At 37.9% G+C, this 144,179-nt stretch overlaps 4 protein-coding genes across 23 annotated transcripts; 3 read left to right on the plus strand and 1 right to left on the minus strand.

The window, feature by feature from the left end:
* Positions 1-13,168: 13,168 nt before the first annotated feature.
* Positions 13,169-69,951, plus strand: tead1b (TEA domain family member 1b). Of its 15 annotated transcripts, XM_042397902.1 has the most exons (15): positions 13,170-13,448; positions 13,908-14,037; positions 30,305-30,557; positions 51,682-51,746; positions 53,767-53,829; positions 53,920-53,982; positions 56,659-56,670; positions 57,510-57,641; positions 57,935-57,981; positions 58,146-58,207; positions 59,608-59,732; positions 61,954-62,127; positions 64,320-64,460; positions 64,598-64,750; positions 66,455-69,951. In XM_042397902.1, the coding sequence occupies exons 3-15, from the start codon at positions 30,401-30,403 to the stop codon at positions 66,566-66,568; spliced, it is 1,308 nt and encodes a 435-aa protein (XP_042253836.1). In that variant the 5' UTR covers positions 13,170-13,448; positions 13,908-14,037; positions 30,305-30,400; the 3' UTR covers positions 66,569-69,951. The 15 variants fall into 15 exon arrangements, with proteins under 15 accessions (XP_042253439.1, XP_042253594.1, XP_042253836.1 ...); XM_042397505.1 differs by having other exon boundaries at positions 13,169-13,448; positions 53,767-53,982; XM_042397660.1 differs by having other exon boundaries at positions 13,169-13,448; positions 30,327-30,557; positions 53,767-53,982.
* A 3,624-nt stretch (positions 69,952-73,575) lies between these two features.
* On the plus strand, positions 73,576-75,353 carry rassf10b (Ras association domain family member 10b). Its single transcript, XM_042398683.1, has one exon. It carries the CDS (start codon positions 73,762-73,764, stop codon positions 75,094-75,096), a length of 1,335 nt encoding a protein of 444 aa, XP_042254617.1. The 5' UTR covers positions 73,576-73,761; the 3' UTR covers positions 75,097-75,353.
* A 20,595-nt stretch (positions 75,354-95,948) lies between these two features.
* On the plus strand, positions 95,949-102,300 carry arntl1b (aryl hydrocarbon receptor nuclear translocator-like 1b). Its single transcript, XM_042410738.1, has 13 exons — positions 95,949-96,027; positions 96,859-96,897; positions 96,984-97,141; positions 97,229-97,311; positions 98,879-98,971; positions 99,128-99,245; positions 99,717-99,866; positions 99,974-100,220; positions 100,372-100,478; positions 100,743-100,893; positions 101,302-101,381; positions 101,481-101,589; positions 102,018-102,300. The coding sequence occupies exons 1-13, from the start codon at positions 95,984-95,986 to the stop codon at positions 102,298-102,300; spliced, it is 1,662 nt and encodes a 553-aa protein (XP_042266672.1). The 5' UTR covers positions 95,949-95,983.
* A 527-nt stretch (positions 102,301-102,827) lies between these two features.
* btbd10b (BTB (POZ) domain containing 10b) lies at positions 102,828-111,791 on the minus strand. Of its 6 annotated transcripts, none has more exons than XM_042419186.1 (9): positions 111,592-111,791; positions 110,978-111,125; positions 107,552-107,748; positions 106,757-107,072; positions 106,382-106,484; positions 105,555-105,675; positions 104,860-105,057; positions 104,647-104,757; positions 102,828-103,913 (listed from the first exon to the last, which is right to left on the minus strand). In XM_042419186.1, the coding sequence occupies exons 2-9, from the start codon at positions 111,076-111,078 to the stop codon at positions 103,582-103,584; spliced, it is 1,479 nt and encodes a 492-aa protein (XP_042275120.1). In that variant the 5' UTR covers positions 111,079-111,125; positions 111,592-111,791; the 3' UTR covers positions 102,828-103,581. The 6 variants fall into 6 exon arrangements, with proteins under 6 accessions (XP_042275120.1, XP_042275128.1, XP_042275111.1 ...); XM_042419194.1 differs by having other exon boundaries at positions 107,552-107,745; positions 111,530-111,599; XM_042419177.1 differs by having other exon boundaries at positions 111,530-111,599.
* Positions 111,792-144,179: the final 32,388 nt, after the last annotated feature.

Raw genomic sequence — 144,179 nt, forward strand, 5'->3', positions numbered from 1 at the left:
TTGAAACTAGCGATTGAGACCACAACCTCATAAGGAAACTGTTTACTGAGGTAATAAATCAAGTGAGAAATAGGGTCATTTTCTCATAGACTTATTGCAACTGGACTTCTTTTTGGAACCAATGGAGTCGCCCCCTGCTGGCCAATAGAAAGAATGCAGGTTTAAGTCACTCCCGCATTGACTCCACTTTTCAGACCTGGAGCTACCTGCTTGGTCATGCACAGACTTAAACAGCTTAAAGCATCTATTGTCTTTTTTACAAGAAACCCACCTACTAACTAGTTAACAACAGAAAATACAAAGAAGACGGCCAGGTTAGGTGTATTCAGCATCATATCCATCTAATGCAAGAGGGATAATAACATTAATTCATAAATCTATCCCATTTAAAGTATTAACAGTTGTATACCGGTTACCAGTCACCAAACTGCATTTTTAGATGGGAAGAAGTTTTGAGGGAGACTTGAATGCAACCAAACCATTTTCTGAAGCCTCATATTAACATCAGATAAACTTTAAATACATTCTATATACACTTGCACTGAAAGCTCATTAGGAAGGTATATTATAATAGCCAGTATGAACAGAAGGAATGATTACAGCAAGAAAAACATGTGTGTTGATTAGAAAGATTGTGTCATGGGAAAGACATGTTTTTTGTTTTAATACATTTTTGGCAAGGGAGAGAGATAATCAGTTCTCAAGTGGGCATTAATAGATGATGGTGATCTACAAAGGTTCAAAATCTGACTCCGGAGTAAATCAGTGATTTCATGCACAGACCCACCTGTTTTGCATCTTCCTGATTACTCTCAAGTAACTTCTCCATTACTTCATAGTTTATTTAAGACAGTATCTGTATCAGTATCAGTAACTCAGACGTCTGTCAGTATCAGTGATTTTGATGAGGCGGAAACCTGCAAGCATCCTTTTCCTCAAAATGTTCAAATATAGTTCAGCTTTCATGTTATAATCAAAGTCCTCCACTCAAATGTGTGTAACAATTGATACAAGAAGTAGTGGTAGTCTGGTTATTTTTACTACTCTGTACTTTTTTTTTCTTCTAACATGGTAGTGCATTGTTGAAAACCTATTTAGACTTTCCCCCCCTATACATTCACTTTGATCAATACAGGTACCTTTTTATGTTTGTGTATACTTTAAAATAATCATTAAGTGTTGAGCTTATTACTTTGAATTGATACACCGTATTTGACTTTTTAAAACACCGCAGTGATAAAAGGAAATCAGTCTCCTCAAGAAAAATGTACGGTATGTTTTTATGTTGGAGTCGATGGTAAAATGCTGCTCAAGGTTTGTTCCAGTTCATAGCATCATAGATGCTCTTAGTTTTGGTTGAGCATGCTACTATAAATTGAGCCCTGGATTTCTTGCCAGCCTCATCCTCTGACATTTAAGCTGGGATAGTGACAATGCATTTCAATAGCCCATTGTTCTGAACCACTATCATCAGTAAAGCCTAGGACCTGGGAGATGTGCTTTTTCACCAAAAAGCAGAAAATGATCACCCATAATCAGACATCATACGCCAAGATGTCTTGAACAGGAGCTTTTCCAGCCATTAGGTGTAATTACACTCCTGTATCTGCCTTTATATACCACTGTATTCATATCAAATAAGCCTGTCCACACATGCTAAGACCATTGTCCTTTCTGTCCTTTATATAGGACAATGGTTATTCTCACAGCAGTTAAGAAAAATACCTCAAAAAAGGTGAGCTTGGCAGGACTGACACTGAGGATGAGTAGTTTATATCTATTAGAGGTCCAGGAACTTGTGTTTGTTATTGATTTATGCTGGGACCTCAAAACAGGAGAATCTATCAAATGCTATCTATATTCTTCACTATGATGGCTGCTCTTTCTGCATTTGAGCAGCCACATTTGAGACACATAATGTTCAGACTTTCAAAGATGTGCAGCACTATGAATTTGTACAGTAAATTTGTATTTGACAATCCTTTGAAAGTCTTATTCTATTGTAAAGTAGTGGCTGAAACAACTGGCACAGCAGGAATATTATTCCTTCTGAAATATTTTGCATCATATTGTAGGTCCAACTATTTTTTTGCCAGATGGCAAAACTTTGACGGTGCTCTGATTATTTTTGATGGCCGCACATAAAGCCTTGTTCTAAAAACATGTATCTGTGTGATATCACAAAATCCTCTGCCGCAGATGCAATCTGCATGCACATCTGGTCATAATCACATTTTAAACATTGGTTATGCAATAATCTGTCTTTAATGTCTGTGTCCCACTGGCAGTACCTTCTATTGAACAGGCAACTGAGCTGCCACAGAGATAAAGAGATTTGCAGGCAAGTATGCAAACTGTTTAAAACTGTGATAAAAACACACAAATGGGTGCACCAGCATATTAGATGTGAAGCTCCATCTGTGAAGGTTTTGTATGAACTTCATTTCATCAAACGATATATTTTACACAGCTTCTCTTACACCCTTTCACATACTGTATGTTTGTGTAGATATACTGTATGATATATAGTTTATGTGGATGTTTGGGTACTTGTAACAATACTGTATGTTTTTACCTGTGTCCTTGTCATATTTGTTTTTTAACCATAAACTACTGCATATTGCCTGCATGTGTGGATGTGTAGGTTTATGTAGCAATGCAGCCGATAATCATTAGAATATACATATAAAGATGATGCTGATTAGTAGCAATTTATCTCCTGAAGCATCAGCTCTGAAGCAACATTATTGGACTGTTGTCATGTAAGTTTGAGCATGAAATTTTGTAATAGCAGCAGCAGCAAGTTCAAATTTGTTCAAATGTATTATATATAACCCCCATTAGATGTACTATGTTGTTTTTGAGCAACAGCAGCATGGCAGAGCATAAAAGTGAGCTAAATCTTCCCAGTTTAATAGCTCTTAGTACAAAAGCTACATTGGATATACAGTACAGTACTGTAGTTAGTAGAATATGTTGTGTGTGTGTGTGTGTGTGTGTGTGTGTGTGTGTGTGTGTGTGTGTGTGTGTGAATATTGCAGCAGCTGGAACTGTCTGTAGAACAGATTCAAGCTTTACTCTATCCTTCTAATTGAAAGGGACACAGTTTCACATTGCAACGGGTACTAAAAGTAAAATGTATTAAATAGATGTAGCTTTCATTATGCATAATGTCAGGCAGAATGCTGTTTGATACAGTGTACCATTTCAATTTTTAGACTAAAGTAATCCCAAACAGATGTCTCCTCATGAGGTGAGTTATTACTCTATGTCATGAGCTGTGGCATTTGTAAAAACTAACCAATTAGATGCAATATCAGCACATTAAGTGCAGCACATTTAAAATTAGATAAGGTATAAACATAAAATAATGAAAGCAATGCAAAGTAAAATGAAGTAACAGGGTCAATTTTACAGAATGTAAAAAGACATTTTGACATTTTAGTCAAGAAGAAACTGATTACTGATATTTGGATGAAAAACTCTACAAGAATATGTTGGCAGTACAACAGTGTATTTTCGGATGCCCCCATGGCTTATCATTGGGTTGAAACACTGACCATAGACTACAACTTTCTCTCCTTCGTTCCCTGTCATCTCTCTACTGTATAATAAAAAATCCAATAAACAATTTTTAAAAGTGTATTTTTTTCCACTAAGTTGCCTCATATTCCACAAGTGCCACAGTGATGGAATATTGAATATCGGCTGCAGTGAACCAATCACTATTGGATATTTCTGCACTGCACGCAGCAGTAATTTTCGTTCATTAGACCTGTTGGTCAACTACAGAATACCTTATATTTAATGGAGTCCTGTTTAATGACCAGAGTGGTGGCAACTGGCTGTGCTACATACATTTATTACATCTTGCTTATAATAAACCATTATGGAAAGCATGGCACCCTGCCGATGGCTTTTATATCTGTTAAGGCAATTATAGCTCACTAGAATCCAGTTTATTAGTTGTTGCTTTGATTTGAATGCCGTATTTTTGCTCATATTTGAGCCTTGAAGGAATGGTCACTCAATATTTCCAGAGTGGACGGCTCACTATGTTGCCTGTTTATTTATTTTACAACAAACTTGTTAACCTGGTACAAGCACAGTATGGGTTACCATGGTGATCAAAGTGATGCAGCTTTGTGAAACTGGGAAGCTTCAAAGTTAACTCACTTTTGAACTTTATGTTCAAATGTATGTTTACTGTGCTCCTTACTGTCTGATTGATGAAGCACAATAAAAAAAGTTAACCCTTACATACTGTTCATATCCTGACCCTTCACAGTATCCCCTCATAATTAGTCTCCATTCCAAACTTTTGAATCACAAATCTATTTTTCATTCATAAATACCTCATCATCCATTAAAAAAATAGGTGATCAATCCTTGATGAAGCTTTCAGAAAGCAGAGAAAGTGTATTCTTTAGGTTTTACACTATTTGTAAATAAAGAAAAACGATAACCCTACATTATGGTTACATAAAACAAGATAATATAAAGGCCATAATGATTTCAATGAATTTCTACTGAATGTAAGGAATGCAACATCAGTTTTGAAAGCAATTTTTGAATAAAAACTGGTCTAATTTATCATTCTCAAATGTAAAAATTGGTCAGTTTGACTTGAACAGTATGTAATGGTTAAGTTCCAATAAGTTCACTTAGTGGGATACTGTAAATTTCAGAAGCTGCGTAGATCACCATGGTGACACAGGCTGTGTGGCTAACCTGTTCCACAGCAGAAAAGCTGAATTCACATTAAACGACAACTGTGGTCACAGACCTATAAAATCACTTTATCTTCCAGAAAAGTTTTGCACCAAATGCTCACTAAAACTGGCAGATAATTAGCTGACTATAGTTATTTGTACTGATTTAAATTTTCTGTTGCATATTAATTGTACATTGGACATTTTTTCATAGGATAATAATCTTTTTAATCCAAAAAAAGAAGATAATCTGCTCACTTGAAGCACTGTATATGTGAAGTGCAGACCAAAATAAATAAATAAAGTTTAGAGTATATAAATGTTTAACTTTGACACTTCTTACAATGATCTGTGGGCCTACTTATGTTTTGTAATGGTTTGTTCTTCATGAGAAAACCACACTTAGCAACTTGGGCTTCACATTTTCTATAATTTACTGTACACAAGTTTCTTATCAAAATAGTTGTCTCTTGGCTACATGAAACATAGTGTTTTACAGTCTATTGGCTTTTACAATTTTAGTTAAGCAATGATTTTCCTTTTTCCTTTTGTGTGTATTTTCAAAATCCTACATCTTACCCTGACATTCACATTGCACAGAGTTAAAAATTGGTGTGGGCTGTTAGCTTTTGAGTATTAGTACCTTTCTCTTTTGGAAATAATCTTGATATTACTTGTTTGTACTTGATTGCTGCATGCATTATAAAGAATCTAATGTCTTGCAACACGAGGACAACAGGAAGATCCTTGTTTAGAAAAAAATAATTATTAAAGCTTTTGTGGCCCCTACATAAACAAAAGCATTAAAGATGGTGTAGGAAAACATGCAGAATACAAGGAATATGTGTGTTTTGAGATTAGTGCAGCAAATTGAGCAAATTTCTGATCTGCCACAAGGGGGCATTTCCAAACAACCTGGTTTGAGACAGTTCAACAATTAATAACTTTTTATTAAATGCCAAAATGATGAGGCACATATTAAATGTGCAACATACAGAAAATTCAGACCAGAGTTGTTTATTTTATTTGTGGTTTAAACACATTTCAAACTGAATCACACTAACTAAAACTTTTAAAATATATACTAAATATACAAAAAACAAACACATGAGCACTTATACACAAAGTGTATGAAATAATCAGAAGCTTTGGTAAATGGGATGTGGGCTCCCCCAATCCTATTCATTTAGCTAGTAAGTGGCCCTCACTAGTCCTTCTCTTATCTCTGAATAAAGCAAATCAGTGTGGCTGACTGTCAAAGCAGAGAGCCAGGGAAGCACCTGGCCTTACACGGCTATCTGATTAGAGGAGGTTGCAGGCCAGGCTGGACCAGAGCAGGCAGTGGCAGCGGCAGGGCAGATCTGGAGTAAAATGAACTAAACCAGGCTAATTCTATTGCACCACGGCCTCCCTTAGAGGCTGTGAGCAGCAGGTTCAAATCAAAGCAATACCATAGCACAGACCAACAGTCTCTTATCAACCCTGGAGTCACAAATGAGGACTTAAGCGCTTGAGAAACTATAGCTTCACCGGCTTGGAACAGCTGATTTGTGTTCTCTGAAGCATGTATTTAATGATTAAACTGTTATTATCTATGTGGTGTCCCAAATAGGTTTATGAAAAAGAGTCCTCTGACATATTTTTATCTCAGTTGAAAAACACATGAATGTTGAGAGCAACACAGCAGAGTGAAGGCATTAGTGAGCACAAAAAGATAAGGATTACAAAAAGGTTTGGAGTGTCTTCTGCTTTTATCTGTTTGAAGTTTTTCAGGAAGAATGATTTTCAGATTTCAAGACAAAATGAAAGGAAGGTCCAAACAAGATGGACCACATATACATATATTGTTCATACAGCATAGAGATGCTTGCACCTTCTTTGGGTCGTCACAATGAAAAATGTGCAAAAGTGTAAAGAAGAATCTTGGTTGGCAAAAAGAATTAGATTCAAAATTAGTGTAATGTACAGCATGCTGCCATCATTTACACATCTTGTTTAATGCAAAGGTTGCTATGGTTGACACATTTGGATGCCAAAAGTGCCTGGAAGCAGTAATCAAAAGCATGTGAACTAAAGTCAGTTCTTTATTTCTTTACTCGTAATAATTTACAAATTTTACTGTGAATAGAAAAACAAAGTATTGAAAACTAATCTAAACCTTTGCAGGTTCATGGTGAAGAATGGTGGGAAATATAAGGAGATACAGTATTTACTGCAGGCTGTCATTACTTGAGAAAGCACCATCCTAAGTCATGACCTGTTGGGCCCATTATACACATTATTTATAGTAAGGATACTATTAAGAAATCTAATTGGTACAGGGGCACCTGAAAACAGCAGCCTGCCGTGCAAACAGAAATGGTTTATTATTACAGTATTATTCCTGAACAACTATGAGACTGTTTAAAAGCAGGGTCAGGCCCATTAGCCAGTTTTTGTTCAGTTTTGGGGGAAAAAATTGACCATTTGTGGGCAAAGTGTACACATAGTGCAATGTAAGTGCAGTGCTGGTGAGTGCAGGTCTGAGTAATGCAGACGTAAAATCTGGGCTTTGACTTGCTCTGGTGGGAAGAACTGGCACCAGCCAAAAATGTGTTTACAGCCATATCATATTTGTCATTTTTCAGCTGCATATTAATGACATTATACGTCCATCAGAAACGGTTTCATAAAAACAGACTGGATGATATTTTCTTTCTTTCTTTCTTTCTTTCTTTCTTTCTTTCTTTCTTTCTTTCTTTCTTTCTTTCTTTCTTTCTTTTCTAAAAGAAAAGGTTCTGTAACAGCCTACTGTGCATGGAGACAAGTCCTTTGATTGGTCACTCCTATAATGGATTACCAATTGGACAGTCCCCCAGGGGCCCTTGAACTCCAGGGGCCTCGACAGTTCCAGGTTTACTGTGTGTCAACTGGTTTTTGCTAATTTAATTTAAAATGTGTTTGAGAATCACTATAGCACAATGTTAACCGACTAGATATTGGCCTTAAAGTGGGCTCTGCTTTATCAGAATTAGACTTTATTCACCAAGTATATGTACAAGGAATTTGTTTTGGTGCAGGTGTCAGAACAGCAAAAATGAAGAATCAGGATTGCAATAAGATAAAAAAAAAAAAAAGGATCATATACCTAAAGAACAGAAATATAAAAAAAACCCATAGTGAAACAATTGTAAACATTTATAGACGGCATACGATAATATGCAAACATTTTGTAAGTTTTGGAGGGAAGTAAGGTTTTGTGTGATAGGTCATATGTACATGATATGCAAAGATGCAATAATATAATGTAATGTTGACAAATGAGTCCAGTACAATGAGCATAGAGATAAAAACACAGTGCAAGCATTCATAGAGTGCAACAGTAATTTGTTATTATGACTTGAAGGAGTCCCTGTGTTAAAATCTAGTTTTAAGACCCTCATTAATTCAGTTTTGTATTCAGTTATGTCATCACAACTAGTTTGCATACAAATGACAGCTAAAATGTTATTTACAATAACAAACATATGTTGTTGTCAATAGGACACTACTCAACACCGAAGATGCTTGATTTATTCAAAATAAACATCCTAAAATGATAAATAAATAATGAAATAACTTACACACAGTAGCACAGGTAATATGTTATAGGTAATTTAATATGTAGGTAATATGGTTTCATTGTACTCAAGTGACGCAGTATATTTTGCTTTTAAATGTTCAGTAAAAACAAATAAGAAAAGGACTTTTCTTGTGCAGACTGGCAGATATGTGTGTATTTATAGACGTGTGGACCTGAACCACCTGTCTCTAATAAGTGGAGCATGCATTTGAACATGTGACGCTCCCGCTTTTTCGTTTATTCTCTGCTGACACATTTATCTGTCTTGTCTCATTTGCTACCTATACAGCTTATATGACTGCACCACTCATGTGGCCACACCCTGTTACACAACAGTTGAGCGATTGTGAATGAACAGGGTTGTCACAGAGTGAGCAGTTCAGTGACTTTGAACAGTGGTTTTCTCCAGGAATGATGCAATATGACAGCTGCACAAGATAAGAACATCAGAAATAATATATCCATAATGTAGTTGTAATCATTTGGCTCAGTAATCTACAAAATACTGTCTCCTCTGGGTGCTCTGACCCTGAAGTTTTCTCGTATGAGGGAATTTTCTAAATTTTGACACACGTGTGAAGCTCTGCTATGAATGAATTGAGATATTTCACAGCTTAGTATTTACACAGACCCACTGGAGACCTTTCAGGATATTCAAATCTTGTGGTCAACATGTAGCTTTCAAACACTGTCAGCTGATGAATAACCACTGTTACAGCTGAGGTACTGTTGTTACATACTGCTGCAGAAAAAAGACAGGCTCTCTCACTTTAGAGGTCTTAGATACAGCTGCCTATTGATGATTAATAATTTGTTTTTGAGGGAACGGCCAACACCCAGGAGAATAGAGACGGTCATATAACAACAACTGCTAAGATAAGTGGCTACTAAGCTATACCAGGAAGTACATATCCAACAGACTGTACTAAAAAGTCAGACAGTAAAATGAACATGGTGACATGAAAATGTATTGACAGACAATCCTGTATGAAGAGCATTTAAATCATACACCTCCCCGTGCTTCTCTCCCAGCCAAACGTGCACAGACAGGTGTTAAAAGGTGCTGATGGATGTCCTCAGAGGGGCAGTCGTTCATCTTCATAGATCCCTTTCTTTTGAAGGATTGGTGTCAAAACACTGGCTTCTAATGGATGACTTGTTCAGACAGGACTGCAGTTGTGTCTTTGACTGGGATTTCTGTCTATAACTGTTTGAACTCTCACTTGTAAATCTGCCCGACTCTACTTTTCTACAAATTCTCTGAATCTGTGTACATTTTGAGCACGTAGTAGTAGTAAATACGTAGTAAAATATGATAACACCTATTTCTTTCAGGTATGACGTGGCAGGTGAGACCTAAAATTAACTAACTTTTTGTTTACAAATTAGAGTTTTAATAGATTTTAAAATGACATATAAGATAAAATTTGCCATTAATCCATAGCATGGCACATAATAAATATATCATAGTGCTGAAGAGAGGGGCTTATTAGAGAAAAACAAAAATTAATGCACTTTTAAGAATCTATGATTGGTTTATATGCTGACAATTATACCCAGTTGGAGTTTGTTTATACTCGTGACTATAAAATGACTCTTTACTTTTAGTTTCTCCACACCCAATCTGTGTGTAGGCCTGCTCTCAACACTCCACTCCTCTCCTGTTTGAATTTGGCCCGTCAGCTGCTGCCTTTAAGTGCTGTCAGAAATATTACATTCCTGAACTGAGTGCATACGCTTATGAAGAAGTGAACGTGATCGGAAAATAAAGAATTCCCTTCTTCATACTGAAGATGTGACTTTGTGTAAGGTATCTTGAGGGAAAATGACAGACGACAGAAGAACCATGTCAGCAACGTGTTTGGTATTCTTTAGGAATTTAAATGAAACGTTAATCATTTTTCATCAGCAACAGGTCATATGGAAGTTATCATATATACCAGTTTAAAACTATAAATACAGTTCTTCTCAACATTCAAGTGGTAATCATGACTGGGAGTCTTGTAATCTACCTTCATTATATACAAGTTGGTACTACACAATGTTTAGCAAATAGATTGAGAAGCCTTAAGTCTGCCAAAGCCCATTATTCAGTGTAACTGTAGTTTGAAGCTAATTTGTTAAATGCACACTTTTCTTTTAACCACACATGACCGACTCTGCCCATATCATACAACTGTGTATCTCAGTGGTAGAAAATTCATGTAGTGTGTAAATTATGTTCATAATTGGTAAGAATGTCTTGAGGTGGCATGAACACTAATGTAGCCACGGCAATCCTTCAAATTACCACTTTCCATCACACATGATGCAAATGCAGCAATAGTATGTTATTTAGAAAATAAAACTGGTTGGTCTGTCATAAAAAGAGCCAGTGAAATGTGTTGTTGCAACATGTGAAATTCACATGTCAAAAACCCACATGTCCCAGTATCATGTGAGTTTTCTTTTACTGGGAAATGTTCCAAAACTACATGTGCCAATATAAATTAATTACATGTGAAATATTTTAAACTCACATGTGCCTATATGTGAATTTATCACATATGATAAATTGTTGACTTTTTATGTCTTTATGTTGTGCTTTTATGGTACATCTTTATAAATTACCTTTGATGTATTTGTTATTTTTTGTGTCATATTATAAATTAGCTTTTTTTTTTGAAAGGATATCTCAGATCAGATTTTAAAGGTCGCTTCCAGACATAAAAATGCACTGCTTGGCTTAATAATTTGTGTCAAATATGTTTTCCCACAGAAAGAGGTTCACTTTCCCCATTAATTCTTAAAATGACTTCTGCTCCTTCTATTTATAAAAAATCCAGAATATTTCTATGCAAATATTTTTCAGTTGGACACAAGATGTCTCCTACTTCACTGAGTCATTCCTTTGGTATATGTGCACAGGAGGCCTCAAGTTTCCATATCACTCTTGTGATAAGTTTCATACTGGACCACAGTTGGCTCCAAGCTAGTTGTGATGTCACAAATGATGCTCGCAGGTACTGTCGTATCAGTTCTGCTGGGTCTCTGTTGAAAAAAAGTCAAGGCCAAACTTCTCTTTGTTGTTCAAAAATCAGGAGTCAGAGTTTCTGAGCAGCAAAAATGTACTTTAATGCCAGGCAATAAAAGAGAGCAATACAGTGTTCATAATAGACCACCCCGTTGCTCTGACTTTCGCAACTCAGGGCGTTGTCTTATATACCCTAGGGTCGGCATAGGTCACGCCTTGTGTCCATCCTCTTCGTACTTGGCCAAACACACCAATATTATTTTTTTTACGTCACCTGTTGTTGGCCCAAAATCTCTGAAATAGGTTTTGGCCCGAGCTGGTCATATCTGGCATGACCACTTCCATCCAGCTATGCTCTTTTATTTTTTGTAACTGCTAAGGATCATATTATACCATTATTTTCAGAGCTTCCCCTGGCTCTCTCTCCACTGCAATACTTCTCCTCACATCCCCCTTGTTCTCGCTCCTTTCCCACAGCCACTCTTTTTTTTCCCTTTTTTTTTGGAAACACTGAGTTTGATACAAACACATGTCAAAGTGAAGTTTAACACACATTTAAAGTGAAGTTTAACACAAACACACCCTCCAGTTTATCCAGTGCATTAAGTGAGATTCTTTTAACATTTTTTTTGTGCCCTTTCATTGATTATATGTGGTCTGTGAGGTTATATATTCATTATAATGACAATTCAACACACTACTACTTATTACTTATGATACTTGTCATAATCATTCTGTGCCATTAGGTTCTTATCCGTTTAGCAACTCATGAGTCTTACACCACAGTACACGTCTTAAACTCATATTTAAGGAGAGCTCCCTCAGCAGATGAATGTAAAAACAGCCCACTAGTTTAAAACTCTGCACGTACATCATTCTGCACAGTGAAGCTCAAACATCCAACTGAAGAAACAACACACTTTTGAGTGGAGAACTTTAAAGGATAGGTTCACAATTTTTTTTAGTCTGTCTTAAAACAACAGTCAGGTGTCCATATGAACACTGAAATAAGTTTTCCTTGCTGTAATCATTCCTCCTGTTCATACTGGCTGTTAAAGGATTCCCTTCAAATGTGCTTTCAATGTAAGTGATGGGAGCCAAAATCCACAGTGTGTCCACACAGTCATTTTATACATAAATGCATTTAAAAGTTTATGTGAAGCTTATATGAGTCTTCAGCAGTCTGAGTTAGTCATATCAAGTGGATATCTGCCACATTTACAGTTTTTTTAGCATCAAATTCCCTCTTTGTGTTTCCTTGTTGAGCTGCGGTGAAATTATAGTAACCAAAACAGGGACTTTGGCACTAAAAAGACTGTAACATTGGAAGATATCTACTTGATTTGACTAATTTGGGCAGCTGAAGCTTCATATTAGCTTCAGATAAACTTTTCAATACATTTTTGTAGAAGGAGGACTGTGGATTTCACCACTCATCACTTCTATTGCAAGTGCATTATGAAGGAATCTTCTAATGGCCAGGAAGAACAGGAGGAATGATTATGACGAGAAAAACCTATTTCAATGTTCATATGAGAACCTGACTGTTGTTTTAAGACATGAAAAATAGTGAACCCATCCTTTAAGGAATTTGGTGGAATGTTATGATAATTTTCTATTATTAGAATAATAAAAAACACTCTCATTATTAACACTCTCTTGCTTAACTGTGGGGGTAACTGTTGAATTTGGGAGGGGCTTTATCTCTATTGATAACTATACTTATAAATCGATACAGGTGGGGAATTAGGTGCTGAGAGCTGTGAAGTCTGACTTTCGGTGTGTCCCTGAAGGCCACAGTTCCCGGGATGTTTTTTTTTTTTTTTTTTTACCCTGCCTGTCCCTGCTGCTGCTGCCTGCTGCCCGCTGCCCAGGCTGGCTGCCGGGCTCGGGATGACGCCACCTCTCGCTCCGCCCCGGCGCAAACTCGCTCTTTGCGTTCATTTCATTCCTCTTCTCATTCCGAGCATTCTTCGCATCTCTGTCAGTGCGCGAAGCGATTCACCTACACCTTCCTGGCTGGCCCAGAAACACCAGAATAACTTGACATAGTATTAAAAATACCCAGTAACATCACATTACCTAAAAAAAGGACATTTTTATATGAGATATCAATAACGAGGTAAGTTTCAATGGTAGTTGCAGGTATTCAAGCTGGTTGTAGACTTCTGTTTGTGGGGGTTTAGTTGACGTCTTTGCAAATGCTGGACAATTTATTAAAAATGCTGGCTTATTATTTATCCCATGGCGTGAAGTAACGTTAGGTCGTCTTGTTTCCATCGCTGAGGTAGATGGCCGATTCTGGTCGCTGCTTTGCAACAGGGTGCTCACTTTGAACACTCGGCTGGTGTAACTAGCCTATGGCTTTGACATAGCGGCGAAAATCTTTGACATTTTTTACATTTTTTGAAAAGAAGCCTGCTCATACGCCCCTATAAAAAGCCTCAGATGCCGTGTGCTCTGTGTCAGAAGCCTCAGAAACTCCCCGCGGGATTGAGGATGAACTAAAAAATATACAGCACGAATAACAATTTTTTGGACAAGATGACGGTTGAAAACGTTGCTGTTTTCCTCTCCGTAGTTGGCTCAGCCGGGAGTTGTTGGGAGATTTCACCGGAGCATTTTCGCACCAGCTCAAAGAAAACACAGCGGAGAGACTTGTTGCTTCAACACGTTGGACGTTGCTTTTTTAATCGTCAGCGAAGTTTTGAGTAAGTATTTCTATTTTTTTTATGTGTGTGTGTGTGTGTTTTGTTTTGTTTCTCACTTCTCCCACCAGGCTGCGAGCTGCTCTCCATGTTGTTACTGTAACTCCAACGGCTGAACTGGAGAGGGAAAGGTTAGCTTAAACTCCTTTTTATTGTTTCATGTTGCGGGGTGGATTAAAGCTCTTCTGTGTCCCCTTTCACGAATAACTTACACCCCAAAAACTACCAGTTTGGCAAAAACAATGTAGTAAACTGCATTTATAAGGGTGCTTGTATTGCTTTGGGTTTTTTTTTAAAAAACCCCCCACAATATTAGAAAGCTGAAGTCTTTTGGGTATCGACCCCAGGGGTTTGAGGAGGAAAACTAGCTTAAATTTGTGAGTTTGCCATTGGTTTATAAAACGATAATTGAAGCTATAACACATAATCTAAAAGACAATAAGATGATTGTATGAATTTAGAGCTGCTCAGTGGAGTTTATGGAGCTCCTATTTGCTGTTTCCTTCATTGTTTTTCCTTCCTCTAGTTTGGGAAATGCCTGCTCAGCTAAAAACCCCCCAATCATAGGCCAGCTGTGGCAGCCATCTGTGTGTCACAAAGTTTTACTCCTTACAGTGGTTTCATCCCTATAACTTTTTGTGTGTGTGTGTGTGTGGACTCTTGGAAAATTGCAAAGGCCAAAAAAGCTTTCATTAGCAACAAGTAAGTTAGCTTGAAAAGTGGGTGTTGCAACAAACATCAGAAAGATCTCCCCTTTGTGCCAGACTTTGCTGTTTCAAGTTGTCAGATTTGGTTTGCTTGGAACAAACAGCCCAGTCAGGTCATGGGGTCACAGTTTACACAGCTCAGATATGCTGCTGTGATTCAATCAGAGTGTCTTAACTTCATTAATTTAGCAGAGGGTTGTAAAAAATGAATCTCACCTCATTCATTCGCACTCTTCACTTGTGCTTTTTCAGTATGTTTTCAAGCTCAGTCAGCTGTCTGGCCACACTTGACATCTCATTGCTTTGATAGTGTTTCATCATCAGTTGTGCAGTACAGGGGAGTAACTACTGTTAAGTGATTTTGCTTCATGAGTTTTAATAAGCTCATGAGAAGAGGTGATGCAACTGGGCAATAGGGTCAAAACAGACTTGCAGAAGCTTTCCCCCACTCCCACTACTACTACAAGTTGTTGGCTGCAGCAACTACAGCGTCCCACCTCTTTAATATTTTTAATGGGAGAGCTGCTGGTTATGGCAATTGTACAAGTTCTCTGCTGTCATGATGTAAAATATCCTTTTTTTTACAGTTAATAACTTGTTTGACATGTTATGAAACTCTGTGCAAAATAAAGAGACAAAAATACACAAGAAAGACACAACACTTTTCATTTAATTAACGTGGAAAGTGGCTGTTATTATTTCCAGGAAACAGTTTGAATTCAGTCAGGCGTAACCGCAGACATGTCACACTGTAAATCTGCTTGCCGGGAAGAAGAAAAAAAAATTAGGGGTAGAAATAGATGCTTTGTTTTCAGCTTATGCAACCAGTGGACCTGTTGGACGGGAGCCTGCATAACATTTGTGCAAGAATAGGATGTTGTCTTTCTTTGGCCATACAAGACTTTACTTTTGAAACTAGGAGTTCCAAAACACCCGCTATGTTTTGAAGCAGCTTAAAGCAGAGCAATATACATTACCTGAAGTTTGTTAAGAGACTAAGATGACATAAGAAGAAGACTTGTTTACAGATATGATTACACTTCTATCTTTTACCCTATCTTTATCTCTTTATATTATTATTAGTCTATATTTTATATATATAATTTGGAATTACTCCTGGGGAAAAAGTAACACAATTGTTTGAATTGACTTATGAAATGAGCTGTGAAAATGATTTTGTTATTATCTACACAAGTGAAATTAAAGCAGATCCTGATAAACACCTGAACAAGAGAGGATTTTGCTATTGTGTGTGTGTGTGTGTGTATATGTATACATACATACATACACACATACATATATATGTATATACATATATATATATTTATATATATATATATATATGTATATATATATATACTCTCATAGGCTACATAGATAATGTTTTGTCAGGTTTTATTCTTTTACGCTGTCTTGTCGAGGTCTGTCTTGAGAGCAGGAGTGTAGTGAATATAGTCTCTCTCTTTGAAGTGTGGACAGAATAATGTGCTTTTGTGAGACACTTGGTGGACTGTGTTACTTCTTGGAACAAAGTAAGACACTTTTCTTCTGTTGTCCATACTGAAATTATTTAAGGGTTTGGCGAATTGCTGGAAACAGTATTTAGGCCAAACTATTGCTGATTTTCTGCATCATAAGGAAACATAGATTTGATTTCTCCTGCCATTAATGGGTTTTTTGTGAGCCTGGCATCAGGTGTATATCAATCTTCTTACCATATTGATTTCTTTGCATTTAAAATTCTTTAAATCTCTTGTGGTGTCGGTGCAGTGAAGTTAATTAATTTGTGCGATGACAGAGTATGACCATGTTTACTTGATCACTTGGAGATTTACTTACCAGATGTATAATTTAGTGTAATGTAGGGATAAAGGCTGAAACCCATATATATTTTGGAACATATAACCACACTTACCTGGACTCATAATGATACTATGATACTATTATGAGCGTAAATCTTAGAATAATGTGTCTTAATACCAAAGAGGGAACCCAAACCCTTTACCCATTCATATTAAGATAATTAGTTTTAATTTTAACCTCTGTGGACACCTCCTGACCATTTTGATTCACAGCACGTCAAGAGATACAGTCTGTGTGAGTCTAAATGAGAATATGAGAATACCATAAATGAGAAGCATCTGTGTACTCGGTGCTCCATGCAACAGGTGCAATAGAGCAGTGATGTATTTCTTTTCTCATGAATTTTGAAAAATGGCATTTTAATTCCACTAGTATTAGTTTGAAATAGATTATTTCTGAGTCCTGCTTGAGTTTTAATTTTAACAAATCTTTAAGCTTGCAGGTGTGCAGGACTTAAGGTGTTGGTGATATGTAGATATAAATTTTATACAAAGTTAATCATTAAATAGTCAAAAATTGCATTTAAGGAAATGGCATTTAAGGAAGTGATGTGTGGCAGGGATAAATTAAGGTTTACAATAGATTGGGTGAACTGTAATATTGAGCAGTATTTTTTTTTAGCACCAAAATGTAATTATAATTTTAGCTGTCGCCTTTTTGTTTGTCATTGTTGCTTGTGTGCTCAGAAGAAGAGATATGTTATACAGATTAAATAGAAAACATGCCTAATAGATAGATGTAGTCAATGCTGAGATTAATTTTATTGCTGTCAACAGCTAAAAGCATTGGTAGTTTACTGTGTTTACGTTGTTTCTGGACAGGAGTCCATACAGTAGATTTATAGGCAGAAAACCGATGTTAGAGACTACATGTACATGCATCAAGGCATATTTTCTATTTGTTGTAAGGGCCAGTGACATTCCTCATGGGAATGTGAACACATTATGTGTCCCACATTTTAATTGAAATGATAATATGCAGTATTATTTTTTGTTATGAAAATTCAGTGCTAGAAAAAGATCTGTGATCTGTAATTGAATCTGGACACAGAGTCATTAATTGTGTAATTAGATGTGATGTGTGGCAGGGGTAGAATCACATCAAAACATCAGTGTTCACCACGGTCAAAGCACGTTTTTTAAAAAGAGGACACTCCCGCAGACTTCCAGACTGTGTGTGCCCTGAGGTAAACCCTGGTCTAGAAAGGGAATTTTAGAGTATGCGCTGCTGCTCAGCAGTTTGAGCAGGGCCCATTGAGGCCAGTGGAGAGTGCCACCAAAAAGGAAAAGCTGGCTCAAAGCCACTGACGTCATCTAAGTAAATCTGCTTCAGTACTGCAGCCATAAAATGACTGCCAGCTACCGAATGCACTTTGGCCCTGTCAACCACCTTGGTTAGTGCAACACAGTTCTTTTTTTTTCCTCCTCATGCATACATACTTATAGAAGCCAGGCTATGTTTAAGTCTACTCCCACTTTCCTTGAGTAATATCAGATTTTGCCTATTCACTCAAAAGGAACAACTGATGTTTGAGCCTTTCCAGTTTTACACAAAGCACCCAATGATTGAGCCTCTACTGACCCTTTGAAGTCATACCACTTTAATAATACAGCCTTATAATCTTTACCACATGGAAATCTCAGTCATTTGTGCTGGGAAAAAGAACACTTAGACAACTTAATGCCTTAACCACTCATTATTGAAGTGTAGTTCCTCAAATGTTATTAGGACGCTGGGACATCATCTTCCTTTTTGCTGCATATTCTTATTTGTATAAAAAAGACAAATAAATGAGCTGCCTCAGACGCAGATGAAAAGCAATATATACTCCCATGAATCATTAGATGAGTCAGTTTTTGAAACCACTATAAACATTTTGAGTTCTTAACCACAATGAAAGCAGGAAATCTAGTCTTCAACAACTTCCTTTCTCAGTGCCGGACATAGTAGTGGTGGTGGTGTTCAGCTTCCCACTAGTGAAAGGAGATCCATGGAACAAAGGCACACAGTCACTTCATTTACTGAAACTGTGTTATAATTTGTGGCTTGTATTCAAATGTGGGTTATTCAGTCTCTCTGGCACTGTATTATCCAGTCATTGCTTGTAACAAATTCCCACAAGACCTTTCATCAATGGTTGCTGTATTGTTATCATGGCTGACACAGATCAGGCAGGCTCTCTCTGCCCTGAAGGTGCCCTGGATTCAGTGGAGGCACAGATAGACTGGAGGGTAAGCTCCCAAAATTAATATGCAGGCTGTGCCTGGTAAATTAGTTTGGAATCCTAGTTGGGACTCAGCAATGGAGCGCTGTATTGTACGAACTTAGTACTCTGTTTAGTCTGTTTAATAGGCCCATAGCAGGCATTTTCAACAAGGAGTCCTGTTGGTTATATAATTACATCATCAACAAGGGTTAGCTGTTCTGTCAACAAAGAATTCATCTTTCATTACCCAGAGCATATGTACCAAATTAAAGGATAAGGCTGGTGATATTCTATATTTTTGTCAACAAATAGCATAAAAAAACCAAAGCCAAAGGTTTGTTGGTCTGCATCACCATAGTTTCCAACTTCCCAACGGGTCACAAAGGCTAAATAATTTCCTAAACAGCTGGACACTGTAATTTTTAGCCGATGTTACTCAAACAGGACTAAGTAGTATATTTGTTGGTGGCTATTTCCATCTGTGGATTTGGTGCATAAGCTGACATTAACAGCAGCAGGACAGTGTATGGGGGATCGACTCAAAATAACTTACGCTGCCCATGTTCGTTATAAAGAAAGAACATGTCACTCAGCGCAATGGTGTAACTTTTTGTGTTTTTAATAGTTTTTTGGACAACAATGGATCTCTATGTCATAGAGGTGTAGTATTCTTGAATAATGGGTGGCAGCTCTTAAGCCCCTGATAAATTGTTTGAGCACAGAATTATTATTTTACTGTGTGCTCACATAATTTCTCAAATACATACTATAACTTAAATTTAGACATTTAGACAAACATGCATATTTTTTTGTAAAATTTCTTCAATTATTATAAGTCCTATGTTTATGCTAAATACATACATTGTTTACAAAATAAATACATACATTGTCTTAAGATGAAAACATTTTAATGTGAAGCATTTTAAGCTGAAGTGTCGCTTGAGAAACACTTATGGTGTTTATAATGTGCTGTGACTCTGTCTCTACCTTGTACAGTTGATTTACAAAGAATTTTTTCAATAACATCCATTGAACTTTTTTGGTAAAGCGTCATGTTTTGATCCAGTCTGCCCTATAGGTACATAGTAACGGATATGATTAAAGAAGATCTTCTGCATCATAAAAAGCTAATTAATTTCAAAAAATGAACTATGCTCAACTTTCTTGCTCAACAACCCAAAACTGGGCTTTATGTTAGTAAAAAGTCAAATTAACAATAAATGCCTTTTACCTGTTGGGTTGTCATATCTGCGTTACTTGTGATGACATCTGGACCAATGTCATCCCCAAAATATAGTCACTTTATTGGTAATTGGTGAGCAGTAAAAAGAGAGTAATTGCATTATGTTTTGTAAATTTTACCTGGCTCTATCAGCACCTCTGAAGAGGCTTTCGTATGATGATTCCAGTGTGATATGCAGTAGTTGCCAAGAAAAAAAAAGAAAGGAGAGGAAAATAAGAATGAGAAAAAAGAAATAAGTACATAAGGGGAGAAATGATGGCTAGAGACGAAGAAAAGAGATGGAAGTCAGTGTGAATTGGCAGAGCCAAATGCAAATGGTGGCCTTCATGCTCATCACTGTGATTTGTTTTTTCATGCCCATCCGCACGCGTCCTGAATGAGCCAGCGGCCAGCCCTCGGCCTGCTCTGCTCTCATAACTGTCAGGAGATCCTTTATCTGACGGACCTTTATTTACAGCTTTAATTTCCTGAGCTTTATGTGTTCCGCTCGCACTCCACACCACTGTGACATGGGCGTATGCTGTCTGGAATGCACTGCAAATTTTTGATAGGCAAATGTCCTCTGAGCTTTCATTACATTTCATGTTTGAGTGGTAAATTGTATTTTTTTTTTATATGTTTTGGTATTACTGGAAGGACAGAGATGTATCCTCAGAAGGAGAGATTTTTGTCTCTTAGATTTACAGTCAATTTTCCCTCTGTTGTTCAGAGTGGAGGACCTTTAGCTATGTCTCTTTTCTGGGCTGCTGACATATCTGATGTTGTCCAGGTCATGTTGTTGCTACCTGTTTCTCAGTCTGAGGCGGGTAGAGAGAGGGCTGCTTTGACAGAACCTGTAAATCAATCCCATTCTCTGGCAAACAAAGATTGATCCCACAGTGGCCTGATGGTTGCTGAGCGGTGGGATCCAGGCCTCAGATTTGAGTGGGATGATATCAGACAGATTCACGGCACCTAAGCCTGTCGGTTCAAAGAGGCATGAAATAAACACTAGGCCATTGCCAATAACAGAGGCAGCATAAGTACGCTTTCTAGGCTCTCCAGTGGACCTTCGGAAATTGGTATTGAAAACCTTGTTTATTCATTCATCTGTACTCCAAAGCTGTAGATTTATTCATGAAACCTAAAGGAAAATCCAATACAGAATCAATAGTTTTGTCCTGAAATTCTTGCATAGTTAGATAAAATACTGTAGTCCATTTGGAAATGCTTCCAATATGACCGTGGTAATTAAAATATTCCCTGCCATCCAACCAATTTTCTTGTCTTGAATGAAATTGCAGTAAGTCAAGTGTATTCTCCAAAAACATTTTTTTTAATTGAAATTAGGGACTCATATTTTAATTTATTTTAAACAGTGGCTGCATGCCTGAACTTTACCTTGAGTGGAAAATATTTCTAAATAAATTTAATTCAAAAGTAGGGATATCAGTTTCAGTTAATTTTGCTTTTGACAGACCGACACCCATTAACCGATAACTAACCGCTTCATTTTTGAGAAAAGCTTTAGATTTTGTTTGTGAGCTGTCTAGCAGTTGGTGGTCAGAGCTAGCTTGTCTGCCCCGGTTATCTTGACTTTTAGCTCATCCTTCTTCTCCTCAAAGTGTTTTCAATGTCTTTAGTCACAGTAGCTCTCAATGGCATAACGTACTCGCGGTCAGGGTACGGAACTAGCTTGTTCAATCCCTTGCCCTCTACCACACTGATTGGCAGCATATCGGTCTCAATCATTCAGCACACCAACTGGTGCCCCGGACTGGCACGCATCACACTTTCTCCCTCTGGCTAGCAGCAATGTAATCTTTGGCTGCGAGAGATGTCGGGAGACTTGTTTTCACTCGTCATGAATTTATTTCCTGACTGACTCTAACACACTCGCTATAAACAGACTTTAAGACACTCGCTAGCCTAGCAACATTAAGGCTACAAACAACCCATAATGCAACGCTCCATGTACACCGTCTACTTTATCCATTCAAAAAGAATATCTGATGTTGTGAACATGTAATTGTCTGGCCGTTAGTGGAGTGTTCATGCAAATTAAACTATAGACCGACATGTGTAACCGGTCAAAAATATTCTCAGCGATTAAAATTTTACCGTTGACATCCCTATTCAAAAGGTATTTCCATAGATTTTTGGTTAATTTTATTTTTGTGCATTCCCTCTGTCCTATAACTGCGTCTCAAGGTCCTCAAAGACTTTCTGTCAAAGACTTTATTCCATAAACGCGCTTTTCCAGAAGCAATTAATTTGTTTTAATGACAAAAGCTAAATGGAATTTCAGTAACGTCTGTTATTGTAAATGTTCATAGTTGGTTACGTGTTGCTCAAAATGGAATACTTTTGACATTGCTATTATAATTATGCAAAGGCCAGGATAGTCTTTACAACATGCTGAAAATGTTGAGTTTTGAAATCACATGGTAATTATAGTTTTACACACTGTGGCCTTAACTACTGTGGGCCATTATGGGGTGCACAAAAGTCATTCACAGAATCATTATTGCACCCTCTGAGATAACGGCACAAAAGAACTCCACATGGAAAATTACATTTGAGACCTCTCATCTGCTATTTCATTACCTTGCTCTGTCTGATGGGTGAAATGGGTTCTCTTAATTTAAGGAGCTGGATTCCAGCTTGGTGAGTGGTTTATGTAATCTCACAGTAAGTGTAATTTCCCATAATGCCATGTCACAGCTACTACTCTGCTTAGCTACCACATTCACTTATTGCATTGCAGGCCATCTCCACCCTGCATCTCACAAATAAGACCATTTCTATGGTGTACACCCTGCAAAGACAGAAGTATGCAATTATCTGTAAGCCACAAGTGTTTCTATGGGTGACATTCATACCTTCTTCTGGCAGACATAATTAGTCCACAGATTCTGCGGCACTAAGAGACTGCCGTCATTGACAACTCTGCTAGGTTATTCACACGTTGCACATGGCAAAAGCATCCAGTTGATGTCAATGGATGCAAAGAAACTAATCTACTGAGGATGGGTCTGACTTTCAGTCAGAAGTATTTCTTTGTGTATGAGCACAAATCAACAAACCCAATCAGTTAAAATCAGAGGGCATAGATAACATGTTTATCAGTTTAATAAATCAATATATAGGTTGATGTTATGTTTACTGATACTGATATTTAAGAGGAAAATGTGTGCACCCACCATCTACTGTGCACACATGAATAACCCCACCCCACATCCTTTTCCTCCCTCGATGCAAGCACTAATTTCCTTATTTATTATTCCACCACATCCCATATTATATTGGTTATAATTTTTTATTTTAAAAAACAACATTGTAGTTTTCAACAGGTGGAAAAGGAATGAACGCAGGGGGGATACTTACTTAAGTCATCCAAACAATAAAATATCTTGGACCTGCATAATAAGAACCGATACCGCAGTACAAAATATTGTGGGTCAATTGTTCCATAATTGAAGAACAGCATTAATTTGAACATCATCTAATCTAATAACACATGTAGCTTGACATAACTGTTGCAGAAACCCATAGATATTGTTAATAATGTATAATTATATATATTTGTTGATCATTAATAAGTAATGCTTAAATCTTTCAATACATTATTTATGAATGTTAAATTGTTGCATTAGTTGGTACTCATGTTTTATTCATGTTCATATAAACAATGTGTTAGTACATTCTCTAAACGTCTGTTAGCTAAAGTTGAATTAAGAGTTAGCATTGCTAACAATTTTTGACTTGTTGACTGTTGAACAAATTGCAGTTGGACAATTTGCTTTTTCGCAAGTCCGCCATATTCAACATTAATTCAAGATGGTAAATATTACTCAGATGACAAACAAACAGACGGAAAAAGGCAAAATCATCCTGTCTGTGAGGGGAAAAAAGTACACCAAAAGCATACTTTGATATCAGAGGCTAGACTTATCTGATACTGAGGCTACTAATCACCACTTGGATAGAAAAAGTAAGGACTAGTTTGCGAATATAGTTGCTCAAAAATGTAAATTAACAAAGAAGGGTGTGGTGTATGCCTGGATGGCCTGAAAGGAATGTGTTGATACAAGGTTTGTAGTGTATGACACATAGGCAGTGTAGGAAATTTAAAAAAAATTGGGGGGGGGGGCAACTTTTGCCTCCACTGTCCGAAAAATTGGGGCATTTACTAAATTTTGTGGGCAAAAATAGTAATTAGTGCATAAAGTTGCTGTTTTTAATGTGAAATGAGCACAGATTAAAATAAATACAGTAATCATCACCTTGTGTAACCAAAACCTCCTCAGTAAACACCGTCTCATTTGTAATAATTGTCTACATGTTCTAACTACAATATCATGTCATATTCAGACCTCCTACAAGTCAAAGCCAGTCTACCGTTGTCATTGTGGGTCTGATGCGTTGTATGCCACAGTTTTACAATATTACAGACTAGTAGCTACAAGTACTGTCAAAAGAGCCTAAACGAGTATAATATTCCTTCTTTATTGATGCAGTTCTTCTCTAAAGTTTTTTTTAGCATTCTTTATTTCATCTCCAAATTTATCCTTGCTTAGGTTTTGACCAGGATGACATAATGAAAATAACATAATAGACTCGATTATCCAGCACTGCCTCATTGGTTAGTAAAAAATATGTTCTAGATTTGGGAATAAAAGCTAATTTCACTCGGTACACTGAGCCCATTAATGTTAGTTGCTGCCCTTTTTACACAGCCTGTTCAAGGCGGGAATGCTGCGCCTTCATTCCGCCTTGCTGTTCTGTATAAAAGGTATGGACACGCAGTGGGGAGCAGAGTTGCTCCTCCAATAAGCTGGCTACGGAGGTAGTCACAGCCAAATGGACGTCTGTGAAGCTTCGGGATAGCTGGCATGGCTGGACAGGGAGCTGACGCTATTGTGTTACACATCATGCGGGGATGCTATGTAAAAGCACACACGGTGGCATTATGCCGGTTTTGTTTGGTTCAGTGAAAAAAAAAAAAAGCGAAGGTGGCTTAGTGACGGATCTCCTTTACAGCTATAATGCGGTATATCTGTATAAAAAAGTGAGAATATATGAGATGAGAGCATAAAACAGCCTCTTTAAAACTGCAATGATCACCCCCCGGTCGGCAAGACCCACGTATATGTATTAACATTAACATTAGTTAGCCAAATTACTAACACTATTTTGGCTAACGTGCCAGACAAAAGACACTAGCTTTAGCGTTAATATTACTTATCATAAGCGAATCAATTATGTTTGCTGGCTTGGTGCCGATGAGCCGAACACTTTTTTGACCTGTTCGCTTCCTTTGATAAAGTCGTGATTACTTTTTAGCGGTTCCAGGCTATTTTTGGGTGGGTGAGCCCTGAATGCCTTGCAGTAGAGGAGAGTTGTCTTCTTCATTTATTCGACACCAAGCCGGTCTATTTTCCATTTTTCAATAGTTGAAGCCGCAACTTTCACTGCCGTCTTATTTGTCTTTATTTTGCTTGCTGGTGGTGGTGTTGGTGACGGCCCGGGACTTAGGTTGCTTTCATTGGGTGGAGCAGTTAGAGTTTTTGTAAGGAGGTAGCAGTCCATCCTGGCAGCGAACTTCACTGCAGGTGCAGCAGGAGTGCAACACCTCTGTCAGGAATCGTAGTGTATAGTGTGAACAACAGCGCTGTTTGTGTTTGTGTGTTGAAATTGAAATTAAATGAATTTGATGAAAATAAAATGATGGCATCATGTAGAATTAGGATATTGACCTAAACTGGTAAAGATAAAATTATTTTTTTCGAATTTTTGGGGGCAATTTCTGCCCCTCGATCATGGTTTTTAGGGGCATTCTGAGATTTCTTAGGGCATTTTTGCCCTTGCCCCCCGCTAATTTCCAATGCTGCACACAGGAAGATATTTGTTGGCTAAGATGTAAAAATGATTGTTATAGAACAACTGTGTATAGCTTTTACTGTGTCAGTTGTGGCTGAAATTTATCTTCAAAAGTATCTGCAAAGCTTGAATGTCCTTGGTCTTTGGGATTGTTGCCTTGCATTGACACCCTATTGGGAACACTTGCATAGCTGCCCCCAACAATGTGATAAATTATTATTACACATTGGGAAATTATATGATGATAAACCCCCCTAACATTTGTTGTGGGATGGAAGTTGAAAGTCAGTTGATCCAGTGTTGTGAGGTTTGTGTTATTAGTTGACTTGTTTCATATTCCCTCAGATAACGATCAGCATCCTGAAGACACATTTGATCTCTTATTAGAGAAAAGCTCTTTGGAGAAACATTGTTTATAAAATCATTTCTGTTGAGGAGAAGTATCAATGTTTGTTGCAGGGTAGAAGAGTTCAGTGTGATTTGAAACATGCTCAGTGATCTTGCTGCTTCAAGATTCTTGTCTTGTTTTTTTCCCTCTCTCACTAATAACAACCACAGTCAGCTTTGACTTTACTAATAGTAAAGAGGAGAGCACTTTATCCTTTTACATCTTTTCAGGAGTCTGTAATTAAATGAACTTGATTCTCCCTGAAACAGATTTTGGTTTTGACAAGATGAATACAATGCACTTTAGAGCTTTACATTGTATATGCATTACATTAGTTGTTCAATATCCTCATATTTTTGTAAAATAACACTTCATCAACTGTACTTTAGTGTTGACATCATTTCTTACGTGTGCACTTTGTTGTCAGATAGCATATAAAGTGGAGTTAAGGGGAATCTCTTGAGTGTATTTTTATTTCCTGGTGTGATGTTGGAGGACCTGGGAAAGAGAAGAGAAATAACAGAGTGTAGGAATCAAGTTGGTGTGATTGCCAGAGCCACAAAGTCACTAAATGTTTAAAATGTCACAGAAGTTCAAGGGAACAACTTTAACCTGCTCTGATTATAAAATAGAGAACCAATATGCTTTTTCATAAGATGTAAAAGTGTTGTTGTAGTATTTGTTTTTTTCTTGGGTCTCTTTGATAAAGTTATGGGTGCAATTTTGTGCTTTTAAAAAGTTTAATATAATGTTTTAGTAGACTTGGCATTGTAAAGCTTTATTGAAATATACTGGCTGCAACACTAGAGAAAAAAGTTGTGACGTTTTCAAGAGTACTTAAGCTTTTACAAACACTGCTGTAATTCAATTGTTTGGTCTTGATGAGGAGAGAAACAAATATTTTCTTCAGAAGCCCATGTTGCTATGAAAATGTAAGCTGGAAGTGATTACCAGCGTAGTTCATCATTCGGTTGGGATGAGAGGAGCACATCTAGAAAGAGTCCCGGCCTTTTAGTGGTTGAAATGGGAATTTTTCCCCCTCCCTCATCAGTTTGTGAGTTAGTTTTGCAGTGTCAGCAGTCAGCACACAAAAACGGAATTCAGTAAAAGCTCTCTCTGCTCTCTGGGATTTTTTTTCCCCCAACAGCTTGCTCCCATCCCCCCTTTCCCCCTCATGAACTGACATGCTGGAAGAAACATATGCTACTATTCCCACTTCCTGACAGCTTGTGCTGCTTGAATAGGATCTTGCTCAGGGAGGAAGCAGTTGTCTGGAAAGAGGGAGAGAGATTAAGTATAAAGAAAACCTCAATGAACTGTTAGTGAAGGAAGCAAAACATGAAAGTATTTTTAATGGTGAATTAAGGGTAAGGACAGTAACAGTTTGACAGTTAACACAAACTCTGTGATTGCTGCATATTGAAAATCCAGTCTCTTTTTTTATGTGCTTTGTCTTTAGCAGGACTGTAGAGTAAAAGTCAGAAGTAAATTGACTGTGATTGCGTGGGGATAAAGTGGAGGGCAGTGTGGTAGTTTCACCTCACACCTCGTCTACACTGGCTGTGCAGCCAAAGCAACACACCACAAACACAACAACAGCTGCATTTCCCGTTTGTATGCGTGCTAAATCTGTTCAACTACAGTAGTTTTGTGCACTTAGATACAGTCATGTACTTAAAGTTACCCTGTGGAGTTTTTGTCTGTAAAACAAAGTTCTGTTTACATTCAGTTTTTTCTCACCATTGTGTGTATTTTTGAGACCTAATAAATGTCCTGAATGCATTTCCTTCCTAATAAACCATTTGCAGAGATGATATTTGGACTATTTTGACATCTACATTATTTACATCCACATTTGCTCGCTAGCAGTCATCTTCTTTTGCTTTTATTGGCTACATGTATTGGCACGTTACCACCACCAATAGTAATTAGTGTAATTAGTGGACACGGCAGGACTGTGTAACGGCCGTCCTCGTGCAGTCACTTTTTTGACATAGCTCCATAGCACCACTAGTGGTCAAAAACTCCTCTTAAACATAAATCTATGCTTCAGGACGCGATTGCACACCCAATGTGCAAGAGCTGTTATGTACAGACAGGTACAAGTTTTGCATAAATCAGCAGATAAGTGCAAGAGACACAAGTTTGGTGTTTACAGCTACTGTAGCCAGAGACTTTCCTCTTCAACAAGATTAAATGATTAAATCATCTATTCTGTGCAATTTTAGTCAGTGTGCTTCATGCTTTTTCCTTTTTTCCTTTTTGTTTTTTTGTTGCTGTGCTGGGTTAAGTTTGTCTCCTGTTGCATACATTATTTATTTACTCATTATTGAGACAGTTTTGTCTTACAAGCTTTGAGTTTACCTGTTTGCTCGAGCTGTGTCCGTCTTCCTTGCTGCGACACATTCAAAGTGTTAAGCTGTTCATTAGCATTTACAAGACTAAACCACTTTTGCAGGCAAGTTTTGAGAGAAAACTTCATAATGAGTTCTTATTTTTTAATAGTATGATAACACTTCCCGTGGAAACCATCTCCGCCTTTAAAATCATAAGTATAAACTCAATCAACCCCTACATAATAGGTGGTCCAGGTTCTTACTGGACATCTCAACAAAGAACCATATGTGATGTCTGTTTCTCATGTCATTTAACCGTAATAAACTCTTTCAGCCTTTTGAAGTTCTGGGTCTGACTCTGTGGCTGCTAACGCCACATTGTGCAGAATGCTTTCAGTCTTCAGTTTTCTCACAGTCTATGGTGACCACAGCCCTGCTGAATCTCATTTTACCACACACATTGCCATGTTTGCTCACATTTGTACATTCATGAAGTTGTAGCGTGTAATAGTAATTTCCCATAATATGTGGGATCGCTGTTTTATGTTCCTGGACATGCAATGTATTCTGCTCTTTATGCCAGTCCACAGTTTATTAGCTGCAGATTTACCCAGGAGCTAGTTGGTCTTGTCAATAGCTGTTGGTGAGATGAGACTCTCTCCTGCTGTGTGACCAACTTGGTAAGATACACAAAGAAGGCTGGTCCTTGGATTGTGCCATTCTCTGTAAGCGGTGGTCTTCTTGTTGTGCCTGTAGGTCTCCAGCCTCTTTGGCTTCTCTGTGGGGGCTTGAGTTTCTGATTTTTAAATGCTGTCATAGTGTGACAACTGTGGCTGACTGGTGAGGTTAGCACTACAGATTAGTAGCAGCACTGTTTTTTTTATTTATACAGCATAGTCTTGTAGAACATGAATGATTTTTGAGGAAACGTCTTGCCTCACAATCACAGTTAAACACATTTATACCCAGAAGTTTCCAAGTACAACCACAGTCTAACCTGTTGGCTGTTGAAGAGTTTGGGGTGGAGTGCCTTTGCTCAAGGGCAAGTGCTTCTTTCATTTCTCCCTCAGATTTAGTCTGCTGCTCCAGGAATCAAACTGTCATTTTATGATCACAATTCTGATGTGTTTTTTGATACAGTTTGTAGAAAGGTACAAAGCTAAAAGCAATTACTTAGTTGCTGAATTACGGTAAAAACCTGATTTTTAAAATAAAACTCTTGTAGCAGTATAAGCTATATAAAACATTTACATAAAAGTTCAGTGGACAATCTGTTAATCACTCCATGACCCACTTACATTTAGACCCACTGATGGAGAACTGCTGCTAAATCTAGACTCACCTCACACAATGGGTGCATTTCCCATCATAGGAGGCATTTGTCCGCTCTATAAATAAGTTTTAAATGTAACCACTTACTGCATGTGTTGTCATTTAATTAGAAGTTCCACAAGTCCATGAGAGAAAATTGCTCAATTGTTTAAACCCATAACATCCATTGTAAATCAAGTCAACAACATTCTTGGCAATGTTTATGCTTGTTTGGCTGCTTCTGCTCCATATTGTTGCTCTCAACACGCAGTGTGTATTTCTTTTTTTTTTTTTTTGGAAGCAGATGTCCACTGTCACAGAGTGATGGTTTGGTTTGTTTATTGGGAATTCCAGGTCTCTCCCTAATCTGCTCCAGGCTTCAGCTTGGAGAGCCCAACCGCCACGATTGATCCCAGCAGCTGGAGCGGCAGCGAGAGCCCTGCCGAGGACATGGAGAGGATGAGCGACTCGGCAGACAAGCCTGTGGACAATGATGCCGAGGGGGTGTGGAGCCCTGACATTGAACAGAGCTTCCAGGAGGCCCTGGCCATCTATCCTCCTTGTGGACGCAGGAAGATCATCCTGTCTGATGAGGGAAAGATGTATGGTGAGTACAGATGTGGTGCGTGCATGTGCAAGTTTAAACCTAGTCTTCATCTGTGTATTTGTATGTTTTTGTTAAAGCTGAAACCGGAAGGAGCTTAAAAGGGAAATGCATCAGTACATGAGTAATGTAATACAAGACTCAATCTCAGATTAACCTGTGATGTGTTCTCTGATGGTGGCCATACAGACGCCACTCTGGTTCACAGAAGTGCAAGTTTATAAGTAAAGCAGCATGAACTATTAGTCAGTAGCAGATGGTACTGCGGCTGCCACCAGCTGTGCCCCCTCTCCTCCCTCCACTTCCCCCATTCCTGGCTGGGTGATGTCATGGAAAGAGGGAATATTTTCTCTCTGTGGTGTTGGACTGTCTCACAGCCTGTCAGTGTCAAGTGAAAGCAGAAAGCCCCTCAGAGCATTCGCTTGCAGCTGTCATGTGACCCCTCCGGCCAAACAAAATGTAAATTCTAGGAGTTGCAGTGAAAACCCCTCAGCTGCCACTACAAAGATGTGGGCTCAGACAACAGGACCCTCCCCAATGTCTCTTCCTCCAATTCCCCCTGTCCACATTTGGAACAAGACTGCCAGAGAAGCATGACAATTCTTTTTTTTATAGTTATAAATGAGCAGTGCTGAGTGCAGGCCTCGCTGTTATTCAGTAAACATCTTCAGTATGATGCAAATGTTCAGCTTTCTAGTAGCCTGAGACATTGAAATTTTAAATACTCTTTCAAATATATTATTTTTGTCAGTTTCTGGACCAAGTAGATATTAAGCGTGACTTGTTGATTTACATTTACTGTATCAAAGACAAAAATATAAAAACTTATGTAGGTTGTAAGTTCTTCTGATTAATCAAATTAGGTAGATAAATAGATAAAACTCCTTTTAACAGGCATTAACATACACAATATACCTCATGACAATGGCTGACAGACTTAAAAAATATAACTCAAAGTGAAACATGTTTTCTTTCTCTGGGCTATAAAAGAAAAAAACACATAATACTGTAATTCTTGATTGTGTAAACCCACAATAACAAAACCAACAAAAAAGTTTTGTTTCTGTGGTGTGTAATCTGTCTTCAAATCTGCTGAAGAGACAACTGCAGGTTTCAACAGAGGTTCATCCTCCCAGATGTGTGTCTCATCAGTATCCTTGGACTGTATCTCTTACTGTTACTGAGTGAGAACTGTTAGACACAACAGTGAAATGATTTTCTTACATCTTAAGGTGTGGAAACTGAGAGGATACTGTAATGCATGGTTGCATGTTGTAAGATTGTGGCAGAATGCCTGTGTTTCCTGTGGAAAGAGCTGTAGAGAGACAGGAGAGTTGCATTTTATTTATTTAATTTTTGGAGATTAAAGGCAGATTTGTGGATGCAGTCCTCTTTCCTATCATATCAGTTTGTTGGGACCATGTAACAGGGAACAGATTGAAATCAGTCTGATGTATGGGTGCTTTTTCTGGGGCTTGTTGTTCAGCCTCGCAACTGTTGCTGCAGGCCAGTGCCAATCCCATCATGCCATGAACTGACAATTCCCCAAAAATCAGGAAGGCATTAATGGTTCCACGGGTCTTTTTTTGAGAAAAAAGCAGCCGTGTTTAATTTCAAATAGACAGTGTCAGTGCATTATTAGAACACACTGTTTAAGAAATATATAATTAGAACAGGAACAGTACAGTGAACCTTGGTGTGATTGCTTATTAGAGCATGTGTATGTATGCACAGTCACACATGTAAATAGTAGGGCACTTGGTCATTTTACAACTAGAAATGTGGCGCTGTAAAATGTTGTTTTGTGGCAAAGTGACATTTAGAGGCATCAGGAGCATCCAGCAGTATGGCGTTAATGCTCATACTCAATTTGAATTTATTTCAGCCAAATCCTATAAATCATAGACAATCACAATAAAGCCAAAGCTGAAGGCAATGGCCAGTTAAATTACCTCAGTGTTGAAAATCACATTCAACTCAGTTTTTTTTAATCCATTGAGGAATGTTTGGAATGTGAGTCAACTCCTTTTTTCCCTTTACTGTTAAGTTTTTTGTGATCTTACAAAATGTTCTCTAAAGGTGCATTTGACTCAGGGGCTCATTTTCTTACTCTTCTGTGTGTCAACATAAGCAAATAAAAAAATAAATGTTCCTACACGCCTGCTATCTGCAGTATGCAGTATTGACAATGTTAGATTTTTTTCATTTTTAACCCCTGCCTCCCTGTAATGATTAAACCTGTAACATTTTTCTCATTCTCACCACACTAATGACTTGGTGTGAAAACATTCATATGAATAGAAACTTTCAGTTATCAGTTGCCAAAATAAATATATGGTTTGTTTTGTAAAGCAATTATGGTCTAGGGAAAAATCTTAATGCTCTTAGAGTATTTTTGCCTTTTCAGAACCACCATGTCTGACAGGCGAACCCAGTCTCACACCTACTCTGCTTAATATAAGACCTTAAGTATAAAATCTGTTAGAAATTAAAAACAAAAATCAGTAATGTATAGAGATGGCTTTACTATTTAAAGACCTCAGATATAATAATTTTACACATGAGAATCGTACCCTGGGTGCGTGTCCCTATAAAAACCAAGATGCTTTCTTTGCCATGTGAATGTGTTTGTTTTTGTTGGATGCCTCAGATTTCCATCTATAAGACGCTCCTTAGCTATGTATGCTGTGCACTTCTTTGGAATGCCATCAGAGATGATAAGTAACCAATTAAGTGGTCCTCCATACAGCTAGAAGGGATTGATTTGTTTAAAACATCTAGTGATTTGTCTTTTAAGAGGTGAAGGGCTCTGCTAACCGTGGTGAGGCTGATATGGCACTTTAATCCTGGTCTATAGGGTTTATAACAGCCGCAAACAGACGACGAATAAAACCTCTCATGGCATCTGAGATGAAAGTTGGCTACAAGGAGACTGGTATTTTGTAGTTGAGAGACTCAGGGGATGGCATAGTGTTCCATACACAGAGCTCATCACAAGAGGAGCTGCCCTGAGTGCCCTTAAGCCCTTTGTTATCCTGGGCTAGAGTGCAGTTAATTAGCAACAGTCTCTATAGCAACTGTGTTGTGGTATAAAACAATTTCTAATTTCTGCTTCTTAGCTTATTGTGGTGTTTACCTGAAGTGTTTTGGATGTGCTGAGACCAGTGTTGACTGGCCCTGTGCCCATTCTCTGAGGCTAATTGTAACTGCGATGGAAGACATTACATCTGCATAGTCTACTGCATCACCCGGGCACTTGCCATGGCCTCAGAGTTTACTTAGGAGAATATTTTAGGAAAAGGGAAATAGGGGGCACTGGCCCCTAGCCAAAGGCCTAAGACTCTGCACTTGTATAATTCACCTGCTGTGCTAGGCTGCATTCATTTATCCCAGAAATAGAGTTGATAAATGAAACAACACGCTTCACTCAAATTGTATGTTTATTCATTGAGTTATGTATTTGCACTTGCCCCGCAAGCTAAATGACATTGGGAAATTTTTCTCAGTTACTGTTGGAAAAAAAGGCAAGAACTGATTTCTATTCCATCTACTGACAAATAAATATGTAAATACATACTCTACTTGTAAGCTATACCACACAGTGTTTTTCTTGTTTTTGCTTCTGAAGAGGCAAGGCCACCATTTGTATTTGATGCATGAGCTTGAAAGTCCTTTCTGATGATTATGATGGAGACATGGCCACCTTTCATGGGAATTTCAAAGTACTTTTTATGCCTGTGTCATTGTGTCTTATCTTGTTCAGATAAACAGCAGTAGGGCTGCAACTAAGGAGTATTTTTATAATTGATTAACCTGCCGATTTATTTTTACGATTAATCGACTAATAATTTGGTCAATAAAACATCAGAAAATGTTGAAAAAATGACATAACATCATGGAGTTCAAGGTGACATCCTCAGGTGTCTTACTTTGTCCATCCAACAGTCCCAAACCCCAAAATATTAAATTTACAGTAATGTAAAAGCAACAAATTCTCAAATTTGAGACCCTTGAACCAGCAAATGATGATTATTTGATTATTAGAATAGTTGCAGATTCATTTTCTTTCAATTGACTAATTGATTAATCATTGCAGCTCTAAACAGCAGCAGCAATCATACCATTAAATGCACATATTTATCTTAAAAATGAAAAATGCAGTCAAATCCCTACATGTTGTAATGTTCACCTTGTAGACGGACTGCTGGACACGATGCTTCCGTCCTCACGTGTCTTTTGATGTAAAGCTTTTCCTATTACTGCTCTGCTGTTTTGCTCTGCCATCTCGTCAGTGATCCAGCCCAGACCCCTCCTGTGGGAACTAAGTGGCACTTGGTTTGCAGAGATGCCAAGGATGAGTTAGATATAATGAGCAGACCTGGCTTGCCCCCGATGGCCCAGCACTGTGCTCCTCTGGGGCTCGTCTCACCGGGCCGAGCATGCTCTGAGACAGAGCGAGCGGACCTGATCCTCCCTGCTGAGCGGATAATGAGGAATTCTGGGATCAGCTCAGGCTCCCCGAGTCACCTGCATTCACTCAGAATGGAGTGTGAGGAACTTCATTGCAGGAGAGGCATCACACACCTCCAGAATAATCCCTCATTTGTTCCCCTGCCATTGTCAGTGTAAGACTACCGTGTTTTCACACACGGTAGTGAAAAAAGTCCAATTATTGTATTTCTATCTCAAAAGGAGTAACTGTCGAAAGTGTAAATAGTATCGATGCAGGTATGATGAGGGGAGGAAGAAGTCATTGTGAATAAGGAATCAAGATTTTAAGGTTGGGTTGTGACAAACTGGTAATTTATTCGTTGCGGGTCGCTATGGAGATGTCTTATACTTCTTTCAACCTGACACAGTGACAAGGATCAAACATGTCTTTGGTTTATCCAAATGGGTCAACAAGCACGAGGTGACCTGGTTTTATGTCCCTCCTCGTGACTAAGGTGGAACACATGTCAGACAATACTCTGCTTCAAAGGTGTATCTGTTAATGACATTAATGACAGTTTTTATGTACAGTAACTGACTATCCAGCTAATATTAAAAAAAGAGAACAAGAGAGTATGGGAAAGAATCTATGAGCGTGAGAAACTTAACAGAAACTGACACTCAGTTTTATATAATGTTATTCTTTGAAATGCTTCAGTTTAGCAGGTGATTTTCAAGATAGAGCGTCATTCACGAGGTATGAAAGGTGTATCAGTTTGTGTCTTCTTGTCTCTCCAGCGGTATGAAACACTTGTTAATTTGGACTGATGTATTATTCAGGGCTCAAAGGCACACACATCAGCTGACCTGTGTAATTCATATTTTACATTTTTTTCATGTGATCTAGGGCTGCCACTAATGATTGTTTTCATCATCAATTAATCTGATGATTATTTTCTTGATTAATCAATTGTTTGGTCTATAAAGTTCTTTTGTCCCGACCAACCCCACAACCTGAAGATATTCAGTTTCCTATCTTAGAAGACTAATAAAACCAGAAAATATTCACATTTGAGAAGCTAAAGTCAGAATGAACTTTTTTTTTCATAAAAAAATGACTCAAAAGGATTTATTATAAAGAAGTTGCCAATTAATTTTCTGCCAATTGACTAATTGATTAATCAACTAATCATTAGCTTTAATGTGATCTTTTCTCTTTTTTGCTGACAGTCCATCTGCTACTTCTGTTGTTTTGCGAGAGAAGAGGACGAATGAGGTGCCTAGTAGCCACTAGTCAGTGTTTGGACAACAGGTGATGGAAACATCTAGATGATAGATAATTTGAGGTCTACCTGATTTCACTGTTCTTGTTTTGCTTGATTCAATTTCTTCCTATCTTTGGTTTATCAACCATATGTGTTTCTGTGGCTCCAAGAACATGCACTTAATGAAGCTCTGCCACAAAATGGATCTACATTTAGAGTACAATTTAGATAGATGGATGGAAGGATGTACTTTATTGATCCCAAATTGGGGAATTCTTGTGTTACAGTAGCAGATTATCCATGCTTTGCACAGAAACGGTAAATACACAGTAAATAAACATATCACCACTATAAGAGAGAAATATATATCTACAGAAAAATAAACACAACAAATAACAATAAAATAAAATAGCTCAATAAAAGGATATAAGAAAAAACCATAACATAAACTATAAATATAATAAAATATAACCAGGATATATAAACATAGGATAACATACTATATATATGTGCAAAGTTGTTGAAGTTTTAAAAATGCAATGAAGTAGAGTAGGAGTATAAAGTTGTACAAATTCACCATGAGCAAAGTTACTGAAGGAGCAAAACAGAGTTGAGTTTGGCTGAAACAGAAACTATAAAGCTGAGAGTTCTGAGAGTTCTCTGTTAGACAGACGTGAGGTGTTATAGAGAGTTATTGCTCTGGGCAGGAAAGATTTCCTGTATTGGTCCTTGTGACAGCAAAGCTGAACCAGTCTGTTAGAGAAAGTGCTCCAGTCTGTCCAGTAGGTGGTGGAGAGGGTGGTCAAGATTATCTATAATGGATCCTCTACACCGCAACTTCAAAGGTGTCTAGTTTGCAGCCAATTACGGAGCTGGCCTTCTTAATCGGTTTAATAAGTCTGTTGGTGTCACCGGCTCCAATGCTGTTCCTCCAGCTAGAGCAGGGGGAGCTGCATTACAGCAAAATACAGTGCACTGGCCACAAGAAGATTTCCAACATCTTGCTGCAAACGTTGAAGGATCTCAGCTTCCTCAGGAAATAGAGTCTGCTTATCCCCTTCTTATATACAGCCTCAATGTTGGTGTTCCAGTTCAATCTGTTGTCAATGTGGATGCCCAGGTACTTGTAGTCCTCCACCATGCCAACATCTTCCCTCCAGAATACACAGGGGTTTTGTAGCCATCCTCTTCCTTCTGAAGTCGATCACCATCTCCCTGGTCTTGGCCACGGTCAGAAGCAGATGATTTCTTCTAGACCACCCCACAAAATCTTCTACCAATGCTCTGTGCTCCTCCTCCCGCCCATCACTTATACACCCAACCACTGCAGGGTTGTGGGAGAACTTCTGCAAGTAGTATGACCCGGAGTTGTATTGAAAGTCTGAGATGTATACGTTGAAAAGGAAGGGAGACAGCACAGTCCCGTGTGTTGCTCCACCATTTCAGACAGAACACTGCCAGAGTTGGACAAACTGCGGTCTGCCTGTCAAGTAGTCGGCAATCCAGGAGCTTCTCCCTCAGTAGCAGTGGCTGGATGATGTTGAATGCCAGCCTCTCCAGCACCTTCATCACATGAGATATGAGGGCAACTGGTCAATAGTCGTTGAGGCAAGATGGAATCATCTTCTTGGGAACAGGAACCAGGCAGGATGTCTTCCACAGCACTGGTATCTTCTCCTGGTTCAGCCTCAGGTTGAAGAGATGTCACAGAATAGCAGATAGCTGGCACATATTTATTCATAAAAGTCTGTTCAGAGGACAGATTTCAGCTCTTAACTCGTGTCCATGTTGTGGTGACCAACCATAACATGTTGTGACTTGTGTGAGATTTCAGGCTCCAGTCTGCCCACAGCCTCATGTTGTTGGGGGTTCATGCCTCACAGGGTGGAGCAAGCGGCTCAAAGTGTAAGCAGTACTGATGCTGACCAGGCTGTAAGGTGACATCACTAGAAGAGGGAGAGTTGATGTTCTGAGGCAGAGGTTGTGAATTTTTCTTTGTATTTTGGGTATTCTGTATTCATGATTATCAAATGAACAAAACTTGAAAAGCATGATTATCTGAAAGGGTTGAAATGGCATCCTTTTACACTTTGAAATGCACCGAATCAAATTTTCTTTTTTTGGCTCACACCACTGAACTCTTTCACAATCAAATGGTGTACTGTATCACCTTAAAATGTAGCCAAATCAAATGTATTGCATGTTTTTGATTTTATTTCAATTGTTATAGAAATTAAGTCCTAGTAGATGTCTGATTTTTACACATTTACAGAAGTACTATGGAAAGAACCCAGACCAAATGATCAGTCTGAGTCTGTAATTGTGATTTTCTGACTGTCTGAGTGGAAGTGTTTGTACTGAACGGTTGGATAGCAGGCCTCGGCTCTCTGCCTGCCTGCCTGAATCAGGAGTACATGGGGTGTGTCCCAGCTCTGAGGTCTGTGTGAGGCCCTCTGAGCCAGGCTTCTGGTTTCAGGTTGCATGTTCCCAATTGGCTGCTTTTGTTTGACTAAAACACAGTGAGACACTGGGCTTCTTAAAGATGCAGTGTCACTTTCATGCTCTCTTCAAGAAATCATCTGTTTCATGCTGATTACATCATATTCCATTGATGAAACTCTTTTATTCTGATGAGATCATCTCACACTGATGGGACCATTTTGTGTAATCAACATATGAATGGAATCTGAATGCCAGTGTTATTCTCTCATCCAGAGCACAGGGACTACACTCTAGTGCGAACAGAGACTGTCATCTCTTTCTTTGCTGTTTGTGGAATAGAGAAAGGTCTCTTGACACTGAACAGCATCCCTGGAAACAAAGGAACTGTAGCCACAGTCGTAAAATGATCATACTCAATGCTGTGTTATGGTCTGACCCTTATTTCCTATATGACCAATCCTATTTCATTGTAATATATAATAACATTAAGTGCTTGTTTATTATGTCGTGACTAGCAGGGGTGTTTCCACTGTTGAGAGGCATTAACTGTTTGGGACCTCTCCTCTCTTTAAAGTTGGACTCGGTTACAACTTTCAGACAGCTTGTGCTCATGATTACAAAAGAACGTGAGACATGCAGCCCATCATGACCACAAAGTTTGACTTTTCATTTATAGATATTGGTCACAGCCAACATGTCTTCCTTTGTGCTCAGATGCTGAATTGATCCCAAGAGATTGAAAATATTGATTTGACTCAGTTCCTTACTTTGTTGTGGAAAAGGGGGAGGGTAGGGGGGGGGGGACAGTGCACCTTCCTGACTGTTAGCGCCATGTTCACACATTGGACTTGCCACACAGCCAGTTCCTCGGGAGACCCATAATTACAGCCGTCCTTTCAGATTAGTCCAGCAGCCTGTCCAACTGTGGCTTCACTCCCTGGTCATTTATTTCATCCCTTTCCCTCTCCTGAGAGGCACACCTCAACACAATGACCAGGCCATCCCCTACAATAATGTATGTGATGATAAACACAGTGGCTCCTAATTGATAGAGTGATTCAGACAAGGGCTGGCTGTGCAAATTGGTCCCCTGTGAGTATATTGCACAGAGTTGGGACTAGCAGGTTTCAGCTCTGGCCTCGTTTGCGAGGCGCAGAGCGGGGAGAGAGGAAATAGAATGGGCTGGACCTGCTGGGTGATAAAGAGGCTGTCTTTGCCTGCTCAGCCCCGTCTGAAAACAGGCACAGTTCAGCAGAGGTTGGCTGCTGTAATCCTCTCAGTGTCTCCAGGAAGGCTCAGGTTAGTGACCTGCTGCTTTGTGATGTCTTGTAAGATTTTGAGACAACACCTCACCTTTAATCCCCCACTGTTCAACTAACACATTAGCTCAACCGCTCCTGACCCAGCCCCTGCAATAAAGCCTTTTATCCAGCTCAATAAGGTCATTTGAAGTTAAGTATTGATTTCTTTTGGTGTCCAGAGAAAAAATGGATTTTTAAAGAGCTGTTAATTACAGTTGCACACAGCATTATAAAGAGAACTTAATTTTGCCACGGCTGGATTTTTAAACCCTCAGTGAAATTCACAATTGTCAATTACCTTAAAGCAGAGCTTCATTCAAGTGAGGCAGCATACTAACTCTGCGGCTCACAGTGCAACAACAGGACTTGGTGAATAAACTTGCAGTTATTACAGCTGATCAGATTGGTGCTAGTTCTGTAGCTCTGTAAGCTAACACAATGGAAAAAAGCTCCCTGCTCACCAGAAAGCTGTACTGCTTTGTTAACCAGTAATGCACTATGAGATAGGACTGGATGAAAATGTTATCACGATATGTTTTTTATATTGATCAGTGTCATTCATTATCACAATATATATTTAATAATAATGATAATATTGCACATATCTATTATCAGAAAGAATAGATGACAAACTTTCAACAGAACCAATATGGCTTTACGTTAAACACTGAAGAAGTAACATAAAATGATAAATATATAAACAACTGGTATGAGTCCCATCACATCAAATGCCTTGTTTCAAACATCTCAAATAGTTTAAAAGGTAGTATACTGAACATTGATTGTGAATTCTTTGAATGTTGCACATTCTTGGCAATTTTACAAGTGTTTCTTGCAAGAAAGACTGATCTGTCAACTGTCTCAGGCTTGTGTTTTTTTTTCATAATAGATTGGAAAAAAAAAAAAAATTGGGGCATTATTAATGTAAGTAGCTAACCTCATGAGGTAAACCGGGGTACAGTCCTGCCTTCAGAAAAGTCTGTCGAGGTAAATTTTGCATAGGTTGTCCGTTGTTGGTGCGAGCTAGCAGATTAGCATGCTAGCCACAGGCTTGTTGGCCTGGCATTGTCACTCACCCTCCCCCACATCCTCAGCCATGCCAGTGTTTGGTTAGGAACTTGCCGGCCTCCTGAACAAATGATAGTCTCCTCCTACCGCTGTCTTTGGTCATAATGAACAGTCTGGCTGGTTAGTGCAGAGCGGGTTTTAAACTAAGATTCTAGAGGTCCATCATTACCTCTTTGGTACAATTTCTTTGTCTTTGGCGAGTTTCCTCGCACTCGGTTTCGCTCCCATAGTCACTCATTTTTGTCTTAGTAGACTGTTTGACACTGACAATGACGACACTGTTCGTCATTCTGAGTTGTTGTGAATAGGAGGGGCCAGAAACATATGTCAACCAAATGCATTCATGTAGTGTTTTTGTTGGTAGAGGAAAACGGATTCAAAATTAATGTATTGAAAATAGATCCCATGAATTTATCATTATCGTGTAAGATGTTATTGTGAAAATTCTCGATCGTTTTATCACACAGCCCTACTATGAGACGAAAAAGCAGTGGCCTTCTGTGCAAATAAAAGCACATATGAGAATAAAACCTCTGTGTGGTGCTGTCATGGTCTAAAAAAGGCAAGTTGAAAACTTCCTCCTTTTTATCAAATGTACAAAATATATTCTCATGAAACAGAACACCCACCTAGTATCTTGTCTCTGAAATTCCCCGGCTTTGAAAGTAATAAACTACTCTTAATTGTATGCTTTTGTTTATGCTTTTCTTGTCTAAATGAGGACTGAATAGAGTTGTTTCCTGTGGATATGGGAAGGAACACCCATGTACATTTGAGGCCAGAAATGAAAGAGCCAATGAGAATTTTATGAGACATTAAAGAGACTGCTCTGTGTTAATTACACTGAAAAGATTACCATAATAATCACCTTCCAACAAATTAAAAATGTGTGACGTTCTAACAAGTTAACAGCCAAAATACATTAAAAGTATATCACACACATACTACAACAACAAAAAGTTATATTCATGTGTACATCCTGGTTATTATATTTACAAAACTAGGGACTGATACATAAATGCAGAGCCAGTTTAATGAGAAGATAAATGGGCTTGAACTTTTCCGTTTTAGCAAGCAGGCTGTGCGCGTGTGTGTGTGCGTGTTTGTGTGTACGAGTAGGAGGAGGGATTACTATTGTGTTCCAGAGAATAGCTTTGGTGTTTGTGATCATTGTGGCGTCACGCATGCGATGTCTGGCCTTGAAGTCTTTCTTATAGAGCCATGCTTCTAATGCGAGAGGCTAACAATATGGGAAGTTAAAGCACTTGTGAGAGGCAGCTGGTGGGTTGGAGTCAGATGTTATATCAGCAGACTTTATCCTCTGACTACCACAAGAGATCTCACTGCTGAGTAACTCTGACCTGTATTATTATTATCGAATGGAGAAAAAAAGACTTCTAAATGCTGGTGCTACACCTTCCTCGGGAAACACCTGCAGGGTCTGGCCAGCTGCAGACCTTTTTATATTTAGCTTGCATAACTGACACATTGTGTTCTTACCACAGCGGTTGTGGATGATTTATTCCTGTGATTTTATTCATCACACAGGAACCTAGTTGTCAGCATAGTCTTTGGCCTTTCTCAGCCTGGGCTAACATAATGCTGAACTGATATCATGGCGTTTTCCCTCCAAAAAGGGCACTGTCAATTTTCTTTTAAGCCACAAGTCATAGGTTTTCCTCCACTTGGCAAGCAGTGGTTTCCCATTGATACTGCAAGTAAAAGGCTTCCTGCCCCTGCCTGCTATTCCCAAAACCTGGGACGAATGCCTTCATATTGTTGGTTTAGTCCATTGTGATGCTAATGTCTGCCTGGGACCCTTGAGTCATCTATCACGGATGACAGGAAAGCTGGGGCCATTGTGTTGGCTCACTGCACACACAAACACACACACACACACACACACACGCAAACACACACAAACACACACAAACACATACTGGGCAGACTGGTGTACATAACTTTAAATTGGAAGAAACCAAATAAACAATTTTAATGATTATATATATATAATATATATTGTTATTCATATATGGCAACTATTTTGATAATTGATTTTTTAAAAGAAAAAAATCTTTCTTTCTAGCTTCTGAAATGTGATTATTTTCTGGTTTCTTTAGTCTTCTATAATAATAAAGTCTGTGTACTATTGGTCAGGATAAAACAAGACATTTTAGGTTGCATCTTGGCCTTGGGGAAACACATGACAATATTTTTCACCATTTTTCTCACTTTTTTGTGATAAGCGCCATGTAAAGAATGGAGAATTGAACAAAAGTTAGTAATAGATCTGTCCTTACTGGCCCGGCTGTGTGCTCTCTGTGCTGTGAGGCTGCTGTCTCGGGCCCTGCAGAGAGAGAGCGAGCAGAGTGGTAGAAGCCACACACTTGCAGGCAATCTGCCGGCTGATTCTCAGCCAGGCCCTGCGCTGTCTCATGGCAGAGTGCTGGGCCAGATGTGACTGTGGTTGTGCCTGCATTAGAAAAAAAAGTGCTGTTACAGGAAATGGATGCTTTTAAAAGGAGGACAAGAAAAAAACTGGAGCAGAGCAGTAAAGTATTCTTGCCGCTCAAAGGACATAACCAAGACAGTTAAAATGTTTAATATGTCATTACTTAAATTAGCCTCTGTTTTTATGTTACACAGGTGCACACAGGCTTTGATACTGAATTCAGAGACAAGCCTTTGTATTTGCATGCCAGTGGAGATCCAACACTGCTTTACTCATCTGCTTTACTCTCTCACTTTATCTGTACAGGTTTCAAGCAAATTTAATCATATGAAGGAAGAACAAGCCATGAAAAATTAATTTGCGGTATGGATTTGTCTGATAATCCTTTTCTTCTATATTGATTTAAAAAAAAAATTATTTAAATGCACAAATGAAATAGTTGGACCATCACAGGTCTTTCTGCTATGGATTAAAATAAAATCTGGATGTTTTAGCTTAACCTTCAGTGTATCTGATCGTGATAATGTTAATGATTACTATAGCAGTCCTTTAGCACATTTAAAATGAGTAAGAATCAAAAGATGTTTTGAAAATTGCTTTTAGATTAAATTGTAATACAACGTTAAAATAATCCATCAAACCCTACAAATATACTTTGTATTTCTGTACATCTTATTGTCTGGTGGTGTAGTTTCACACCATATGACTTTAAAATATTTCCAGTGCAGCTACAATAGAGTTTGATAACACCATAGTTCCCAGCTATCTATATCATCAGCTGTAAAGGTCAGGTTTTTGTGTCAGTCCCTTAGAATTGAAGAGCAAAGACTTCTATCTGCACTCACCATTTTAAACTGATGTTCAATGGTCATACAAGCTGTAATTCATTGTAAAATAGTCAGGATAAAACAGCCTTAATAGAGCAGAATTCAGTGTCAGCCCAGAATATGTCATGTTCAGGGCAAACATCATCACTTTTCTTCTTTTGGAAATTCTTACTCTCTTGTACATTTTTGTGCCACTGCGAGGCTCAACATCAACAGGATGATGGAAGGAACTAATTAAAAAAAAAAAAAAAAAGTAACAGATGCCCTATCTTGGCTCCAAGAGCTCTTATAGTTGAACTGACAAATGCTTGAACACAGTTATTCCAGAATTTGAGGGTGTAAATGTATTTTACAAATAACTACACTGAAGCATACCTTTATCAGAGGAGAAGATAATATGCTGTCTTTTTCCCTACTGGTTTTAGCTCAAGGTGGTAGTGAAGAAGAAAAGAAGTCAAGGATGGACCTCACTTTTTTTCTGTTTTGGGTGGCTGTGTTCATTGAGGACCAACTCCATAAATGTCAAAGTTTGTTATCATTGGCAGCTCAGATATCCTTGGATTTTGCCAGATTTTTGAGTGTTTCATTGTGAAGTATAATTGACATAACACACAGTCAAAGTGTAGAAAGCAAGTGGCAACTACTACAGCTTGAGGCTGAAGTAACTGCAGAAGTACCTTAAAGTGGAATGCCACTGACAGCCGCTAGATGTTGGCTCCAATTGACTCCCATTCAAAAAGTGTCAACTTCTCTGTAGAAATACTAAGTAAATAATTTTTTTCAATGTGTCGTTATGGTCTCAATTGCTAAACTCCTGCCCTCTAATAAATGTGCTGTCAGTCATTTTGGAAATTATTGCTTCATTAATAAGATTTGAAGACTTATAGTAGCTTTGATGTCTGTGGGTGTTGATTGACAGCTGTGATTGACAGTTCGCTCACCTGCTGCTCTCCCCGGCTCCGGACTCACACTATTTGGACTATTGTTGCAATATTGATTATGGTACCTGCCCTGTCAGCACAATTTAGCTAAAGCAAGCAATTTAAAGACATCACCTTGGGATTTGGAAACTTGTGATGCGCATTTTTCACTATTTCCTGACATTTTATAGAGAAAATAATAAATTGATTAATCAGGAAAATAATCGGCAGCTTAATTGAGAATGTAAATAAATAGTTGCCCTCTTGCAAATGAATATTTAAATATTCACTTTGTTAGTTGGAGGGTGGATCAGGGTGCAGGTTGGAAGATGAGGTGTGGCTGTGGGTGGCAGAATAGAAAGGGCAAGAAGACAGCAGCGGTACAAAAAGTATATCTGAAGACACATTTTCAATCAAGTCACTGCTTCATGTGTTATGTAGAGTTTAGTTCATAAAATTAATTTAGACACCACTGGTCTTATGGTGGGTTATGGGAAGTTATTTCTGGGTGTGGAATCTCTGAGGTTGGTCCACAGCGGACTGTGACAATACACTCCATTGTTATTCACAACAGAGGGAGCCTGTCACAGGTTCCTTGGAGGAAGGATGCTGAGGGCCAAATTGGATTTCTGACTGAATGAGGAATCAGCTACTTGGGGACGGTCTAGGGAAAGTTGAGCCACCATCTCTTTGTGGGGCTGCTGCTGGAGTGCCATTCATATGTCCCAGATCCTCCAGAGTCATTGAGGTTCAGAGGAGAGTTCACTCTGGCCAGATGGAGGGCTCCTCTAGCTGCTGAACAGCACAAATCTGCTCGGCGGTCACACAATAAATATTTAATCCTTTTCGTGCTGCTTTGAGTGACAAGAACACCCCATAAAGAGTTAATTTTCTCACCCCACTCCAGGCTGTGCTGCAACTGCAGGACTTTACTCAACCCCTGGGAACTGACTGTTGTAGCAGCATAGATCTTTCAAAACTAATATAAGAAAACATTTTAAATACAGAAAGTAGAAAAAGCCATCAAGGCAAAAAGCAGACAGTACTGACTTAAAGTTAACTCCAAAATTCTTGTAAACCCCATTAAAATCATATCAATGACACACTGCATTTCAGCTGTATTTCATATGTATTCATGGTTGGACAGATTAGTCCTGAAAGTATCATTTTTAAACCAATATATAAAGTGTAAAATATATTAACGTAGTCATTCAATATGTCAGTTTTAGTCAAAGTTATGTTGATGAAATATACAGACAATTTATCTAGTTTTAGTCTATGAAAATGTTACACAATTTAATACAATTTTATTAATGTTTTAGTTGACTCACTGTAAAAGCCCATCTTTCACATTATGAATCAAAGAATATGACATTAAATAAATATGATCTCTTGTGGTGTTAAGCTGTCAAAACACATTAAGTTATGTATCTTTTAAATTCATTTGAGATGGATGGAAATCTCCCACCTTTTCTCATTTACAGAATCCTCAGAATGACTTGAGTGACTGATTCCCTTATTGGTCTCATGTTAGAAACAACTGAGATACTGAAATCACCCAAAAGCAGTATTTTTAACTTGTAAGTGCACTGCTTTGTTAATATTACTGTTATGCCAGTTTTCACTGTATTCTTTGATACACGCATGTATTTATTGCTTTGATTTAGAGACACTTAAAAGGTCTGTAACTTAAGCTGTAGATATATTTCGGTCAAATGTCAGAGGCTAATATCGTGGTGGAGTCATGCACTATAAGATGACACAAGACTACTTTTTGTATCGCATTAGTGTGCAATCCCTCTTTACCCAGCTCAGGATGCACTGATGGTTTTTATGGCTCCACTTGACTGCAGGTTCAGGAATCTTTCTGGGATAATACTCCGAATTCACTGAAATCGCCTGCTAATGATCAGCCAACAAACATACTGTGAGATGTGAAATTAATTTTGAACGTCAGTAATGTTGAGTCCTGCTAGAGTGGATTTATTGACAGCATCTTCATGAACTATTTACAGCTGCTGTATGTGCTACAGGTTCTGTAAAATGGGGATTTGATAAAATGCAGAAAAAGTGCACAAGCTTTCTTAAATACACATGCACATGAACTCGCAGTAAATGGAATAAACACAAGAGAATTTAATCCACACAAATATGTCAGAATCTGAAATGTACTGGCATCGTACTGCTTCAAACCAAATGATAAATGTCAAACTTGTGAGAGTAAAATTGTTAAAATGATCTTTGATCTTTTTTTCTGCAAACTGTCTGAGAAGTTTTAAATCTGATTGAAATCTTAAACACTAACTCAAATTGTAACTTAAAACGTTAGCTCATCTACAGCAGTGTGGCCGCGGGTCCTCAAAGAGTCTTAAAATGTCTTAAATTCACATTCACTAATAAAATGCCTTAAAAAGTATTAAATAGTTTTAAATTCTGTTTTGAAGGTATTCAACATTTACTTATTGAATGCTGTAAACATGTTCTAAAATTCACTCCAGTCAGAGCTGCACTGTACATTTAATCTTTGGCGAAATCAACAAGAATTGAATTCGAATGCCTCTTTTATCCTGTTAAAGTCTTTGGTTTTTGTTATTCGTGTTTGCAAACTTTGTCTGTCTTGATGGTATGGAGGAGCTAGCTGGTTGGCTAACCTGCAAACACAGTTTCTGTGGGTTTACTTTCTACATAATTTTAACCTTTTCTCCAGTGCTTCTGTTTAGCTGTTAATCTCCAGTATTTCAGAGCAAGTCTCATTCATGTCTACCCATCAACTTGAACCGGTAATTTGCATCACGCAGTCCCTCGCACATTCTCTATTCAGAATATAAATACGAGGAACGATATTGACTAAGTAATGTGTAGGAAACATTGCCGGGTAAATATTTGTCCAACTCCACCAATATTTGGGCAAAAGGCGAGCTGAAAAAAGTGGAGCAATCATCAGTCCAATCTACATGAGGAAGTTGACTAGATTCATTTGACAACAGACTGTCTGTAGGCTAAATGAGACAGGATGGCATTATCTATTTGTTTAAAAGCTATGTATAATATAAAACAGAGAACCACTATAATAATACAGGGGTCTAAATGACTTTCAGCATAGAAATTGGCATTCTACCTTGATATAGCCTCATTTCAGACTCTGGCTGTAAGACAACTGTAGTGATTAATATCATCAAGAAAAAATATATATATATATTTTTGCAATAATAAAACATGTTTGGACAAATGTTCTTTAACTCAACCATTATTGTCATTTTGCCTTACTTATAATTTTGGCCTGACAATATAAGTATTTACTCAGAAGAGTTATGATGTTTATTTTTATTGCGAAATTGGCCTTTAATTAAACGATGGCATTAAAGAAAAAATAATAAAAAAAGCTCAACCTAGACAGGGCTACCTTTTTATTTGCTACTATGGGGGAAAAAATGTATATTATTTGTGGAATATATTACTGTATCAGTTTGTGGAACAATGTTAGACCTTATAGATTTCAGGTGGGAAAAGCAGAGTTATGTCTAAAGCAGTTTCAGTCCTGAATGTGGACAGTCATATTTTTTTCAGCAATTGTTTTGCTGTGCAAACACAGGCAAGAAGAAGAGAATGCAGGCTAGCCAGGACCCACTGAGCTTTTTTCCAGCCTGGTGAAAAGAATGAATTATTCAACAGTAAGCGAGCTTTCAGCTGGCCATTTGTGTGCTTTGATCTAGGAATCAGGAGTTTGCATGAGTGCCTGTATTGTCATGTTATGTTTCCACAGTGTGTGAATTATTGAAATCTTTACCCATCTGGTAAAGTTTACACTGCAGGCGCACTGGATAGGCAAACTGCGATTGTAAATCCCTAGATGATGTTTATTTGTCCAGGGAGCTCATGTGACCTGGTTCAGTCAGACTGGCCTCGCCTAAAGGTTCAGTGTGAAAAGAGCTTCAGGGTCAACCTTTAACAAGCTCAACGTCAAATCCCTTGTCTCCCCTCCCCCCTCAACAACAACAAACATGTAGGTGTGGCATGCAGCCAGGTGCTGCAGGTATCAAAGATCTCATGTTGTTTTCATGTGTATCTCAGTTACCAGGTGATTTTGTACATGTAACAAAAATAATGAAGCCTAATACAACGAACCTGCAATGAATCCTGTTTTTATTAAAGTTATAATGTTCAGTTATTGTTTAAACTGTTAATTCAACTGTATGGTCATTTGGAGGCTGTGTTCAGTAGTGCTGTTACACTGTGTTATGCTGAAAGGTGTTTCTAATATTTAGTCTACACTTACTAATATATGATTTATTTATGGATTACAAACACAAAACAACATTGAACATGTTAAAAGACAAAGAAACATAAAGAAACACAGACCTTCAACATAAAACTAAACAATAATAAAATCCTGAAATCCAAAAACACATCACCCAAATTTAAATAAGAAATACCAACGCCCACATCAGAATACCCAAGTACAAGGACAGTTTCATGGCCAAAGTAAAATATCATTGAAGATTTCATTAGAAATCTGTGACCCATAAGTCCTTTCATCATTTCATTTATAAGCCCCTTTCGTTTTTAACAACTAGCATCAGTGTAAAAATAAATAAAAAAATTAAAAGATATAAATTTATTGTGGGGCTGTTGAATTAGACTGCATTCTGTCTTTTAGCTTGGTGTACCTAATAAACGGGCAACTGAGTTTAAACTCAAGGAGCTTTGATGAAAGCTAAGATTTGCAATTTATTGGTAAAGAGCCTTTAGTATAAAATGCTAAATCAGACTGCTAAAAGCAAATTATAATAATTTTCTATTAAAATGAGCGTATTTTAATATGGATTCTTTTGTAAACTTAAACTTGCATCCAAAGACTGATAGCTTCAAAAAATGAAATAAGGAAACATGTAATCATGGTGGGTTTTGAGGTGGATTTAATTCAAGCTGCTTTACCAAGAGCAGCCATGTTTTTCATTTTGCATACAAGAGCATTGAAGCCACACAGGACGACACTTTCATGCTAGCTATCTTTCTATGTTTCCATCATGCAAACAACAAGCAGAAATCACACCATGTATTCTCTTATCTATCCAACGTGTTCTGCTCCTTTATTCCTCCGAGATTTACTCTTGTGCTCTATCACATTTTGTGATCTGTGATGTGTTGCCATTGATAAAAAAAAAATGCCTTTCCCTCTGATACCTAAGATACGGCTTATTAGCACATGTGTGGTACGTTGTGCTCCCATTGTGTCCTAATGAACATAAGACCTTTAATTGATAATGAAGTGAATGTAGAAAAATGCTTCATTGTGTTTGGGGTTTGGTGCATTTCATGGAGGAGTAGAGTAGATCCATAGCATTGGTTGGCTACAGCTGGACACATAATTAGAGTGCCTCCTTACCTATAATTTGTGTAATAGTTTTGGTTGGCGGCATGTTATTACCATATGAAAGGGCTAAGCAGGGGTCATGTGCATTGCTGCAGCAATTAGAGCAGAGCTGAGGGCAGAAGAATGTTTGGAGCCGTTGTTAATTAGAAATCTCTACAAAGCTATGCTTTAATTATAATTTAGTCAGAGCTGCACTGTTTTAAACCCAATATATTCAGTTGCCATTATTTTCTGTAATAGTATGAACAGCTAGGTCTGTTTCCTTTCAAAGCGTTGGGCTTTGAAGAGAATGAGATTGAATTAGATTAATTTGAAAGGCTGTGCTGCTGCGATTTTTTTTTCATGCTAATGTCATATGGTGTTTTCATAGAGAAACTGGATCTAGTTTGTTTTGGAGATGCACATATCTGGCGATTTGCATCCACTTGAAATTGCTTATAGAGTTTAAGCTTTACATTTTAGCTTTGTATGTGATTCACAACTACTGAGAAACGTAATTATCAATTGGGAATACATTGATAATACATTAATCAGGCAGCTCAAAATCTACATAATTCACTATTTAAATTCCCAAAGTTTAAAAGTGTCAGTTGACTAAAAATATCTAGCCTACATGAACCATGTAACAATATTTTTTTTAACAACACTTGACTTTTTTTTTCTAGAGGTTAACAACATAAATTAAATATTAATTGCGCCCATACAGCTTAAATTCAGTCAATCAATAACTATTAAAAGGTATAAAATTCTCTAATGCTCCCCGCCAAGGAATTCATTTGTGTTTGTGTGATTTGTGTTTCAATGTTAAAAAATCAAAACCATGAGCAACTATAGTCTACATATCACTGCACGACCATGGCTCAGTGTTCAGACCGGAGAATCATTTCCACATTTACACACACAGCTACAAACCTGATGCCATGATATGATTTTTATATTTTTTCTGATTTTATTCAGTTATTTTTTCCCCAATGACCCCCACTTTTATTGTATTTTTTTTCCTGTTTTAAAATAAACTAATTTATTTCCATTTTCGTCTTCCTGCAGGTCGAAATGAGCTGATTGCCAGATACATAAAGCTTCGGACCGGGAAAACGAGGACTCGGAAGCAGGTAAGACAAGAGAGGGAGCGTCTCCATTGCGCGAATGTCAGAGGGCTGCCAAATCTGAATGTGTGCAGACTGTTGCCTTTGTATGTGCAGGAGAGAAACAAAGCTAGACATAGAATAACACAATGCTAAGCTGTCGAGGGGACTTCTGAAGCTGACAAATCCCCCGTCACTGCTGTGTTGCATGAACAGATGTCCCTTGATTGACATTCTCAACATTGTCACTCTTAGTCTCACTTAAAAGCACACATAAGAGCTGTAGCTGGAGTCAGTTTGTAGAAGAAAAACTGTTTGTTGTTTGCCTTTACAATGCTTTGATATCCTCTTTTTAAAAAGCTTTTACATTATGACAACATTTTACTTAAAATGCAGCCTTTCTTTTTCCACAATAAGACAGTCGCATACAAAATATATATAAGCATTGTTGAGATATCCTTGAAAAAAAAGAGTAGCCACAGTGGCTGGAAGCAGTGCAAGTATTCCTCCTCATGACTAAATCATGGAGGTCATGCACTTGGCTGCAGTAGAAGCCTTTATTAATGGGAAGGTGGAAGCCTTAATAGATTGGTACCATCTCTGATCAAAGAGACAGCAGAGAGTTTTTACTCTAGTCAGTGTTGGAGAGTGCATCCTGTCTTCTGCAGCACACTCTTTGCACTGCACACACAACTCTTAACCACAGAGTTGAGCTCATATTTCTGAAACAAATTGATGAATTACTTACTCTGTGCTGTTACACCTGTAGATGCCCTGATTCATCCCTATAAATGTAATATACATTATATACAATTCAGGGCTTTTAAAATAAATCAAAGAATAGACTTTGATTCTTGTATTCAAATCACTTGATAACGAGCAGCTCTGATGGTGCTTTAGTAACAGTTTGAAGCCCACTGATTGTTCCTTTGAGCAGGAAATTCATTGTATGACCACTGACTTGAATGACAATGATAAACAAGCTGGTGTCTAAAGTGACATTCGATCACTACATGTGAATTGATCAGTCTGGACCAGAAAGGCTGTGTGGTTTCTCTCTCTGTGACTCTTCTCCTCAACACAGAATCAGAATGAGAAAAAGAGGAGAAGAGTGTCGTTTACTTGCAGCTATAGCAAGAAAGTCTATTTTTATTGTTGTGGTTACTTTAAAAATGCATGACATTTATGTAATTGCTGTGTTATTTATGTGAGGGCTGCCACTATTTTTGTCACTATCTGTTAATCTTAAGATTATTTTCTTGATTAATCAAATGATGTTTTTGTCTATTAAATGTTAGTAAATGCCTGAAAAATGCCTGTTGCAATTTCTCAGAGCCCAAGATGTCTTGTTTTATGTGACCAACTTTCCAAAACCCAAAGATATTCAGTTTATAGTGATTGAAAGCAGAGAAAATCAGAAAATCCTCACATTGAAGAGGCTGTTTGATTGAAAAATGACTGAAATTATTAGTCAGTTATCTACATAGGCTAATCAATTAAGAAACTAATCGTTTCAGCTTTATGGAAAGTGCTATCATGTTAAATCACTCAATCCCTGTTTGAACACTCACCTTGGGTGTGATTTCTGTTAATAGTGCCAGAGGAGAACGGAAATCCACCCTGCAGACCTGTCATCAGCACACATCACCTCTCTTTCAAACTGTTTTTTGCACTGCTGAATATTTCATGTGAGAATATTAAATAATTTTGAACTGTGTTAACATTGGAAGTAAACTTGGCCGATGAAATGCCTCGCCCAGCTCCCATAAGAATACTAGACCAGCCAATTGACATTCAGTACACAGCAGATCACATCTGTGTGCTCTTAATGTGTGCTAAAGGGGCCTGCATCCTCCTTAATCAGTTCACTTAAGTGACGACAACACACAGCATAACACTTTATTGGCTGTTGGCTTGGTGTGTGGTTTGGAGATGCCTCTGTTATGCACCTTACCTCGCTCAAGTGTTTTAAAACAAAGAAATGTGTAATCCACTTTTTTTTGTTTTTCTTGTTTTTTTTATTGTCCCTTTTCTCTTCTTAATGGAGGTGTCTAGTCACATACAGGTCTTAGCAAGAAAGAAAGTTCGAGAAATCCAAGCTGCCATTAAGGTACGTCTGGCTTTGCCCAGTTGCAGGGGGCTTTTCATTGCCATGGTTACAGGCTCTTCCTTTGTTTTCCTCCCCTCCCCTACCCCGCAGGTGTCTAGTCACATTCAGGTTCTTGCCAGAAGGAAATCTCGTGAGTTTCATTCCAAGCTAAAGGTATGCGCTTTTCTGCTTTTGGGCTTGTGGTTGCTGTGCGTCTTAACTTCCTGTTTCCCGTGGTGACAGAGTGAATGCCTGGTGCTCTGATTCCCCCCTAACCCAAATCTTCTGCTGACTGTAGTCTGTTTACATTTTCTAACCCCCTCCATCTTCTCAGTCCATCTCTCACCCATAATCAGACCTGCTGTCACTGTCCTCTTTATTTCATCTACATTTATTCATTTGTCATCATGTGCCTTTGCTTTGAGAACAGCTGTACATTATAAATATGATGTAGTGTAAAAAAAATAGTGAACACATTTAGTTTTTTATATCCATTACTAAAAAATAATAAAATGAGTTCATATCAAATGCTCCAAAGCAAAAGGTACTGGTAGCTTATACATTTGTTTTAATTGTACTGGAGCCTGACCAATACTGGATTTTTTGGGGCCGATACTGATATTGGTATAAGAGAGTAAAAAAATTTCAATTAACCATATAATGGCAGATACTCACTATTTTATTTAACACACAATGTACAAATAATGTTGGCAAGCATACCTTAAATTTGTTTATTTAAGAATTCTGACCAAGATACGAAGGTATGTACTGAGCGAGACTAAGAGTCTACAGCCATACTGGTGGCTCTGTTAGGTTGTAATTAGGCAGAGTCGTTCTTTTGGCTAAACGCTAACGTCAGTATGCTAATATGCTCACAGACAATGCTAACATGCTGATGTTTATCAGGTATAATGTTTTGCATGTTCACTGCCTTAGTTTAGTATGTTAGCTTGCTAATTAGCAAAGAACAATAAAGTAAAACAGACATTTTTGATGGCGCTAAATGTAAAGTCAGGAGGTCACCAAAGTATGGCAATCTATGCAAAAATTATTGAGATTCACTCAAAACCACAAATGTCAACCTCATGATGGTGCTAGAGAAAACATCAGGGGATGAACAAAGTCAGTAGGATTCATCCTCTGGGGACCACAAATGTCTGTACAAAATTTCATGGCAGTTCCTTGAATAGTTGAGATGTTTCAGTCTGGACCAAAGTGGTGAACTGACTGACCAATATTGCCATCCCAAGAGCAGTACAGCTAGTTTAAGTTGAAAAACTTATAAGAAATAAGGAGGATACTGTTTCTAAATACCCTCAAAAATAGTTTTCGCATTTCTCCTCTGCAATATTGTGATATCAGCTGACTTAAACACTGATACTGATAAGTAATTGTTATTGGCATACTGGCAAGAATAAGTTAACACCGGCCAATATATTGGCCCGTTTTATTCATCGGTCAGGCTCTAATTTGAATTTTATACACATTTAATAATATAGAAACCAAAATTGTGCAGATGTTGGAAGCATGCTGGCATTGGCTGTGGGCGAGTGGCTGAGAGCTGAAGCTCTGAGGAAATCAGTCTGCTTACATCTCTTATTAAGCAGACTTTATAAATAAAGGGGCATGGCAAAGGGGGTCTGTGTTTAAAAAATGAAGAGGAGATTACACCTCTTCATCCTTTGACAATGTAACCCAACTTTTCCCCGCTGTCAAAGGCTCAGTGGTGCACATTCAGAGCGGAGAATGGCCGTGAAGCTGGCTGTTTCTGAAATGCCCTTTCTGCTTTCTTATTCTCCCTTCAATCTGTTGATAACTCCGGGCTCTCACAATGCCGTGGCTATCAGTTGCTTTCCTTCCTTCCAGTTCAGATGTCGTCATTTCAGAGCGCTCTTGTCAGTTATTTCAGCAATAGTGAAATCTGTTAAAACCACTGAAGAAAGCTTTTCAGAATGGCAGATTAAAATGGGAGAGAAGCATTGTCAAAGAAGTAATCTTGAATAATACTAACCTGCAATTTAATGTATTTTATGAAGTAATGCTTGTATATCAAAGGACACTCCACCCATTTGCCATTTTCTTCTTTTCTTGGGGAGCAGACTATACATTTTGACTTTCACACTTTGCTCCACTCCCAGTATTCAACGAGAATTAATGACCCCTCATTAATCTGTGAGTGTGTGTGTGTGTGTGTGTGTGTGTGTGTGTGTGTGTGTGTGTGTGTGTGTGTGTGTGTGTGTGTGTGTGTGTGTGTGTGTGTCAGTGTGTCTGTGTTGAGAGAGACAGAAAGAGTCAGACAGGCCGCTGGCCACATGAATGCCTGGTCTTTCAGGGGCGCAGGCGGCTGTCTGAGGAAAAACAGACAGCTTTTGTATGAATCCCTGTCTTTTCTCATTTAAAGCAAATTAGAGTTCAGTGGCAAAGAAAAATACAAGTGTGCCCTTCATTTTAGGGGGCATCAATGAAAACCTGCTGTTTCTGGTCTTGTCTGTGGCATTTCAGTGAAATTACAATCATTACGTTACTGTTCTGTTGTTTTGTCTCGAGTGATGACTAGTGATCAGATTGTGAAAATTATAGAGAGCAAGACATTCGCCACAGAGACTCAGGATCATTTGTAAATACAAATTTCATAATCCTTTTGTTATTAAGTGTTCATTACACACATGTTTGCTGTAGTGTGTGAAGACAGCTGGACATTCTCAAATTCAACTAGAGGGTTTTTAAACTGATACTTGGAGCTGCAACACTTAGACTTTTTTATGCTTAGCACAGACTTTTACAGTTTAAAAATGTTGCACAATAAATCAACTGCAAATTTACAATGTAACCTTGTTTGTTTGCATTTAGGTTACAAGTATGGTAAGTATTTATTTTCTGTCTGTGATGCTGTTTCTGCTTTAATTAGGGCCTGCCTCGTCCTTCAGCTGCTAGTTTTGCATTTGTGCTCCTGCCATAGTGACACAATAGCTGCTGCCCAATGTTTTCCCAGTTTATTGGCGTGTCTGTGTGTCATCATACTATTATCATACTGTAGCTTGACTCTGCTCCACCAGCATCTGTTGCCAGCATGCTTACCTTTAGCTTCTGCCACCAGTGAGTCTGCATGGGTTTGCTAGTGCTGTTTTGGTTGCCAAAGTGTGCTCTCTGCTGCAATATTCCTATTAAATTTATAAGGGCCAGTTTGACTTTAAATAATTTTGTAAATGCACATTAACAAAGGACTGTGTCAAAAACAACAAACAATGTGTAGTTTGCTACTTCTGCTTTCACTGTCGGTTAGTCAAGCCATTAACCATTAATGCAAATATATCCTGATAATTTAAAAACCACAGAATTGTCCAGAGATTAAAGAAAAGAAACTAACAGGAGAAAGACTCTTAACCAAGTGGGATTGTTGTCCTTCAGTTTTACTTCAGAAATTCTTTGCAATGTTTAGACATGCAAGCAAATGCAGCCTTGATAGAAATGCTGCTGAATGAGTTTTTTGAGAGTATTTTAGTGGTAGATTAGTCAACAAGCAAACTGTCTTCTAAGTGCATACCTCTGCCAACCATTATATATTGGAATTCAATTGTCATTGTTTATCACATTCTTTTCAAAAAAAAAAAAAAGCTTACACTTAAATAGCAATGTTGATGCAACATGCCCCACCTCCCCTTTCTGTGCGAGTGCTAAGCCTTTTGTGACTGCTGTTAAAGGACCAAGCCGTGAAGGACAAAGCCCTCCAGAGCATGGCCTCCATGTCCTCGGCTCAGATCGTCTCTGCCACGGCTATTCACAACAAGCTCGGCCTGCCAGGCATCCCGCGCCCAGCCTTCCCTGGAGCAGGGGTAAGAGAGCCTTGCCGGCACCCCACTATTGATCCATCCTGTCCAGCTTTCACCCAGGGCAGCCATGGGGCCAACCACGCCAACACCCGGGCCAAATCACATTACACACCACGGCTTTGCACAACTGCCGCTATCAGATAAGCACATGATCAAAAGGAGTGGTAGTCAAGATAACTACATTCACTGAACTAAGAGCCATTTTGATCTTGTCGCTAACAGCTGCTCACAATTGGATGTTCTTTGTTGTTTGTTCTTTGTTGTCTATATATATATATATATATCTCATTCTCTAGTTATGGCAGGGTATGATATCGACTGGTCAGCCAGGATCCTCACAAGAGTAAGTACTTGCTTTGTTGTCAGAAAGATAAATTTGTTTTTAAAATTGACTATAGTCTCATATAAATAAATGGCTAAAAAGACTTTCCTTTCTTTAAGCAATAAATTCAATATGTCGCACCATGGAAGTGTTTTTTTAATGGGTCTGTTATTACTCTATTCCAGTATCAAGCCTTTCACCCAGCAAGCCTATCCCATCCAGCCAGCAGTCACAACAGCCATTTCAAGTGAGAATTTACCTGATTAAGATGATCTCAAATGAACATCACACTGTCATTGTTTGCTGAATCTGAAAACTTTACATAGTTCACTTTAAGCTCAGTCCCTTTCCACATGCGCATTTCTCTGCTTGTTATGAGGAATTTCAAAACCTTCTTAGTTGTTACTTCTGTTTCTTCACTCTTACTGTGAGAAATGGCATATTTTCTTGCTGTAACACAAATACGTTAATAGTGGTCCGAAATGCTTGGGAGATAGCAGCAACAAGACTAATAAAGACAGGCTTCGATACTTTGAACCCACCTTTATTTCCCCCAGAGCACCTTATCGACTGTTTAGCTTCAGTAGGGAGGGAGTAAAGTAAATGTTGGGATTTGTGGATCTGGTAAACATTAAAATCAAATCAGTTCCTGCAATTCCTATTTTTTCCATATTTTTTTTCTGATTTGCAGATTAAAAAACATCTTGTAAGGTTTTAAGCACTCAGTTATTCCTAAAATAATATCAATTAGAATTAAGCAAGCAATGAACCTCCTTGGAAAATCTTGTCCTATAACACATTGTTTTCTCTTAAACTTCCTAGTGAAAATTAAATGATAGAAATAAGAAAATCCAGTGTCCTATTCATGAAATGTGATTTTTTTTTTTTGTGAAAAGTAAAAATAATAAGTGTTTGTTTTTTAACCTCAGAAACCAAAAACATCAGCTATCAGGAGCAGTTAAAGATTTTAATGAGCAGGACTTTGGGACTTAATAATTCCCCAAAAATCTGAGAGTGATGAACACAGTGGATACAAAGCTTGTGGAGATGTTGGAGACCAATTTTTGGCCTTCTGCCATCATTTTATGTCAACAAATCATCTGGCTTTTTTTGATATTACACTAGAACAAACCGTTTTACAAATGCTGTGAAAGATTTTGGTGAAAACTGGTATTTTTTCCAAATGTAATTGTGTTTTGTTTATCATTTCATGTCCTAGAAATTGTCACATACTTTATTGTGTACATATTGGACTGGTTCCAGCCAGTCGCACAGTTATCAACTTTTGGCACATTTTACTGTGTATTCATAATTTTACGACTGTTGTATTTTAGATCATATCTGAGCTTACTAACGTTTCATAAATGAAGCTCAATGTGTTGTGGTGCTTTGACCTATAAATATTTAATTAATTTAGGTTGTACAATTTGTGAATTACTGGGCATTTTTGATGTTCAGTAATCAGTAGGGAAACCAGTAACAACATCCAGAAGACATACAAACCTGACTCCCAACAGATATCCCCAAAAAAATCACAAACTACTGTATATCTCTAACATGACATTAGATTTTATTTGTTTTATTTATTATTTATTTATTTATAGTATTTTAAAACGTACAGTAAAACAACTCTTGATGTCACTGTAGGCTACGAGTCCACAGCAGCTCCAGCCCCTACGGCACCAGCATGGCAGGGCCGCTCCATTGGTACATCTAAACTCCGACTGGTGGAGTTCTCCGCCTTCCTAGAGCAACAGAGAGACCCAGACTCAGTAAGTAGAGCATTATACTAAAGCATGAAATATCACTATCTCATGGTGTTCGTTCCCATCTCTTATCACCCAGTCCTTTCCTCTATGAATACACTGGGACATTTTCCCAGGCACAGAGTCAGCTGAGAGGAGGCCAAAACAAGCTGAGAGAGGAGAAGCCTGGCCTGTAGGGACACACTGCATGAAAACCTGCAGAAATAATGAATGATTGTATATTAATCAGTTCCTCAAAAGGCACGCCAAAACTATATTTAAGCTGTAGACCCCAGCTCAGCAAGACAATCCACAGACTCGCTGAGTGTCATTTGACAAATCAGCAGCCTCAAATCTCACAAACTGCGTCTCACATTTATTGTTTGCTTTAGCAGAAAGCTATTTTTAATGTTTTTCCACATTTCTCTGTGCATTTTCTTTTGGTATCGATACCGCATGACAACAGCCATTAATCTAAAATTCAGCTTAATGCTTGAAATTGTTGTATGTGCCCTAAAGGCTACATGCTGGCAAGGCTGCTCTGTGAGTTTTTAAACTGAAGTGCAGCAGCACATGATCGGGTTTCATACGGTCACAACGAGGGCAACAAACCTCTGAAAATCAAATGTTGTCCTCTGATTTGCTGCTGTTCTTTTTGCTTTTGGCTGTGCAACATGCAACGTTTGAGGTTTAACAGACCACAGATCTTATTCACTGTGTCTGTGAAACAATCCAATTAGTTCAAAAGTTTTTAGTGAATATAACAAACATATCTTGAATGTTGTTATTTTGTTTTTTTTTTTAAACAAAGCACTCACCTTTTTTTCTTCTTCTAGTAGTTGCCTTTGATGTAGATTTTTTTTTCTTAAATGTGAGTGAGGACTGAATTATGCTAATTTACTGTTTTTGAGAAAATAAATAATTGTACTTAGGGATGGGTTCTGGTTCCATTTTGGATCCCGTTCCTGGCTGGCAAACCCAGATTTGTTAAGCTCAGACACTAACATATCTTTTATCAAACCTTTCACCTCTTCTCACTCTTTTTTTTGTTTGGCAATGAAGGTGGAAAGCTTCTAATTCTTAGATGTTGCTGTTGCGGGTTAAAATGCAGCAGATTAGATCAGCTGTAGCTACTTCTGTGAGGCTAAAATGAAAAGTTTGGCTGTTCTGTGGTTAATGTGATCTCTGCAGCCGGCGTCTGTATTCAGCCAAAGATTGTTCGAGCGAAGACGCATCACTCTGTAACACTACTGTACAATTGTGAGTGTGCTGTGTGTTTTTGTAGTTAAACAAAACAACAGAGTGGCGACTCTTCTCTAAAGAAATGATCAGCTGATCACCTCACGTCAATTTAAGACTCTGCCAGTAAAACTTTCATTTATATCAGCATTTTGATCTCATCAATTTTTATAGTTCTGAATCAGGACTTTCAGTTTTTGGAGTAAGTATCTGATGAAGTACAGAAGGCTACAGTGTCAGATACGTTTAATTAACATTTCATAAATTTTGCTGCTCATCTCATTTTCAGGTTGTAGGTACAGGTTGTGAACTTTAATAAAGCTGCCACTAAAAAGTTGTAGCTGTAGTTCTTTTAGCTTTTAGTGAACATAAGATTTGATGAAGGATTTGAAAGGCCTGAGATTTGATAAAATGCTGTCGAACCCCATCCCTAATGTTACTGTATGGCTTTGCGTAATTTCAAGCTGGAGATGAATCTATGTTGAACAGAAATTTGGTTTCTCCGCTTTCTTGCCTTTAACAGAGTCACAACCTGAGTTTATAGACTTTGGATGAAGCAGTCTGGCATTCCAGGCTTAGTTTAATACAAATAAGGGGATCAGTTTGTTTTTGGCTTTACTGGAGCAGAGTGATATTACCTAATTTGTACATCATAAAATAGACGCCTGCAACCTTGCAGACAGCCAAATAAAAAGCAATGTTGCATACGCCTATTTATCATCAGTGAATTCTTGCCAATCTAATTCTGGCTACCTCTTGTTTGTTTGGACTAAAGCTACTTCATGTGCTCAGAATTGGCTCCTTTACATCAGTAAACCTTTCTGTGTCGAGTTTCTGAATACTGATGTGTAATAGATAGATTTATGAAATAGATTATCATGTGAAATTCAAACTGGATAGACTGACTACTAATCTAAATTGAAGGGATTCTACCTGAAAGTCTTTTTTTTAAACATTAAACATTCAGTTTTTTAAAGATATTCTGAACACTTTTTATTTATTCTTTCAGTACAACAAGCACCTATTTGTACATATCGGGCAGACAAATCATTCCTACAGCGACGCCCTGCTGGAGTCGGTGGACATTCGTCAGATTTATGACAAATTCCCAGAAAAGAAGGGAGGACTGAAGGAGCTGTATGGGAAGGGTCCACAGAATTCCTTCTTCCTTATAAAATTCTGGGTGAGTGTGATTGATAAGATTCACAAGTATTATCTAAAATGACTGTGTTTCAGCTTGATTATGTTTTACATACATGTGTTTAATATCATTGTAATCCCTCTTGCAGTGGCACAATGTTAAATGTATGAATCCTACTCAGTGTGTTCAGGTTCGTCTTTAGTGATTGGGTGTAATTGGTCTACATGGAGAAGATTGCTCTCGTAATGTTTGCAGAATGCACTGCTATATTTGGACTTGCATAGCAGGAGAGCTTTTGATCAAAGCACTCGCTAATTCAGTGTAATATCTCCAAACAATGGCGTGACCTGGTTGCACTCCTAATGGCTGTTGAAACATTGCATGTATTTCCTCCCTGATGCAAAATGCTAACTAGCGGCAGCCAACAAAGTAGGGATGATGCACTTGGACCAAGTCCCCTCAAATTCCTTTTGAAGTGACCGACCAATCTAAATTTCAAATGAAAGACAGAATCTGCACAATAATGAATGTATAACTGCTTTGCTTAATGAAGGAGGAGAATGTTGTAGGAGGATGTCTCCTCTTTTTGTATCCGTAATGAACAGGATGTTCAGGGCATAGAAAGGCTGCCCTCTGGGAGCAGACCCGTTCAACCTTGTAAATCAGTCTTTTAACGTAACTTCGTTTAATCCTCTTTAGAATCTTGTTTCCAATAAGGACACATTATCATGCTTATTCAGATGTGGCCAAGATGTACTAATTTTATATGCGACGCACATGGATGATCCAGACAGCTCTGTGATCAGACATTGAAAAAAGGGATTCTTGATACAGAGTTTAATTTAACACATCTTTTAGATACCACATGAAAACATCATTCTGATTTCCTCCAAAAGGCCGAGTACAGTAACCTGCTGTGTCCCACTTCCAGACTTACTGTATACTGTATGTACTGTAATCTAATCTTCAGAATATGCTCTATTTGCCGTTGGTATGCAAAAAAATCAACAGAATTGTTTTATACCAAATGGAAATAATATAATACTTGTACCATCAGATGTCTATTAAACTGTTTTTAAAATGCCAGTTACACTTAAAGAGACAAAGCAAAATGTTTTTCCAAAAGGTTTTTGTTTTCTGAGGTGTCCCTGGAGCTGTTCCACCACCATCCACTTTTTTTTTTTTTTCATTTTTTCCAGCTGTGAGCAGCTCATCCATTTCCTTTGTGCATTGCATGTCAGATAATAGTGTCCATCAACAGGTTTTTTAATATGCATACTGACTGTGTATGCTTTATTTTGTCACTCTTCTTACACTACATACTGCTTAATGTAGTCTGGATTTGGGACACAGTGATAGAGTCAAGTGGAGTAACATCATTTAGTCCTCATGACTTATCTATATTATAGGCAACTCCACCACGTCTTTTCTGCTCTTTTTAACTGACCAGTGAAGGTTTACATTGGGATTATTTGCACTGTTGGGTAGATTTGCAAAATAATGTCATGGAATTATTAAGTGTCCTCTTGTTTCTGGATGTTTAGTATTATGGTTGTTTTTTTGTTTTGGGTTTATTGACCTTTCACACAGATTCTTGTTTAATAATCATCTGTATGATTTTTATTATTTGGTGTTACTGATTCCTTCAACTCACTGGGTCTCGAAAGTATTTCTTCTCTTTGCCGCCTCTTCTGGGGTTTATTCTCCATCAGTGGTTCCTGAACTTTCTCAGAGCAAGGCACCTTTTCATAAGAAATTTTTTGTCATAGACGCCCTCCTTTATGCCGAGCTCTGCGTTTTGTGTTACTATGACAACTGGTGACCATGAGTCATTAGTTGAGGTGTTCCTGCATGTTACACATTTTTAATAACGTGATTTAAATATTTTTTTTACGTCTTCTGTTTTGAAAAAAAATAACATAAAAACATAATTAATTTTAAAGTCACCTCAATTAACGGTGGTGAAATAATATTAAAAATGCACACTAAATGTAGAATGACAATCTGCTTTTTTGTCCTTTTGGTATTGGAATGTTTATGGGCTTGTTGTCGTGCCTTTAGCGCTTCTCTGAATACTTGAAGTGACCCCAATTATTTTATTTCACTAGAGGACAGAATGACATTTTTTAATAACCGTATTTCTCTGTTTTTTGCCAAGTGTTTTGTGTGTATTGCTTATTCCTGTAAATTGGACCCTGAATATTAATTTCCACTGAATGCTCTCCACCTCTCAGGCCGACTTAAACTGCAACATTCAAGATGATACTGGATCTTTCTATGGAGTCACCAGTCAGTATGAGAGCTCGGAGAACATGACCATTACGTGTTCAACAAAGGTGTGCTCCTTTGGAAAGCAGGTGGTCGAGAAAGTTGAGGTAGGGACTCAAATCTTTCAGTCCTGTGAATCAGAACAATGGCTAAAAAATGAACTGTGGAAGTTTTAAGTTACTGGTATGTATTGTTTTTTTATCCCATTAATACATTTCCCATATGTTTTTCTCTTTTTCCTTAGACTGAATATGCGCGGTTTGAGAATGGACGCTTTGTCTACCGAATAAGCAGGTCTCCCATGTGTGAATACATGATCAACTTCATCCATAAGCTAAAACATCTGCCAGAGAAATACATGATGAACAGTGTGCTGGAGAACTTCACTATCTTATTGGTAATCACCTCACTGACCTGAGTGGGCGAGTTCCCTCCCCAGGACCCTCATTCTTCTTCTTTTTCGCTGTCAGGGTGTGTTGGTGGCTCCAGCTGGCTTGAAAAAAATAGGGAGGGGGGGTTGACTGGATCTTGAGATGAGTTCCTCTCTGGTCTTGCATTCCTTTCATTCCACAGGGGATGAAACACATTGTCAGGAGCCTCATTATCTGCAGGGAAAAAGGGAGGATAAGAGGGGGCAGGAACCCCTGTTATTAGTCATCACACAGGGTCTTAAAGTGTCATTCACCACCACTAAGAAAGCAAAAAATAAATAAAGAGTGAGAGGCATAGATCCATATGTAGGCGTGTGCACTCAAAATAGTAACGTGGGACCAGATGAATAAAGGATGCATATGCAAAAAATACCGCGCATATGCCATTTCCCACATAAACGGATATTTACAAAGACAGAGTGGGCTGTGAGAACATCCTCATTCACACTTTAGATCATGCGCACATATGGTTTTGAGAGCAATTTGAGGGTGATATGATACAGTGGAGATTGAAAAATAAGATGAGAGGTGGAATCTACAGTGACAGTAAAGCTTTCTGCAAGTTTCACAGATTGTGTGAATCTTTTTTTGTAGTCTACACAGCAATCTGTCAAATGCCCCATCAAAGGCAACAATACAAACTACAAATTTTGATAGATTGGAGGCATCATGTTATCTTGTTATTATGTGAAGTAATCTGTAAAGTCTGTTTACATATGAGCCCAATAAGCTAAATCTTTCATCACTCTTCTGACATTTATTGATGGTAATTGAGGTGATTAAGGGCGTCTCTACATCCACTTATGATTAACTGTGGGAGTGGAAATCAGGATCGTGTTTGTACGCTCAGTTTCAGTGATTTGAGATTTATAAAAGAGTTTAGTCGTGAGTCTTATGCATGAAAAAATAAAACTCACCACAAATCTGTTGGCAAAAAAACAGAAATTCAAAATTATAAAGTTAGTGCACTTATTGTTTTATACATTTTTATCACTGGCAAACAACACTGTGCACAAGCCTGATTTCCACTGGTGTAGTCAAGTAGAGTAAGTTAAAAGTAAGTAAGTTAAGTAGACACGCCCTTAAACACGTTTAACTTCTGTCTGCTACATGAGTTTAGACCTGTCAGGGGAAAAAATAAGGGGCAAAGAAGTAGTGAAGTTTCACAGATTACACTGCCAGAGCAGTTGTCGTTCAGTTGTCGTTATGTACGTCCGTTACACACACAATTTGTGACATGGGTATGTACTAGTAATGATTTCAATCATCATCATTAAATGCAATCACTTTGTTTTACAAACTTTACGAAATGCTTCCCAATAATGGATAAAATGAAAATGTCATAAACAGGAGGGAAATAAAATGATGCCTCCAGTATGAATTAAAAATGGATAAAAATGATCACACAAAAGTTTTTTATTAATTCTATGAAAATGGAAAGTTCATGAATGCAGCTTTGATGGATATTTTATAGATTATTCTGTAGAAACAAAAAAAATCACAATCAGTGAAATTGGCTAATTTATTTTTTCCATCTAATCTAATCTAATCTCTAATCAGATCACCTGTGGGCCTCTGGACTTTTGATTCTAAAAAAAAAGAAAAAAGATAACATCACATGATGTGTAGGTCCTTTCTACTAGAAACTGACCCTGTCTCTTCTCTTGCAGGTGGTGACGAACAGGGACACCCAGGAGACGCTGTTATGTATGGCGTGTGTGTTTGAAGTTTCAAACAGTGAGCACGGCGCTCAGCATCATATCTACAGACTGGTAAAGGAATGAGAAGCTCTGAGCTCCCCCCCGCCCCCTTAATCCCCTCTTTTCATAGACTTTCCAACCTCAAAACAAGTGGCAGTGCCTCTACCTGAAAGTCACACCTACAATGCTTTTCGGTCATGGTATCGGGTTAAGTCCGTTGTTATGAATATGTTTTTAATATAAGTGTTTGTAATTTGACTGCAGCTGTGAATTGCGGTACAGTTGTTTTATGTTTTAAATACGGGAATTCTCATTTAAAAATATGTTGAGTTGGTCTCTGTTGGGTATAAATGTGGCCGTTCCTAAAGAATTTACTAGATTAATTTGGTAAATGGAAATATGTGTGTTGTCTTCTTCTGCTTTGTTATGTGGACTAAGAAAAGAAAAAAGGATGCTGGCCTTTTCTACCAGTGTCCTGATGTGGTCTGTGTAATATATTTGAGTATGTTTCGTATGTCTGTAGTTCATAATTTGTGAGCATACATACTGTAGATATACAGACATGCACCCACAGCCAATAGATTTTCCAAAGAAACAAAACTAACAACACTAAATAGACAGTAGTTGAAAGCAAGTGATCATGGTTGTGAATATTGCTAAATTACTGCTATTTCTTTTTTTTTTTTAAAAATCAGCCTTGAGTCGTATATTTATCCCTGTTTAAGCACTCCAAGTCTTAGACACTAACAACAGAATGAATGCACTGTGAAAATACTACAAACGTTTTGCCTGCATCTGCTCCAAAAATGTAGGAGGTCCTACTTCCTGTAAAGCATTTCTGTGCTGCAAACGAGTCTTTGCTCTGTGATAACTGATAGGAGAATTTTTAGGTTTTAGACAGGTGAAAGCACTGCTAAAATTACTTTAACCGGACTCTCATCTTGTCCAAAAGCACTTTGTTCCCCTTCCTGGACTTGCCTTAGTGATGCTTACCTTTCTTATTTTTTTTTTTCCTTTTAAAGATCTGTGTTTTTTAAGATAACAGTTTAAATAATCATAACACTATAAATCACTTGTAGAGAGCAGGCCTTGTTCAGTATGCCACGGCATTGCCCCTGAAAGACTCAGAATATCATTCCCCTCTGGGATCACGGTGTGATTATAACTCCAAGCCAGAGTGTCGCTGCCTTTGCGTTCACACTACGTTCACATGTTTCTGTGGCCTACACCAATCCCGAGCCTTAAACATGTTATAGCTGTGTGAACTTCAGAAGATGCCACTAAAACTGTGATCTCTATGCGGGAGAAAAAAACTCTTTATATGTTTGCATTGTGTAAGAAATTCACAACACAATCTGCCAAAGTGTAAGTGTACAGTGCCTTAGAGTATATTCTAACATTACCCAACATTGCCCTTTGCTTTGTTTTAAGACTAAAATCAGTTTTGTGGATGAGAGGCTAAAATCACTCACCAGTGTTACACCTAGTACATCTCCACATTTAAGAAATTGTTTCTTATAATTGGTACACTCCTAGAAATACAGTTTTTGTTGTTTTTTTTGTGAGGCAGTACACTTGTGTTAAATTAAGTTTGCAATTTTAAGCTCAGAAACCGTTACAAAGCTTCAAGATTATACAGGTTCTATTTTTCTCTAACTCTGTAATATGTTCCTAAAGTATCAGCCTTTTTCTAAGAGTGTACTATAAACACAGACTGACTGCCTTTCCTGTTGTAAAAGACCAAAAATACACAGATACAGTCGATCTCTTGTCATGTCCTGCATGGTAGCAAGGAAGTGCCTTTGGTTTAAAAAAAAAATTTACAGCTTCAAAAACATCAAAATGACAGAAATTTAAAAAAAAAAAAAAGTAATGTTGCTAGACCAAAAATGAGACATAAGTGAAACCAATCACCACATTTGCCTTTTTAAAGGATTGTAATGATAGCAGGGGGAAGCTGGTTACTAGTAAATGATATATTCATTTTTATTACATTGTAAATTGATTTCAGAAATAATGTATTTGAAGAAAAACCTATTTCTTTGCTTGCGGTCAAAGACTGACAGACCTGCTGATAATGTACAGCAGCTGACTGCATGCAGGATGTCAACTCGTAAACACTGCAGCTGTCTGCTTCGTGCACACTTGCAGGTTCAAGTGTTTTTTTCTTTTTTCTTTTTTTTTTTTTAAAAAAAAGGTTTTTGGGAACATTATGGTTTCCTCTTTCCTGCGACAACACACTCGCATGATGTGAAAACCACAGAAACATCCAACTTTCACAATGTTACCTTTGATGCAGGCGCAGCTGTTGACGAGGCAGGGACCAAACAAGCTTGTATCATTTATTATCTTTCAGAACAGAAAGTTAATTTAATAGTAAGCTATAAATACATGAATTCACATTATTCTAAAATGTTTTAATGTGTTTAAATGGAAAACGTATCCATAAAAACTCTTAAATTGTTTCCAAAACTGGGTCCTAAGTGCGCTAAAAGATGCTGTTTCATAAACTGAACTAATTTTAAAACTACTAGTGTGGACGAGGCCGTCGAGGTTAATACTTTTCACCATAAGGACCATAGCTACTCAAACATTTACCGTTTCTAACAAGAATTATAATCATCGAAGTATTTTAATCGAAGAAGCTCTAAATAATTGCAGACAATGTCTCTGGTGGATGCAGATAAAGTTCAATCATTCAGTATTTTGCCACAGTCCTGTGGACACTGTGGAGTTTTAATAGGCTTTTTCTTATGTTTACCCTGTGTATCTGTTCACATTTATTGATTACATAGTGAGATGTTCCTGTTTTCTTATTGTACTTGTATACAGTTGTACTTGGTTTCGTGATGAATTGTATATTGCAAGCCCAATAAGATGGTAATGATGTTACTGCTGCACTGCTGGTACATTGTGACATGTGGTTTCAACACTAAAACAGCAGGACTGATGCCTTTGATGGCATGAATGTCTGGTGAACCATTTGAATATAAAATGGACACACAAAAAAAAATAAAACAACTAAGTCAACGAATCATGCTACAAACATATCAGCAGTTTGGCTCTTGTTATTTGTAATTTTGTTGAAGAGTAGGTACTGGTACCTTTTTTTTTTGTTTTATGACCATTTTCAGATGGTGGCTTTAAAGTGATTTTTCACATAGCTCACATAGTTGTCATACACACATTTGGGTTTTGTGTGCAGACTTTTTTGTAAAAAGGTGCTTTGTACAAAATGATATCTTAGCTTTTCTTGGTACAGATGTGTGATATCTTTTCATATCCATGACAGTAACGTTGTTGGAGCAAGAAAGAGAAAGGAAGCTCTGCTATGTTTGTGTGTTCTGCATATGGTCTTGTCTCTGCTCTGTAACATTATGATGCCTTCTTGATAATAGTAGATATTTTGTAGCTTTCTAGATACTTTGTATGTATGCAATATTGAAGTTAAATAAATCTGAAAAATATCGGCTCGTTTTTGTTGTCACTTCAATAAAACATTTAACTTAATTACTGTGCATTTGACTAATCACTCAGACAAACTGTGTGAATCAATCTTCACCATCCAATTAACTCTTGAGCTGCAAAAGCATCAGATCAACAGTAGCTGCAGTCTGTCACTATTTCACATGACAGGAAACTTTAATGTAAACCAATGTAGTAACAAAATCCAACACCAGATGGAGACATTGTTCATTTAAAAGTGATTATATTTTGATTTCTGTCCCTTTGAGTTTGTCATGAGTTAAACCACCAGTATAATGTATTTGTTTCTTTAAAGTAACATTTGAAGGCAAACATTTGGTGATCAGATATAATTTAAATACTTTAAAGGCCCAACTAGTGATCATTTTGTCCATTAAAATTGTAGGTATAGTAACGCATAAATGAACAGTTTGAGTGATGGGTGATAAATAAAACTAAAATGGGAAATAGTAGCTTGTCTTCCTGCTGTTTTTAAAAGCATTAAAGATGAAAATGAATAAATTATATTAGCTTGATTATTTTGGTTTTGAGTTTTTTGGTCGAGTGACTCTGGAGGCAGTAAAGGCTTTGTCCGAAGGGGAGTCCACACAGGAAACTGTTGCTCTGAACACTGTGATAGAATTGATTATTACTTCTGGACTAGAGGGGTACACGAACCCAACTGCTGGTACAAATTATGCATATGAAAGGGCTAAAAACTTGTCTTTCTGCAGGATATCTGACAACAGATTTCAATGAAAGCTTGTGTCCACAGGCCAAGAAAAAGTGATTAGTTTTTGGAGTGGATAGCACCACCATGTGGCCACATAACTCATCAACTCCTGAACTGTGAATCCCACAAGCAAATTTACATTTTTCTAGATTCAGGAAAGGCAATTTTACATGCACATATAAACTGAGTGATCCTGCAAAACTGTGTAGCATTTAACCTTTAGGTGACACTACACAAACATTATACATTTAATTGGCCAATACTCGATAGCCTTCTTCAACCACAAGTTCTGATAAAAGGAACAGATGTTTGTTAAAATATCTTAGGTTAAGACTGCTGGGCGAGGCATACAGCAGCACAGCGAGGCAAAGTCTGTTTAACAGGAAATTGCTTGACAAAAATGAGCAACAGTTTTCTTTGTATATCAAGGCTCTTAAGTCAAGGTGAAGTCTGAAAGTAATTCTGGCAACAGTTAACAAGAAAAAAAAAAGATGAACTATTAGCTAACAGGGAGTCTTCTTCAATTTTTAAAAAAGTTTAAACATGCAACACTTTAAACACTTTGTCAGTAAGTATCAGGGACAGACTAGTCAAAGCTGCACAGCCTGACTCACAGAGCACATTTACTAGTTAGCTGCTCCTCTTGTTGGTCATCTCTAAAGCCTTTTAGCCTCCAGCTATCCACACCATCAACTTCAGTATCACTGACCTCTTGGGGTCATTTACATTGTCCAGTCTTTGCCCTCTCACTCATATCAACAAAACCACATTGACCCTGAATATTCAGATCACCGAACATCACTCCACTCAGATTTCTGACTCTGCTGCACAATGAGTATCTTTGTTTTCTGCTGTGTCTCTGCTGCATCACCCTGATGGTTGCAGGAAGTGTGACGTATTCGCACTCATTTCTTTGCCGTCAAATTTTTTTTTCTCATTTATACGATGGTTATTCCTCATTTGAAAGTGTTTCACTGTTCTTATTTTAGGTTACCCAATAACGGGTAACCTAAAATTACTTACTAGAATTTTTGGGTGGAGTGTGGAAGTCTGGTTATGGACTCTGAATTGCTGTCCACAGTTTTTTTTTCAGCATTTCAAATATGTCTGGTGTCACTCTCATTTGTTTTTCCAGTTGTAAAAAACACCTGGCCAATCAGAGCTTTGTAATTAATAATCAGGAAGACATCCTCCTGTGTCAGAGTCAGAAAACAAAGCACACAAAATGTTTCACAAAAATGGCAAATGACAAGCTTGTTTTTTATGTACAATCACTGCAGCAGCTTCCATCTTGACAACAACTTATGTTGACAGGACAGATGACTCTGAATCCGCTAACATGAACACAATGTCAGACAAAAGATGTGGAAGGAAATCAGTCTGATTATCAGGCTAACTTGTCGCTGGTAGGAAATCTCTCAGCACCAACAAAATGGCAAATCAAATTTTTTTTTAAAAAGTCAGGAATTAAACTTTCAGAGTGAGAGACTGCTGCTGCTTAATTAAGTACTTCAATCTTTAAAGCTGCATTATACAATACTTATATGAAACATGAAATGGTTCTGATTTAATGCCAGGTCAATTTTAAAAAGGGACCTATTATGCTTTCCTTATTTTCAGCCATATATATAATGTTACAATGTTGGGTTGTTTTGGAAAGTGTCAAATAATGAGGTGAACATATGTAGAAGTAATCCCTGTGAGCAAAAAGCATCGGCTTCAGACTGCTCTGAATGCTCAGTTTCCAACATTTTTTTCTACTTTCAGGCTGAGCCGATGTCAACTTATGACTGATTTCTTTATATGTTCATCTGCTCCACGCACAGCGCACGAGTTCACTGCTCTGCTCTGCTAACATTATGGCGTTTTGTCTGTTTTTTGGGGGGTAGTCACGCTGAACCATGACTTAAGTCGAGCTGGCATGCTGTGAGTGTTTTTCCATCACACAGCAGGGAAAAGTAAAATAAGTTGTTTACCTGTTGGAGGTGTGCTTGTCGTCTGCAGCTCTTCATCAAACATCATCATCACTGCATCTGTTTCTGCTTGTACTATTCCTCCCTGCATTATGTCTAATTGATCTCTTGAACAAAGAGCTCCAAATATGTCCATATGTTGTTGTGTCGACTGGTTTTTAGCAGTGCTAATTCGGTGAGAACACTCAGAACAGACTGAGCTCATCAAGAGGGGGGCCTTAAAGAGACAGGAGCTAAGACTGCCTGTTAGAGACAGAAGCTGAACTGAGGGGCTGCATAAAGGGCCAGAATAAGATAAATAAGGAGTTTTTTGAACTGTGAATCATGCAAAGCCACACTAGTGGAGTCTCAGAATAAAATATATAGAGCTGGAAATGAGCACAATAGGTTCCCTTTGAATTGCATAAAAAGTCACCAAAAAGACTCAAGTAGAAAGAAAAATGTATACAGCTTTTTCTTTTTCTTTTTTTAAAATCATATACCATTCATATTTCATCCTTATTTACTGTCCCTCCTGCTATCACTTGAGGAAATGATACCTGTTAGTATTGCTGTTTTCACATTTTTATAAATTATAATTTATAAGTCTATGTTTTATTCTCCACTATGTGAAATGTATTATTTCTATGATGCACACCGGTTTAAACACTAGTTAAAGTATTTACCACATTATGACATCTCTTCTTGGAACAATGGACACCATGAATAAAGCCACAACATGGCACAGAAAATAGTAACTGGTAATCAATACTGTGCATTTACAACTGAAACCATCATGGCTCCAGCTGAGCCCACAATCACATTTCACAATATGAAATCTTACTAGTCATGTGATCACAGCAAAGCCAGCCCCGAGAAGGCAAACGCAAAAGTGTTTCCTTGGCTTGGCCTCAGGAAAGTGCACAAAAGGACACATGGACCTCCCAACCTCCGGCCCCATCAGCAACTTCTCAGACGTTTCTGGGACGCAGCAGGCACGCACACAGAAGAGATGGAGACGACTGCGCTTTTCTCCGGAGACGCGGATTTAAATCTATTTTAAGAATGACTCTTTTTTGAAAAACATATATATATTTATAAGAAATATAGTTTGGCATAAATTGACGATGGAGCAGGAGGAGAGTAAGATATCAGTGTGGGTCTGCCGGGAGGAAAAGCTCGTCCTCGGCTTGTCAAAGCGGACAACCTGCGCTGATGTTGTCAAAGTTCTTCTGGAGGACCGAAACACGCAGCCCGGCCTCTCTGGGTGCTCACAGCCTTACTGCATCGTGGAAAAATGGAGAGGTTTCGAGAGGATTTTGCCGAACAAAACCAAGATTTTACGCCTTTGGCTGGCGTGGGGAGAGGAGCAGAGGAACGTGAAGTTTGTGTTGGTGAAAAGCGAAGCGTCTTTGGCGAACCACGGAGCCCGGAGCGCAGAGGCGCGTGTGGTGCTCAGCAAACAGAGTCCCCGTGTTTCCAAAGGGGCTGCGCGGTCTCCCATGGGTGGCATCTCATCTGAAAAGCAGCGTCGGATTGTCAGGAAAGCTTTCAGAAAGTTGGAGAAGATCAATAAAAAGAGGGCGCAGGCGGCGCACAGAGACGCGTCCTCTGCGGAAAAGATGGAAACTCTGGTGCATCTTGTGATTTCTCAGGATCATACAATCCGCCAGCAGATTCAGAGGATTACAGAACTGGACACTGAGATTGAAAGGTGCGAGGCAAAGGTGCATTTTGACAGAATTAAAAGACACGGGATTAATTATGTGCAAGACACGTATTTATTGGATGATGCTGCGACTTCCAGCCAAGATGGAGACAAACTGTGTTCAGCTGAGACTCTGGCCAAGTTTGAAGAGTATGTCCGGCAGTGTGAGGAGGTGGTGAGACTACAAGAGGAGCTGTGGGATCAGGAAGCTCTGATGGACATCATCACGGTGCAGATTCAGGAGGAGCTGAATCACCGCTGGATGCACCGGAGGCAAGAAGAGCTGCAGAGCAAAGACACAGAGCCCGGCGAGGGCGCACCGTATGTCCCCAGCACCGACGCAGACGCAACATCAGAAAACCAACTGCTTTTGGAAAGAGAGAGAATCAAAACGCAGCTAGATGCGAGTTTATACATCGGCCTGCGCCTCAACACGGATTTAGAAGCTATTAGGAGCGATTTAGAGCTCACCCAGGAGATTTGCGAGGCGAGGGAGAAGGAGATGAGGGATTTGCTGGAGAAAGTGAACACTTTGGGTATAGAGGAAGGGACAGTAAGTGAGGGGAGATGTAGTCACGGGACAGATGATAAAACGGGGATGATGCGCACTTTGGAGAGGAAAAGCGAGTGGGTGGAGCAGGCCAGGGGTCTGTCCAAATCTCACAGTGTGAACGACGACGACTCAGACACTGGTTTAAGTTCTCTGCACAGTCAGGACTCAGACAGCCAACCGGTGTGGGAGTCTCTGGTTTAGGATTTTACCGGCGGGGCACGCTTAGAGACTTATTTTTCTAACAAAAAATGAACTTTTACAGTCTCAGGGATCACATTCACTCAGAAGAAAACGAACATTTAGGACAATATTCCCAAAGAGAGGATTAGTGATTGATATGAGTGTAAACTTTGTTTTTTAGCATCTTTTATTGCATCACTATAATATAGTCATGATATTCTTATATTTTTATAACATCCTTTAACTCCCTGAACAACTACTACAGTTTTTTTGTTTTGTTATCTCACCTGTCATGTTAAAATAAAAAGAAACTGTTTTTGTAGCTTGCTTATGAATTCATTTAATCTCTTTTCTCTTTGCTTCGGCCCAAGAACTCATAATAAAACTAGAAGTCATCAATGTCAGAGGCAGTTCTGCAAGTTAAAAGATGACATGAATGTGTGAATTTGGTAAAAGCAAGACATTTTACACAACCTCCGCCCTGCCATACCTGCTCAGAGACAGCAGGGCGATGCAGCCAAAACATAAAGTCAAGGGTCTTTGGGATTATTCTCATCTTTCACTGTGACCCAGACACTAAGAGATAAAAGAAACCCCTCCAAGCTGTGAATCAAAAAGTCATAATAATATCTGAAGTCAAAACAGAGACACAAAGCTCAAATAGTCTGCTTCACATCCTGGTCGACTCATTACTGTAAGCACAGATGACCTCTCTCTCACAGATAATATGAAGTGACATTTTACACACAAATTGTCTGACAGACTCACACAGAGCGACTTGTTCCCCAGATAGTTAATGTGTTTTAATTCAATGTGGCTGCATGTTGAACAATATCAAGAGATAACTCAAATCTGGACCTGGTTGGGGGTATTTTCCATGAATCATTCAAAGTTTCGAGACAGCGACACCCAGCCTCCACATTTTATCTGCCAGCTGCTAAAAAAAAGATAAATGAAAACAGAACACGATTAAGGTCAGTTAAGGTCTTTGATGTCTTATGAATCCCTGTGCGGCCTGTCTGTCCTTCCCCAAACAAAATCTTCAGAAATCCACAAACAGTCTGGATCATCACTTATGTAACGACAATTTTTATGTCAGATTATAAATGGTGCTTGGACGCTTTGATCAGAACACTTTATTACTTCACAATAATTTTACTGTGGGAATATTTACATTCATGATACACAGTGTGTATTTATGATATACTTTTGTAATTTTTTGAGGTCAAGAAGAAGATTTTCCTCTCTCTTACATGTTTTTCTCTCCTTTTACTCTTCACTGCCTCTTACTCCTGACATACCACATCCAATAAATTATGTGTCATATTATATTTGCAGTATCTTAAACTCTGGATAATTCATCTACCTCAGTACCTCAGAACAACCCTGTGTTCCTCTTTCATGCAAGATTAATGATTGTGTTTAACAGCTAAAACACACTGCTGTCCATATAAATAAACCAGGCATCGTGTATGGTTGTTATTCTCTAGTAGTCATGAAACTCGTATCATGGCCAAGTGGATATTCAGTAGTTGGCATCCAGGGACATCAGTAACTTTGAATCCTGGCCATATTTCTGGACTTATTGGATATACGTTACAGATAATAAAGATGTTTCTCAGTACACTCATATTATATGATATTTTTTATTTTTTTTATCCCGCCTTAAGTGTTTATTGTGATTTCAGGCTTGTATTTTGACATTTGATAAGCTTATAGAACTAACTTTTCTTTTACAATGTAGCTGTTGTAGAGCTGAAACACACATACACATGTGGCCACAGGATGACAAAGTTCTAAGTTTGATTTCTGGCCCTGACTCGTACTCCATATCCTGTTACATAAACAAAAATGCTCTGTTTATGTACAGTACAGTGCAGAATAGTACAAGACATCCCTGCAGCCACTGAAAAACACCTTCCATCTGGAGTGAGGAAAAATACGATGCTACTGCTGCTCACTGCTGAGTCTGTTTACTGTCAGAAACAATTTCAGTGGGTTTGGATTCTTCACTCTCTCAGGAGTTTAGTTCTTTAGAGATTTCCTGTGTATCGCTTTTAACTATAATTAGACATCTAATAATCACTATGATGTGCAGCGACACATTTTTTAAAGTTCCTACGCAAACTATCAGCAAAACCAGAACAAAACATTAAATGGCACAGTTACAAAGTTTAAAAAAAGACACAGATGCACAGCTGACAACACAAATTCAGCCTGGAGCCAAAACAAACTGCAACTCTGTTTTTAATTTATTCCTGGCCATTTCTTTCTTAAATGAAAAGAAATTGTAAAATGTTTTTGAAGCAACGTGCTACGAAAGTGAGCAGACCAAAGGTATAGCAGTTGTTACTATTGCTGCTGAAAATGTATAAATGCAAATGTTAAAATACATATAATTCAACTTTTATTAATATATTTAATTATATATTAACATACTTTATATTGTGCCAAAACATGACCTCCTGCATTTGTCTTGTCTTTGTCTTGTTTAACAATGTCTGATGTCCCAACATGGTTTCATATTATAGGAAATTAGTATGTATGAGAGTAACTAATAAATTAGCTGCAGTAATAGTTTGTACCAGTCAGGTTTTAAATGGTTAAAGGTTGGTTGAGAGGAAGTATTCTGTGTCCACAAGGTCTAAAAGAGAGCTCAACAACAACAAATATCTCCTTAAATGATGGGACAGAGTGAGATGTAAAGTTTGTGATGGCGCAAAAATGATAGTGAGGTGACATCTCTTGTGATATTCTACCTAAAAAGTATTGAAATTCCATAAACACAGTGTAGGAGAATAACATCTGAGAAGGATTGAAGGCTGAAAAAGCAGAATCTGGGAAATTATGGGGAATCATCAGTTAATCTTTAGTGTGAGGTGCAGAGGAGATCTACTTTGTGAAAGTGCTCAAGGCTGCTCATGTTGACTAATGTGTCTACATCTGCTGCTTTTCAGTGACTGTGTGCAGTAAGTCGTTATGTCTTGCTTTGCAGCTGAGGTCTTACAGAGAGCTTTCTCTAGCAGCACAAAAAAGGAAATAATCTGAGTGCAGACAAGCTCTCAGTGGCAGGGAAGAGTTGTGCACAGATACACACATAAACATGACATGGATTATTGGCCTTTTCTGGGTGCTACTTTTCTACTTCTGAGTTCCTCTCAGTGAGAATAAAACATAAGTGGCATTCATCTGATTGATGGCTAAGACAGTCAAACATGATGCAAAAGAAGACAACATATGAAAGTGCAGCACTAGTGTTGATCACAGACAGGATTAATAACCAATAAACATGAATATGGTTGAGAATTATTCTTTACAAAAGGAAAATATAGACATCATGATCCATTTTACATAGTGAATAACACACAATGTTTCTCTACATATTAAAACTTTACGTTTCTCCAATGAACCTCTGCTTCGTGTTTGAATATGACTCATATTACATTATTCTATTACTAATATGAATCAATTTTGAAAATATCACAGACTACTTAACAACCATCGCTGTTTATGACAGATTAACTCTGCAGGGTGCTTTTAAATCTGCCTACTCTGACAGATATTATCTATAACTCACAGACCAAACAACCTGCTGTGTTACTTCACAGTTGTGAATCTGATCTACTGAAACTCAACTATTGTACCTCCAAACTACCATAATGTACATCTCTTCATCCAGTCAGCAGACTTGAACCACCTACTGTCAAAATGGAGACTTCATGCCCTACACATATCAAACACAAAGGTAAATCTAATCACTTTTGACAAGTAATTCAAAAAATTTAGCTGCACCCCTTGTTTTACTGGCCACTGGACGAAGATGTCCAAACACCTTTGTCAACAGGGAAAAGTTTAACTGTGTATTTCAAATGAATATTGAAGAGGAAGACAGCTTAAGGAGAAAGGAAAAACTTTTGGATTCTGTTTCTGTGCAACTGATTTGGATTAGCAACAAACTTTTCCCCATATGGCTTTAAAATCATCACTTTCAGAAGAGAAATGACCCATAAAAAAGATTAACAACGACCCAGCTGAGAAAATACTGTCTATCATTTTAGTAATTTAATCCTAAAACAGTGGTTTTACCACATCTTTTCTTGATTTCTTCACTCCAACTTGACTATAAAACACTAATGTCAACACTGACAGATGGTACTTTCATTATCATTGTTGTGTTACAACCAAAATACGGAGTAGCATTAAAATAATTCAGTCTGCTGTCAACACACGAGTAAGGTTTCTTGCAGTATCACCACAGTACTAACTAAATTTAAAAACACTCACTTTCTAAAATGTCTGAAGAAGGTCTGAACAAACACACACACACACACACACACACACACACACACACACACACACACACACACACACACACACACACACACACACACATACACACACACACACACACACCTTATTAAGTGTCTATTCTTTGAATTTAGGGCAGCATCATTATCAGACAAGGGGAAGTACTGTATTACAGGCCTTTTGAATGGCAGCCTTCCTGCCTCTTGACATACAGTCTTCCTCTATGCTCGACTCTCTCATGTGACTTTCTTTTCATTCGCCACTTTGTCACACAGAGGAACATAAATTAACCTGAAAAAAAAACCTTTATCTCACATGTGACAGGTGACATGTAAGACTACATACATTATTCTCTGAGGTAGAAATGAGCACATTCCTTGTCTTTTGTTTCAGATGTGCAGTCTGCATGGAGTGTTTCCCACATCGCTGAATGAGGTTGCATAAATGTCAAGTTTTGATTATGTGGAATGTTCCCAGAACTCTGGAGCCACTTGAGAGGAAATTCAGGAATCTGGAGTGTCCTTCTCTAAAGCTTTTCGCTGAGCTGGCCCAATTAAGGAGACAAAGGGTTTTAAGGAATGCCAGTCATAAGTTTTAATATTTTTCTCTCTGGTATGTAATCAGAGCATTCTGCCGCCAGTCTGACAACCTATTTGTCTTCTCTACAGTCTTATCACACAAGCATACCAAACACTCACTCATGGAATATAACTTCCTGCTATGTACATAAACATACACAACTCACATCTGTATGCAAACTAACAAAAACATGTTGGGCCTTGACAAAGGAAACGGCACAGTCTTTGTTCTGAGGTCACCACAGGGTTCACAGGTCATGTTATCAGAGGTTAAAGTTACTGAAGCATCACTGCCATCTGACTCACTCTGCTGGGGGGTCATGAAGGTGAACAGTAGGGAGGTAGGAGCTGATAAAGGAAGCACACTTTAAGCAGCAGGACTCCCTGACTCCAGCTCTTCATGAGCAGAGCAGAGGGTTTCCTGTGGTGGGACATGGGCAGCAAGGGGATCAGAGGTGTCTGCTTGGCCTCTAAATCATTGTGTCACCTTAGTTAACTCCATAAAGAGCTGTGAGACACTTTGTACGCATCAACTCCGTCTAAATGAGCAAACGACATCTTGAAGAATGAGAAGAGACTTTTACATGTCAGCATATAGTGTGTTTACATAAATGCTAATATTTTAATTATAACCTGATTAAGGCAAATCTCTCATTTATTGCAAATTAAATACAAATGTATAGCGAGCATGTCAAGCCTGCCGCAAAACCTTTTGCAAAGACCTTCAATATGTTAAAATCAAATCGTGGTATCAAGAGACCTCAGTTACTCAGTATAGATGAATCTGAAGCAAAATATATCTGAATTTCTGACTGCAATCAGATCTAAAGCTGTTTCTTTGTAAAAACAGTAGCATAGCTTGTGTTATTGAAAAAACATGTTTAGGGGCAAGAGTTAAACAGCAATCATGTTACAGCTAATGGTTACAACTAACTAATGTGCTGTAAATTCATCAATGTGAAATTCATTATATATGTTTTATAAATATATGCATACATCACAATATTAACTGCATTTTCAGACATATTAACAGGTTATCAATATGTAAATATTGTTTGAATTTACTTGTTTGCATGGGGAGAAAATGGTCACAAACACTTTAAAATTCAACAATGTTCAAAACACACAAACGTTGAGATGCAGACCATTGTGAGCTTCAATGCAAGTCCAGTGGGTTACGATGAAATACTGTGTTGCGTGAAGAGTAAAGTGTCTTTTCAAAGGTTTTATGGTTCGTATCTGTGACCATTTATTAAATTAAGAGTAAATATCATTTTATGTAAAACTTATTGTCAAAAGATAATGGAAAAGTTGTTTTGTTTAGCTACTATTTATGGTGATTTTAGTCACATGACTAATTGATGGACTATATACAGTTTATATAAATAAGCAGAAACAACCTCAGCCCCACCCTGATGAAGGCAAAACAGACGACAAAATTTGATCAACAAAGCATAATGTCCTGTAGAGTTGTGTGATGTGTTTAATTTCAACATTAACCAAATCAAGTAAATTAAATACACATCACAGTGTTGGAGGCCTTTTTTGACAGTTTTATGTGAACAACTTCCAACCTTCAACTCAAAGAAACCGTCCCGAATATGTCAAGCACAAAAAAGCCTCTGATAAGGCCAAAATGAAACTTCAAACTACATCAAACCGCTGAGTGGAAGAAAAATACATTGTCAAATTAATTACATTGAAATACATTAATTTTCCCGTTGTCAAAGCAAATTCCTCGCACATCAGGCAAAGTTTAACTTCTTTTAATGGTACAACCTGCCAGTGTTCCCTAATCCCAGGAATGTGTCACTTTGTGTTGCTGGGAGCCTTTGTTCGGCCTCAGAGAGTGATCTGCCATGAAGTCACTAATGAAGGTATTGACTCGAGAGCCCAGACTTCAATACCAGCACTGAGGTGTGAGCCACTCAGAAAGCACTTGGCCTGCTGCTAACAGACTGGGGCTGCCAGTGTGTGCTCATTAGACCTCATTGTGCTGGTGGCAGGTGTGTTAATCCTGTAAGGCCGGGTGGTGACCCCAGGACCCGGCCTGTGGGATACTGTACAGCCTCTCTCTGAGCCACTCAAGGCCTGTCACATCCTGTAGGGACAGACGTAGCCCAGATCTGTCACCAACAGACTCATTACCCTCCAATAACCTTCTTCAGAGAGGCTAAATTACAACTGGTGGAGTGAAAGAGAGTGTGGGACGATCTTTTGCAACTCTTTGTTTACCAAACCTTATAAAACCTCATCATAATGGGTGGCATGGATTCTGAATGAGCCATTCAAAAATGACTCGTAGACAAATCAGCGGTTTTTGGAATAAATTACCTTCAGTCATCATTATCATGACTCATTGTCTCATCACTCATTGCTCTATGTCTCAGTCATGCTGGGCCTTATGCCACAACCACTCTTTCGTACAAACTCTTTCTTAAAGGATTTGGCTGGAAATTTTCTATATTTTTTATTGTCAATAAATCTCATGTGCAGAGCCAAACAAACAATGGAGTCTCTTATAAATATTGCGTGTGTATAAAAAGGCTGATCTATTGTATTCCTCTGTGCCGCAGACCTCCGTTATTGTCCAAAAACGATTAAATACACATTAGTGAGTCACACCGCTGCGCTGGTTGAGACGTTCCTTCGTCCCTGAAGACAGTGGTTACTGTAGCTTGTTTAGAAACGGCTCCAAAGAGTAAAAACAACTGTAAGATAGTAACTGTTCTACATATCAAAACCTCTTGACTTTGTTCTGAAGTTCTTGGAGAAATTCATGATGAAGTACAAAGTCAAGAGGTTGTGATATGTAGCACAACAAGCTAGCAAAGCTCTGTAAACAGAACCGCATTTCCACACATGTGCAGTGGCGTCTGACGTACTAGGAACCTCATGCCTGAGTGTTACAGTCATTACAGTGAGGAACAGGGTGAGACATTTGCTTTCAGTCACAAATAGAACCCAAGTAGAGTTCAGATCTATTATAGAGATTCTGGGAAACGAGGACTCGCACGAAATAACATATAGCGGGGCAAGCTGCGTGAGCCTCCTACTGCTTTCAAATAAACATGATTTTTACATGAATCATTTCAAATGTTTGTCTTTTATTCTGAACAAAAGTAAACACAGTAACCAGCCACCTGGAACAGCTATTATAGAGCTTAGTTTCCCTGAATCTGCATAACGGGTTGGTCAGTGCAAAGTTAGCATCATCCATAGAGCCACAATAGTCACATTTATGGGAAATATGTCAAGTTGAAATAAACTGGAATTAGCCTTTAAAATAGTAGGTGGGATAGGGAGAAAGATGGATGCTGCTTGGTTGCAGTGACTGCGAAGATATAATGATAGATTTTTAAAGTCAATAAGACACTGGATAATTATACTAGCTCCTGTCCTGCTGGCTGTTTGCCACAACATACAAGTAAATTTGTGTTTTACTGTTTAAACAATGTCTGTTTCATAAAGCATGCTTTCTATGAGATGTCTGTGTAAAATATGAAGGGAAGTTTTGAAATTGAAATTGGAAGCAAAATACTGTATCTGCACCAAAAACTGAATGCAGCTTCAAGAAAACGAGCCGCTGTGTTCAGTTTTAATTGAACTGTTTGAACTGTTTAATTGAACTGTTTGAGGGTTTAGTTGAATGAAACACCACATTACATCTTTCAATCATCAGCTTCAGGTTGTTTGTGGCAAAAGTTACCACACCCAAAAGTGAATAAAGAACAGCTATAAGTGTTTTACAGCTCGGCTTGGTGGCTCAGTTATCTTCTCCAACAACACACAGACATTCTCTTATCGTTCAAAACTGGATTTCATGGGTGTGCTTGGTGTATCAGTTACAGAAAAACTCATGAAGATGTCTGGGTGTTTCTGCAATTCACTGAATTATCTTCCCCTCCATAAAAGCGAATGGATTCTGCTCTAGGCGAAAATCATAAGATCTTGCTGCAGAACAATTGCTGTAACCCCCTCTCCTCTTTATCACCTAATGGGAAAGTTTGGTTTCACATACAATGGCAACGGATTGTGTTGCAATACCTTTGTGGGTCAAAACACACACTGTGTACAGTGGAGACTGAAAAGCTGTGTGAATGTGGCAGGTTTCTAATTAACTGCTAACTACAGCGGGTGTTTAAACTTTATGAAAGCAGAGGTTGTTAATGTGTTCATGAGTTTACATTTCATCTGATTACATTTAACATTTTAACTTATATTGTATGAACATTTATACACACTTCTACTCACTTTATCCATCAAAAAAGGCTTTCAAATCTTTGGGTAAGTTTTGACAAAATGTGAAGAAAATGAGTTTGTAGCAGTAAAGATGCAACAATCTGAAGTATAATATTACAGTTTTATCTGGAGTTTCTGAAACACTGCAGTCCCAAATCTGTGCTTGCAATCATCACAAAATCCCAGCCAGTTTACTCTACAGTGAGCAGTAAACTGAGATTTTGGAAACAGACAGCTATACTGTCATCTATAAAATGCAATGCATTGCAGAAAATACTTTGTTGCTCCTTTGTGAACATTTTGAAGTTACTATATAGTAATCTTTTTTGCAGCAGACATAATGATTGCACTGCATTTCGATGATACAGTTGCAGGGTCCTGGTATTGCTCATGTTGGCTCACTGGGACTTGGCTCACTAATGTCTTCCTGGGACACTTGAGTGAAATAATAAATGACCACAATTATTTTAGTTCCACTTGTGCTTTTCCTGCAATGAGAAGTCAACATGTCTGCAATGAAAAAGAGGTATAGAAATCAAATACTGTGAAATAAATCTGACAGTGAGTGTCACCAAATGGAAAGAGGCTAAATGCAAAACAGTCAATCCTGACTTTATCTGCCTTTACGTTACACTGGTGATATCTACAGTATGTACATATACAAACGTCACAGTAACTTCTCTCAGTGAATGAAGACGTAAATACAACCTTTTTAGAGCAAATTCCTGTCCATGTCTGGCAACATTTTCATGCTTCTTACTCAGAAACAAGTTAACAGCAACTTACTGGTAACCTTATCGGATCATTTAAGAAGCACTAATTATTCATGATTTGCACCTGTGTCAGTAAAGATTTTGGGGCGAGATTAACTGCATATGACTGGTTCCTTTTGAGAGTATTAAATATATATTACTGGGAAGATTTTTGAGCCACAGTGGACTCAAGTTCCTCTTTCTAAAAACAGGACTGTGACCATCAGGCCAAAACCACTGCTGTGTGCATGAACCTGGACGCATTTTACTGTTTATCATTCTCATCTGTCTCAGAAAAGAAGGTAAAGAACACTGATTGTCTGCAAACTCTGGAGAGAGCAGCGGTTTGTGAACTATAGATTGGGCAAACACAGAAGACTTTAATGGAAATCCAAGCTTGTGAAATGTTACAGGCTCCAAAACATCCAAAAAGCCAAATATGTAAGTTTTCTTTATCCATACACACCAGCAAACTGAAGCAGAATACAAAAATAAATTAATTAAACATTACGTCAATATAGTGAGAGTTGCTGCTTCATTAGTTGGTGCAGGACATGACTTTCTATAGGCCATGATGTGTATGAATATATATAGAACTTTGCAGATGTCAGACGTGTACTGAACCACACCTCTGTGCACGATTACAGCTCACATCATTCCACATGTTTGGAAACAGTTTAAACTATTTTGTTAACTTGCGTGACACAAACAGCAAGTCCTCATCTTCTTGACAGCAGATACGTATCTGACAGCAGATACAGAGACAGAAATCCTGATAGCAGTTCAAAAAAAGCATCATTGAGCAACATTGTCAGGGTGGCCAGTAAAATCACTGGTGAGCAGCAGCCTTCCTTTATCAAACATTTAAGCCGAAAAATCACACAGAAAAAAAAAATCTTAGTCCAATACGAATACAGCAAATTAGCTACGACGTGTTCTCAATTTCACTTACCCCACGTACAATAAATGCATTTAATATACAATAAATATACAATTAGCATGAAGTGCCTCTTAGTTCCCCTCACAACCTCCCACTTTATCTTATCCTGCACACTCCTGCATCGTATCCTTGTTCTTAATTGTTACAGTTTTATGGACTTTTTACTGTTTTCTGTACTGATCCTATAATTTGTGCACTGTGTCCTATAATGTCATACACAGATAACTTTTTTTTATTTTTTTTTATCAGTACATTGTTTGGGTTTAATGTGCCAGTATGGAGACATTGTTTATCAAGCACACACTGATATACACCCAGAGTCATCTGTCAGTAAAGATTACTGGGAAAGTGAAAACCAGTTATCATCAGGAAAAAAAAGTTAAAGTCAGTCAGGTCAGTCACTGTCACTGCTTATTACTTATCTCATCTTTGTGGTTGGCGTCACTCAGGGCAGGGCACATGGTTCATCCAGACGACGTAGATAATCAGTTTACATCTCTCAGTGATGTTAATGTCCTTTACTTGGTGGAGACACAACAAAATTATATATTTGATCCAACTGTTTGACATATATTTGAGTATTTTACAAGTTCAAGTCCAAGTTTGAAAATTCCGTCAATAAACACAGTTTTTCTACAAAAACTATTAATTTATCTACATGTGTCCGTACAACATTTGAGCAATCCTGAGAAGGTAAAACCTCACAGATGGTAGCAGAGTAATTTCTCTGCTGACTTGGATGGAAATGGACTAAATTCTTGTTCCCTTTTTAAAATCTTTTATTGTGCTCACTGTCTCAGCAAAGCAGCCGAGGAGGCAACAATTGTTACGTTGTGAGCTTAGTGGTACTCCACAGATGGTCTGGCCCTGAATAACTGGCATACTGATTAGCATTTAGAAACAGCTGACACAAGCTCACAACAAGAGTTCAGTCATACAGGGAACACTCTTCATCTTTTGAGAGAGGCCTGAAAGCTCTTTAACAGCATCAGGGTTACGACAAAAATTGTACATCGCATGTCTGGGAGGCCTCTTGTTCTTTATTACTGGGCATAATGAACATGTGCACTTTCTCTCTTTTCATATTCATGTGGCCCAGGAGGATGGAGCTGTGGGTTGCTCATTGGAAAGACATGTAGGGCTTGTTAAGCAGAATTAATTGCTGTCATTTGACACCAAGTGTGCTCAGTGTCATTATTATTATTAGTATTATGGTATCGGCAGTTTTATAATCCAAATTAAGAATATAGTTACATGATCTTAGTATTTGTCTGAATATGTTGGATCAATGCAATTTTCTCTGCTCATTAACAGCTCACTTTCATCTGTAAAAAAATTACACAAGCTTGATTTATTTGGGTTTGATATTCTCATGAATCATTCAGTGCAACTGCACCAGCTCGATCCAGATCATTTAAAGTGGAAATTAGCTGTCATGAAAGGAAATGTCAGCACTACGAGAAGTAGTGAGACAGGAAAATTAATTACAGGAATAGATATATTTTTAATTAGCTTCTTAAATGGAACAGAAATACTCTGGAGACACAAGACCACTAATGTTTATATGAGAGTTTACTTAACAAAAGTTTAAAAAAAAAATTAAACATCTACAAGTTGTCATGAGATGAGATAGTCACGTTGGAATGATAATTCTTGACCCATCTGACAAATTTACATTATAACACAGTAAAAATGATATATTTCCTTTGTCATTTTAACTGCACAGAGGAAGTGGGAGATGGTGCTGGATGAAGAATATTTACATTTAACTTATCAGTGGAATAAAACAGACCAGACTCAGTCTGACGCTGACTGGAGATTTCTGACCTTGAAAGGTCTTTTTTACAACAACATACTGACAGCACAGTTTATCAGCGCTCTAAAAGGCTAAGTCTGAATATGTGTGTTATTTTCTAAATCCCAGATTGATGATTTTTTGGCTGGTTTGCATCAAGTTAAATCTACTGAAGAATTAAACTTTGATAGTAAAAAGTCTGTTCTGCTGTACACATTGTATAGCTCTCAGAGACAAATGAATTTTTTGAGGTATAACTAAACTTGACTTGAATTTAATCGTGGAGTGCACTGTATGTAGTGTACCAAATGTACTGTAGCTCTATGAGTAGGTATTATTTGCTTTTCTTTGTTGATTAAATTCTTGCAATCAAGAGAAACATTTTGAAAAAACAATACAATAGAGTCTTAGAGCATTGCCACACCAACATCAGGAACATTTCCATTATGAGAGCACACACAAAAACAAAGATTACCATTCAAGTTAAGAAGTGTCTCTATGTGATAGTTTAAGAAAGGAAAAGAAAGAAAATGTTTTTCATTGTTATGTGATTAATATACATCTATAGCGAAATGCGTTATAGAGCTGCAACAATTAGTCTTAGTCTCAATGGTGAAAATAACCATTAGTTGCAGCCCTATTTACAGTATACTGTATCTCAGGGTTTATAGTGCTAGTATGTTTTCCAGGCAGCAGGTACTGAGCTTTAGTAAAAAAGAGCTTTGTACTACTAGACACTGTTCCAAAGATAGAGATGCAAACAGGACCCACAATAATAATTTTACTTCATCTTGGGAGTCACACAGAGCCGTGCTTATACAGCAGTTTGGCTTTGGGCTTTTTGGTCACCCAGCAAATAACACCAGAGTTGATGTTGATCAAAGACACTTCAAAGATCACATGTCCAGGCTTTCAAGGACTGTACTTTCTCTCTAAAAGAAAATCTCACTCAACAGCTAGAGCAGCGGCCAATCCCTGAGATCCCCTTTTTTTGTTGAGACCATTCCTCATTTTTAGTTGGAATAAGGGAAAAGGACAGATCTATGTCCTCATAGATTCACTTTCAGAAACATTAAACTTACATTTTTTTGTCCAAGATTGTTACTTCAGGGATAAAACCTGAAGAAACAATATGCTGGAAGAGGGCTCCTCATTCAGAAATATATCTACTCATTGTACAAATAAGGAATAAGGAATTTCTGCCAGATTAATATGTGCAGATAAGAGAGCATCCTTCACACTCAAGTGCAAACCTCCCTAATATGATAAGATGAAAAAAAGAGATGTCAATGAGTTGTTAACAGCTCCACCAAATAGTGATTGTTTCCCTCTAAACTTCTCACATGGTTTCATTTTAATAAATGTTCAAATGATCCAATATTTCACCAAAAATCAAATATTAGAGAAAAACTCCAAAAATTGAAAACAGATTTGTGCATCAGAACTTTGTTTTTTCTTCTTTCCCATTAATCATCTCATGACCCCTCAGATTTATCTGGTGACCCTTTAGAAGGGCCCGACCCCTAGGTTTGGAACCACTGGACTAAACTGGCAAACTGTATATAAAGTAGTTGAAACTAGCTCCACCTCCAGCAGCTACAACCGTAACATGCTGTTACACACTGATGCTTCAGTATTAATAATCTAATGATGTCATATATAATAATATATCAGTTACTACAGAATGAGTACTTTTACTTTAATTCTTATGTACATCTACTTAAGTAGGATTTTCATGCAGGACTTTTACTTGTAATGGAGTATTTTTACATTGCTGTGTTGGTACTTTTACTTATGTAAAGGATCTGAGTACTTCCACCACTGCACAAAGGAGACCAAGCTTATCACTGGCCCCTCTTGGACCCAAACTCCATGTAATAAATGTACAATTTAAGGCAGTCATATGTCCTAATACTAGGAGAAAGACTTGCATATGATACATAAAATTATCCTGCATTTTGACAGAATAATTATGGGTATACACACATGCAATTAATCCTGTCTTCATCTGCAGCTACACATGACTCTGCCTTTTCTACTTTTCCTAAGAGTTAAAAATGATTATCGGTTTCAGCCAATAACAGACGTTAATAGGAGCTTGAAATTTGTCTGACAGCTTTAGCCTGATGAAAGTAGTAGATGATGAGTGGATGTTAAAATTGATTTAATCAGGCACACGCATGCTGTGATTTCTGTTACCTGTTAGTCGCCATCAGCTGCTGGATCTGTCTTGTTGGCTGTAGGTTTGACAGACTTCTGAGAGATAAGACACTCGTGTAGAAGTACTGAAGAAATCATGCTTTGTAATACCAGCACAGTCCAGTTTCAGCATGTTTCAAATATATGTAGGTCTACTGATAAATTAAATATACATACATACATTTAAAAGAACAAATCATAATCACAGCCTCCACAGAATGAATAAATAAGATGTGTCAAGTAAGATAATAAGAAAGTAAATAATGAGAGGACTCAACACATCTGTGGACAAGATCCTTTAGTCATAAGATTTTGTTTTGACTAGTTTTGGATCAGATAAACCATGTGATTCAATCAATTCAACAGCCACAGCTTTCACCAGCGTAACTAAGATAGACAATAACACAGTTTAGTCATCATCTGGTCCCAGATGCCAAAGAAAGTCTCTTTGCCAAATTTCAGCACGCAACCCAAACATGCCCTTGGATATGCCAAAAACGATCCTCTTTATGATCCTTTGCCTTATGATTCACTCCTGACATATGGATTGATTGCATGATAACAATCAAGCAGGACTGATAGGGTTGCACAAGGAATTTAAATCAAAAGATTATTTGAAATAAGATTATATTTTTACTACCCGAACTAGATATGATAAGCTTATGAAACAGATCAATCAATTTGCTTGTACCTATAAACCAATAATTGAATCTTCACTCTGAAAATGGTCATAAAACTCTTTGAAACTCTGACATATTCATATCTAGAAGAGACTTTATGTTGATCGCTATTCTGCTGTGCTACAATCAAGCTGCCCACCGGGACAGTATGCGTCAGATTACTTTGGTCTGATTTGGACACTTGACCTTTGACATTGTTGCCTCTTCTCTGGTGTCACATTGTGTTGCTGTTTTTTCTAGCAAGAATACAAATTGCTCTTTCCAATGATCTGGTTATTGTAGTTTGGCAGGAAAGCTGCTTGTGTTAATTATCTGTCACAATTATCTGTCAAAATTCTCCAAAAACGTAAAACCCACCACATCTTCAATAAAACCTCTCATATCAAAACCCTTTTAAGACTCTTTCAAATGCATTTTGACCACACTTGGGAATCGTGACACAGATGGATTTACTGCTTTAAGATCAAAATTTATTGCCAATCTTCAAGACTAATATGATAAATTGTGTTGCCTTTGACATAGTACTTCTACATTGTTTACAAAATGGTAATATATTGTGTTTTCTGTGTTTGATTTAGATGGATATGGCAGCTTCTACGTGCAGAGCATTTCACTGTTATGTGAAGAAGTTTCACTTCAATGCTTCGACTGTTATGCATGAAACACACAAGGTTATCATGAATAAAGCTGCTCGGCTTTTTCATCTTTTAAACTAAAACTCAGATAAAAGTTGTTCTCAGCCCATCATGTGTGACTCTTCTTTTCTTTGTGTGACTTTAGTAATGTTTTGCGGGCTGAGACTCAAGCTGAAGCACATTTATTATTATTCTTGTCCCTTCAGTTTGTTCAAGGCTTTTCGTTTTTTTTGTATGTCAATCGCTCTCATGTTATTTTCACATTTGTAGATTTGGGGTTTTTTTGTTCTGCTGAGTCTTAAGTGATCTCTAGCCTTAGCACGTTCTTCCTAACCTTCAAATATAAACTGTAAAATAAAAGCAACAATGGTGCAGCTACCTTGCAATTTGTTGTAGGAAGACACTATGAATGTTTTTTTTTTCAAGTTCTTTTGATTTAATTACAGAGAAGACTTTTTTTAGGTTTTAGAAAGTGCTGCATTGAGAACATTTTTCATTTGATTTCACACATGTCAATATGTGGCGCACTGACACGTTATCCCGTAAACAGAGCAGATGGTTGGAACGGGCTGCAGTTAAATAAGGTGTAATGTTGCATGTTCACATCTATCTGGCCGAATTTTTATTAAATTAGAGGACACCAGAGCTCGTCTTTCCCCAGCTGTCGAGAAAGGATGAAAGGCAGCCAGAAAGCCAAACGATTACCTTCACAACACATTTCTGAATCTATTGCTCTTATTTAAAGTCAGCTTTATGTTTTTGGCTTTTAGGCTCTTTTAGACCACTGCATGATTATAATGAGATCATTGTTCGCTTGACTCTTCCCAAGATCTTTGTGCCTTTTTCATTTTGCATGTCAATGTTGATACAACTGTTGTATCTACAACTCTATGTTCTCCTATTACAGAAAAAGCAACTGTCTGTAGTCATAGGAAATGGTTTCACATTTTGTACAGCTGTTTGTATTGGTGTATTAATGGCATCAGATCTGTGTTCATTTCAAGTTTGGACCTGATTGATGTCTCATCACCACTGCAGTTGAAATTTATGGCTATATATCAGGTTGGACTGTCTGCACTGTGTTGTCTGTTTATGTTGTTCTGACTCAGCTAAATTAAAAAGTGGTTTCGTGGTTTAACACTCGTACCACACAAGACGTTATCTTTCAAAGTAAAACAGACGGGTGGGGTTGGGGTAACAAATGTGGAGTGGATATCGTATGCCTTTATCGTAAAGTGCTTTCGGCACAAGTGTCTGCCAGATGAATGTAATGAAATGTAATGTAATGCTGAGACTTTCTCATCTGCTGAACATGTTGAAGAATGACAACACTGTCTGGGAGCTTGTTACAGCTTCTTTGTTTCTGGATTAGACCACACAAAGTCTCTCTGGCAGCAGAAGGTAAGCCAGGAGTCCCGGGTGTCTGAGGGAAACACAGCAGTTAAATGGGACTCTCTACTGGATTTGGGATTTGATCATACTGGTCTGAACTCAATGACCTCTGTGTAAAAACTAGAGTGACCCTGGACTGGGTCCAAGTGAGAGCCGTTATGATAATGCACAGAGACTTCTAATGGACATACTGCAACATAAGCAATGACAACATGGACTGGTTCAAACCGGTCTGTGTTCATTTTTTTCTCCTCCTCACCTACAAATGTCTTAATAAGCCTGCTCCTGAATACCTCTGTGATCTTCTCCACATCTACACCTGCTCTCGCACGCTGTGCTCCTCAGACAATGGACTCCCCTGCCACGCCTTACACCAGGCTACACTCTGTGGGGGACAGCAGCTCCATATCTGTTTTTATATCTAATCTTAATACAAATCTTTTTAGCCAAGCTTTTCATTAACTTTAATTAATGCTTAAAATGGGATTCTATTATAATTATTCTTACTACTTAATATTCTGTTTCTAACAGGGTATTTAAGAACTGTGCAGTCGATGTGGACATTTTTTACAGCTAAAGCCAGATTAGCCAAACAAAATCCCTGTGTGTGTGTGTGTGTGTGTGTATCAGTTTTTAAGAAATAACAGAGTGTGATGTTCTGATATCACACTGCTAACACTTAAGATTTTGTCAGTGTAAATGAATGAAGCAGGCAAGTGTTTGTTTTGGGGTGGGACTCAATATTTCCATAAAAACTTCAGTCACTAACCTCGGAGGTGAGGCAAAATCTTATCAGCAATGTTTACAATGCAACATGATGCAGCGCAGAACAGTTAATGTGAAGCCTGAAGTTTACACCTTAAATATATTGTTACACACTTCTTAAGAATACATAGACATTTTAGATACCAAAAAATAGGTATCAGTCTTATTGATGTCATTATAAAATGAAAGCACATCGATTATAATTAATCCTTCTTCAAATACTTTACATTAAAATACTAGAATTTACATGAATGAATTTGGCAATCTGTATTTATTTAACAGCAAAAAAATTGAGATTTGAGACACATTTTAAACCTGTTGTAGATTTATTTCATCTGTTTGTTGCGCTCTGCTGCCAGCATGTGGTGAGAAGAGGTGATGGCCCACTAGTCTCTGCTGAAGTGACTTGTCGTGACGTCATATGACACAATACATGTTTTAAAAGGCACCACAAGGTTTTCAATTTCTTCGCTCTCTGTCTTCTTTGTCCTTGATCATTGAGGTGCTAAATATTTGTTCAACCTCTTCTCCCTTTTTCTTCTCACAGCGACAACAACAAACAACAATTACTACAAGGTCTACTGCTGTTAGTGCTTCAAGCAATAATAATAATAATCACATAGTCAGTCAGATTGTAATGGTGGCCAGTTAACCAGAGTCTACATGTAGCAGCATAACCCACTCTTATTCTTATCAAAGAGGGACTGTTTTCTGTAGAGATTTATTTATTTTATCACAGGGCATTTATGAAGCAATTTCCTCAAGCCACATGAAAGAGGGACTCTTCATTCTTCCGGGACATTTTAAAAAAAAAAAATCAATCAAGGCTATTTTAATAAACCATGCCTTGTCTCTTTTATCAAAATGCAGAGTAGATGAGTCACCAAACAGTGAACAAGATATATCAACCTCAGTAACCTCTTTAATTATTCTGTATACAGAGTTTGTCCCTGTTATTGTCCTAGTTTTACAGACCTCTGATACATGTGCATAAGGATCACTGACTCCATTTACCTACTTACCCAGCAGACCTGAGTCCCCTCGCTTTAGCGTCATAATCACAATGTATAAACATATATTTAAACTTCCATTAGCAGAACTCTCAAAAAATTCTGTTTTCAACTTCAAGTGTTGATTTCTGTTTTTTTCCATTTTGGACTGGAGCTGTGGGTGGACACTGGAGTGTAGAAGGGATCATGATCAATATACTTTATATACCTTACTAGCTTCTGTAACTCAGTAGGTTTTCACATAGAGATTTTGACATTTTACAGCCCAGTCGTTGTCAGTATATCAATAATGAGAAAGACGCTCTCAGTTTTTAATTCCCTCTACAAAATGATGTTGTGTTGTAACAACTTGCACGATTTCAGTAACTGATTGTGTATTTCTTTATTTCACGTATGTGTCCATTTGCTTGTGTTTTATTTATTTGCAGCTTTAATCCTTAATTATGATGAAAGCATTGTCAAAGTGTTGAAGATGCTTTCTTTATTTACTTGTGTTCTCTTAAGCTGACGAGCTCTTTCTCACTGTAATAAATGTTTGATTGAATGGATTTTAGTTATTAGTGTTAACGTTCTGATGCTGATGCAATACCATACAATCTAATTATACTAACAAAATAGAGAAATTCAGTTTGATCAGATGAAACCAGAGATGCTGTTACATAATAGTAAAAGTTGAAAAACAGGCTCATAATAATATTGTAATGGGATTATCATGTTTAGTAATATGAGCATGTTGCATTGGAAACTGCAAGGAGAAAATGATGCTTTAATCCCCACAGCTGACAAAAAGCTCACATAACTGACATTGATAATGTGTAAATAGGTGTGTGATCACTCCCACCATCTGTTGACCATCTATTTTCAGACTGATTTTGCTCCATCCTTCTATTTTCTGGCTCCTCAATGATAAATCTGAAATTTTCTGACAATTTTCAAAAGCATACTGTAATTTTTTAAAATTCATTTTCTACTTCAAGAGAAGACTTTTCTTGTAAGTGTATAAAACTTGCTGCAGAACAGCAGCTTTTTACATAATTACATCTGACAAGGACCCTTAAATAGGACAGTTACATCAGGTCCTGTTCATTATCACATGTCTTAGATGTTTCACGTCTTATGCAAAGCTGATTTTGATCTTTAGTTTAGAAATGCATATTGTACATGTCCTCTCAAAACATGTTTTCAATTGATTATCTAATCTTATTTTATAAAGTTAAGATGGCTTATCTTAAAGGGATTTGCCATATCTTGATTGAGGTTCAGTTTTCTTTGTATATCTGATTCTCAGATACCTTGTTCAGGTGTGTGTATTATCAGGAAGCAGATGAATGAGATGTGCGGAGAGCCCCTGCCTCTATGAAATCCTCTGGGTCTCATACGCTTTAAGCACCAGCTGTTGAAACTGTCCTTGATTAGATCTGAATTTCATTGATGGTGCTCAGTTTTCACATTCAGACTAAAGTTGAGCTTACGTAATACCCTCAGTACTTCCATAAAGCCATCTCCTTATGGATCGTGGGCAGGATAAAGAATGGACCTCTCATCTACGATGAGCAGGTTCACATCCTCATGATCAACCAACCCGATCAGCAGCTCAACTGGCACAACCAGCATGAGCCAGTCTCGCAAAAGGAAAGTCAGCTCTGCTGTATACAAGTAAGTCATTTACATCATCATCATTCATTTCTTGAGAAGATATGACATTGTTTGTATACTTTGAAAGAAAAATATTGTGTCTTATATAAAAAAAATCTTGATCTCACAGTAATTTATTTCTTTAAAAGTGAGTGTAAGGTGACATTTTGTTATTTGCTATCCTTCACAAACAGAAAATGCAACACAATGTAAGAGAGTTACAGGTGCTTAAAAACTAAACACTACTTGTAGCAAAGTAAAACAAACAAATAAATACAAAATATAGAGAAATAAATGCAAGTATGTGATTCTAGGTTAAAATCTCTGCTCTGGTCTCTTCTCTATGGAGCCTGCATGTTAAAGTCATTTTCCTCCCACAATGCAGAGATATTAATGTGGGTGAATCAAAGATGTGAATGTGTTTGTTTGTCTATTTATTAGTCCTGCAACAGGCTGCAGTACCAGTGTGTTTCTCTGCCTTTCAACCTGTGCATGTAGGCTTCAGCTCCACTTGAAGCTGAATAGGAATAACTGAATAGAAACTAAACTTTGTACTAACTATGTTGAGTCTTTCTTAAAGGAAAATGTAGATATATGCAAGGAGAAAAAAACTTTTTTGTGGGGTAAAATATGTGTTAAATATCAGAGTACTATACATACTATGTTTTTGTTCTTTGTGAAAAATAAGATAAAGTGATGGACTATTGGACACTATCAGCCCAAATTTATTAAAGAGGATAGCATTTGGTCATAGACATTGGAACCCAGATCCATCCCTCTTGCGGATCTGAACTGAGCGTCAGAAAAGTGTCTTTTAAAATCAACCATAACATGCTCTATGTTTTTGCACAGGAAGTGTGGTGACCAGCAAGGCCATGATAAGAATGCCAGGTATCCCCAGCTGCTTTTCTTTTCACATGTACAATGATAGTTTGGAAACAAGATTGGAAATGATCTCTTTATTGTTTGTGTTACAGGGAGGCTCATAGTCAGACAGAGAAGAGACGCAGGGATAAGATGAACAGCTTCATAGATGAGTTGGCATCATTAGTGCCTACATGCAACACTAAAACCTGCAAACTGGACAAACTATCAGTCTTGCGTATGGCGGTCCAACACATGAAGACTTTACAAAGTGAGAGAAATCTTTTTTTTTACAGGCACTGATCGAAGTTGATTCATATTTAAAGAGCTGATTGATATTTTCTCTCTAAAAAAACAGGTTCTACTGCCAAATTTTACACAGAAATGAACCACAAACCTGCGTTCTTCTCCAATGAGGAGCTAAAACACTTAATACAAAGGGTAGGTCTACCATTGTGGATTTCAAAATGAAAACTGTATGCATGGTATTGCTGAGAGTGCAAAGTTTTAACACTTTTACTGTATTCATCAATTTATGCATGGAAGTAAACATCCACTTTAGTGCCAACTACAAGAGCAGATTGCATTCTTAAGTTTTGAAAAAAAAACCCAACAGCCTACATCTCCTTCGTAATTTGAGTCGCTTCTATTTGAGTTGAGATTATAGGACACGAAACCTCTCCCTGATTTGCCTCTCTTGATAAATAATGCCCACTTATTGTTGCGTTGGTACAAGCTGATTCGTGTAAACATATTATTTGCACAAAAGATCTTTCAAAACATTATGTTCTGTTTAGTCTTTTGTGGTGTGCAAGTGCATTAGATTTTATCTCAGTACCGCTTTTGCCTGCAGATAACTGCTATGTCCGAACATTTAGAACGGGCGTGTGAGACTGGGACATCCTCACAGATACTGTTTGATATTGTGCTGTAACTTTTCCAGTCAGTTAATACAGTGCTGAACTGTGCTGTCAGGTGGGGCGACAGTATTATTATTTGTGATGTATTCTTTCATGGTCAGAGTAATTTGAGGGTTAAATTTAGAGCCCTCATTGGACCGTGGCCAAGATGTGCATTGAAGCGGTTTGAAGGTCAGTAGGGAATAAGAATCAGCACCTTTAAGCCTGAGTGTCTGAACCTGAGGTTGTGGTTTTCTCCCAGGAAGAAGGAGGATTAGTCGGTTACGTTAAGGGAGGATCAGTTGTCCCAGATAGAGAAGTTAAAGGCCTAATTATTTTATTTTTCTCACTATGTTGTCAAATCTTCATCATTGTATTAAAAGTCATGGTGTAGGGGTGAATTTTTGTTCACAGTTGGATCACAGAGCATAACTTTATAGTATTTTAGCAGTTTTGGAGGGTAAAAATGACAAGGATTGTGAGATTACAGCTAGTTAAAGGCTCATTTTATCTAACTGTGGAGGTAAAGCAAGGTCTCAATTAACCGCTCAGCCTCTTATGCAACTCATATTTAGCCATGAACTTTGTGTACAAACTGAAAGTTTAAGATTGCAGATAGGAGGTCCTCACAGATTTGGGAAGACTGCAGTATAGATCCAATGTGAGTTCACACCACAGGGAGCCAGCAAAAGTGTTTTTGCTGCCTGTGAGGACACTTTCCTTTGGAAGTGCTCCAGGCCACACTGCCAGAGAGGACACCAGTGGGAGACTCGAGAAAATGCTGAAGGGATTACTTCCCTGCTGGCTTGGAAATCCAGGGTGATCTCTTTGAGAAGGACCTGAAGGAAATTTCAAAGGAAAATGGCCTCTGCAGCACTATGTTGCCCCTGTTGCCACTGCAACTGAAACCTGAAAATAAATTGATTAGAGGTTATAGTGTATACACAAGAATACAGTCTAGTTTTGTGCAACTATAAACCTAGGGTCAGCTGTGACTGCGTGGTTTTCAGATTTAGTAATTTTTTAGATCTTATAACCTGTAATATTCCCTGTGAAAACCCTCTTGGCCTTGATCTGTTCTCTGTCTGACCCTCATCTGCTCTTTACAGGCAGCTGATGGCTTTCTGTTTGTCGTTGACTGTGATCGAGGGAAAATACTGTTTGTTTCAGAATCAGTGGACAATATCCTGAATTATAGCCAGGTAAGTGCTGTTTGGAAGTTTTGTAATGTTACAAAGTTAAGACCTGGTTCTGTTCTTTACTTCAGTAAACCACATATGACTTTACAAGAGTACATTTTCTAACTGATTGGTATAATGTGGTCTCGTATAATAACAACTCCTGCCTTTTCTCTCCAGAATGACCTGATTGGCCAGAGCCTGTTTGATTACCTGCATCCTAAAGACATTGCGAAGGTCAAGGAGCAACTGTCCTCAGCTGATACCGTACCAAGAGAGAGATGCATCAACGCAAAAAGTAATCCTCAGTGGTTGCTTCGTATGGCTGCGTGCATGCAGGCTCAACCAAAGACATGTCTAACATAGAAATGGTGGTGAATATTTAAGTTTCACATAGATTCCAAATAATCTAATCCAATACAATAAGATAATCAATAAAGCTTAAATGGCAATATTGTATCTTTTTGAAGTCTTAAGTATAAATACTGTATATAATTTCACCACTTCATAATACTTCTGCTTTGTTACACAGTAATGATCCTATCCTCAAAATATTTAATAGCTACCCAACAATTAAAAACAATATTCAGTGTAAATTATTTCTATGTCTATTTTAAACACAATACTGCAACCCCCATATCACCTCAGTTTTTGTCTTTTTGCCTACATTTTGGTACTGGAATGTACTTTATTTGTATCATGTAAGTTCAATAAAATTACACAAGTTATTATCTACGTTGTTAACTTTATCTAAATGATTTTGTTACAGGCAGTCTTTCTGTGAAAACTGACATCAACCCATGTTCTTTGAGACTTTGTTCTGGGGTGAGACGCTCATTTTTCTGCAGGATGAAGTGCAACCGACCCCTATTAAATACAGATGATGAGGACTTTTCCTCCACCTGCGTGAAAACAAATGGTAGCATCACTTACACAGAATCTGCAGCTTCCCTTGAACTAGTATAGTGTGTTGTGCCGCCTAATTAAATTCTGATGCTTCTCATCACATTTTTCCCTCCTACACAGCAGAGCGTAAGGGCTTCTGCACCATTCACAGCACTGGCTACTTAAAAAGCTGGTCTCCTGCTGAGGTGGATTTGGATGAAAATAACGAGCTTGACAGTGACGGATGTAACTCCAGCTGTCTGGTGGCTGTTGGTCGGCTGCATCCACACGCTGTTTTTCAGCCAATGCAGAGTGAGGTCAAGGTCAAGCCGATGGAGTTTGTTTCACGTCATGCTATTGACGGGAAGTTTGTCTTTGTAGATCAAAGGTGAGACATTTAATATACATTGAACACCACATTAGAAACGTGAAATACTTCTTATCATTCAAGTTTCAGATAGTGCTTATTGTGCTTAAATTTTACTCTCCAATATCACCAAAATATATTAAAAGAAGGAACGTTTTTTGTTCTTTTTAAGGGCCACTGCTATTTTGGCTTATCTCCCTCAAGAGCTGCTGGGAACTTCATTTTATGAATACTTTCACGAAGATGATATTGCTCATTTAGCAAAATGTCACTGGCAAGGTAAGCATCTCCCAACGTTATATTAACATGATGGTATTACAAATATCTACAGCTCTCCACAACCAAAGATTACTGTGCACGCGCTGTGATTTTTAAAGTGCTCTGGTGGAATTACAGTGCTTTGCAGCAGTCATCTCTGTAGTACAATAGAAACTGCATTGGTTTATGTGAAAAGAAATACAGATAGTCATGTAGTTCATCTTATCTGTTGAACAGTACATCCATTACATGTCCTTGTCCTCCTCTGTCGCTGTCTGCTCTAAGTGCTGCAGATGAGAAAGAGGATCAATACGAACTGCTACAAGTTGAAAATAAAAGACGGCTCATTTATCACACTTAGAAGCCACTGGTTCAGTTTCTTGAATCCATGGACGAAAGAGGTGGAATACATTGTCTCTACCAATACTGTAGTCACGTAAGTGCAGCTGTCTTAATCTACTAGATCTTTTCTTTCTTGGCTTTTTCTTGTTATATTTTAAAGTGTGTTTAATGTGTTTTCTTTTTCCATTACCATTCCTGCACAGGGTTAAATTAGAGTAATATTATTTCATATGATGTTATATGTTTTATATGTATTTTTACAGATGTTTTTGTTGTATGAAAATAAATAAATAATAACATGATCAGTCCCAATCATCCCGACAGGCCTGAATAGGAATCAAGGTTTTGCTTTTAGTGGCTGCCGGCTGAATAGATGCAGGATATCTGCAAAGATACTGTCTGACTGCTGTAGGTTAAGCTGTTGAGTAAAATATTTGATCGGTGAAGCGATGAGTGGTCGTGCCTCTTTTCTCATTCTTTCACTTCTTTATTTACAAATCAGTCCTGCAGGTTACGGAGCTGAGAACAGCTACCATCAGCCTGCTTCCTCCCCACAGAAGAGCATCACTGTACGAACGCCAGGTGACAGTGACACAGTCCTATCCTTTGCTATCTGTGTTTAATCTCAACCATCAAAGCAAAACATCACATAACACATTTTACTGCTTCTACTTGTTGCAGATGCAGGAGAGCCTGACCTCCACACAGTGCCTGGAATTGCTGATGGTGTGAGGAAAAGCACTGGGAAGACTGGGCAAATGATTGCAGAAGAACTGTTGAGGATCCAGAGGTACAACCATCCGCCAACACATTTTTTACGATTTTAAATGCTAAATAAATCAAGTATTGATGTAAATTTTCAAGATTTTAAAATGTTGGGCAGGGGGTCATATTATGGAAACTTTTAGTCTCTTTACGTTCAATGTTAAATGACTTTGAATTCATACTGGTTTACTGGGTAGTCCCCAGAGTTGAAGCTTCTACGTAACTACAGTAAGAGTTTCACTTCATCATATTAACACGTCATCATTCACCACCTCTTGGCACTTGTGATACATCTTATATCACATGAAACTAAATGCATGCCTTACATGGCCTAATAATTCAGCAAAATGAACGAAACGTTAGAAATAAAACATTTGAAGATACTGTAGATTTGTTTAATTGATGACTCTAAAACCTTAAAAATATTATTTGTTTACCTGCACCTGATGAAAGGATGGACATCTCCACTGTGATCTCAAACTGCCACAGAGTATCTGAGGCCTCTGCAACTCTGGAAAATCTGATGGCAAAAGGGACGGAGAAGGAAAGAGACGAGCCAGGAAGAGACTATTCAACAGCACCGGATGTTAAAACATCAGAGGAGGATGTTTTTGGAGCGCTGGGGGCTGCAGAAGAGGCTCAGTCTACAGGACAGACTGAGGGAGGTCGAGATCTACTAGGAGCTGATGTTATAGATTATGTAGCCTGTATGTCTGCCGGCGTGTTATCATCATAGATAATATGACAGAGGACATCTGCAGCAAAGGACGACGCCCCAGAGAGAAGGAAATTAAAATGTAAATGTTTAAATCAGTGATGATCATTTCTGTATTTAAATAATTATGTAATAATAATAATATCAAGCTACATTAATAGACATTTTGAGCATTGTATTGTGTTGCTGTACTGTCAAGCCCATTACAAATACAAAAATTTAAATCTCATCACTGTTGACTCACTTCTTCAGTCCCTCAGGGGTCAATTTTAACACATATGGACTTCAGTGACCTGCTCCCGCTGCTACTGTCAGCGATCAATCCTGTAAACAAGTTTTTACTGAAACAGGGATCCAGAGGCATAATTTTTTACAATTTTAAATGATAATAAATCAGGTATTAATGTATATTTAAAGATTTTATATGTTTAGGACACTAAGTGTTGGACATGGGGTCATATTTGGGAGAATTCTGGTCTTACTTATTACTTTCATCGAGTCTGTCTGACTGAAACAGGCTTTACAATCAAGAATTCAATATACAAACGTTATTTTGATGTCTTTATTTCATGATTTTAACTTTTATTCTTAAACAACAATTTCAAGCTTTGCACAAAAAGATTCTGACCACAACAGCCTGTGCTCTGCTTAATATCTTGGTTGCGGGAGGAGCGTAACATCACATATCAGATCCAGCCAATGACTACATACCCCGTTACAAGATTCAAAGACATCTGAGAGGAGTTCACCTGGAGATCATGACACTGAGTGGTGGTGACTGAATTTTTTTTTTTTTTTTTTTTGCATGACCAGGAAGTCATATTCTCTCCATGGTATGTCTTGTACTCTCCCTCCAAAGCACATTTAGTAGTTAGGCTTCCCAAGAAAATCAAAATCATCATCAGTGAAATAAAACCAGTGAGAAAACAGTGACACTACAAGAGTGCTCAGCCAAAACCATCAAATTAAGGTACAACAACATTGTAAATAATAATGTTAATAATAATAATAATAATTATAATAATAATAAGTGTTTTGCTGAATTTATTCCAAACAGAAAAATAAATTCCTTTGGTCAAGTAAAAAACAAATGAAAATAACTGAATACTTCCTTCCACCAGTCGTATGTCCGTCGTGTTTCTTTTTCTACAGTCAACCAGGTTCTTGAGGCTCTAAGGCTGCAAAGGAGGTGTCAAGGCAATATGGTTATGGTGCCCCTGGCGCTCCATGCTGCAGCATGCTGGGAGAGGGACTGGAGGAATAGGAGAGGGGCAGAGGCATTGAGAGAGGACCAGTGTGTCCTCAGACAGCAGGTGAAGGTGCATCAGCGTCAGGCTCGTTACTGTAGTTGTTGCTGTAGTGATTCCCACTAGGTGGGTGGTTAGGTAGGATGTCCAGTTCATCCACTTGGGGGCCAGGGTGCATCACCACCAGCTGGTCCTGGGGGATGTCCGCTGCTGCTGCCGCCAGGTTAGTGATGGACTTGGACTTGACACACTGGAAGTCCACATGGCGGCTTTTACCCTCTTCCTTTTCCCAGGACATGCGGATGAAGGGCCTCTGGACGTAGTTGTAAATGACCTCTGGACGACCTCCTGGTCTTTTCTTGACTTTCTCTTTATATGTAGGATAACCTACCGAAGGATAAATGATTAGTTAAACAGTTAAAACATTTTGTTTACCAAAAATACACCAAAACCTCAATAAAGGGACGACTCTTATTGAGTGAAGAGCAGAAGTCACTTACTGCACTGTAGGTGAAAACCCAATAAATATTAATGGTTGCAAAACTTTTCCCTGCCATTTATCCTTATGTAACAGACACAGACAGGAGGCTCAACCAGACAAATGAGGTGGTAAAAAATGCCCATATTAAATTATTGTGATACATTAAACAAATGTTTTGTCCCTAGTTAACTCCAGTTTACTAACATGCTACAACCGATCGCACCATATGAAAATAATCCCTTCTGCTTGATAACAAGCCTCATACCTTTAGCCTTCTGTGTTATATCCATTATTGAAATTATTGTCCTCGGTCATCCACTATACTATTAGTTAGAATGATTCCTTCCGAATGCCTTTTGTTTGAGTTGGGCACTTTCAACAAACCTTACTTTCTGGATGATGGTTGTCTGATGAAAAGCCTTGCTGGACAGAATAAGCACTACTGTCAGTGCAGCTCATACATAATGCACCTGCTATGAGTTATAATGCTTGTGTTTGTTTCTTTTCTGTCTACAAAAATTTTGCTGCTGGCATCTCAAACTCTGTTTTGTCTGAAAAAAATGTAAATTTCAACAGAGGCCGTCTCCGCTGACAAGAGATTAAAGACATCATTATTTATCTTTGTAAAGTTCAACTTACCTTCAATACCCAGTCGTATTTTCTTTAATCCCCTCTCCTTTAAAACTGATTTGGCAACATCTCGGTTCTCAATATACTTGAAAAATCTGTACAGTTTTGTGCTGTAAATGACTGCAAAGAGAAAAGCCAAAAACAACATTCGTTATCACATATTTATCTTTTGAATAAGCACAAACCAGACTGTCTCCATATTCTGTATTAGTGTGTACTCACTCTGTGAGTACTCTTCTCCCATTTGTGGTGGATATTCTTCATCCCAGTCTACCACATCATCATCGGTAAGGACTACAATGTGACATTCTCTCTCTCCACTCTGGGCACTGGCCACCATCAAAGGCAGAACCATTTCTTCCAGGTAAAACTCAAACTGTCGCCGAGCTCCATCATTGGACAGCTCATGCATCAGGGCACCTGATAACAAAAAGATTGACAATATTATTGAGAAGATGTGAACCAGTTCATAACAGCACTGTTATTTGTTTAGCATCAACAGCATCAAAAAACAGACAAAACATGATGCAAAAACATGAGGAACAGCCATGGTTATACTTGGTGGGCTCCCTCTTTTGAAAAACCCCCATCCCTGTTTCGTATCCCTCATTTGCTCTTTTATTTTGTCAATGGCTTATTAGTTGATTTAATTTTGTGCTGTGTAAAACCTTCAGTGGGTCCTGCTGCCCCTTAGAGGCCATAAATGAACACTTTGGAAAACATTTCTACCTACAATAAGCAGTGCTTGAGGATTTGTGATTGTATGCTTCATTAGCTGCCAGACATGTTTTGTGTTGTGCAAGGTTGTAGAGGGTGAATGTGACATGGCAGCCTGGTGCTTCTCTCTTGTTCACTCTGACTCACCCCGCCACCTTTAATCGCACTAACAGCTAAAACACCCCAGAGGAAATACTCACTAAGGTCTCTGCATTTGATGGTGCTGTAGTCAAAGGAGATGCATAGATAGTCACACGCCTCCCGCAACTCCGGGATGGAGATTCCATCAGGACAACGGATTATCCCAGATTTGTAGTAATCCTGTCAATTAGACAGAAATCATAAAGAAGACAGTCATTTCAAACACTGTGTCAGTCTATTATCTCATAACATAAAACATACATTCAAAAATCAAGTGCATCCATAATGCAAGATTTGGAGCGTCGGTTAGGTTGCAGATCTTAAATGTAAGGTTAAAACCGTCATAAGATCAGCTGTATGTGCATGTCTATGTCAGGCACTAAATATCAAGCAATACAATGAAATGAAATGTACTGCATTTGTGTATTGGTAATATTGTACAGTAGTTGCTTGTTTTAGATTAGCAACATGGGCAGGAAACACGAATAGCTGGAATGATCATACAGGTTTAAAACACATCCTGTCTGTTAGAATAGTCCAGAGTTTAAATACTGTCGTATTGGATCAGGATGAATCAATCAATTTCTTACAGCAATGTTGCCGTGTTCCTAGGTCCAGAAATGAGTTTGGTGAGTACTCATAACTAACAGAAAAGATGGCCAAAACTACAAAAATAGACCCAGGTTGTCATAAACCGGAATTATCATTTAACCATTTGTACTGTAACAAATTCCTGCCACCATTTGCACATCGTGAGTCTGGAGGAAAAACGACCAACACTTTTGTAGCCCATGTGTTGATTTCATGAGCCAGTTAATACCAAGAAACTTATTTAACAAAAGCACTGAGCATTAATTAATAGAGAGAAAGTCCGAGTGACACTGACCAGAATTGCTCGGAAAACCGTTGAGCTGATTCCCTCCGCCACCTCGTACTCCCCCTTCTCATTGGGTCGTGTGAAATTATGCTCTCTTCCTGATCCAAACATTCTGAAATAAAGCAGTTTTGGTTTATTCTTTGAATCACAGAAAATAAAAAAAGAAAATTTTAACATACATACATAAACACACACATTACATACATAAATAAACATACATACATAAACACACACATTACATACATAAATAAACATACATACATAAACACACACATTACAAGTATATATATGTAATTTATACATTACTAATTAGTAAAACACTTTAAATTATTGTAGCCGTACTGAGTAAGGACAGAGACTGATGATGTTCAGTGTGTACTGTACCTGCCCAACATTGTATTGGGTTGTGCAGTGAAGATGGAAGGGTCTACTACGAAGCGTGTGTTGTCAACGATCAGAGTGACTCTCTCTGAAGTTCTAATGTTTCGGTTGCCAACAGTGGCGCTCGCTCCTCCCTCCTTGGGATTCTCGTAGACAAAAACCATTTCTCCAACTCCCAAGCTTTTGAAGGTGCCTTCGGTACTGGACAGACTGCTGTTGCGACTGCTCACCACCCCGCTGCTGCTGGAGCCGCTGGGAGAGACTCTCTGAGGCCGAGGACTGCTGGGTCTCGATGATGGGCCACCATCTCGTTCACGGTCTACACACAGACAGGCAGAACAATGACTCGCCAAGGGCAGTGTTCAAAAAACATCTTATTAAAAACAAGCAATTACCTAATTATTGAATTTCTCATTTGGTTGCATGATTTGGAGGTTTTTGTATTTATGCAAAACTTCCTCCAGCAACCAGACTGGGTACCATCTTTGACCATCAAGTAAAGGCCAATTACTAGTAATATCCAATCTAAAAAAATTATACTGGAAAGAGCCCTAGTCAGAGTTTGAGTCCAAATATGTATCCAGAAAATTTAATTATAATATGACTTAGTCCAAACAAAAAAACAGGTGGATTAATGCTGACTTGATCCATTCACAGCCAAAACCAGCAGAGATATAAACCACGTCTGAGCTGTAAGTTGATAAATACAGTCAGCTGTTCTCAGCAGTAGCTGCCAAGAGCTGTGGACCTCTAACATGACATCCATATAAGCCCTCTATTCTTTCCATGCATGCTCACCACTGTTGTGTTGGCGGGTGGGTGAGGTGACGTTGCGAATGCAGGGCGTGAGTTGGCCTTCTCTCTCATGTGAGGAGTCCCTGGAGCGATCGCTGGAGCGGCGGCGGTCACGTGAGCGGTCACAGCCCCCACTGGCACCATGCAGGCTCATCTTCCTCTGTTCTGCCTCCACTCGAGATGCGCGGGCCTGGTTGCTGCTTTTCAAGACAAAAGCATACTCAGCATTCCTTTCTCTTTCTCAAGGCTGCAGGATATTTTTATTTCATTTCTACATGTTGTAGAGTTACTACAGCCCTGTTTACACCTGCTATTAACATGAGTCTTGGGTGATCCCATCACAAGTGGACAGTTCTAAGTATGTCTGTTCACATCTGGCATTAACATGCATCTCCACACACGTCTTGAATGACCACTTGTGATCAGATCTCACTTCCCCGCTATATATGCAAATAAACATGTAGCCTACATCATTTCTGTTTGCAAAGACCAAATTTGTTGTTGTTTTTAACCGGTGGGAGGACCAGGGGTCCGTGTACCCTCCGTCCAAAGCTGTGTTGAACTTGTTTGGTAACAGGGTAAACAAATATACAATGCATTGTGTGACCCCTCACGAAAATCAAGTGCTCATCCTATTGATTTGGTCTAGTGCCGCGTCTGAATAAATATATATATATAACAAATACAGAGTTGTATGCAGTAATCTCCCCACAGCTGTGTCTTCCCCTTGAGAGACGCTGTGCGCATTTACGCACGAGGTACAGCAGCCTAACTTCATTGATTATATAAATCTCCTGACACGCCAACAGGATTGGTCAGGATCTTATGTTAATTAATTTTCTGTGTTCTTCTACACATCCAAAAGGTCAGCTGTTACATACACAAAGTCCAGGATCATACTATGAAATTGTTTGGAGTCAAGCAGCTGTCCTCCTAGACAGAAAAGCAAAAACAAAAATCAAGCTATTTTCTGGTTTTGGTTTCATTTCTAATCCAATTGCCGATTTGAAGAGGAAAACGGGTTAGGAGAACGGGATAAACAGAAAAAATGGGAAGCAGAAAAACAAAACAATGCATTTGTTTATCTTGTTATCAAACCAGTTGAACACAGCTTTGGACGGAGGGCTCTCAGATCGGGAGGCAGCGATGCAGTTCCTGTGCCTAGTCTGCCGGAAAATAGAGGATGTCAGTTGAGTTGGCAGTCCTTCAATGTGGCCCAGGACATATTGTGTTTACACTACTAAATGAATGTGGCCACATGCGGCCCAGACCACCTCCAAATGTGGTCTGAGTGACTGGATCTCAATACATCCTCAATGCATCTTGGGTGCGTTCACACCTGATCACCTGAGACGCATATTAATGCCAGGTGTAAACAGGGCCTATGACTGGCAGGCACACTACTACTGTGCACCTGTTAACAAAACATAAAAAACAACTAGATCATGGGACTTCCCTTATACTTTAACAGGGCTGTCACACTTATTTTTATCATCTTGTTTACACAACTATTCCCAGGTAAAGGTAAATCATGCCAAACATTACATGATATACATTCACTCAAACAAGGTTACGTGAAAGGCCTTTAACAAGTATGCAACAGCCAGACCTAACACATGCTGTAAGGTTGTAATAAGAGTAGGCCACATGCACTAAAAATGTAGTCAAGTCATGTTGCCATCACATCTTTGACGTCATGTTTGACGTCTAATCAGACACATAAAACAAAATGAGAGACGCCTGAGCTTCAACACACTGCTTGTGAGTACAACTGCAGAAGGAAGTATCAGTAGACAAATGCAAAAATATCGCCAAACCACCAGAAGACATAGGTTAGAAACATAAATCTATTAAGATTAATTTCTGACTGATCAAATTGGTTTCAGTTATTCATTTCACAAAAGGGAGAAATTGATTAATTGATAGGCACAGATGCAGGAGAATAACGTGTATTCAATACAAACCCACCCACTGACTACAGGTAAACATCACAGGTAAACTCCCCTTGGCCTGTGACCAAATACACCAGTCTCAGTTCTTTATGTTAACTCTATGCTGTGATCCTCCCCGCCTTTATATTGTTCCTTCAGCAGCAAAACACTACAGGAAAAGGACCTTGCAGGGTAAATTAGTACGGGATTATCACATTAGTTAAAGGGAGGGGAGAGAAATACCCCCCACAACCAAAATTAAACTTGGCACTCAGCAACTAGACTGAGATATTTTGTTATGATCATAGCTGGTTATGACTGACACAAGATGTCACGTGTATATGTGTATAAAAAAGTCTTGATACATTTTGATACACGTTGGTTCTTATTTGTAGACTAGATTACTGTGTTTTACGTAACAAACCTTCCTAATGCAGTAAATAAATACTCAGTTTGTGTTGCGGCCAGTTTGGAAAATGTTTCAATTTTCAGTTATACAGATATTATAACACTGGTATATGACTAGACATAATATGATATAACACATTTTTCAGAGACACAGTTGACAAATAATTTATAGATTAAAAAAAAAAATGAAATAGATGCTTGATTTTGGCTAATACGGTGTATCAAATATACCGGATCATTTAAGGAACTTTATCACAAACATTGATAGCAACAATCCTGATCATTAAATATTATCATAGATATTTCTGTTAATTGATTTGCAACATTAACCACAGAGGGTTAATACAACCACTGAGATACAGGACTGCAACTAACGATTATCATCCATTAATCTGTTGACTATTTCCTCAATTAATCGATTATGTCGATCCCTCTTTCCCAAAGCCCAAGGTCTTCAAATGTCTTCATTTGTCCCCATCAACAGTCCACAACTCAAAATACTCAGTTCACTGTCATAGAAGACCAAAGAAACCAGAAACTATTCACATTTGAGAAGCTTAAACCAGATAATTTGGACATTTTTTCTTTAAAAAATTGCTCTGAATGAATTATCAACATAGTTAGCAATTAATTTAATAGTTGGCAACTAATTGATTAATTGTTGCAGCTCAAAACATTACCACCAAAGGCTTAATACAACCATTTAGATAGTTATCTTGGTACAAACTGTTTAGCAAAATCTTTGACCATCGACAAATATATATCATCTCACTGTATGTATTGTCATGTTGCCCAGCCTTTCCTTTGGACAATCAATCATGATGGTACTTTCTGAAGTTACTCTCTGATACCTACCCCTGCACAAGCCTTGCTGACTTCATACTACGGTTTTATCAGATATGTCTATATTCTGATACGTTTGAAACCTAATTAATTGTACTTTTAATTCCACACTAACAGTTCACATTTCTAGTAACACATGAGTAACTAATCTTAAATCCGGCTAAGTCCTGTCCTTCTCACAGGTGACACACTAAATTACTGCTCTGAAATTTTCCCAGGAGGTCTGACAGATCCTCAGCTGGCTCACCTCGAATGCTTGCAGAGTTTGCGAGGTCGGCTTGTTGCGTTTCGTTCCCAGTTTTCGGTGTCACTGGAGTTACTGTCATATGACTGCAGACGCGCTGCCATCACCCGTACAGGGGGGAGTCCGGTCTGGATCTTTCACCGTTCATAATCTGGTTAATGGCGAAATCAACAAGTCAGCTCGGTCCACTGATCAGCTCCCTAGCACACCACGGGCTAGCTGTTCTCAGTTCACAAACTAGCTTAGTGTGCCGTCGACTTGAACATAAACGAAGGCGGATGATCGCTGATGTCGTTAACTAGCTGAATGAATATTAAACATTTCAGTACACAATCTCGTCAACGCTTCTGTCAGACTGAACCAACCTACGATTTGCTGTGTTAGCATACCGACCTAGCTAACATTAGCTACCGTTGCTAGCGTTAGGTAGGTTACAACACCACTAACATAATATTTCGAGACTGTGGTGTGGCTAGTGGAGCTGTCCCGAAATAGAACTGACATAAAGACTTTCACATGCTATGCAGGTGTGGCTAAAATATAAAAAATAGCTACCAAGTTGGCTACGGTTTCCGCTGTAGTGTAATCCCAACAGCTCGTCGGTTCAAAACACTCACCCAGCTGACGTCCGACGTGACGACCGTTACTGGCTTGACGCACTGACGCACACAAAGCTACAAATTACAGCCGCTGCTAAACTACATAAACTTTGTCTGAAAAGTGAATTCAAAGTGAAAATTAGTTTAAAGGTGGTCGATCTGTTTTCAGCAGCTGGTTGAACGGTTTTGACTTTTTCCCAAAAAAGGGAATCGAGAGTTGACTCCAGCAAGTCTCGCGATATGTTGCGTCGACGATTTTTTTTTTTTTTTTTTTTTTTTTGCTCACTCATTCAAAAATGTAAGAACATACACAAGCACAAAGGAAAAAAACAAGATTTAAACAACACCTATATTACAATCGGCAAACAAACTTAATAACCACATTATAAGTTACATTTCTTTTCTTAACGTCTGTGAAAAATATGGAATCCAAATAGGGAAAAACCTAAAAATGTTTCTATTTAGGAAGGCATTTTCATCTTAACCCATATTATTATTATTATTTTTATTATTTTCTTTATGTTGTGTGTTCTATGTTATTAATGCCATACAAATTAAATGTATTATTATTATTATTATTATTATTATTATTATTATTATTATTATTATTATACATTATGTAGGCTAAAACAGAGTCACATAATTGCAGGTATTGTCAAAAAAAGACGAATTGAAACTGTTAGAGAAAAAAGTGCTGATAATTCTAGCTAGCTACTTTGGAATATGGTTTGATGATATTATGAGAGATTAACATGAAAAAAATCACACTTACCTGATTACAAATACAAATTAATTTGTAGGTCTATATCCCAATATCACGTACACTATTACAATGGGCTTGACTACTGTCCAACTTAGCTCAAATCTTAAAAGAAAACTCCTTAAGAGTAGGAAAAAGACAGTTAATTAGTTAGTTAGTCTAACAGGGTTAGGTCTAATATCAAAGAAAGAGTTTCAGCCATTATAAATGACCCAGGAGAACTACTACAACAACTAAACACTGTGTGCCATCATCTAGGCATATCACACTAACATTAACTTCAAGTCAAGATAAAGAAAACAGCTGGCCTGAATTTACTAAACGCAAGGTGCACTAACATTTGCCTGCACTATAAACTTTGTTTAATCCCACCAAAATAAGTTTATGGGCACTTGTAGGACAGTGAGAATACATTGATATTAAGTGTAGAGAGCCAGCCTCCCTAACAGCACCTGAGAGGTTATTCAGAGAGAGGGAGGGCCGGAAAGAGAAAGCTGTACCACCTGCGTAGTATTTTGTCTTTATTTTTAGCATGGCAAGAAGGCCTTAACTAACTAGTAGGCTAAAAAGGTGCTTTATGTATTGCAGTAAGACAAAAAAAGTTCTGACTGAAGACACATATGTTAGAAGTTGACTGGGGAGCTTGTAGTCTTTGATGACTTAACTAGGAAGGCAGGTATTTATTCAATTAATTTCTTTCAGTATGGCACTGTCTGGTTTATCAAGCATTACTACATTCATTTTCTTGTAAATACAGCCAGGTGAAAAGGCAGCAGATTTGGTAAAGTGGAAGAAATGTTACAGATCAGTCAAAAGACTTTGCCTTTGTTATAACTACACTAAAGGAGAGATGGATTCAGATAAGGGATGTAATATGCTGAGATTCAAGTACTGAGTATTGAAGCAAGAGTTATAATTAGACATATAAAACTCTACAGTGCTTTGAAGCTAATAGGGAAGGACCACACAGACAGTTTTGATTTATGCTAAGAGTAAAACATAGTGCAGCATGTTTTATATGTGATGTACTGTAGAATATATTTGACAGAGACAAGTTTTGTAGAAAGAATTTAGTGACATTTGTGGTGGAAATCAAGAGCAGAAGGGAAGATGACAATTTGACTCATAATTTGCAAAGTACAAGCAAAAAAAGCAAGATGGATCTTGCCACAATCAAAACTATAGAATACAAACTATCATTCCTACATTCCCATTCCATTATCATGAAATGATGCCTATAATGCAAAAGTGAAACAATACATAAATGTAAGACTAGCTGTTTAGTTGGTCCATTTTTCCACATTACAATATACAGTAAACAACTTTTACTTTAACAAAATTCAGATCAACAAGAAACAGGGAATTTGACACCTGTATTAAGAACAGGAGAATATAAATTTTACAATTAAACAGTTTTACAAACTTTACTCTACCTTTGCTTCCATATGATGGCTTGAGATTAATCATTGTCCTTGATAGTCATAATCCTATTGTTAGACATTCTAAAAGAATGTAAACACATTGATTAATCAAGAAAATTAATCATTAATATTAAACAAACAAGCAACAAATAAAAAAAGAAAATAACAATAAAACATTAACATAAATAAACAAAATAAATAAAAATGATAAATAAATTAATAAATTAAAGACAAACATACAAAATAATAACAGCTAGTACAAAATGTTTCACTGTCAGATCCTCAGATTTTTGCAAAGGGCATCTTCTTGGTACTATACATTCATTTCATTTGGGAAGATGTTTTTAATATCCACTGACTGTCCATGTTTTGGTTTGGCGCTGGCAACAATTATATCCTTTAACTTTTCCTGAAGCCAGACTTGTCTTTCTCCCACTTGTTTGTGTTCTCGAACGTTGTGCATGAGCTGTACCTCACTGATTGTTCTCTTTCTGTCATGCAAATTAAAAACACAACAGTCAAAGAAGAATTCGATCATCAATGAATTATTTATTGTTTCTTGATTATTAATTATATCTCCAAAAGAGTGAAAATTACAGCATGGCATGAGTAGCTTTGTCAGGTCATGATATTTCACAACATAAAGACACAAACTGAAAACTGAATTTACCTCAGTGGTTTAGCCTCTATATGAAGACTGGTGAGGAAGAGTATCAGAGCCACTGTTTCCAAGTACCTCAGAGAAAGCATGTTGATTAACTGAAACAAATTACATAAAATATTGTTAGAAAACTGTTTTTTCATTGATTGTTCAGTCAATACACATTGTATGAAGGTTATTTTCAAATACTGAGTCACTAATTCCCACTAATAGGCTACATGAGAATTTAAACTATTATGCCATCCTTACCAGATTTGATGTCCTTATATCCAGAAATGATGGGTTTTGTTGAGATAGATTGACTGTAACAATGCAACAGAGGAGTCAAACTTGAAGTCAAACTTGTTGATCAGTCTTTGGTGCGAGAAGGCTTCTCTCCTTTATATACAGTGTAGCCCTCCCCTGGTCATCAATGAGCCATTTTCACTGTTGATGTTGATGTCACTTTTCCAATGCATCGATGGGGACAGGCATCTGCATGACACCACCTCCACCACCACTCACTACTAACTCATCTTTCAACACCTCTGCAAAGTGCCCTGTTCCTCACACTGTTTTTGAACTTATTCCTTCATGTTGAATAATGAGACTTTAGCCAACACTTAACGTTACGTGTATCATATCTATAACACTCATCTTTATTGGTCAGGATATCTCTAATTGGATATGTCTCACACACTGGGACTGCAGTGAAAACATATACTCTTTGAAATGGCAATGACTGTCAGCTTAATTTATTAGAAATGCAATTTATTTTATGGGTCATTCCATGTACTGTATGCGTCTAAAGGTCGTGAAGGGGTGCAACTGGACCAGCCCAAAGGGGACTGAAGCAAAGAGACCAATCCTGTGCTGACTAGTAGTTACTCTTAACCAGAGAGGATCTCACAATAGAAAGCCCTTACTTTTCAGTGCAAGATGTTCAGAGGATCAAGAGACTACACTTGCTCTTCGAAGTTTCTCATACTCTTTCCAAATTTTCAGAGTCCCACTGTAGAACCTGCCATCTGCTATAACTTGCATCAGCTGTGGAGCTGTCACAGGTATCTGGTCTTTATCAAATGTAAAGAACTGATTATTCACATTTTAATAAATGTGAATGTGAAATTAATGTCTATTCCACCATTTTTACTTTGTGTTTGGTAGCAAAAAATGGAGCCAAATTTGAATTTCTACACATTTACTCCTCTAAAGAAATCATCTCTACGATTCACTCTTGTTGGACTGTGTGCAGGCTTGTAATTAAGTGTGTATTTCTACAGTGGCCCCATCTGTAGTTTCACGTATGATATCAGTAAGACTGGGTTGACTGGACGCTTGAAAAAAAACCATACAGCTAACTTACTCTTTTTGAACGTGTAACACTGCAGTCGTATGATGTATGGGTCGTGAATAACCTTGTCACAGTGTCACAAGGTGCATTAGGTAACCATGAAAGACATTTTCTAAATGTGGAAAAGGAATGGCTATGCCATGACTGAAGAAATGGGTGCCACACAAAGACCTATATCTTGCTGTCATTAAGGTTCCCAGACAATATGCTGTGTATTTGCAGTGTCCTTTAACAATTATGCACCCTTTCAAGTTATATGATGTCCTTTTCTGTAGTGCTGAATTTATTTGGGGGATTTTAAGTGATGATTTAACTCCCAAATTATTAATTATTTACTATATTGTAGCAGTTCATCATTTAATCTCATATTCAAAGGTCATGAGTTAGTTTGAGAAATACCCATGTGAGACTGCTTGAAGTGGTTCCCCATCATCAGAAGAAGCCATTATCCTATATATCAATAGCCGATGTAATTCAGTGCCAGACTTACTGTCTTAGTAAATAAGATCAACAACGTTTCCCTGAATCACTGATCCTGCACAGAAATCCATATAAGGCTGTAAGGTTGTTTACAGGCCAGTTTACCTGGGTCAGGCTGGACCTCCTCTGGCAGAAACAGCGGGATAGAGTACATGTAAGGCCATATAGTTGATGCTGACCTGTGTCTTTATCAGCCCTCTCCATCGTGCACTCAGCAATACCTGTGGTTTCAGCTTGGATAGATTTTTTGTACACGTGTAGTATACTCAACTGAGTCGCTATCATTACCTCATGCGGTCACAATGTGAGCCATCTCAGTAATGGTATGCTGCTGGTGTGCAAGAGGACTTGACAGGGATTGATGTGAAGAATTGCACGCAAATCATTAACGTGGGTCACCCCCATGTCACAAAGAAAGTAATGCACATAAAAATGACTCATCTCTTTGAACTACTGTATATATATATATATATGTGTATATATATATATAAATATATATATACATATATATATGAGTGTGTGCTGTAAATAGGTTGCCTATATACATATCAAGGTTTTGAATGCGCTTTCATTGATTTTCAAAAAGTCATATTCACCATACTTTCTGTTTATTGTCATTCCTACTGTGGTCTGTTCTATACATGTTAGTAACAATAATTTAAAGAGTAAATACAATCTAGTTCAATACAATTAAATCCAATGTGTGATGTGTGTTTTATTCATTTTTTAAATTATTTATTTATAAATTTCAATGTATCTGTCAAGAGACAGGTCAATTTGTCTGGCCTTTGTATTGCATGTTTAAAGGTATGGAAGGACACCAGGACCATATAACGCTTTCCCTGAAATCTATAAATGGTGTTACTTTTTTCATGAAATGAGGTCACCTCACTTGAAGATATCATGTAACGAAATAGGATATATTTAGATTGTTGACATCATCCCACCTTTGCCTGTGAAACCAAACAAACACATAGAATACATATCTAAATCATGCCGTTTGGATAACAGTTTATTGTTTTTGAAGGAGTTAGAATCCAGTGCAGCAGTAAATCAATCAGACGAAAGGTGCATCTACATCTTTCTGGAGCTACAAAACAGTTTCTTTGCCAAACCAAAAGTTTTATTCCTCAGTGAAACAGGTTTGCAGGGATATGCCAGTCTTGTCAGAGTCGTTTTATGTGGATGCTAAGACTCACATCAATCTATCACATACTTTTGCAATGGCCATCTGACTACCCGGCACAGGTGGCGGTGGTGTCAAGTGAGTTGTTCGTATCTCTTCACTGTTGTGCACATTGAGCATTGAGTCCACAGAGTACAAAGAGCCCAGCAGGACATGGTCGGCAGTGAAGTGGTCAGTTTTTCTTATTCTCTTGACAGAAAATATGTCACAGGATGACATTACTCCTGCTGATCTGCACAGTACGTCAGTTTATTTTCACCACAGTCCTCGTGCTCACAGACAATATCATAATTATCAATATAAGAGTCTCTGGCTAAACTGAAATGCTGCCCTAGTCTCTACAGCAAATCAATGTAAGAGGTAGAAATACTGCAAATCTTGACAGGACATTGGTAGAGCAGCAGTCAGAAGGATTGTTTCTGCTCTGTACACACAGATTTTGTAATATCTTTTTAATCCAGGGGAAATTAAGCATGTGCACATGTTCTTTTCTGGTTATGCTCTGCTGGACATTGACACAGTTACACTTTCACACCTGGGAGCTCCCCAGTTGGACGTGTTTCGTCTACTGTTGTGCAAGAAACAGCCTCAGAGGAATAGCAGAGGGTTAGATATTGTTTAAAAAGGCAGTACAATGGTAACTGTTGAGAGAAGTGTCAGGGCATTATTTATTCACTTCAACATCAGCCAGTCCGGGAAGTTAATCTGTCATCTGTCAGCGTCTTGGACATTTTGTCATTTGTTCAATATCACTACAGTACATGTCTGCAGTGATATACTGATGCGATAAACTGAGCATACTAATAAAGGACAACATGTGAATCATACTGAACAGTCATATTTACCGACAACTGCACGTCACAATGTTAGGTTTCAAACACAAGAGGTCACTGTGATCCAACAGTTCAACAGTTCAATACACTGTGATTCCTCTTTAAACAACTTATTATTAAGACACTATGTTGGAAAGACTTCTACAATCAATATGTTTAGAACAATATGGAGCTCTTATGCACTTTAATAAGTGATAAAAAGAGATGAAGCGGGATGATATAAAAACACAGCGAGAAGAGGATATAATAATGAAAACAGGAGGCTCTGAAGTCTGACAATACAACAATAATAAAAACCAAAGGCAGAAAGGCAAGATGACAATCTAAACTTGTGAGTTAAGACTTGAGATTTTTCCCGCGTCCAGGCCCAAGTGGACCATGTCTTCTACCGTGACTAAATTTAATGCCAGGCAGTCAAGGGGAATTTGAGCCGTACCAGCTGTGGAGCCCTTTAAAATTGACCGTAAAATCATGGCCTCTATTGGGAGGTTTTGCTGGTTTGTTAGAAATACATAAAATGAGAAAACTTTTACGCTTGCAGTCAGCTGCAATTATTTTATTATAGCATGCCATCATTTTTGATTGCTGCTGGACTGTCCATCCACATCAGCACAAGAAAAGAACATGAGGGTCATGCAGCTTACTTAACATTATTTTTGCCTTACATGGTCATGAATGTGTAAATTTGTACATTTTGCACTTTTCATTTATAATATATGCTGCTTTTCCCATCACCAGAAAAAAACACAACAACCAAATTATTGTGCCATGTAGACATTTGACATTTGTTCACATTTAGACGCAAGCAAGTAGTTTTCTATCCTAGAATCCTAAATCATTTAGAAAATGATCCAATTAGCTACTAAGAATATTTTGTGGCATGAGGGCCACATCTTATTTACTTCTGCATATTTACTATGATTAGATTTGCATACACTGTATTTACACTGGAATTAGCTCATGCAATGAATGTTAAAATATGCCTAATATGCAATACTCAATATACATGCTAATTTACATTATTTTTTCCTCAAATAAACTTTCCAACAGTCTCTGTACAGGCTTGAAACAAGGCAGGTAGGAGAAAATAAACTGTGGTTTCAGTGAAGTGAGTCATGTGGGTTAAGCAGTGCTTTTAGATGAACTGAAAAATGTCAGAGCAACATTGTCTGAGGTAAAAACAGAATGCACAAAATACTACCATACTGGCATCCACTTTAAGATGAAGTGAAAAACATCTCCCGCTGGGCTTCTCCAGTAGTTTCAGGTACTTAGTGGAAAGTTTACACTCAGGTCCCATGTGGTTTGACGTGAATGAAATACAAAGGCTAGAAGGTTTCAGAGCAAATGGAAGTTAAAGTAGACGAGGTGGAGATGTATTCAAGTGTATTGTATTGTATTTATTGGGACAATGTACAGTTTTAAACATAAATGTTAACATTTGATGTACTGCACCAGAGTTAGCTTTAAAGCTAATTTTCATCTGCGGTCCCTTACAAATAAAACATATAACACAATAACAAACAGTACAAAGCAAAAAAACACATAGGACATATAATACAAAATACAAAGCTACACACAATAGCACATCACATACACCCACAATGTCAACTAGAAAATAATAATGTAAGCTTGTCAAATTAAAAGCAAGATTATTTGAGATTCTATGAGAAGACCATGAGATAACCAAGTGTAGTTTGAAGTGATTTTTATTGAACCACATATTGCCAAATTATTTATTTTATAATGTTGCTGGTCTCACCGTGCTGAAACCAGCAAAGATCAACATCTTCATACCATATTATTCGGGGTTTATATTTCTTTTTGTTGTATAAAGTATCTTGTGCCAATCTCACATGAGTCAACAATGGTGAGTGCTTTGGATTCCTACAATCCAAGTTTATTTTTGTCTTCAAAAGAACCAACTATTGCAGTGAATAAATATGAACAACAAGAACAAAACAGTATGACAGCAAAATGTTACACTGTTGCTGTCAAGGCTGTGAAGTGTGGAAGAAAAGTACACAAAAAGTTTATAACATTGATCATTTTCTTCCATGCAGGAAGGGGATGTGGGTGGTTCACTAACCCAGTTTTCCTGCTCAGTGAGATGCAGGTGACAGACTACTGGTCTGTTGGAGAAACTACCTGTGGAGGCCACAGCTACATCTAGATCGAGTCAGTGGTTCGTATATGAAGATGAAAAACTCAGTCGTCAAACATGTTCATTTTAGCAATTGGTAATTATTATTTTCTTTTTTCTTTGTTCCATAACTGTACTGGTGTATTCCATCACATACCTTTTTTGTTTTACATGGGAGATCCTTAGCACAGGTACACAGAGATACTGAGCCCATCATGGACTCAAATTGTTAAGAGAACATGGGAAACTGTGATAAATTTAAAAAATAAAAAATCAGTTCATGTATGTGAACTGATGCAAAAATGTTATCACTCCTGAATTACCCTCAGGGTATTTCCATGCAAGTCATAACTGCTTGGTCTTGTTAGACACCACATTTATAAACTTATAGTTTCTTTTGGGGTCGAACCCACCTCACTGTCCCATCAAATGGTCAATACCCCCAACCACATCCAAAAGTAACACCTGCAGAGGTCACCTGATAGCCGAATGGTTAAGGCACAAAACTGCAGCATCCCTCACGTTGAATTTGGCCGGAGACCATTGTTGCCTGTGAATCCCCCCTCTCTCCCCTCATCTCCTGTCTGCTTCTACACAATCGACTATACAATAAATGCCAGAAAAAAAGAAGAAAAACCCAATAACACTCAGGATTAAGCAACTCTGAGACTAAGGCAAAGGTACTAAATGACTCCTCCCAGGGTAATATATTGAGTTATTATGACTGCTGGAGTTTTTGTCTATTCATAAATGTGCAACAAATGTGTGGTCACTGCTCATAATTGTGTTGAAGTTTGGTAAAGGTATAGAGTACTTAAAGCAGCTATAATCTAGATTTTTCATAACAACAATATATCAAATGACAGTGTGTAATGTGAGAGAAGTCTCTTGTAGTGATGAACCTACCAGGCGCGTAGCTGTGGGTGGGCCTAGGTGGGCCTGGGCTCACCCACGTGGCACTCAGGCCCACCCAATCAGAAGGCTTCTTTTTTTGCTGGATCATCCAGTGAACAGCAGTCAATGAATACTGTTTCAATTGCCTGACTATGCGACTAATAAAAATAAAATAATTCTTGTTTCTTGCTTATCATATGATGATGATAGGTCAGATTTATTGAGTGCATTTTGCAAATGCCAGATTGCGAGCAGCTCCTCCTCTTTCACTCAGTGTACAGCCTGCACTTTGCAGAGAGGAACTGAAGCCTGCTGTCTGCTAGCTAGCTGCTTTTAATGTAGGTTAAGATAAAAATCATGGTGAAACAAAGCAGTTTGCTTAAGTTTGTCACAAAAAGATGTCATGAGGAGCAGGAGGAAGAGAATTCAGCTCAAGTTCAGCAATCATTCTCAACCCAGACATTTTCTCCTCCTGTGCCAGTTTCTTCTGAACAAGTGCCAAGAAGTAACGACACGTACCGGGCTGCTAATCAAATCTTTTCCCCGTCAGCAGCAGAAACAAGCTGTACTGTTGAAAGACTCTTTTCAACTGTCAGTTGGATAAAAAATGGCATCAGGGCATCAATGACATACAGACTGAACTCTTTGTCCCTGCTCTCCTTTGAAAGAGAACTGACTGAAGCGCTGGACTATACGATTATAATGAAATAATTTCAGTGTTCAACACCAAGCCCCGTCGTCTCCTGCTGTAATCATCAAAAGTAAGCTAATTTACAATTTCAGACTGTAGTAGCCTGTTGCCTATTTCAATATTATTGTTTATGGGGTATAGTTTCTGTTGGGTGTACAATTGGATTTTATTTTGATGCTGCTGCGTCTTACATCTGTGTGTGTGTGTGTGTGTGTGTGTGTGTGTGTGTGTGTGTGTGTGTGCATGTGTGTGGCCAGCGTGCCAGGCTATGCAATACTGTTAATGTTCATCTTAGTGCCTGTAACATTACCTCTGATGATGTTTAAGGCTTATATGATTAACCTGTGGTGCATTCAGGGAAGTAATTTTGGTTAACATATGCATTTCAGAACCTATTAAGTATGATTGGTCTTGGACAGACTAGGCCCACCTAATTTTCTCTGTGCCCACGACACTATGATTTCTGCCTACACTACTGGAACCTACAGAGAAATATCAGCAACTCTGCAGCTCCTCTTGACTTAACGGAGCTTTATAGTTTCAGGTGGACAGAAACACGACTCCAAATGAATGATAATCTTGCTTTGTAAATGCGAATGTGTAAACAAGTAACAAGTTGCTAAGAAATTCAACATATCGTCATATAGCTGATGATATATCAGTGCTGTGTTCACAAATTGTTTCCGCTGCCGCTGAGTGGCCAAAAAAATAAGCAAATGCAGGTTTAACTAGTGATTCCGATACTTGTCTGTTTCAAGGAATAGGCTTTCTGGCTGAGAGTTTGATGAGAAGATTGATAATAGTCTCGCCCCTGTAGGGTAAATATAAAGCTTCAGCCACCAGCTTGCTAACTTAACTTAGCATAAAGACTGGAAACAGGGGGAAACAACTAGTCTGAAACAAAATCCACCTACTTACACCTCTAAATATCACTAATTAATTTAAATTAAATAATCACTAATGAAATTTTGTTGTTAATGTTATGTTTATTATGAGGATGGCAGGCTATTTCTTGTTACCAGTCTTTTTATGCTAAGCTGAGCTAAGCATCTCCTGGTTGTAGCTTCATATTCAACAAATAGACATGAGAGTGGCATCATTTCGTGTAACTCTAGGCTACGGTGAGAATATGAATAAGCTTATTTCCCAAATGGCTGAACTATTCCTTTGAGGCCTAAGTGAGTCTCTCCTTTTAAGTTTAATATACAGTCTGTAGTATTGTTTATTAGAGGATTTTTTTGCACTATATACAGTAGCATTTTATTGACTGACTTTGTATTTCAAAGTAGTAAATGCACATACTCATACCTCCAGCCTTTCTTGACGGGCTTTTATTAAGCATGTATCAAAATCATAGTGGCAGGGTCTTACTATAAATCCACAAAAACAACAACAAAGGCAGATTAGTAAGGCATTGTTTGAAATAAAAACCCTCAATATTGTTCTTGCTAGTGTTCTGTGTCACTTACAGATGGGTGACAAATTAAAGATAAAACCAACATGAAGTGTCTTAGTTTGGAGTCAGGCCACCATGAGCCTCCAGAACAGCTTCAGTGCTCCTTGCAAAGTCTGTGGGGAGGGATTAACACCATTCCTCCACAAGATATCCCCTCATTTATATATACAACCTTTATTTAATCAGGTAAACTCATTGAGATCAAAATCTCTTTTGCGACAGAGACCTGAGTGCAGCAGAAAAACAAACATAGTCAGACATCACAAACGGACATATAGCAGCAGAGACAATCACAGACATCACTAAATAGATTTGAATAGTTTATATTATATCATTTAGTCTCATGGAGATGGTGATGGAGAGCATTGTCTTACACGTTGGTCCAAAATCTTCCATGGGTATTCAGCTGGGTAGAGATCTGGTGACTTTAAAGGCTCTTGCATTTTATTCACATCATTTTCATACTTATCAAACCATTCAGTGAGCCCTGCTGCACGGAAGCATCTGCATTTGATATGTTTCCTTTATTCAGGTTTTTCCTTTAATTTGTCCCCTGTCTATATTGATTTTTCCCTTTGAATTTATTTACAAAGATTGGTGCTCAAATGAAATTCAAGGGGAAAATACTGGTAGTTCCAGGCTGTAATTAGTTGTGGTCAGTATGTTTAACAGTAGAAAGCAATTTTGTTTGTGATTGATTTTCTATCCTCTCATGCACAGTAACTTCTCTAGGTTTTTATTTTTCAGAAATCACTATCATACTTTATATCTCGATAGCTCCATGAGCAACAAAGTCTCCTACCTCTACAGCTGGTGTATTGTTTCTATATGTGTTTAAATTTAGACAACTTATGTGGTATACTAACATGTAAAAATATTTGGTTTGCAAGTCCCAATTTAGTACAGTTGTTTGGCACTCTCCCCTGTTTACACTCTTAGAATGAATGTGTGATTCATCATTTGAAGGCTTTCAAGCTTTTGATCATTTGAACATTTATGCATTTTTAAGTGCACACATTTGACACTCTTGGTGCTTTTCTAGCTTAAATAAACAGACTTTCACCAGAAATGGCTCTTGGAGCGCACCTCACTTTATAATATTTGTGTCATTCCATCAAAAGCGAAATTTGTCTTTACTCAAGCAACATTTACTCACATAAAGTCTTGAGCTTGAAGTTACCAAATGAATACCTGACACATTCCTTTCAGTGGGAATGGAAACTTCTTTTTTCTAGCCAATGAATATTTAATGCAGAGAAAGGTTGCTTTAATAAAATAGTGTGCAGGCCAGACCAGTCAAAGACATGTTGGACCAAGAGTGTCTTGGGGGAACTTCTGTTGCCTCTGTGAAAGAAAAATATCACCCTATGAATACTAAAAGGGACAATAACAAAGCAAGGAGAAAAAGACAGGAGGAGAGAATATTTTGCATGTTTATGTGGGAAGCTTGAAATAAAAACTGTTTTGAAAGCTGATAATTTTGTTTTCTGTATTTTCCCCACAGATTCTGCCACAGTTGTGTCTGTAAGTTAAGCACCCACTTATTCTCTAATGGGTTATAATGTACGGTTCGTGACTTTCTCCTGTCACTTTACTCAGCTGTTATGTAATAAAGTGTGGAATTATGGTTTGGTCGGTTTCTACACTTTACTACGCTACATTCTGTAAGAGAGATTACCTACATAGTCTACATGCAGTATATTAAATGATTCAGGTAGGGCAACACGTCCCAAACTCAGACATAGGCAGGGTGGGTTGAGTTAAAGACACTTCAACTAGACACTGTCAGACTATACAGTTTGAGTGATTAGGCAGGCAGACTCAAATACTCAAACACTGAAGGTTAGACAGGAGGCCGCACTGTGGGTGGAACCTTAAAGTAAACATCTTGGCACAATCACCCACAGAGACCTGAGACTTAAATGTTGCAAGCAACGTAAACTGAAAAATGTTCAACTTATATACTCTGATACCTGAGAAACATCTTGGAAACAACTGATCATGCAGTTTTTGATTCCCTCTGGTTCCCAATTTGCTATATAACTTTAACAAACTACTGGAACTTGAAAATGAAAAAGTATGTATGAAAACACATCACAAAGAAAATTAACTGTGTTTGATGCCAGAATAGTGACAAGAGAAAATAACTGCCCAATCAGAGCTGAGTATGTATTATGTGCTCAGTGCTAAAGTCGCCCTTAAATTTCAGGTTAATGAGAGGCAGCTTTTAATCCATATGTATGAACAGCAGGTAAAGCAGGTCACAGACAGGAGATCTGAACATGGTGAAGAGGTAACATGCTGGTTTTCCAGAGCAGGGAAGCGAATTTAAAAGGAACTCTACACTGTTTGTATCTGGATTTGTATATTAAAGCACTACATAACACAACAGAAATAGATTATTTAGTTGTTTTTTTTAATTTTGTGACTGCAAGACCAGCAGTGTGGGTAACCATCTTGAATAATGCACAAACACTCCTAAGTCCTAAGTCTACTGCACCTTAGGTATGGTGTCTGTCATAACTGGGCACTGTCTGAATTCCCCTTTCAGTGTTTAATCATCAGACTGGTTGTTTTTTAATCAAACTGTGAAAACTGCTTTAAGCCATTCATGACTGAAAACTTCCTACCCAGTAATTTCAGTGTCAGTGAGTCATTTGTTTGCTTAACCTCTTTGACACAATTACTGAGATACATTTTCCTTATTAAACATTCATGTACTGTAGGAACAGGACTGATTTATTTGAATAAGAAATTGGTCGTGTACGGTATGTGTTTAATTTTCTTACATCAATTTTGTTTCAAGGCAGCACTGATATTATTATTACTATTATTCTATCAGATAGCCTTCATTAAATGGTGTGACACTAATGGTCATCACCGACACCTCACATAAACACTACCTAAAAATGAATTTCACATTCTTTCTGTAGCTCTTTTCAAAATGTGTTTCATAATTACAAAGAGCTTTTCAGAGTCAATTAATTGTTTCACAGAATAACCAGAGAAAAAAAAGTATAAAAAAAAGCACAAGACACAATAGAGCAATTAAAGCTGAAATCAAGCAATTAATTACTATGTCTGAATAACATTTTAAGACAATGGGAGGTGAACAAAGCTGCACATAATGGAAAAAAAAAAACAATTCTAAAACTAACTTGCAGTCAGAGAAGAGAGGCTGCAATTACCGTCTCATTTATTCTGGAGTTTGCTTGGAGCCCTGCGGCTGCTGCTTTTGGCCTGAGCAGAGGGAGGTACTACCGCCTAGACCAGATGAGATGCATGGATGGATAACCTTCTCAAGGTCTGTGCAGGATAGACGGGAGCCTTTCTTAGAGATGCTATGACCGGCTCACCAAGGCTTTCTGTGCATCGGACCATTTTAGGCTGTGGTCTTTGAAAAGGATTTGGGAACACATGGTTCAGCTATAAACTAAAGGCAACATTTAAGTAAAATATGGATTCATGTGGTGTTGAAAACCACAGATTAGAGATCGTGTTTCACTCTTGTTTTAATTATTAACTAACAAAGCAAAAAGCAGTAATCATGCTTTTGTTTGTGAAACCAATTTGTTATGGAGACTGCCACACACAAAAACACTGTACAAAAACAGAAATTAAATGTGTTGTATGCTATTATGTAAATTTATGTGATACCTATCGTCCAAATAACTTAATGCTTGAATAGTTATTTTTATAAGTGCTAATTGATTTTAATAACAGCCCACATCATTGTGTAAAATAAAACATGTAGTTCTATATATAAAGCTCTTTCAAGACTGCATACAAGTTCAAGCCAAAACCGCTTCACTGTAATTATTACAGTTCTTTTATAAGCTTTTATAACTTATTGTGCAATCAATGTCATTTTTCTAATCGTTTCTAAACAGTTTGAGTTATATATCTCAGGGGTTAACAGGCACCATGCCTGATTTCAGGCATAGAGCAGTTTTTTATTCATATAATGCTTAATTCAATACATTTTAAACTTTTCCTCCTGGACAACTTTTCAAGCTCACAAATCTTTTCTTGCTTTAATCCCCGAAGCCTGCTTCAAAAGACCTAAGGGAGTTGTGTTGAACCTAAATCAGTCAAAAATGTTCTGTATGTTCTTTCTTCTATTTACTTTGTTCAGTCATTCAGATGCTTTTTTCATTCCAATCTTTTACAAGCATTTGTAGCGCCGATCATTCATCTTTTCATGTCAGAGAAGACTGAATGCTTCAGATGTCTGGATTCTTCAGCAATACTGACAAAAATTCAAAGAATCCCAATTATGTTGCAATTTCAAAACACCATTGATAATACTGCATTGACCGATGCTTTGATGAAATTAAATAACTCATTTCACACCTCAAATTTTTTGGTGTACTTATAACTTATTTTATAAATTGTATTTGATATTATTGCTATTGGAAGTCACCCATATTGTTTTTCTGGTCTATAACTATGCCCACATTTCAGCCAAAAAGAACTAATGCTGTAGGTGGAAAGAGAGGAAGGTTCTGAAGTTAAGATAACAAGTGTCGGCTACCTCGCACGGCTTCTAATGAGCCTCTGTCTGTCGTTCACTGGAAAGAGATATAAAGAGACATATCGTTAGACTCAGTGACGTAATAAGCTCTGGTAGCAGGAAAACAAAATGCAAAAAATTGTTCATGTTTTTCTCCTTAAATATTATATTGTGGTATGTGAGTGAAAGGCATAACAGACACCACAGCACACAGGGCCTTTTGAAGATAAGTTAGCATGCCCATGTGGTTTTTGTTGAATTCATTTGAGGAGTTCAGCACATAAATGAGTGCTTAATGTCCATGAGAGTGATGATAAAAAGTTTTAACAGATAAAAACTGTTTCAGCTAGTACCTCAGATACCAGCAGAGCATTTTAATGAATTTGATGTCTTTTAGGATGAAAAATGGTATTTTCATTAGATATATGTAAAATAAAGAGCTAAATCCTCAAATATAGAAATCATAACTAGTATTATTTACTGTAATTGTGAACATGATTATAATGCAATAGGCAATAGGTGTAAATGTGAATGATTTATAATGTAATATGAGCGCTGAATGGTCTCCCTCACAGAATTACACACATAAAACCGAATAAAAACAGGAAACAAGATGAAAAACTGCTTACTGTTTCCTTGGTTACTATATGAGCTTGGTAACCATGGTTTGTAATTATCTGAGCAAGACTGAAACGCAGCATTAACCGTTTAGCTTACATTATTCATATAAAACCCACAGTATACATGTTGTATGAAAACTGGCTTCCCCCGAAAAGGGAACGTTCTGTATTGGAGGGAAATTGGACAGATGTTCCAGCAATCATTGGCCTGTAACTGCGCAGGTCAGGGCAGCTGCAGGGGTTTCTGTTTGCTCTTTTTATAGGTGAAGCTGAAATCAGGACTGATATAAAAGGTTATTTGCAGTTTATGTTTGAGAGTCTAGCTGAAAAGAGAGAGAAAAAAAAACAAAAACCTGGCAGTGCTGTACTGCTCTAACAAGTAGTGATTCCCAACCCGCAGACCGGAGCAGGTGACAGAGATGAGTGCTGAGGCTGAAATAAATTGCAGAGCTGTCAACTAGAATAAACTGCGGAGCTTACTGGCAAACTGTCCCCAACAGTTTGAGCAAAGAAACTGCTCTGTGCATAAGAATTACATCACCATGGTTGGAAATCCTCTGGAGATAGTGCCACTAAGTTTTGTCTGATGTAAAACTACTATTGAGTATGTTTCAGTGTCCATTTTTCCCATAAACCAAAAGTGAGAGTACTGTGGAATTTTGAGTAAGTTGAATGCTAAAATACAATTATAAAAAAAGAAAAAGTATTTATTAGAATATGAATGTGTTAAAAAGGAATACTTAAAAAGTATTCCATTTTCCGTTTTGCAGACTCTACCCATCTGTCTGTCTCTCTATTTTGCTCTTACATGGTGTGTTAATGTTTTATCTGGTTGTTTGTAACGTGTGGTTTTAGTTTTAGGTTGCCTTTTAACATCTGGCCATGGACGACAAATGAAAATGAACCTCTTAGGCTAACTCTAGCTCATTAACATGTATATGTTCATCAATGACCGTTGTCCCTGAACAATAAACTAGTAAATGAAATGAAAAAGGAATGAAAAAGGCTTAAGTGTATATTGGCCTGATGTATAGGCAGGCTTTTCAGTATATAGAAATGTCAATTGTACACATGTCAGAGTTTTAAGACATACTTGAGTGCAAATGTGCAGGATGGTGCAAATTCACAGAGGACAAACTGGAGGATTAGAGGTCCAAGGAGAGAAGCTTTTTCTGAGTCTCTCTGTGTTGAACTTGTGGCTACAGAAGCGTTTGACAGGGTGGTGAGGGTCCTTCATAGTTCTGGTTCTGTACCTTCTGGTCTATAAATCCTCTGTTTGTAGGGCTCTACGGTCCTGAGCAGAGCTATTCCCACAAAAGTTGGTAATTCTTCCTGTTATGATGCTCTCCACAGCACCAGAGTTGAAGGCCTTTTGGACCCCCAGAGACACTTTGATTTTCTCAAGCTGTCTGAAGTAGCAAATGTGTTGCCTGCCCTTTCTCGCTAAGATTTCTGTGTGTGTGGATCATGACAAAGTCTCTGTGATGTGGACTCTCAGGTACCTGAATGCTCACTCTCTGTACAATTGTCTCCTCGATTCTCAGGGGTCTAGTTCTTCTTCTGCTTATTCTCAGAATCCAAAACCTCTTTGGCTTTGCAGACATCCGGTAAGAGATTCATGGCATTGCACCAACAACTTCAGGTAAACACAACATGACTCCATATGATGACAGCTAAAATGAGCAGTGAATAAGTCTTTGAGAAGACTGCAAAACTGAGAAAATTATAGTAAAATAAACTTCTGTCTTCCTTGACAGAATATACTGTGTATATGTTCGTTATATTAGCAGGATCCGGTATCATCAGTACTCCATAAGCTGTTATTCACTTAGTACATGCAGCATTGGATGCACTGTAAGTAATGGCTTGGCCCACTGAGTTCCCTGTTGGGACCCACCAATCTGTCGCAGCTCATGGTTTGACAACCACACAATTCCACTATAAAATAAAATTTACTATGCGTGTCTTTGCAGTTTTTTTTTCATTAAAGGGTGTAAATGAAAGTAATTTCCTTTAGAGGGAACTCTGGCTTTTGAGATTAGGCTCCCATAAAGCTCCAAAAGAATTTTAAATTTGAGAAACCTGCATGCACAAAGTGACTGCAGTCCCGCCTACACGCTGCTATCAGTGAATACCTTTGTTCTCACAGGTATCAGAGCTCATAGGCCTCAACTTTCCTCCAGGCCTGAAGTCAACAAAGACATGATTTAGAGTTTTGTTCAAAGGTGATTTGTGCAGAGGCTGTTTGCTTGAGAAAACAAAAAACAAAAAAACTATCCAGTACGTGCAGTTCTTACATATCATGATGCACTTGCTGATGATGCAGAGTTATTTACTCAGATACATATTTGGTGGGGCATATGCACAATTTAATGTAAAACAACACTATTTACATTCAAACCATTGCTTTAATCTCTGAGAGTGATCAACTTTGTGCTCCATTTGGGAATCGCTGACACTATTCTCACAGATCTCAGTCTCTCCTTATGAAAATCACTATTTCTACCTCAGAACAGCAAAATAATGCATAGCACCAACAGATATTGATCTGAGGGTATGGCACCCTGTTATACTGAGACTAAGAGGTGTATCAGAGCATAGCAATTCACTAAACTGACTTTAGTGTCCATCATGGTGGAAGTTTGACTTTGACTTCTTTTGCATACAAGTAATGTTAAAAAGAAACACATGGTGCATACCAAATGTGCAAATGAACAGATGAATTGTAGCACAGGAGAATTATAATATAATTAGAGCAGAGTTATAATTATGCAAAGTAATTATAAAACCTCTCAAACAATTATAATGAAACAAATGCATTACAGAGGTATAATTCTTTATCGATTCTAAGTTAAGGTACCCTGAAAATTAAGGTTTGGCCGAATGGTTTTGTGTTTTTTTTCATGACCCTTTTCCAAACTGTGTTGACTGACTCTGAATCCATCAGCTGCAAGATTAAAAAGATCATTTCATTTTCAAAAAGTAAGAGGTTTCTTTAAATGTTTGATTATGTTTATTGACTGTTGAAAAAATAAGAACCTTTCCGAGCATTTCTACTTTAAGCAAGACATTAAGACGTGCAATTTCTTATCATAATCAGTGTTTGGGGGGCTGAACATTTTGTAGAGGACAGCTGTTTTGTGTCTGTTGTTTGGATGTGGCAGAATTTCTACCTCCATACCTGTTTCCCATTTGGGACGAGGCAAATGTTATTACCATGTTGCTCTGTTGCTCTGCTGCAGAGACAAATTGAACAACAGAATTTTTGTTCTCAGTGGTCTTGACCTTACTGCATCTGAACAAAAAAGAATCTTCACTGCAGAGATAATGTAAGATGGGGGACTTTCATGACTGCACTACACTCAAACATGGATTTTATTGGCCTGGTATCACATCTTCCATGCAAACAAAAACACTATAATCACTGATAATATGAGATGCTGATTCATAATGATTAAAGTCATAATGGTTTCAGTTCTGTTAAAATTCTGTTCTATTAAATGTGTAAATATCTTTATCAGTAAATTACAAGTCAAGAGCTGAGAAAAAGTCCTTATAAATAAATGAGGAAGTTTTTGATTAAAAGACAAAGCTAACCTGTGATCCAGGGCCAAGAGGATATAATAATTACACATGCTAAGTGTGTCAAACAGCTGGACTGGCTTTTCTTTATTATTGTATGTGCATTTGATCATTCATTGTAACATAATTTGGAATAGGTCATGAAAAATACACAAGTTCCAGCAATTCTTGGTGCAATATACAGATATGAAGGCACCAATCATAATCTTTAGTATTTAGATTATAATCATCAGTAACTAAAAGCAGCAACTCTCACATGAATGTGTGCCACAATGAGTTATATCAGTATTAGTTTTAACACTCCTCACAACAACATACCTAGTTTTATTCTATCTATAGTCAAGCTATACAAGCCCTGCCAAGTGCTGTCCTTTATATTTATATAAATCTTTGTAATAATACCAATCTGTAGCTCTGGATAAGACCAGTATTTTCAACATAACTTTCAACCATAATTTACTGAACATTTAATTTTCCAAGTTTTCTTTTCAGCAGTTTAATGTTAAAAGCTTCACACCCCCAAAGGTTTGTGTAAGCTTTTTAGCACCTTGTGAACATATCAAAATCTATAGTGCAGTAATTTAACATTCTCAGTTCCTTGTGGTCTGTACTGTTTCTCGTCCTTGACTATCTCTAAATGAAAAATCACTAAAATGATAACAGTTAAGATTTGTGAAACCTAGAGGGCAGCTTTAAGAGCCCCGTTCACCTCTTCATTCATCTCATAAAAAAAGAAAGGAAAGAAACTATATTGAAGATTGAAAATTACGCTTTTCAGTAGCAGCCTACAAAATTTGGGCTTATTAGACACCCCTGGTGGAAAATCACATTTTAATGCTGTGTAGCCACCGGTGCCAACAATAAATACACAGAAAGATTTGTCTTAGTGCAGAACTGTAATAATATAATTACAAGAATGGTCCTTTCATCCTTTCCAATCTCATAAATGCATATGTGTCTGTAATGAGTCTCTGACTGGCACCAGTGGGTGAGCAGGGAACAGGAGAGATTGGTAGCTCCAGGGGAAGTAAGTAGGACTTTTACAATATCAGCTGTTACTGAACATCTGGTGGTCAACAAATGTTTTTTTTTAGGACTACCATCATGCTGCATCAGTTTGGAGCTGTGCACCATTAGATAAAAAAAAGTCCCCCTTTGAAAAGAAGAGGTGTGTGCCATAAAAGTCAGAGCAGAGCAGATATAAAGGCTGGGAATTTTAGAAAGGATGGTTTCACTCATTTGGAACAAGGGGAGTGGAGAGCAGAGAGGAACGGCTCAAGGGCTTAGAAAAGACGTCCTTCTTAAAGAAAATTTGATGCATGGAACAACATAAAGGAAACGTTTTTAATCACTGCCAGTTACAAAGGTATGCTTGCAGGCAAACACTGCATGACATATAATAAGAGCTTAAGATGGCAGCTGTATAATACAGAAAAAATACATACAAGCTTAAATCACTGCAGACATAGTGACTGGGCTCCTCAACATGGATTTTTTGTTTTCAGTAATTGATCATCTGTGTAGTGTATAGCTGATGGTCACAACTACAGAGGGTGGACACAAAAGCATGAACATGTGACGGTAATATACCAGACATTAGCTCTAGGATACAGTAAATGCTATTTTTGTGAAGCCTTTTTTGTTGGTGCTGTCAGAGCTGTTGATTAATGTTTGAGCTTGTAGCTTTGTGGTGTTGTTGTTGTACATGTGTGTTTTATTCTGTCCGCCCCCGAAGGGATGTACCTGAGTGAAAACATGTCACAGTAAAAAAAAAGAATGCTGTTAATTGAGCTAATTCAGAAAATCACAACTTAATAATGACCTTAGCGATTTCTGCTTGGTCCTCGAGCGGCTCCATGTGAAACACACAGCCACAGGCATGAACACAAACACACAGAGGAGAAACACACACACATGCTTTCATCTTTCCATGTGCCTTGCAGACATGACAACCGTGGTCAAAACAAGAAGGGATTACAGGTTTTTATCTGTCCCCAGGCCTTCTGCTCCAGTTGAAAAAGAAGAGCTGGATCTTTGAATCACACAGACTCGGTAGGACTGGAGGTCAGGCTGCATAGCCATAAGATTTTCTCTTGGTAACTACAAACTTAGATGTAAAAACATATACTAAGATACAAAATGGCAGCTTTTTTTGTCATCAAATGTATCATTGTCATCATCTTATGAAATGCCAAATCAAACCAAAGCTACAAACATCAGTATATATTGGACATTTTGGCTGATCTTCAATGCCCCTATATAAAAAGTGTTTTTCATATGCAACACCAAACCTAATATTCTCATTATTGTGCCTATATACAGTGTACAGTAGGCTAACTTTTTCAAAGAAGACTGCAGCTAATATATGAATCCATTCAAATCAAAAGTGGGCAGATTTTTGAACAACAGAACAAAATTTCACACTTAATTCAAAGTCCTATTACCAGCTATGTTTAGCTTTAAACCGCATCTCACTGTCTTCATCAGCAAATGGAGTTTGCAAAACTGTCATGAAATTGGTTCAATTGTCATCATGGGATGGGATGGATTATAAAGATTCTCACTTGCCAGCGTTTACGTCATCTGACAACTCAGGAAGGTTGTATGATATAAACTGAGTTGGTCGAATGACGATTTAATATACTGACATTGACAAAATTAAAATTGGGTTTAATTATATTGAATGACAGACTGTTGTTGATGAAATGATGTTTGCTCTTTTTTCAGGCACTTCTGTATTATTAAATGCCAAGTCGGATATGACGGAGCTTTCCGAAAAATCCCACTTTCCCAGGTGTAATTACGTCTTGGAAGTTGACATGGACACTATTTACAAGTCAGAAATTCGTAGTTACAGTAAGAATATGCATGAACATGGCATCAATCATGTGATAACAGGTGGTGGCATAACGGGGGAGACTGTAACCACTGTCTCTCTTCCTTCAAGGACTGTCTTTAATAACAGCTGAACCATCTCCATGGCAACTTAACAAGTTCAATTTGCAAATGAAGACGAGAGTGAGATGGTTGAAAAAAAAGAAAAAAGTTAGAAAAAGTTAGGAGGTGGACCTTGAGTTAAGATTATTTTGTGTGCTTCGAAGGTCAAGAATTAATTTTCATGCTCAACAGAAACCAGTTATCATCACCCTGGTTAACATTCAAAGGGCTCTGGGGAAGTTATTACCTTTCTGCTGGATCAGGCTTAACCAGCATTTTAATGGAAAAGCACAAGAGAGCTGATATTGCACCATACCCATAATAGACTGACAAACCAAGCTGTTTACTTTTTATACTCTTCCAGACATGATGTACTTCAGTAATGTATACATAATGGGGTGTTCAGTAATGTGTTACTTTCTTTTTTGATACTATTACTGAGAGGCACCAAAGTGTTTTTAGCTCCTTTCAGCTCATTGTTTTCATTTCTGGCAATTTTGCTGTTATACTTTTTTCAGTGAAAGCTCTGATAAACCCACTGTATGCTACCTGCCAGCACCCAACAGCTGGCAGACAAAGTTAGCGAACAGCTGTTGAACGTAGCAGAGCGCTTAGCAACTAAAGAGCCACATATTCCTCTCAGGAGTTGGTGGAGACCAAACCAGAGAAAGAAGGAGAGTAAATAATGGACTTTAATTTGCCAGAAGGTCAGAAGCATGACTTTAAATCAATGCTAATGTTGCTCCTTCTTTTCATGATGTGTAAATAAGCAAATGTTTGCGAACACATTCACAATATCTGCTTTATAAGGTGATGATGTGTCAATATTATGTGTAGGCTACAGCTTGTTGTGCTGCTCCCAAGTGGCCAAAAAATCGAAATAATGCTGCTCATAAAACCTGTTTTTTTTAAAGTTAAGTATAGCATATTGTGAAAGAGGCCCTCAAAAAGGTTCACCACAGACGGGATCAATTGGTTGGTGCAGATTCAGCCCTTTGTGTTCAGCGGTGTGCCTGAGGATGTGAATACAACAACAAGGATGCAGTACAGACCATCAAAACACTGGGGTGAATGCAGGGAAGAGATAATGAGTATAACCCCAGATGAACAGTGTTATTGTGTTGCGTGGAAGACGCCACAGAGTACAATCTATACAGACTACAGAGAAGTGAGGCCTCCGGGAGGAGGAACTGCCTGCAAACAAGTGGTACACATTGGGGAGATGAACACTACAGAATGTGTAGAGGCAAAACCATCTAGATGACTGAAAGAGGGAGTTAAAACAATGGTTGATGTTCTTATTTACTGGAGGTGGACCCAAGGGAACTCACCAGAAACATCATCAGAACAGTGGCAGCAGAAAAGTAATTAGAAATTCCCCTGAGAACATTTCTATTAATTGGAATTATTCAAGGGTGTCAATGAAGTCAGAGGTCAATGGGAGGGCAAAGAATAACCAAACAAAAGAGGCAAAAGATAAAAGTAAAAGTGTTTTTGGTAAACAAATCCCTCTTAGATCTTAGACTATCTAATTTTTCATCTATTTTATGTAAAACACTTTTAATCGCCTCTGTGTATGAAACATGCTATACAAGTAAAATTGCTTTGCCTTGCCTAGACATTCTCCTCCCTGTCATTTAGTATGACATTTAATGCAATTTTATGCTTGATATGTTTTCACTACTAAGTTATCAGTTTGTACATGGTTGCTATCTAACCACAGAACTAGCACACATTTTAAACAAAAGCAAATTTAAGCCAGTGTTAGATAAAATAACAATCACTTAACTAATCTTGTAATCAAAGCTTCTTTGACTCTGCCTCCATACAAGACTGTCAGCATTGTTGTCCTCCACAATGTTTGTTGGCAGAGAGCCTCAGTCATCAGCCGAGATCCCAGAGTGCAACGTATTGTTTACTCCATGACGTCATGGTGAAACAGGTCAAGTTCAGGTTCATCCTTATATGATTTTGACCGAAACAAATTAACATGTCTGAGAGACAAACTTTACACAACATCTCCAACTTTTTCTCAACTCAAACTCTGCAATATCATGTTGTATTCTCAGCTATCTGCTGAGTAGTCTCTTTATTGAAATTTCAAATGAAGGCAGTCAAGTGCCCCTGTGCTTGAGGTGCTGAGCCTCTGAGCCACAATCATGCTCCTGTGTAAATGCCACTGATTCACACCGGGAATGAGACTAATAATTTCAAATAAGTTATGTGTGCCCTGTGCAGGTTCAAATGGCCTCATCACTCATTCTTAGTCCCAGGCCAGACCATCCTCTCTTACATCACTTCCACAGTATAAAACCTAATCAGAGACAGTCATTTATCCTGCTGAAGGAATATGACTGCCATTACTGGACTGGAAGTGCTGTGTGTGCAGGTACACCACACACTCATATATAATGTCTATCAAACTGCTCATTAATATTGTGAAGCTATTTCCAGCTTCCCTCATGGGTTCTTATGCTAACGTGCACAGTGGAGCACCACATGCTTCATGTGAACAGACTGGCAGATGGGGTTGGAAATGGTGACCCATGACAGGAAACGCACCATGTATTTGGACAAAGTTTTGGACCTCCATGCCAGAGTATGAGGACAGGAAATCATTTGGAAGCTCATAGACAGTGATGTGTACTTCATGGTAGTAAATTGTGCAGTATTACTCAGTGATCGCTTGAATTTTCTCACATGGTTTTCATGTGAAGGGCCAATGATCATGCTGTCAAGAAAAAGATCAATTAATTAATACGGCAACTACATGTTGGCTATCCTGAATAATGAACATCATCTCTATTTACAGCACACTCAGTTGTAGTTGCAGATTAATGAGATGGAAAACAACTGCACTGAAAAAAAATCCTATCTTACATTTTGTATTTCTTGGCTGGATGCCCTATAACACTGTGGCAGAAGGCATCTTCCTTAAAATAAAGGCACATGGGAGGATAAAACTGCAGACAAAAGAGAATAAGCGCACTAGATGTGCTCATTCAAGCAACATACAAAAACATCCTTGTGTTCAATAAAGCTACTACCATTTTGGCCAGAATACAAGATAACCCTGATTATAAGACAACCACCTCTTTTACATCACCTGTTTTCTGCATTAAGACTTCTTGCAGACAAGAAACACTGAATAAAGCATGTACCATATAATATGTTTTAAATGTATTGTAACATTTACCTAAAATACAATAGTTAAGTCAATTAGAAATAGGTGGGAGGGAAGGGGTTTTTCACATTCTGCTGTTTATATGCTGTTCAAAGACGTGATGACAAAAGGTATATGTGTTTGTTTGCTGGTAAAAAGATTCTTCATTTTAAAAAAAATCAATAATAAATAAATAACAAGTAGAAAGGATGCACTAATTCTTCTATATAATTTCCAAGAGAATCAACACTAACCAGAATTCAGCTGTTCAGCAACTTTCAAAGCTTGCAGCGTTATTGCCCCATTTGTGAAATTTCATGTTTCATTGTTCACTTTGTCTTCATCCTTGAAGCATTTTCTCTGTTTGAAAATATTTATATTCATCTATCTATTTCCAAATCTTGCAAGAGCAGCAGACTAAGCAAGGTAGCTCAGACATCTTTGTCCCTGGCCACATGCTCCAGCATTTTTCTGGAGGATCCTGCAGCTTTCAGGCCAGATGGAATATATAATCCTTCCACTGTGTTCAGGGTCTGCCTCAAAGTTTCCTCTCAGTAAGACCTGCCTAAAAAAAACTCTTATATAATACGTTCACAATTTTTCAAGTCAGTTTTAAAACAATAGTCAGGTGCCCATATTATGATTGAAACAGATTTGTCTTGCTGTAATCATTCCTCTTGTCAGTACTGGCCATGTGGGGATCTCTTCCAAATGCGCTTGTATGTATGTACAGTGAGTGATGGGGGACAAAATCAACTATCTGAAGCTAATATGAGGCTTCAGTTGTCCAAAATAGTCAAATTAAGTGGATATTTCCCAATGGTAAAGTATTTTTGGTACGAAATCCCCACTTTTTGTTACCTCCAATGCAACTCAACAGGGAAACACAAAGAGAGAATTTTGTACTAAAAAGATTTTAACTTTGATATACACTTTATTTGACTTTCGCAGACGGCTGACACCTCACATAAGCTTCAGATCAACTTCCAAATACATTTTTGCACAAAACGAGGACTGGATTTTGTTCCCCATCACTCACATTAAAAGCACATTAGGAGGGAATCTTTTAATGGCCAGTATGAACAGGAAGAATGATTACAGCTAGAACAATGTTTATATGGGCACCTGACTGTTGTTCTAAGACTAGAAAAATTGTGAATGTATCCTTTAAGAAAGGTATCTAGAGGGCATCCTGATCAGATTCATGTTAAGGGTTCACGAACCAAAGAAGTTAAGATGTCTTAGCTCAAACATACTTTACCCAGCCGAGCGTGCAACAGCTGCTATGACAAAACCATAAAGTGGATACTGACAATGAGGTAAGAAAACAAATAAGACACTGAGAAACATGATTAGGTAGAAGGTAAAACTTCAGCCAGCATGGGCTGCCACTGCTACATTAAATCTGTGGATGAAGCAAGTGTCAAGGGAGGACAGACAAACAGACAGCTGAGCACACACAGCCAAGATCCACAGACTCAGAGGAGACTTAGTAAGCAACACACTGTCATACAAACAGCAGACAGGCAGAAACTGTAATGATGCCGCTACAGACTGGGTTCCCAACAGTCGGTTGCTGTATTAATGCTTTGAGCAGATGCAAGTAAGGAAAGAGACTGTCAGACTCAGTCCGAAACTAGATAGGGATAGGGTTGGTTATATGACAGTTATAATAAATAGGTTGTGTTTGAGTTTTGGTTTTCGAAGACTTTTGGTTGTGAAGAATTAGTTAGAGGAAGTTGGCTCTAAAGTGATGGAGCTTGGCAGGAAAAAGCTCTGCTGCCTGCTTATTTTTTCTCCTCGATTCTCCTTGAGACAGCAAGATAAATGAAATGAGGGGACAGACGGGTCAGGTAAATAAGATGGTGAGCACTTGAAACAATGTAAACATTGACAGAAGCACTTAAAAGTAAAATCTAGCTTAATTTGGGAGCCAGCTGGGGAAGGTAAAAATGGATCATCAATTTTGTAGCTTTAATTAGTATTCTAGCGGCAGTATTTTTATAAGTTGAAGGTTTTTAATAACAGAGTTTGATAGGTCAGATAACGGGATATTACAGCAATCTAGACTTAAAACAAAGCCATGTACCAGGGTTTCAGCATTGCTCATATGCAGCAGACTTTTTTTTTTTTGTCATATTAGAGAGGTGGAAAAAAGTGTCTTTCTTTGTCACTCTTTGAGAAGTTTAATTTAGCTAATGTCAGGATTTTCAACTATGGGATTCTGGGTAATTAAACTGTAAAATTTCCAAACTGTAATGTGACATCTGTGAAAATAAATTAGGCAAGATTTACATTTAAACCCTATTTTATTTAAATCCTTTTGCATTCTTTAAATCTTTTGATCTACATTTTAGCACCTCTGTGTCTCTGGGGTAAAGAGACTTGGCTGGCTGCCTGCTGAAAATATTTGGTTATAACTAGTTATCACCGCCCTGAATAAAGAAAAGCAAGGAAAAATGCAGGAGAGAGAGACCTGCTCTGCATGACCTGACAATAACTTCTGAGGCAAATGTTTGTGCAACCTTTAAGTCTTGTTTCTTTGAATACATTTTTATATAATAAAGAAGAGAGTTTTGAATAATTTCCATGACAAAATCTCTGTGCTTTTACCTCAGATTTAGTATACACAGTACATCACTGGCCTGAAAGAATTCAAGAGGAGATACATTAAGTCACACAACCCATCCATGCCCAAGAAGAGAATGTAATATTGGGACTAAATGGAAGAAACCAGGGAGTCTTTGAAAGATGACACTGGCAAGGCAAACTGAGACTTGATCTGTAAATAATATGTTAAAGGCTCTGATGAACCAAAAAAAAATTAAACTAAATTAAACAATGTTAATCTTTATGAGGCCATTATTATTCCCCATGAAAGAGAATCACATTTTCCCAAATAATACATCATTAATTTCCATTATAAGAAGCTGCTGACTAAAATAAAACATTGCCTTTTGTTCTAATTTGTATTTAGAGGGAAGAAAATTACAGTAAGAAGAGAGGATACGAAAAGGCAAAATACCAGCTGTAGCAAAATGGAAACATGAAGAAAAGATGTGTTTGGATGAGATGTATGAACGTATACATGGGCTTTACTGGATCCAGACAGCAATGGATGAATGGATACGACAAATGAGACAAAAATGGGTCCCTGTCCTGCACTGGAGTATGAGTGTGCAGGGAGGCAAGAACATGCTAATGCTGCTAACACTAAAGCAGTAATCTGTTGAAATGATACGCAGATGCTTTATGGAAGAGAGCAGGCAAACATACAGAGTCGTTTTGTGAAAGCAAGTTCAACAAAGTCGGGTTATTTCTGTGATAGGCAACTCAAAACTGTTAAGCAGGCAGTAAAAGTGGGTCACATGGGAGAGAAGTGGATCAGTGACACTGTGTTTGTCTGTAAAGGAGAGCAAATAATAATCATAATGAATAAATATGAGCAACACAAAATTGCAACATTGAAAAGTGACAGCGGCTGCTGCCAAGCTCCGAAAAAGATAGCTGGAGGAAAACTGCATGTGTAAGTAAACAGGCTTATCTGCCAGGTCATTAAATCACTGTGGGGATTTTTTTTCATTAATACAGTATGATGTCTTCACACTAAGGCTGTGGAAGCATTTTCAATTCACAAAGTTTCCTCTGTTCTGTGTCCCCTGAAGGCTGCGCTGATGTGAATATGAATATAATCTATTGCTTCAGTCACTCTTGAGACTCCAGTGGAGAGATTTCTGCATACTTAACATGCAATAGTAAATTTCGTTCAATAAATATAGTAACTAGTATTACTCTCTTTTGTAGTCTGAAAAAACATTTAGATGCGTGACAACAAATCATCAGGTTTCCTCCTCAATCCACAGGACTCTGGTGGTGTTGATGTACCATTTTTCCACAGAGTTCATGGCATTTATATATATGGTGATCCCTAAAGCCTGAGCAGGTTAGCTTAACTTCAAACTGAGTCATTGTTGTGAGGCCGAAAAGCCAGGGCTAAGCCCAATCTTAGCTTGGTAACCCACTAATCCTGCTTCGTGAGAGAGGCCCTTAATAACAAAATCTTAATGTCACATCTAATCCTAGATGCCTCAGTCCCCAAAAGTTCTTTTCAACTAAGCCTCCTCATGTACCCACTTGCAGTACAAAGTTCAACTTTTGAATTTAAAGCATGCTCTTTTCATCTTTCATAGCCGTCACTTTTACTCATTTATGGTTTAGGTGAATGTTTGCAACTGCTGTTGTAACTAGAAGCTGTTCAATTAATATTGAACAGCTTCTAGTTTATATACCTAAATAAGATTCACAACACAAAACGCTTGTGGAAGGATTTAAATAAATGGATATACTTGAACAAACAAACAAATCTTGGAATAGGATGCATACAGTATAACACTAAAATGAGAACAATGAATAGCAAACAGCTTGGAAACAACATCCTGCATTTGCATTTGAATTCAAGGACAAACATGCTACACTGAGATGAATTATCCAGATTATAATTTAACAGCAGTCACAAGATTATCTTTTTCAGAAATTCACAGCCTGGGGTCAATAGAAGATTGTACACTGGAAATGAGAGAGCATTTATTTGATCGACTTTCTGTCAAACTTAGAAAAAATTGTCACACTGGGTATTTTAGGTTTGGCTTTATATGTCAGATTCAGTAATATTCCCCTCCAGTGATGGAGAAACCACCTCTCCAGCTGTCACAATAAACAATGGCTCCTAATGGAACAACCAACCCACTGACCTCTAACTCAACTTTCCCTACTCCGCACACAAAGTCTTCCCTGTTTCTTTATCTGCTCACACAGACTCATACTTTCCCCTCATTAACATACCAAAACGTCTGAGACATGTGAGATACACCTGCTCTCCTCTAATCTCACTCAGTGCAGGTGTAGAAACATGATGCAGATCAGATTAGTCTTGTGCCAATATCATGTGGGTTCCTTTCTAACACAGGCGTGTCATTCATAGATTTCACGTCTCAGTGGAAGTGAAACATTTATAAACAATTAAAACAATACTTTTGTGAGGCCCCTATACATACCTACAGTATACAGTATATGTGCAATTTTGGGCTGTTCTGAACAAAAGGTGACTTACATTCATTACTGGAAGGTTAAAAAGACTCAATCCTGAAGCTGAATGATTATTACACACTGAAGACAACATAGCTGGAAGGTCTGTGCTTTTTACTTCCCTGTGCTGAACATACAAACTGATAAAATTATAAGAATGTGGCAATTTATTTGGGGCTGCAATCGCCACATTTTTTGTAAATGCCAGATGAAAGGTGACAGTCAAGAGAAATGGTACAAAGCAGCGGTGCGCACAGCTCCAAATATTAAGCAGAGTATCAGGTGCACGGTTGTGATAAAGATGAAACAAACAAAACACCGGCACTCACTGATCTATCTTCTTATTCTTTTTTATTGTGGACAGAAACTACAGAAATAGATGCATTTCAACCAAAAGCCATCATCAGCGTCTTGTGACAATCAAGAGAGAAAGATGGTAAAATCTTGGTCTCGGTCATCAATCCAAAGTGGTGGCACTACAATAAAGATACAGTCTTTTGGTTTATGACCAAATAACAGCAAAAAAAAACCTAATAACATTCCCATTGACCTCAGCTATACTTTGTGTTTGGTGCTAATTAGCAAATGTTAGCATGCTAGCTATACTATATGGTGCTAAACTATGTAAACCTTCTAATATCATTGTCATTTTGAGCAGTTTGAATGCGGATGTTAGTTCACAGTGTTACAGAGATGCTAATATGGCTTTAAATTTTAATCTGGTTTTCATCATATGGCTACTATTGACCAGGTATTCATCACAGAGTCTATTATGCCTCAATATTGATATCTTACAGTCTGATAGTCTGACAATCTTGACTTGTTACCAAGATTTTATTAGACCCATC

This window comes from Thunnus maccoyii, chromosome 1 (genome assembly GCF_910596095.1).
Source record: "Thunnus maccoyii chromosome 1, fThuMac1.1, whole genome shotgun sequence".
Lineage (NCBI taxonomy): Eukaryota > Metazoa > Chordata > Actinopteri > Scombriformes > Scombridae > Thunnus > Thunnus maccoyii.

Excerpts from the sequence above, each read along its gene's own strand:
- rassf10b (XM_042398683.1), top strand. The coding sequence starts at position 73,762 with ATGGAGCAGGAGGAGAGTAAGATATCAGTGTGGGTCTGCCGGGAGGAA.
- arntl1b (XM_042410738.1), top strand. The coding sequence starts at position 95,984 with ATGAGCCAGTCTCGCAAAAGGAAAGTCAGCTCTGCTGTATACAA. Across the intron at positions 96,028-96,858 it reads GTCAGCTCTGCTGTATACAA|GAAGTGTGGTGACCAGCAAG; the intron begins GTAAGTCATTTA and ends GTTTTTGCACAG. Across the intron at positions 100,894-101,301 it reads TCTACCAATACTGTAGTCAC|TCCTGCAGGTTACGGAGCTG; the intron begins GTAAGTGCAGCT and ends TTTACAAATCAG.
- btbd10b (XM_042419186.1), bottom strand. The coding sequence starts at position 111,078 with ATGGCAGCGCGTCTGCAGTCATATGACAGTAACTCCAGTGACACCGAA. Across the intron at positions 107,073-107,551 it reads CACCCGCCAACACAACAGTG|ACCGTGAACGAGATGGTGGC; the intron begins GTGAGCATGCAT and ends GTCTGTGTGTAG. Across the intron at positions 105,058-105,554 it reads CATCAAATGCAGAGACCTTA|GTGCCCTGATGCATGAGCTG; the intron begins GTGAGTATTTCC and ends TTTTGTTATCAG.
- tead1b (XM_042397505.1), top strand. The coding sequence starts at position 30,401 with ATGGAGAGGATGAGCGACTCGGCAGACAAGCCTGTGGACAATGATGCC. Across the intron at positions 64,461-64,597 it reads AGGTGGTCGAGAAAGTTGAG|ACTGAATATGCGCGGTTTGA; the intron begins GTAGGGACTCAA and ends CTTTTTCCTTAG. Across the intron at positions 64,751-66,454 it reads AGAACTTCACTATCTTATTG|GTGGTGACGAACAGGGACAC; the intron begins GTAATCACCTCA and ends CTTCTCTTGCAG.